Here is a 144179-nt window from a genome sequence, read left to right as displayed (position 1 = left end):
TATCTGCCTGTGGCCCTAGCGGATTCTGCCCGGTCCTGGCTTCACGGGCTACCCCGTGGCACAATTAGAACTTGGGCGGAACTTCGCGACCACTTCATCGCCAACTTCCAGGGTACCTTTGAATGCCCTGGCACACAGTTTGATCTCTACAACGTTGTTCAAAAGTCTGGAGAATCCCTTTGAGATTACATCTGACGCTTTTCCGAGCAACGCAACAAGATCTCCGACATCACCGATGACATCATCATCGCCGCCTTCACCAAGGGCATTCGCCACGATGACCTAGTCGGCAAGTTCGGGCGCAAGCGTCCCAGGACTATCAAGCAGATGTTCGAAAAAGCCAACGAGTATGCCAAAGCCGAAGATGCCATTACCGCGTCCAAGCAGTCGGGCACTACTTGGAAGCCGAACAAAGATACGCCGACCACAGGGGGGAGTGGAAGTACCAATCACAAGGATCGCAAGTGTAAGCCCGAGGAACTTGTGGCAACTACTACACCATCCTCCCGACAACGTTCACGCGTCAACACTTTTGACAAGATCATGAACTCCCAATGTCCACATCATCCAAATTCCAATCACGCGGCCAAAGATTGCTTCGTCTACAAGCAGTTCGCAGAACAATATGCCAAGACCGCACGCAAAACGACTGACGGAGATCAAAGCACGTCAAAGAAGAAGGATGATGAAGATGATGCCCCGACTGGCTTTCAAGACCATCGTAAGGAACTCAACCACATCTTTGGCGGACCCCTGGCATACGAATCCAAGCGAAAGCAAAAGCTGACCGAACGGGAGATTAATGCTGTTCAGCCCGACACGCCCCAATACCTTCGGTGGTCAGAGACAGCAATCAAGTTCGACCGCTCGGATCATCCTGACCGATTTCGGCACTCAGGAGAATTTTCGCACAGAGAACGTTTGCTTCGAAGTTGCTGATTTCGAGACAGCGTACCACGCCATACTCGGATGACTGGCATTAGCCAAGTTCATGGCTATCCCGCACTACACCTACATGATGATGAAGATGTCGGGTCCCCGAGGAGTCATATCCCTGCGGAGCGACATCAAGCAAGCCGTTACTTGCGACAAGGAAAACTGCGAGATGGCTCAGACCCGCGAGATCACGCTCGCCCGAGAAGAAATCCGACTGGCTGCGTCCACAGCAACCGAAGAAGAAGTGCCTGCAACCAAGATGACGAAGTGTGGAGAAGGCGACGCCAAGACCAAGAAGATTCCTCTAGATCTATCCAATCCTACTAAGACTGCTGTAATAGGCGCTGAGTTAGATTGTAAATAGGAAAGTGCGCTCATCACCTTTCTTTAAAATAATAAAGATATCTTTGCGTGGAAACCATCTGATATGCCTGGTATTCCTAGAGAGGTGATTGAGCACTCTTTACATGTTAAGAAAGATGCTAAACCTATCAAGCAACGACTCCGCCGTTTCGCACAAGATAGGAAGGATGCGATCAAGGAGGAACTGACCAAGCTGTTAGCAGCAGGCTTCATCTAGGAAGTCCTTCATCCCGACTGGCTGGCCAACCAAGTCCTGGTTCGGAAGAAGATGGGGCAATGGCGCATGTGTGTTGATTACACCGACCTCAATAAGACTTGTCCCAAAGATCCCTTCGGGTTGCCTCGCATTGACCAGGTAGTTGACTCAACGGCCGGCTGGGAGCTACTCAGTTTTTTGGATTGCTACTCAGGATATCATCAGATCTGACTAAAGGAGTCCGACTGCATAAAGACTTCATTTATTACACCCTTTGGGGCCTATTGCTACATCACCATGCCGTTTGGATTAAACAATGTAGGAGCAATTTATCAACGCATGATCCAGAGATGATTTTTTAACTCAGATCGGTCGTAACGTTGAAGCCTATGTTGATGATGTAGTTGTCAAGACCAAGCAGAAGGATGATTTGATCACAGATCTAGAAGAGACCTTTGTGAGCATCCGCGCTTTCAGGATGAAATTAAACCATGAAAAGTGCATCTTCGGAGTACCATCAGGGAAATTACTTGGCTTTATGGTATCCCACAGGGGCATACAAGCCAACACGGAGAAAATCAACGCCATTCTCAACATGAAACCGCCAAGCTCCCAGAAAGACGTTCAAAAGTTGACTGGTTGCATAGCGGCGCTTAGCCGGTTCGTCTCACGACTCGGCGAGCGGGGGATGCCCTTCTTCAAGCTGCTAAAGAAAACCGACAACTTCCAGTGGGGACCCGAAGCACAAAAAGCCTTTGAAGACTTCAAGAAACTCCTCACTACTCCACTAATCTTAGCATTGCCACATCCGCAAGAGCCGCTGTTGTTATACGGGTTGGCAACTGCCCAGGTCGTGAGCACGGTTCTGGTTGTTGAGCGTGAGGAGGAAGGCCATGTCCAAAAAGTCCATAAAACCAATTTATTTCGTTAGCGAAGTTTTGGCCGACTCCAAGACAAGATATCCTCAGGTTCAAAAGCTGTTATATGGTGTTTTAATTACTGTCAGAAAATTATCTCACTACTTCAAAGGTCACTCGGTTTCGGTGGTTACATTGTTTCCACTTGGGAATATACTTCACAATCGCGAAGCAAATTGGCGGATCGCAAAGTGGGCCTTAGAGTTGATGTCTTTGGACCTATCCTTCAAGCTGCGAACTTCGATCAAGTCCCAAGCTTTAGCAGACTTCGTCGCCGAATGGACCGAGTGCTAAGAAGACATGCCTGCGGAGAAGATGGAGTACTAGACTATGTATTTTGACAGGTCAAAGAGGCTTTCAGGCACTGGAGCGGGGGTCGTTCTAATTTCCCCGACTGGAGAGAGGTTGAGCTACATATTATGGATACATTTTTCTGCGTCTCACAACATGACGGAATATGAGGCGCTTCTTCACGGGCAAAGGATTGCGATCTCCTTGGGAATTCGGCGTCTGATAGTTCGTGGAGACTCTCAGTTGGTTGTTAATCAAGTCATGAAAGAGTGGTCCTGCCTTGATGATAACATGACCACCTATCGGCAGGAGGTATGCAAGTTAGAAGATAAATTCGATGGCCTTGAGCTAACCCACGCTCTTCGACATAATAATGAGGTAGCCGACAAACTTGCCAATTTTGGTTCAAAACGAGAAGCAGCTCCTTCCGACGTGTTCATTGAACATCTTTATGAGCCAACCATACCAAGGAAAGAAATAAACGAGGCCATGGACGCTCAAGACGTAAGCATGATTGAAGCCGACTGGAGAGAGCCCTTCATAAGGTTTTTGACCAAACAAGAACTCCCTCAAGATAAAGACAAAGCTGAGCGGATCTCCAGGCACAGCAGACTTTATGTCGTACATGAGACCGAGCTGTACAAGAAAAGTCCATCAGGAATCTTGCAACGCTGTGTCTTTGGAGGAGAGAAGACAATTGCTAAAGGATATACATTCAGGCATCTATGGCAATCACGCTGCCGCACGAACTATAGTTGGCAAGGCATATCGGCAAGGTTTCTTCTGGCCCACAGTTGTATCCGATGCCGACAAGATTGTGCGAACATGTGAGGGTTGTCAATTCTTTGCCCGACAGACTCATCTATCGGCTCAAGAGTTGCAAACCATCTCACTGTCTTGGCCGTTCGCGGTATGGGGGCTCAACATGGTTGGCTCGTTTAAAAAGGCTGTCGGTGGTTATACTCATCTCTTTGTAGCTGTTGACAAGTTTTCCAAGTGGATCGAAGCCAAACCGGTCATCACAATCACGGTAGACAAGGCTAGAGATTTCTTCATCAACATTGTGCACCGGTTCGGGGTACCCAATCGGATCATCACTAATAACAGCACCCAATTAACTGGCGGAGTATTTAAAGATTTTTGTGAGGACTTCGGCATCAAAATTTGTTATGACTCTGTAGCGCACCCCATGAGCACTGGACAAGTCGAACGGGCCAATGGTATAGTACTTCAAGGAATAAAAACACGAGTTTTTGACCGACTACATCCCTATGCTGGCAAATGGGTAGAAAAGTTGCCATCTGTCCTTTGGTCCCTGCGCACCACACCCAGTCAGGCTATGGGCCAATCGCCGTTTTTTCTAGTCTATGGAGCAGAAGCGATGTTGCCAAGCGAGGTGGAATTTGAGTCGCTGTGATTTCGTAATTTCAACGAGGAGCGCTACGGAGAAGACCGAGTAGATGATCTCAACCGACTGGAGGAAGCCCGTGAAGCAGCCTTAATTCAGTTGGCTCGGTATTTACAAGGGTTGCGCCATTATCACAATCGCAATGTTCGATCACAAGCTTTCTTAGTCGGCGAACTGGTTCTGAGGAAAATTCAAACCACACGGGATCGGCACAAATTATCTCCCTTGTGGGAGGGACCATTCATAATTTCTGAAGTTACTCGACCAGGTTCTTACCGACTCAAACGTGAGGACGGTACTCATATCGACAACTCTTGGAATATTAAACATCTTCGTCGTTTTTATGCTTAGGCATTAACTTTTGTATCTTTCTCTTTGACTGCTAACGTCAAGTTTTCTCCTTGAGTTATCAGTCGGGTGCTACTATAATAATAATGGAGTGTGATTTTTATCAATTCAATTTGCTTACTTGATTTATCATTGCCTTGCTTGATTTTTTGGCTTAGTCAATGAGGACTGAAAGTTTTTTAACAACTTTTGCGGGTATTAGGCTCAATGAGGGTTGACAAAAACTTTTAAGAAATCAGGAGCTAAGTTTGAAACATCAAGCACAGCATAAATTCATTAGTATTGTACAAATTGTGCATCATCATGATCATCATCATTGTTAGAATGCAACATCAATCAGTATCAGTCTTTTCATCATCAGAGTTATTAGATCCAGTTGGCCGGAGGTCGTTGTCCTGGAATCTCTCAACAACATCGGCGGCTATCTTATCAGCAGCTTTTTGTGCATCATTGATAAGGTCAAGAGCAGCTTCTTCGCTTGTCCCGTCTGCAAAGCCATCAATGGCGTCAATATCAATCTTCGGGTACAAGGACTTGGTCATCGCCAATGCCAGGCCTGCTCCCATTCTTCCAGCTTCCTTGATATTATTAAAATATGTATCCGGAGCAATTCTTAGCTTGTCGAAGATCTCGGCAGCATCAAATGAACTCAGGCCATTGTTATTGAAGAACATGGCTTGGACGAGTGGTGTAGCTGCGTTGCAAACTTCATCTCTAGCTCCTTCAAGCCTCTTGATTTTGTTGACCAAGACGTCAAATTGAGCCTGGGATTTGATCTTACGATCTGCAAAAGTAAATTCACATCAGCAAGTGGGCATGAAGATAAAAGTGACTTTCTGAAGTTCCAGCTGCAAGTACCTTCGACATCTTTCAAGGCCGAGTCCCTCTGCTTTGTCAGTTCGTCCTTATCCTTTTCCAGAGCCTTGATCCGCTTCTCCAGATTGGATATCTTGGCGGCTTGCACTGTATTGCTTCTTGTTGGTTGATAGCACATGGATAGCAGCATAAAATGAGTCAGACAAGGATGAGAGTTACCTTTTGATGAGCCGCTCAGCTCGAAGTTGGAGTCTTGGAGCTCGGCAATCCGGTCTCTTAGATCATGCTCAGTCTTCCTGGCAAGCTCCTTGGCTTCACGCAGCTAATCTGTGGTGGCTTCAAGGGTTCCAAGGTGGGGAACTAACTTCTCGAGGGTTGCGGTCTTCGCCTCGTTCCTAAGATGGATTCTCTGCACCACAAATTTATCCTTGTTCAAGTAAGGTGACCGACAGGATGATTAAGGCTATGTAAGTGTAGACTTACGTTTACAAGACGAGTAGCTTGGCCGAGTGTCTTCTTCAGTAGACATACTTCCTCGTCTTCCCTCTACTTATTTATTACAATTCCTTGTGGACGCATTTCATCGTCCCACCACTTGACTAATATTGGTGGGCGAGAATCTTCAGCCGATCGTATCCAGAGGACCTCCTCTTCATCACCAATCATTGGTCCTTGTATATTCATGAATAATGGTGAAGTAATTGGATAAAGGTTGTCGGATCAAAGCAGATTTGGAGGACTTATTTACCTGTGATAACTTCCGGTCGGGGACGAGCAGGTCCTTGCACCCTAATAGGAGAACTCGTTCCAGGGCCAGCACCAGTGTCCGTCTTGGGAGGGCTGTTGGCTTGAGCTTCTATTTCTGGGATGTCTCGATTCTGTTCTGTACCCGATTGACTTCCAGTCGAGGGCTCCTGATCAGCATTGGCTTTAGCTTCAGCCGACTGGTTTCCAGTCGGGGGCTCGTTGCTGGTATCTACATTGCCGGTTGCCGGTTGATTATTACCCGGGTGGTTTTTGGCAGTCGGTCCAGTTTCTACCGAAGGACCAGTCTCTGTGCCAGTCGGAGTGGGATCTTTTCCAGAGGGATCTATGTCAGATGGTTTTCTACAAATTTTAGACACGCTATCAGCTCTGTTTCAATTGTGAGTAAATAGTAAAATAGGGGAAATTGCCAGAGAATACATACCTAGATGACTTCCTGATTTTTGGTATGGGACGACTGGATATTTTCTTCTTCGGATTGGTTGGCTTTGGTTGTTTTCCAGTCACCCCTTTGTTGCCCGTCTTTTCCGCATCATCACCTTCATCGTCACTTGAAACCAGCTTCCTCTTACAAGAATCGGATTGGTTAGTCGATCTTGAGGCGTTGGGTTGGACGTCCGACTGAATCTTTGGCCCTCCACTAGCTTGGCCAGTGTGTCGGCGAGGTGAGCAGCGTTGAGCGATTGGAGGATCGGACTTCATCAAAGCGAATTCCTGTGCATGGTATTCCAGGTTCTCAGTCGACTTTATGGAAGATAAAAGCATGCTTTGAGAGAAACTGAGTTGTATAATACATACCGGTGGAGGAGGGTTGAAGGCATTGTATGGCACAACTGGCAATAAATGTGAATAGCTGACCACGATAGCATTCGAGAAGATTTTGTACATCCTCTCCTGCATAATTTTGAACTCAACAGATTCTGGGTTCTCTCGGTTGGGGTCATGCTTGCCGTCAAACTCGAAGGCTGTTCTGGATCTTTCCTTGATTGATGCCAGCCGGGTCTTGATGAAGTGCCGGGTGATTTGTTCCCCCTGCAGACCTTGTTCTTTCAGCTTTAGCATGCGATCCAACAAGTCGAGCGCTTGGGCGGCCTCTTCTCCCATTGGCAGTGAGTTCCAGGTATCGCGATAGACTGGGGAAGACAGGAGTATCCGGGAAGCGCTGGCTCGGGGTTTTGCACATAGAACCAGTTTGCGCGCCAACCTTTGTTCGAGGTCTTGAATGGCATGGAGAAGTATTTTTGGCTCAAGGTCCCCCTCAGTTGAAATCCGGCTCCCCCAACTATGCATGGTTTGTTTTTGTTTGGCTGGGGCTTGAGGAAGAAGATGTGGCGGAATAAAGCGAAATGCGGCCTAATCCCCATAAAAGCTTCGCAAGCATGGATGAAATTGGCAATATGGACTATGGAATTGGGGTTTAGGTGATGCAAGCTGATCCCATAGAAATCCAAAATTCCTCGGAAGAAACTTGAGGTCGGAAGAGAAAACCCGCCATAAAAGAAATGGGAGAATACCACCACCTCGTGTGTGTCAGGGGCCGGGAACATTTCACCATATGCTAGACGCCACCTGATGATCTCTTTTGCCGGAAGGACGCCGTGCGCCACCATCTCCTTCAAGTTCTCCTCCATTACATCGGAGGACACCCACTGGCTTTCAAAGCTTTCTCTCTCTTCCGCCATGGATGCGAACTGGATGGTATGATTTGGTCCAGAATGTGGGTGGGAATGGATGGGAGATTGATGCGGAGGTTGTGTGGAAGATTTCTGTGGAGTTTTGGAGGACGGATTGGAGTGAATCGGCGAACCCTAGCTTCGCCGGTGTGGTTTCGCACTGTAGCTGGGAATGGGGAAAGTGGCGAGAGTCTCGGCGGGGAAGACGACGCGATGTTTGGCTTTTGGTATTATTAGGGTATCGGGAGTACTAATGGGCCTAGGCCCGAAACATTACTTCAGCCCACTTCTTTCTATCAGCGTGGCTAAGTTGTGATCCTTAGGGACTTAGGCATTTTGCTTCAGCAATACTTGCTCGCAACAGGGTAGCCCAATGCTGCTAAAATCCTTTTGGACGCAGTTAGATAATTTTTTGGAATTACTATGATGCAAATAAAAAGGTGCCCGATGGAAAAGTGTTATACTAATTTTGTAAGTCTTTTTAGGCTACAAAAGCTGTTCGGGTTTTGTTGAGATGACTGGTTTTTGAACAGTCATTCTCTCGGCATGTTATATGCTTATTTTGATTATGGCGTGAGTCATAGCCTAGGCTATTTAGACTCATCGATTGTCATGATTTATACCACATTTGATGGATCTTTTTGAGAGTTTTTACTCGGATTCTTGTCATATGTGTTGATTTATGGACCTTTAGAGTATTTTTTACTCGGGCCTCTTTATATCTCAATTTTTGGTATAATAAAGTTAAAGCAGTCGGCTGAATGTTTTACTAAACGTCCCATATGCTTAGCTGTATGATACTTTGGATGATTTAGTTATAAGACCACTCGGTTGGATGTTATTTGCACCTTGACTATATGTTTAGTTTTTAACTAATCACATAGTCTGGGGCTACACCTAATTAGGTGCATCTAGTCGATGCACCCGATTTTTTATTTTCAGCTCTTCACAGTCTTTGATTTTGGTACTCGGGAGATCAAGGCAGAAGAAGTTCAAGCACTCGGATTATCATTTTGCACTACGAGAGAAGACAATTTCGTCGACTGTAAAAGTCTCAGGGGCTACTGTGGAGATTATGGATACCCCATACCTACACGGTATGTATATCCGACTGGGTATGGGGTGCCATATATAGATAGAATATCTTTAAAGGGACTCGGGTTAAATTCCAAACTTGTATGTCAAGGAAATATCCGGGATCCTAGTTGGTTACGATTGTATTTTATCTGTAACTACCTATTCCGTTAGGGATATGGGCTATACTTTGTAATACGGACCCCTTCCCCTATATAAGGAGGGGTCCGGGTGCCTCTTGAGGTACGATTTTCTTCCCAGATCATACGATCAAAAATACACTCGACGGATCAATCCCCGGACAGGAGTAGGGTATTACTTCTTGATTAAGAAGGCCTGAACCTGTATAAAATTCCTTGTCTCTAAACCCATCCACTTTTCCGCTTGATAGCCACCCCCTTTTAGTATTGCCGAAATCTTGTTTCGACAAGGAACTAACACTACTAGAAAAAGTATTTTTGCAGGCGGCCAAAAGTGACTTTTTCAGGCGGAGGGGAGGACCGCCTGCAGCCCAACGACTGCGAAGATTTTCGCAGTCGAGGCAATGGCCCGCCTGCGAAAATGCAATGAAAAAGCAAAAAAAAAAATCGCGGGCGCCGCCGCCGCCGCCCTCCCCCTACCGGAGCCGCGCCGGGCGTCATCGTCGTCGCCGCCGCCCCGTGCCGTCGTCGTCGCCGCCGCCTCCCCCGCCGCCCTCCCCCCTCCCTCCTCCGGCAAGATCTGGGAGGAAGGGGGGAGGGGAGCCGCCGCTGCCGCCCCTGCCGGCCTCCCCCCTCCCACCTCCGGCCGGATCTGGGAGGACGGGGGGAGGAGAGCCACCGCCGCCGAGCCGTCGTCGTCGCCGCCCCGCGCCGCCGTCGTCGTCGCCGCCGCCCCTGCCGGCCTCCCCCCTCCCTCCTCCAGCCAGATCTGGGAGGGAGGGGGAGGGGAGCCGCCGCCGAGCCGTCGTCGTCGCCGCCGCCCCACGTGCGCCGTCGCCGCCGCCCCTGCCGGCCTCCCCCCTTCCTCCTCCGGCCAGATCTGGGAGGGAGGGGGAGGGGAGCCGCCGTCGTCATCACCGCCGGCCCGCGCCGCTGCCGCCGCCGGTAGATGGAGGGAGGGGAGGGGGAGACGGCGCCCAGACGCGCGTTGAGGGAAGGGGAGGGGAGAGGAGGGGTAAGTGTTTGAGGGAGAGAGAGAGAGAGCTGAGTGAGGGAAATGAGTGGTGGGGAGGGGTGGAGGAGAAGATAAGACTTAGAAATTTTTGGGGTAGGTAGCATTTTCGCAGGCGCGGTTTGAGTGGTTCGCTTGCAAAACTGATTTTCGCAGGCGTCGCTTAAGTAGTCCGCCTGCGAAAATCTACAGCGAACTTCACCCCGATTTATATTTTTGTAGGCGGTCATTTGGCTTCAAGGGTTATATCCGCCTACGAAAATCAGACCTCTACGTTGGAAAAAATGCATTTTCTAGTAGTGTAATGCAAGTGATATGTATTTATAGAACCATTTCTAAGTTGGATAAAAGGATTTTGTTTATGTGTCTTGCAATTTGTTTTTGTTTTATTTGTCTAATAATCAATGTTAAAACATATTGAACTTTATAATGTAGAAATATTTGCATGCATGAGAAGGGCTTGTAGATATGACGCGAGCTGGGATTGGGAGGGATCTGGATTATGTAGTTGTGCCACTATAATGTATTTGTTCCATTGTGTTGTCGCATCTGATTTTCGTTTCAGGATTTATAAATTATTTAAAAAAATTATTATTATAATTTATATTAAATGTTCATTAATTTACAAGTGAATTTAAATGTGGGAAATAAAATTTCCTAAATATAAAGCATGGCTGGATTTAATTTTTATTAAATTCTTCATGATTAATTATACTCTCTGGAATTTTCTCGGATTTTTCAGAGCTCAACTCCTAATTTTAATAATAACAAAAACATTTCAACAATTAATTAAATTTTAAATTAGTCATTAAATGATATGATCTTAATTTTTAAAAATACTTTGAGTGTCCACGTAGTTGCAAGATTTTTCTTGGAATTATTTGAGCTTTGGAAGTATTTTCAACAATTCAAAGATCATTTCAGTTATTAATTTAATTGAAGAAGTAATTAAAATCCTTTCCAAATTCTTGGGCTTAATCTGGCCCAACTCTCTCCCTCAGCCCAGCCAAACCAGCAGCCTTTCCCCTTTTCTCTGCGCAAGTCTGTTTGTTGTCCCTCTGTCTCAGCCGGCCCAAGCAAGGAAATGGAAGTCCAGGAAAAAGTATAGTTTATATCCCCGAGCTACAGTGTCGTCTTCCAGCTTGGACAGAGCCCGTGCAGCCGCTCGAGCGATGTGTGTCGCAGCTAAGGGTGCAGACTGCCTGTCCAAGTCGTTGATATAATTGTCTCCATGATCGATCTTTTAATGGTTATAACTCTGCTCTTATGTAATAGTAGTGGACTTCTAGTTCCCATATATTATGATATCCTTCTTCGGACATCTGTGCTCGATATATGTCAACTAGTGCTAAACATGTGCTGTCTTCAGGGCTGTTTTTGAGCGGTTTATGCAGAGGGTGGTCAAATGTAGGTCGTGCTGTCACAGACAATCCGCAGCATCATCTGGATTGTGACACAGGTTTGCTATCCTGATGTTTTTTCTCATGGAAATATAACTGTGTTGTTTACTGTATATGCAGGGGTACCATTTGAAGTGCAGTGTAAGTTGAGGGCCATGGTTAGCGATGCATGTCACCTCACCATTTCACCAGTCACCATTGCATGTGGAGGCTTGAGCTTTGCTGAAGAAACCAAAAACTGATTTATTTGGGTTTACACTTCACAGCATAAAAGACCCAAAAAGAACCTTTTGACCTTTTACAGCATAAAAGATCTCAATATTTTTTTTCAAGGTTGCATTACTTTCTGCTCCAACATGAGCACCAATTTGGCATGAGCAAAGCAACAACACTCTCGTTTGTTACTGCATGGAGTAAACTATCTCAAAGTTTCTTTTTTCTTTTGTCAAAACCTTAATTTGCTTAGGGTGTGTTTAGTTCACGCCAAAATTGAAAGTTTGGTTGAAATTAGAACGATGTGACGGAAAAGTTGGAAGTTTGTGTGTGTAGGAAAGTTTTGATGTGATAGAAAAATTTAAAGTTTGAAGAAAAAATTTGGAACTAAACTCAGCCTTAGTATATAAAATCTATAGCTTGTCCTTGCAGGTTCAGATTTCACACTATGGGAGAGAATGGGATGCTGTTGACGATGCCTTGGCACAAGATTTTAGTTTCGAATGCTATGTACAAATATTTTTGCTGGTATTTGTCCTGTCAAGCAGATGATGTCTCAGTTGTCAATATGAACCAATCGTTACTTTTCAAATGCAACACCGTTAATCGTGGCAAACAGTATTTGTAAGGCTGAGTTTAGTTCTAAACTTTTTTTTCAAACTTCTAACTTTTTCATCATATAAAACTTTCCTACACATAAATTTCCAACTTTTCCATCACATCGTTCCAATTTCAATCAAACTTCTAATTTTGGCTTAAACTAAACTTCTACTTTATTTTCTGAGAAATAAATTTTATATATCCTCTGTTTTCATGTGAGTTCAGATTACAGCCTATACTGCAGCAGAGTTTGTATATCCCTTTTTCACTTTGAAATTCAGGGGAAAAATGTGTTGTGAAAGCTGTTTTTGCGTTGCTTGATGTTACGTAGTAAATAGAAATGGGACTGGGAGAGCAAATGAGGAACCTGGCTTCTTATAGTTCTTAATTTCATGTGATTTCTATGCATGACTTGGTAAAATAGACTTAACATCCTATTCCTCCATGGGCCGCGACTAGGCGGTTTCTTAATTCTTAACCAGTTGGCACCCCGCATCTTTGCCTTGGGTTTTGTAGCTTTATGTTTAAACAAAATCATAGTTTTAAGGGTTAAGTCCGTTTTACCCCCTAAACTCTTGCGAAAGTACGCTTTACCCCTCTAAACTATGATACCAGACATAATACCCCCTTCAACTATTCAATCCGGACACTTAACCCCCCGCGACCAATTTCAGCTGGTTTTACCTCCTTTATCCGATGTGGCACATCCATGTGGCAAATGATGTGGCAGTTACATAAAAATATCCTTAAATAGTCTAAATTCTACTCTCTCCCTCTCCCCCGTGAAAAATTCCTCACCCAAACCCCTAACCCTAGCGGCGCAGGTGGAGCTGGGCGGCACGGCGGCGTGGTGAAGAGGGCGGCGCTGGGGCGTGGTGAAGGACGACGTAAGCGAGGCTGTGCGGCGCGAGCGGTGCGGCGCTGCGCAGGCACGACGCTCGCACGGCGGAGCGAGACACGCGCGGCGGCGAGGCACACGCCGACACGCGCACAAGCGCAGCGGCGAGGCACACGCGCAGCAGCGCAACGCTCGCACGGCAGCAAGGCGCGAGCACGGGACGGCGCACAGGTATGCCACAGAGCTCAAGCATGTCACTGATGCAAAGCAGCAAAGGTGCAGCTGGAGGCCAATGTTGCTAGGCACAACTGCACAAGGAACAGATGGAAGCAATGAGGGAAGCAAAAGGATGCTGGAAATACTAATCTAGTTGCTAAAAATAATATATCGGAGAAGGGAAGATGTGTGCTTCTGTATGCATTAGTAGCATGTGTATTTGTAATTCTGGGGTTGTATGTTAAGCTGTGATCTTCCTGTATATGTAGTGTGCTAGCATGTAATCACTGCATGTAATCAGTACCGATATATGTCATGAAGGCTATCTGAACCAGCATGTTTCTCAATTTGTGATAGTCATGTTTTGTGCAATAAAGTGTGTGCGCAGTTAGTATAAATCAATCAAGAGGATCAAGAGGCTATTTGGAAAGCACAAGGGAACATATGCTTCAGTCAACATTTTCAACCAGTAAACATATCCTTGTCTTCACTTTTGAGGAGTTCTTCTTGCCTCGCCACTGCGTGTGTCTTGCCGCTGCGCTTGTGCACGTGTGCCTCGCCGTTGTGCTTGTGCCACACCGCCGCCCGTGTCTCGTGCCGTCATGCGAGCGTCGTGCCTGCGCAGCACCCCGCCGCTCGTGCTGCACCGCCTCGCCTGCGTCACCCTTCACCACGCCGCCGCGCCGCCCAGCTCCACCTGCGCCGCTAGGGTTAGGGGTTTGGGTGGGGAATTTTTCACGAGGGAGAGGGAGAGAGAGAGGGGGAGAGATATTTTTATGTAACTGCCACATCATTTACCACATGGGTGTTCCACGTCAGACGAAAGGGGTAAAACCAGCCGAAATTAGTCGCGAGGGGGGGTTAAGTGTCCCTATTGAATAGTTCAAGGGGGTATTATATCTGGTATCATAGTTTAGGGGGGTAAAGCGTACTTTCGTACGAGTTTAGGGGGGTAAATCGGACTTAACTCTAGTTTTAAATAGTTAGGTGTAACTCTATGTATATATAAAATATACGATAATGTAGATTTATATATGCCTTATGTTATTACAATACAATTTATGTTTTCTTTGTCCAAGCGTCATTGTGTATTATTATAATATATGAATAATATTTTCATATACAATATGTGTATCGTTATAGTTAGATAATTTGTATCTCTCTACTTCACTCAACTTTTTTTCTGAAAATAGATTCAGGTAACGATATCTAATAATTATAAGCCATCTTATCATGCATTATAAAATAAAACACACATATTGAACGCTAATTTGAGTTGTATTTGGAACACATGGTGTTATGCACAAAATATATAACAGTGCTATATGTGACTGTGAGGTGGAGCAAATGGAGGTGAATGGATAACTCATAAATAATTGAATAGGATGAATAAGTAGCTTCTTGGTCCAACGATTATTATCTTTGTACTAATATGATCTAATAGTTTAAATTTGTTGATAATGTAGGTTTTTGCATGTCTTGTCTTATAGGAGTAAATGCCCGTAGTGGATACGAACTATATAGAAAGATATGATTTCATCTTGGTTTAAAGTGGATGAATGAAACATTATTTTCTTCATCTATAATAAAACATCGTGTGCATTGTGAACGTCGTAAGGACAGTAGGACACCTTCAATGTGGATGGCTCTATTAAGTTTATTTAAAGCATGGTGAACGAGTTTATATTTTTTTTGTTTAGCAAGGCTATATGACTATATATCAATTAAAAGATGCATATAACCATATATGACAAGATTTAAATCCTAGTGGATAACGTCGGACATCCATAGCTCCTCCACCGCACTAATTGTTACTCTTTTCGTTCCACACGTTTTGGCATCTCCATTATTTGTCTAGCATCACTAATATCCTTATTAATTTGGATACATATGTAAAACATATGCACGGATTTATGCATGAATTTATTCAAAACCAAAAATGTCTTAGGGCCTGTTTAGATCCCTGTAAAAAAATTACACCATGTCACATCGAACATTTGAACAAACGTATAAAGTATTAAATATATGCTAAAAAAACTAATTATACATATTGTGACTAATTTACGAGACGAATCTTTTAAACCTAATTGCTCCAAGATTTAGCATGTGGTGCTACAGTAAACATTTGCTAATGACGAATTAATTAGGCTTAATAAATTCGTCTCGCAGTTTACTAACGGATTCTGTAATTAATTTTTTTATTAGTGCCCGACACCATAAATAATATCCGATGTGACGCACCAAAACTTTACACCCCTAACCTAAACACCCCCATATAACCGAAGTCACAGTGTATATGGACCATGAGAGCCATTAAAGATCGGCCCATTTACAACCAAACTCGTTGCCCATAATCTCCATTCCAAGAAAACTTCCTCTCTTCCCCCTCGCCCCCTCACCAACGGAAAATGGAAAGAATCAGCAGCACAGGCAAACATTTTTACCAAGAGTACGTACGTAATGGCTGGACCATATAGTTTTAAAAGTTCTAATAAAATTCAAAGTACGTACAATTTAGAATTTTTCCATTGAAATTTCCTTCGACGTGTAAGCAGTATAGCAGATCGATTTTGAAATCTTTTGGAACCTAGGCAAATACATGTATAAAATATTTTCGACGTGTAAGCAGTAGTGGCTGTCCAGGGTCATCGGGCCTTGGATCTGCTCATGCGGAGAAAATTGATATTCTGCCATCTTCGAAAACGGGTTTTGCTCAAATGCCAAACTGGGAGTGGGCTTCATTAAAACTAGGTAAAATCTCGTGCGTTGCTGTGGGACTTCAGTATGATAACAATAAGTAAAAATAATGTGTAAGATAGCTAAACAACGTAAACTTACATATGCACTAAAATCAATTGATGTGATATGGCTTAATTAGATAAGAGAGAAATAACATTAACCAAGTGAGGATGAACTTACATAGGTACATAAGATATTTAAAATTTAAAAAATAATGAAGATATATATTGAAATATTATGTGAATTATGTGGGATGATGATTTAACATGCTTTCATTTTAAAAGCTCTAAAATATAATAAATTTTAAATTATAGATAATATAGCATGTTTGCATGATATTAAATGTATTGATTATTAGTAGATGATGATTTGTCAACTTGTTAGTAGATGATGATATGGCATCTTTGCATATTAAACTTTAGGAGTAAGTGGGTTATAACTTTATAGTAAGATAGGATGTCACTTTCAATCGAAGACTACACGCTATAATATCTGAACGGACAAAAATGCCCCTCTTGCTGCTACCTTCTTCCACCTCTGACAAGGACATGAGGACGGATGCCCCGCCAGCTCGCCTCTGCCGTGCTCGCCTCATCGGCCTCCACCTGCGCTCCCCTTCCTCCCCGCCCCCACCCGATGACCCCGTGGTTGCGCTCCACGCCATCCGCGCCGCCAACACCGACGTTGGCAGTCTCCATCTTTCGTGCCAACCTGTCGTCCCAGCCGCTCCCGTTTTTCCAGGCGGTGGAGGCGCGCCCGCACGGCGGAGTCGTTGGTGCGCACGGCCATGGTGAAGGCGCGGCAGCGCTGGAGCAGCTCCTACACAGCGCGCTCGTGGCGCTCCCACTTGGCGCGGTAGTCATCGGAAACCTCGTAGTTAGCCTCACCGCCGCCCCCACCTCCTGCCGCCGCGGAGGTGGAGGCGACGGCAGCAATGGCCGGGGTGGGGGCACGGGGAGGGGAGCCATGGGAGGGGTCCCCGCAGGGGCCTGTGGCCTGGGGTTCTCTATGGAGGAGAGCTCGCGCGAAGGCAACAAGCTAGGGTTAGCGTTTTGAAGGCGGTGGTGCCAATGGAGAGAGCTGATGATGGCTGCCGGCGAGAGCTGATGGTGATGGAGGGAGGAAGAAGATGAGAGTAGGGTAATTTGGTCCGAGATACTCCCTCCTTCTAAAAGTCTAAATCCTATTTCATTCTTTGGTTTTTTCAAAAGTCTAAGTCCTATTTGCAGTCACTATGTGCTATATTAAATTTTTTATCGGAACCCAAGAAGTCATTCAGTACTTATTGGTTGCATGTTCATTGGTTTTATCACATGATGAATGAGTTAACTGCACCTTGATCTTGGTGAAAAATAAATAGGACTTAGACTTTTAGAAGGAGGGAGTAGTATTGTAGCGTGTAACCGTGTAACCATGTGTCGATAGTGGTATTTTATCGAATCTATTTTGCGGAGTGGCATTTGGACAAAACCCACTTTTGACGATGACACAATATCAATTTTCTCACTCATGCGTGTAAGCCTCAAGTCCAAGCTGCCCCCACACGCGTATCCCTTCTTTCATTAAAGTTAAGACCCAAAGCTGCTATCTCATGCCTCCACGTCACCAGCTAATTGAAGCCGTTGAATCAATTCATATCAGCTACTACTAAGCGTTGGATTAGATACTAAGCAGCATGATCTCTGCTGATGCACCTTGGAGGCCCATTTCTCAGGTAGGCCCAGCTGACTGTGAGCTGAGAGTGCAAGAGACCATTCGTCTCTTTGTTAGAGGTGCCTCTGGCTGCAGCATGCAGCGAGGACGCATCATCTTCTCTCAAATCAATGGCCTCACTAATTAAGTCCATTCAAATGCATGGCACTACACTAACCTGCCTCATCAAGCCATTCGATTTCAACTTAATACCTGATGCTTTCGTCCGATTGCTTTCCTCTAATTGATCTAAATAGTAGTAATAACAGCCGTACGTTTTTCCCCCAACTTTCACCAGTTACTTAGATGTAGAGTCATGGAATTTAATATCCTTAATTAATTCTCTTCTACGAGCTTATATGATTTCATCTCTAGAGTCTGCACATCATGATTTATCATGCATGTGTGCCTCCAATCACCATACATGTGCCACGGTGCCTCCAAAATCCAGATGTCATATCATTCACCAGATGCCAGCTGCAGGTGATTCAATTCATTACAAGCAGATGAGTCTGCACCATTATCCGGTGGCTGAAGTTTTGCACGTATTCTAGCCAGTTGCCAAAGAGTGAGCAGAGTTATATGCATGCCAACCATTCAATATAACCTCTATATGAAGCAGGAGGTGCTTACTACTTTCGCTATACTATCTACTAGAAAGAGCCACGCGCTACGCTGCGTGTGCCGGTGCTGACATTAGAAGGTTTGTCATAATAAAAGCAACAGAAGGTAGATATAGCCAACATTACATTCGAACCATACCACCAAAGTTCAAATATGAGTTGTTTTGATCGGTTTGTTTGGAGTGCTATCTATATGATCATGTACACTTGAGCAAAAATAGCAACCACAGAAAAGTGGCGCATGCGTACAGTGGATTATATTAGGGAAACTAAGTGGTTATAAAGCGCAATTAGAAGGTGGTCTGACATATGTACAAACCGATCTCTTCAATAGAACTTGCGTTGCAAAGAAATGTAGTGCTTTAGCTTGATAAAAACATCACATCATAACATTTATCCATAGCAATTTTGCACATGAGCTAGTACTGGATGCTGCTAAAGCTATCCCCTACATTATGTCCAAAAATTTCATATTAGATGGGCATTCATAAGTATTCTCAAGAAATATTTTCAGCTCACGAAAAGGGGAACAAAACATTGAACCTATAAAACAAAAAAATGATTAATGACATCATTGCATGAAGTCAACTTATAATGAAAGCTTCATAATCATATTTGTGAAAACAAAAAAATTCAATCCAAAAGGATCGATCTTCTAAAATTCCAATAACATGCAGTGCAAGGCAAAAAAAAAAATCAAAGCAAGAATATTACTTTAGAGGGAAAGAAATATTAACTGTCCCAACTACAACCATTGGAGCATATGGCAGGACCTATCTAGAATGGTTTGAACTAAGAAGAGGTTTCAACGAATTGAATGTCACATGCCATAATATACTGAAGTAGAACTTCATTTGCAAAGCACAAGAGAACCACGCAGTATAGCTAGAGATATGGAGGCATGATCAATTGAGGTATAACATATACTCTTGATGTGAACACTGATAAGAAATTCAATAAATCATGGTCATTAATACAAATCAACTAAGGTTGATACTTTTCTAGCATAAAAGTACCTATGGGAAATGCAAGCATTGATCCTTTGGGGTGACCACTTGATGTAATAACTTATTGAAACACCATGGAAAGAACCTCTGGACTGAGCACTGGATGTAATGTGTTATTGAAACACCATATTGAAAGAAAACTAAGGTATGAGTAAATTATGCCATGAAATGAAAATATGGTTATTTTGGTCTAGTAAAGTTCTGACAGATATCAGATATATCCTTTTTTGGGTTTGGGATTGTTGTGACCTACAAAAACCCAGTTTTAAACTACTGCAGCTGTTACAATATGTATGATTCACACATAATTATAGAGCTTGATCTAGATACGATTGCCGACAGGTTTGCACCAAAACAATAAAAACCATCTAGTTTATTTTTACACAAACGATCTATCTGAATATCCTTCATTTCAGAATTTTGAGGCTGGAAAAGAAAAGCACTAACCTCCCCTGTTTTGCTGAAAGAAGAACATAAGCAGGGCATGGACAGAACATAAGCAATTGTCTCGTGCATCAAAGTATAGTATGAAGTCTAGATCCATCTATTGCACTTGCAAATAAAAACTGGGGAAGTGTACTATTCCATACTGTGGAATGCAGATAATTACCTTGTTGTGCAGGTCTGTAAAAAGGTACCACAACACATTTTCATCCGAAAGAAACAATTGCTCTTGTTTGCCATAATGCATCGAGCTGTTAATGTCAACTACTATTATGAATGGCAAACCTGAAATTAGGAATATATGTTTTAATGTGAGGATAGGCACCAACACTATCAGTAAGTTCCAAAATGCTTGTGCGAATCACATATAATAGTAATTGCGTAAGAGACCACATAAATATTGTAGATTGTATCATAAAGAAATAGCTAAAGATAATAGGTCACATATTTAGGAACCGGAGGTAACATTTTGGAAAAATCAATAGAAAAACAAACAGAGAACTATAAATCTATTGACAGAGTAACCTCTATTCAAATTGCATATGGAGTTAAGATTTGGATGTATAAGAATGGTACCTAGCCAAATTCAATGGCTCAATTTGGTTAACTGGTAATAAGCCAAGATTGTAACTTGCCAGGTTTACAAATAATGCTTGATAGTGTATGCATCAAAATTACTAAAGATTGTCCAAATGAACACCATTAATGCACTGGTACTCTGTCAATTCTACCAAAAAAATGGTGGGCAATAAATTCACAAATTTTAAATATGATTTGTTGGAAATGGAAGAAAGCTGAGGAAACTGAAGAGACGCATCATCTGCTCATAGCATAAACACAGTACATTGCCATTAAGCTAAACCTACGTAATCTGATGAGAAATCTAATGACCACATATAACACCACCCAAGTGAAGACAGGAAAAGAGCATCTATGTCTCGAAATAGAAACACAGCTGTAAGCACAACATTTAGCAAGTGAAAACTGCAAGATGGGGTTGTCTTTCCACATCATCCATGTGAAACTGAATGTACAGGAAGCTAGGAAGCTATGGACAGGGGGATAGCAGCGTTGTGCATACCGATATGGGATCAGTCCAAGAGTTGATGGGTCATGGTCTGGATGTGGAGGAAGCACCGATGGCCAGCGGAATCGATCAGAACCTGCGTCAGCATGAACATATGGAGCGGAAAATTAGGACTCCAGAAAGGGAGGGAAGGGGAAGGGAGTGTAGACCTCACCTCACCATAGACGACTGGAAGGTCGAGATCGTCAGGCGGAGATGAACCAGCGCCGGCAGCTTGCGATGACACCTAGCCCACGGTCGAGGCGGAGATGCCGAAGAGGTCGGAGTGCTGGCAAGGCTCAAATCCATGCTGGCGCAAGGACATGACTACATGGGAGGGGAAGGGAAAAAGGGCGGCGGATGCTCCAAACCGGGAGGGAGAGCACGCGTACCTCCTCACCTGTGAGGCGCTGGATCTAACAGACGATGAAACTTGGACGACGAACGGTGGTTGCGGCGAAGAAGCTCGGCGGAATTAGGGAGTTAGAGGGAGGAAAAGGGATGGCGGCGGAGGAGGCGACGTGGGTGAAGCGGCGGCGCTTTCTTCGCTGATTTCTCCTCTCGTGAGAGAAAACGCGAGGAGACGGTGTGGTCGGCTGGGTCGGGAGTGCGGCTAGGGTTTCTGTGTGCTGACGTACTTTAGAGATCTGGACCGTCCAATCTTGCTTTGCCGATCCTACGGCTCCGAAAGAGCAGCCAAGCTGGCCACGTGGATAGCTGGATCGCTCCTAGCCCGCAATCGAACGGGTCATGATAGCTGGAACCAAAATGCAATTAACCAGAGCTCAGGGTGTTTTCTATAAAAATCGATGACGTGGCAAACCTTTCACCGATCCTTTGGCGTTTAGGTAAACAAATATGTGCAATGTGCCACCATTCATTTGCTAGATTGATTTAGTCCTACAGTAGATGATGCAATGTGTGGCGAAAGAAGGGAGTCATTTTCTGTCTTTTCTTATCTATGTCCGTTTTTAGTTCCCATATTACTACTAGCAGTGTGCCATTTAATTTTTCTGTTCCCTTTTCTGGATTCAATATAAATGTTCTTTGGTGTTTGATAAGATTATCATCATAATCAATATTTTCCCTATCTAATTATGCACGGAGAGAATGCTCCAGGACTACAGTTGTGTTGTGTGCTGATACACTGATTCAATAATCCGAATAGCCTTTTTTTTTCTTTTTTCCTTAATGATTCAATTGAAAGAAACTTGCTTTTATAGTTTCATACATAAGTTCACAGGGTCTACAGTATAATGTTTGTGATGTGCAATAAACTGATCTAACAAAAGAAAAAAGATGTCTTCGTGCATGTCTGGGACTGCATGCACTTTGGCCAGCGGGCACAATGCAACAATTATATATGCATTTTGTGAACGAATTTTCTATACATCTTCCCCATCTCTCACAGGTAATTTGGCTAACTATCCTGATGACTTACTCTAATGAATCAACATCGGTAAATCTAATTGGAGAGGCCTCTCCAATTAGTCTTAACCAGAGGTATCCATGTGCTAGTACTTAATCCAGTGAGTAAGTAGGGGAAATATTCCTATCATCTATGCTTCAAATAAAATTTTCTCTTAAATTACTCATCCGATTTACAATCCGATTACACCGTTGTGTTCGTAATAATTAAATATTTACAACAAGATCTCACATGATTATATTTTGATGAAAAATCACAAATTACTTTTATGATATGTCTAAATTACTTTTAGATTTCACTAAGTTACTTCTTAGACATATAAAAGTAAATTCAGTAAAGCCTAAAAGTAATTTACATATATTATAGAAGTAACTTATAACAAAAAGAAAGTAACTTTAATTAATGCTTTTTTTCATTGAACAAATATATATATATATATATAGTAAATTTGTTTGGTGCTCCATGGTGCCCGGGCACCATTGTTGAAATTGAGTATATACCTAATTCAAATGAGTATGAAACTTTTTCAATTACTTAGATATTAACATTAGCTACTTTACTAACTAGTTCAAAGCAAGTTTGAACTGAATTTGAACTTGTTTTTGTTAGATTTTGATTCTAGGTATATAGCATCCATACATATAATTAGTTAGGTATGTAATCATGGATTGTGAAATAAAGTTAAATTTGAGTTGTTTTGTTGATAGGTATAGGTATGAATCGAGTTATTATAACTAGGTATATACTCACAATTTGAAAATTTTGAAAAATTTGAGTGATTTTGTGTATTTGATACCATGGTGCCCGGGCACCATGGTGCCTCATATGAGTGTCATATATATATATATATATATATATATATATATATATATATATATATATATATATATATATATATATATATATATATATATATATATATATATATATATATATATATATATATATATATATATATATATATATATATATATATATATATATATATGTTACTTTTAGATTTGATTAAAATACTTCCTATACATTCATAATGCTCTGAGGTGATTACTTTTATTATTATTTTAGTTAATTCTATAATTTGTGCTGAATAATTTAATTTCTAGATAGAGTCATGTTTTTATCTCTACAACGGATTTACTTCAAATGACATGCCAAAGTTACCTTCGTTTTGTTCTAAGTTACTTATATAATATATGTAAATTACTTTTAGGTTTTACTGAATTTACTTTTATATATCTAAGAAGTAACTTAGTGAAATCTAAAAGTAATTTAGACATATCATAAAAGTAATTTGTGATTTTTCATCAAAATATAATCATGTGAGATCTTGTTGTAAAGATTTAATTGTTACGAACACAACGGTGCAATCGGATCATAGATCGGATGAGTAGTTTAAGAGAAAAATGTATTTGAAGTATAGGTGGATGGTGCCTCTTATAGATGGAGTGGTAGCTAGTTTAGACAAACCAGCTACCACTAGCTGTGTAGTTACGTCCAATCAACATGCAAATACAACTTCAGGTTCTCTGTTCATATCTTATTGCTTTCTCTTTGTTTTTTTATTTTTACAAATATACTTCTTTAGATCAATTAAGAGAAATTTTGGCTTCAATCAAATCTGCTTCAATTCCCGTGTCAACGCATGGTATCCAAATTGCCTGGCTCTTTTTTCTTCTCTTACGAAACCAAAACACCAAAAATTTGTTTTCCGATGATCCATCTATATTGTTTCCCTTCCTTTTCTTCTCTCATGAAGCCACATCACCTTAGTTTTGCTTTTAGTTGATCAATATATGATTTCAATTGTCATAAACCGCATCATCTGAATTGCTTATAGCTTTTTTCAACGATCAATCAAAGATGCAAATTTTATAAAGTACATAAAGTTATGTTGTTTAGCTACAAAACAAATCCTACCATTATCATGCAAAAATTTCCGCAGCAATGCGCGAGGTTTCATCTAGTTGAAATTATGATCCATACCGCTAGTGGGTTGTACACCACTTGATTTACATTTAACTATTTAAAGATGTAAAATCTAAATACATACAAAGTTAAATAAAAAAATGTGCACATGAATTACGAATTGTTTTTTTCTGGACGTATGCCAAATCATATAGCTACAAATTTGTACAATAGAGATTTACCATAATTTGAGCTAATGGAATTATTCAGAGGTGCGGAGACAAGGACAACTAGAGCCCTAAGCTCAACACTTTATTCTGTAATCACATTGAAACTCTATTATATATTGTGCAAAATTTGCAGAAGAATACCAACCCCATCGTTTAGCAAAAGTAATTTATGAATAAAACTTTTATAAACACGCTCTTAGCGATGTAAAAGCAAAAGTTGAAAAATAAAAACTTTTTTTAGGAATACGCAAAAGGATTGCGCACTTTTGTATTAAGAGGAATAAAATTTATACAAACGGCAAACAAATAAGAGAGATAGGAAAAAAAAGGGGGGAAAGGAAAAAAACAAGGACTTAAGCCTACTCTCGCTATTACAATGTGACGACCGAACAACCGAACACGCTAACTAGGGAGCGCTGGCGACAGGGAATGGGCAAGACACCGTAGGGCGGCTTCTTGTGCCATGGCTGTGACAACCTCATACCAGAACCGGGGACGGTTATTGAACACACGGTTGTTCCTTTCCTTCCAAATGGACCAAGCGCCAAGAGTCACAATCGTATCGAACCCACGACGATGCTCGCTCGGAACTTTGAGCTGGCAAGAGCAGTGCCACTCATGGAAGGAAACAACGCCAGAGGGGAAACACTGAGGGAGGCCAAGGCTCGAAAGGATAGTCCAGCATAGCTCGAGGGACTCAGGGCACCCAATCAGAATGTGGTCAATTGTCTCTTCCACTTGGTCGCAGAAGACACAAAAGGCTGGGTGCGGGAGCCCACGCTTCTCCAAACGGTCAACCGTCCAGCAGCGTCGGTGAGCAACCAACCACAGGAAGTAGCGACACCGAGGCGGGGCAAAAGATCGCCAGATTGGCAGGTGCTGAAATGAGATCCTGCCCGAGAAGAGGGCAAGGTAAGCCGACCGGATGGAGTACGACCCCGAACTCTCCCACCTCCAGATGAAAGAATCATGATGGCCCTCTGAGAGAGTTGTTGTTCGCAGCAACGACCAAATCTGCAAGTATTGCAAGATTGCCTGGACTCCCAAGGAGCCATGGAGATCGCGGATCCAGCGGTTGTTGGCCAACGCATCAGCGACCAAGAGCTTCAGGCGGACACGCACCGGAACGCGATCAATGAAAAAACCTTAAAATCGGCTTCAAATTTAAGATTAAAAATTCAAATTTTTGCTGATAAGCATAAGCTAAAAAGATGATGCCGGTTCAGCAACAAATCAATATACCCATGGCTTATTTCTGGCAGCTTCCAAACTGATAACCCCACCAACTTTGAGCACAAAAAACTAGTCCTTGGGAAAAAAAAAAAAGGAACAAGTGAACAACCCAGGCGTGAACTGGGCCTTTAGAAGCTTGGGCTCCAGGCCTCCAACCCAGACGTGAGAAATATGGCCTCATACTTCATCGATCCCACAACCACATGGCACCGCTTCCCCTCCCCTTCTCGCTTGCTCCTCCGACGGCGCCGCTTCCCGACTTCCGGCGGCGAGCAGCCGGGCTGCGGATGCGCCCTCGCTGGCCCAGGACGATCTGGGACCCACGGGCGTAGTCTCCGCGGCATCGGCGACGGCAACGGCGGCCGGCCGGCGGGAAGCTTTAGCTCCGGCCAGATTGACGGCGCCCTCGCCGCCGGCTTCCGTGGAGAGCAGGTACGCCTCGCCCTCTACTCCTAGGTCGCGGTCCGCGCGCCGCGCTTGGGCTCGGACTGAATCCATCCAGCAATCGAGTTTTGTCCCACATCGCCGATTCAGAGACAGAGCGACCTGTTTATCAACGCGGGTCGATTCTATCTCATCGCCTCCCCGGGGGCACCCACCCCGACTGAATACAGCGTAAAGATCGCCTCCGTGCGCACGGTCGGTCGTGTTCCCCCTGCCGTTCAGCTGAAAAAAAAAAACAGAGAGAGCAGTGAAAAGATCCCCCTGCCGGCCAGCTGCAAGAGAAAAAAAAAAGAAAAATGGAGCAGTGAAAAGATCCCTACTTTTGGGCACGGCAGGCGACCCCCTGCCGGTTAGTTGCATCCATAAAAAAAAAAATCTTAAAGATGCCCTATAGAGGCACACAGTCGGGCCTCTGGTGGAGGCAGCGCTAGACAATTAGCGCTTTGCTTTTTTGAAACTATTATTTTTCATTGAATCATTGGTTATAATCATGCTTGCCAATCTCGTTGAACATCAGCTACAGCTAAAATATTCGACAATTTTATCACGGATACAGGTGTGAGAAACCACATAATGCTTGCCAATTTTATTTGTTTTTAGTTAAACAAACTGCCATTTTAGTTCCTTAGTACAGGAATGGATTAGCACAATATCCTCTGCGAAATTTCTTCCCAGATAAGTTGGCAACTTTTTTGACAAGTCGACAAGCACGATCGCAACACCTAAACGCCTTGCGGTGATATGGAGTCGCCAACCACCTGGATCTAGCCAAAGGGCCAAATCAAGATGGGTTTTGCAAAAAGAAAAGCTAAACCGGCTAGCGGAGCTGATTTAGAGATCAAAATCAGCCTCTAGGCCGATTTAGATCGATATAAGGATAACTACCCGTCTCGTGGGCAAAACGGAAGGTTTTCAGGACAAACCTACAAAGAGGTGTCGCACTCTCGCAGCGGCGGCGGACGGTTTACGGCGCAAACCGACAAAGATGGACTATACTAGGGTAAAATAGAAAACATAGTAAAAGAACGATTCAAATAGATTATATTCGGGGGTTTTACAATGAACCGGCCTTGTCCCTTAAATAGGGGTTGGTCTTGCCCTCTACAGGCGGCTCCACGTCCAACTCGGGATAGAAACTAAAGGAAACACGAAACATGCCTTCCGAGCAAGGAAACCCGAGACCCGACGAAAACAGACTCGGACTCGGACCCTGCCGGTCTGACCGCCCACATACCTGCGGTCAGACCGGCCCTACTAGCCGGTCAGACCGCCCACACACCAGCGGTCTGACCGGCCCTGTGAAGGAAACCCGTCACTTTCCAAACTTTGGCAATTTTCCCCTATTTCGTCCATAGGTGCCAAATTTGGGTGTAAACAATTGTCACAACCTGCCAAATTTCCATATGGACCACCGTTTCATTCATTCTTACTTCCCAATATTCATTTATGCAAATAAAATATGTAGCCCTTTGAAGTAGATATTTGAAAAATAGTGTGAACAATAATTTTATTCCTCGCAGTATTACCATCTTTGTTACTTATGCCCCTTGTAATCCCATGCTATGTAATAGACATGCATTTGAACTTATACAAATGGAATTTAAAAACTGACGTGTTTAATAAATAGTTTCAATACATTAAAAAGCATGGCATTGAGCCATTGATTCTTCAGTCTTCTAAATTCCATCATTTCTGATTATTCTTCACAGAAGTTTACTTTCTCACAAAATGGTTGTTTCCTATGCCAACTCATCTGTCTTTATCATGCACTTGAATTTGATACATTGATAATATATTTATGCAGGTCGCTACCCAGAGTAGGTGTTGGTCATATGGTGTACATCCCTGGTTTGACAAACCTGCTCCTTGAGTTCAGCGAACATGTAAGCAACATAACTTGTTTGAAGCTGCATATTCCATATATATTATTTGAAGTTGCTGTAATGCATTTGTAAAATAACTTGAATTGTTCTCTTAGCTACATATAAATAGCACAGAGAATAGATAAGTGCTTCAGAGAATAAGGGTTCCAAGAGATGATGTAATAAAGATGGGGTCAACGTGGTTCCCTAATTTTGGGGTATAAAATATAAAATCAAGCAGTTTTTATAAACTTTTTAGGAGCGAATCATGGGTAAGATTTAAATATTTTCTTCAACCCCAGGTACTTCGCTGACTTGGGCAACCCCAGGTACTTTAGTTTGGCTGACAAGCACGCCAGAACTGAGTTGCTACTAGTAGTGACTGGGTGACACCAACATTGATCTCACTGTTGTCTTCAGCCTTGGAATTACTGAGTTTATCATGATGTGAAAATTGTGGCATTTACTTGAATTTGTGGTTCTTTTGTCGAGGGTGATCTTCTCAAGGATCTGAATTTTGCACAAGTGACAAGTCAAATGTTCTTGGGTTGTGCAAGCGGACTGCTGATACAAACTGTTTTCAATAAAAGCACATATGTTGCACACTTCACTTTTACACCCATAGGTCCTCACATCTTCCTAATTAAGATTTGATATCTTAGGAGATAGTTCAAGCACTCGTCAATATATGTGCAGTGGTGAAGTGTATACCCTCCAATCCTTGAAATTTACTCATCTTATTTAAATGTGTGTTTTACGATGCAACTACGTGACTATTTGTAGGATATTATATGTCACAGGTGCAGTAGCTAGTGTGACTACAACTTAAGCAGTCACACAAGCACCACTGGATTCGAAACGGATGATCCAGATGTATCGCAATATTGTACTTCCTCCGTTTCACAATGTAAGTCATTCTAGCATTTTCCACATTCATATTGATGTTAATGAATCTAGACACTAGATTAATTAACATCAATATGAATGTAGAAAATGTTAGAATGACTTATATTGTCAAACAGAGGGAGTAGCAAGTATTGTAGCGCTTTACTGCAAAAAAAAATATAATTTCCGAATTCACTGTAGCAAATGATCTGGACCATTGGATGAGGGCTCAAATTGTGTGCAGTTGCTGTAGTGCAGCCGCAATAGCAACTGCACTGGATCTCAATCCACCGCCATTGCCATCTCATGGCTATATGTCCGAGCCTCCAAATCAGAGGTGGAGAGAGGCATAATCACAAAGAGAAAATTCCCTGTGTACCCTTGTATCTTCACCCAATCCCTTCTATGCTCTCATGATTTGCTCATTTCATTCCATACCCCTAAATTTCAGTTTGGATTCCTTCTATACTCCTTCCGTCAGTTGACTGTTAGTTGACCGTTAATTTTCTATCATAAAGTCCATTTTGCCCTTTGGTATAAAGAAAATATAAATTATGAATTATATTGATGAAGTGTATAAATTTATCACCCAATCCCTTCTATCCTCGAGATTTGCTCATTCCCTTCCATATCCCTAAATTTCAATTTGGATCTTTCGTCAGTTGATTGTTATTTGACCGTTAATTTTCTATCATAAAGTCCATTTTACCCTTTGGCATCAAGAAAATATAAATTATGAATTATATTGATGAAGTGTACAAATTTATCACCCAATCCCTTCTATGCTCTCAAGATTTGCTTATTCCCTTCCATATCGCTAAATTTTAGTTTGGATCCCTTCTATACCCCTTTCATCAGTTGACTGTAAGTTGACCGTTAATTTTCTATCATAAAGTCCATTTTGCCCTTTGGTATCAAGAAAATATAAATTATGAATTATACTGATGAAGTGTATAAATTTATTGTATGCGACTATTGTATGAATGAGTTTATTTTAGTTTCGCCTCGCGAAGGGAAAAATAATTTTTATCTATGACATAATTTATTTTTAATAAAACAAAAAAAATAATATTTTTACCATTAAAAACTGTATATATAGTGTATTTTGTTATAGTAGTACGAATTTTTTTATAAGATAAATCTTGTAATGCGAGATAAAAAATATTTTTTGTTAAATAATATATTACAAAATAAACTCTTAAATATAATAGTCGCATACAATTAATTTATACACTCCATCAATGTACTTCATAAATTTAGATTTTCTTGATGCAAAGCGTAAAATGGGCTTTATGATATGAGTTTAATGGTCAACTGACTGAAGAGGTATAGAAGGGATTCAAACTGAAATTTAGGGATGTGAAAGGGAATGAGTAACTTTCAAGGTTACAAAAGGAATTTTCTCAATCACAAATCATATGGCTTGAGCCCTATATATGCCTTGCTAGCTTTGTAATCCTGATTAAAATCTTATGAAAACGTTATATAATTTGTTAAACATTGAGCTTTTATTAGTTCGGCCCAGCGTTTGAAGATTTTTAAGCTCCGCCCCTGTTCTAGATGTCACCGTTGACGATGAGGATTGGAAGTGGAACAGGGCTTAATTAAAGCCTCCATATATAATCACTATCATAGTTATTATATGGAGAAAACTTATGCATCTAGTGGTGGATATATATGAAATGAACTAGCATAGGCAGCTCTTATATGAAGCTAGGTCTTGACATTTTCCTTTAATACAGTATTATTTCTAAAAAAAATATTCTACCCCTCGACGTACGTGGTCAGATGCACTAGCTTGCAGTTCCAGGAGGCAACCGTCGTCCATGATAGGCGGTGCATGGCCATCTCGACCAGTTATTTTTTTATTTTATAGAGAAGGTTTTTTTTTTAAAAAAGGAACTTAGTTTATCAAGTAGGAAAATTTAGCTCTCATATAACCCAATCTGAAATTCACTCCTATAGCAATTTGAACTTAGGACCTTGTGTGCTACTCATATCACTGCAACCATTACGCTACATGCTCCTTCACCTCAACCAGTTATTGCCCCCAAGGTACAATATTTTCATTTATTACTCCCATCAATCAGAATATTTTACGCTTATGAAAAGTCATGGTAAAACTTGTGAAACTCCGACGTATTCTTTGTCTCAAAATATGACAACCTAGCTAGTTGGATTAAACACATTCTGATACTACTTCAGATTCATAATGCTATATTGTTTTTAAAAGTAATGTTATATTTTAAAATGGAGAAATAATTTTTATTAATGTAAGAAAATTACAAATCTATATATGTACTACGATCAACCTGTCGCAAACTACTCCCTCCGTCCTATAAAAAATCAATCTAATACTGGATATAGCATATCCTAGTACTACAAATTTAGACATACATCTGTTCAGATTTGTAGCACAGGTTGTGTCACATCCTATCCTAGATTTTTTTTTATGGGACGTAGGGAGTACATATTTAGGGACGTGTATTACGAGACATGCATTATAAAACTACAGATTTAGCACATTTTTTTCATGAAACTATAGATTCAACTCATTGCCACAAAACTATATATGACTTATTGCAACTTAAAAAATAATAGTATACTATGGATCTAAACTCTAAATCTGAAGTCTTTGGTAACACTATCACTAACTTTGTAGTTCTGTGTTATGATGTCTATCTTAAATATATAATTTTACAATAGACTTGGTGCTAAATTTGTAATTTTACGATGCACATCTTCAAATTTGTAGTTTTACGATAGTTTGATTAAAATATCTCTAGTTTAGTGAAAGTTACCTAAAATAAATTTGGTATGAATAAGTTTGCCTCGAAAATTTCACTACAAGGAATCTGTTAATCCATGATGAAAAATTTCCGTCACGGATCATCAAAAAACCGTCACTATGCAGCATCTGTGATGGTTTCAGAGATGGTCACGGATTGAGCGTCATGGATTAACCTCTATGACGGTTTATCAAAAACCATCACAGATTAATGGAATCGGTGACGGTTTTAAACCATCACGATAGAGCCCGAGGCCTAGTTAGCCCAGCCCAAGTTCATTTCTATGACGAAAAATAACCGTCACGGATTGAATGCCACGTCATCATGGATGCTTACATGGATGATGACGTAGACACTACCTCAACCTATTTATTAACAGGCCAAAATCAAAGATGGGCCAATTTTTAGCCCAATTTCATCCATTTTCGCAGCTCCTTTTCAGCCATTTTGGCAGCCCATTTTCAATAGCTTTACAACCCATTTCAGCAGCTTTGCAGCCCAATTTTGTCACCATTTTTTGGTGCCCTTTTCAGCCCACTACTACATCACTTACAGCCCATATATACAGCTTAATTTCACAACTAAAGCCCATATACACAGCCCATGCAAATAATAGTTGCAGCAGCAAATCAAATAGAAATATCATTTTTCCATTCAATATCATATCACATGATTTTTCATCCAACATCAGATTACAACATTCAAAGTGCATACAACCTTGCAGTTTACCATGGCTCAAACCAACAACAAATAGAGATTCCAAGCAATGCATACAAGTCTAGGAGCTTAGGTAGTGTTTGGTTTGGGGACGAAGTGGGATGGGTCAGACCTATCCTAGTTTTGTGGGATGGGATGGTTCCAGTTGTCTGTTTGGTTTATGGTATGGGATGGTTATAGTTTTTTGTTTGGTAGAAGGGATTGAGGTGGGATGGGATGGACGGATTTGTACTCACCGTTAGTGCCGTCTAGGGGCGGAGGCACTCGGCGGCGCCCGGATCTGAGAGGACCGGCGGCGGCGCTTGCGAAGGTGGCGGCGGCGGTCGTAGACGAGGCAGAGGTGGCGGAGTTTGTGGAGATGGCGGTCGCGGTGCTCGTGGAGGTGGCGGCAGTCATGGACGAAGCGGAGGAGGCGCCGGGCGCGGAGGCGAGGCGGCGGCTGGATCTGAGTGGAGCGGCGGCGGTGCTAGCGGAGGTGGCGGTCGCGGATGAGCGGCGGCACTCGTGGAGGCGGCGGCGGCGGCTGTGGAGGCGAGGCGGCGCTCGTGGACGCGCGGAGGTGGTGGTCGCGGGCAAGCGGCGACGCTCATGGAGGCGGCGGCGGTCGCGGACGAGGCAGAGGCGGCGGCGCTCAAGGAGGCGGCGGCGGTGCTAGCGGAGGTGGCGGTCGCGGATGAGCGGCGGCACTCGTGGAGGCGGCGGCGGCGGCCGTGGAGGCGAGGCGGCGTTCGTGGACGCGCGGAGGTGGTGGTCGCGGGCAAGCGGCGGCGCTCATGGAGGCGGCGGCGGTCGCGGACGAGGCAGAGGCGGCGGCGCTCAAGGAGGCGGCGGCGGCGGAGAAGGACGTGCGGAGGTGGCGGCGGGTGTGGACGAGGCGGCGACGCTCGTGGGCGCCCGGCGGAGCTCGCGAAGGTGGTGGATGGCGCGGTGACGCCGTCGCTCGTCCCAGGTGGGACGAGTATGTCCGCCAGTTTTTGGCGGATCGGTTGGTCCCGGATCTGAGAGGAATATTCCTCTCCAGGGACCAACCCATCCCACCCACCCCTAAACCAAACACCCCTAAAAGTGGGTTCGTCCCATCCCATCCCATCCCATCCTTGCAACCAAACACTACCTTAATGAATGCTGCGGCAGCAAAATGCAAGCATGTATAGCTTAGCTTAGTCAAAATTGACTTGACACAAGTTAGCAGCAGCAGCAAAATGCATGTAGTAGCAAAAGATATAGCATCATGCATGAATTAACTTGATCGAACTTGACTGAGCAAAAGATTAAGTTTCGCTTCCATCTCAGATTGAGTCCTCTTCATCGAACTTGCAGACAGCTTGTTTTCCATTTGAGTCTAGCAAGCAAGGAGCAAACATTGTTGTTGATGAGAGAATTAAAAATAAGCATTACAAAGAGCAAAGTTTGAAACTTATCTTACAATAGCCTCCTGTACAGCAGTGGTGTAGCATTTTTTTTTCTTGCTGTAGTGGAACTCCTTGAACAAATCAAATGCATTAGGTTCTTCTTCATTGTATTTGTCACGCTGAAAACAGCATATATGCATTATGTCCAGCAAATGTGTACAGTGTTGAACTTAAAAAAAAAAGGATGAATCTAGATAGCATCAAATCACCGTTGAGCTGATCAAATCAAGTATGATCCATGGTATCCCCCAAGTAAGCTGTTTTCTGCACCTCTTTTTCTTTTTGTTGGCAAATGGATTAAAACACTATTCAGTTTTGAAGATATCTGAAAATAGCAACTGTGGATTTCTGAAAGTAAACACTTTATGTAGATTTCTAAAACACTTTCTTTTTTTTTATCTAAAACACTTTCTTTTTTTTATCTAGTTTCTATGAAACTTTCACGAATATTCTTATTTATGACTGCACTTGCATTTGCAGAAACAAGGAATTCAGTTTTTTGTCAGAGATCATATTGTTACAGCATGAATTGACTTGCTTAACTAAATTAGAGGTTTCTGCATTCATCAGATTCAGGAACTTTGATAAGCAACTAGCATCAGCGGAAAGAGAGAGATTGGTTACAGTTGGGATGCGGTCGCTCGCAGTCGAAGTTGGGGCGCTTCACCAATCACCAGCCCCTCTCACAGTAGCAGATCCCGCCTCCGCCCTCCTGCACATGGGTGAGGCACATGCTTCAAAACTCGCCAAGAAAACTAATGCAAGAAACAAAGAAAGAAAGGCATAAAGCAAGAATTGAAGACTGGCGCCTCTCCTCTTCTTTTTATCCGTGTCAAACCGTCCTCGCCCACCATGATCGCCTGCCGTGCTCCCTATGCTCACGCGTGCAGCAGTGCGGCGTCCTCCTCGAGCAGCCTCTCGATGGACGGAGCTCGCGAGATGTAGGAAGTAGGCGCGCTGCTGGGAGGGGATCTGCGCCCTGACCTGCTGCCGGAGAAGGAGGAGGAGGAGGACTCGTCGGAGCTCTCCCTCGCCGGTGCTTCTTCCACCTCGATCCACGTCTCTGGTGGCTGCTCCGGATGCTGCGCTACACGCCCCCTCCGGGCCCGAGAGGCGCCGGCGGCAGCGGATCCACCGCTCCCGCGCCTGGCAGCGATGGAGACGGATGCCGACACGGCAAGCGGCGAAGGGGGAGGAAGCCGGTGCGGTGAGCGGCGCCCGGCGGCGGCGGAGACGGAGGCCGGCGCCCAGCAGCGGCGGAGACAGAGGCCGGCGGTCTCATCTGCAGTAGCGCCTCGCGTGTGGTGGCGGCTTATCTGATTTGGATCGGCTAGGGCTGAGGAACCAATGCGATTTTACTAAAATACCCATGGTGCATCCGAAGTTACCACTAAAATATCTGGACAAAATGGTCATTTCATGTTGAAATTTTGATCAACATCCCGCCGCACTGAAAGTGTGGCGCCCGCTGCTCCTTCGGGCCGCCGGCCCAGCGTCTGTTTTTCCTCCCTCCTCTCAATTAATTTCAAAATATTAAAACTTCAAATCGAATTTTATCATACTAAATAAATTTATGTGAAAAAGTTGTCAAAAACAAAGTTATATAACTTAATGAGATCTACAACTTTTGTTTTGGTCATTTTGCTATATGACTTTGTTTCAAAAATTTGAATTTGAATTTCAAATTATGACAACTTTAAACAATATTTTCAAATAATAAATGATTTCAACTGAAAAAGTCATCAACAGTAAAGTTGTACAACTCATCAATATTTACAACTTTTGTTTTGGTCATTTTTCTATATGACTTGGTTTGAACAACATGAATTTGAATTTCAAATTATAACAACTTCAAACAACATTTTCAAATATTAAATGATTTCAACTAAAAAAGTCATCAATAACAAAGTGGTATAACTCATCAAGATCTATAACTTTTATTTGGGTCATTTCTTCATCCGACAAAGCGAATTATAATATTGTTCACAAAATATACATATCTCTTATATAGTTTATAAACTATAAGAGAGAGAGATGTAAATTTTGTAAATAATGTTACTATTACTTTGTCGGATGAAGAAATGACCAAAATAAAAGTTATAGATATTGATGATTTATACAACTTTGTTATTGATGACTTTTTCAGTTGAAATCATTTAGTATTTGAAACTGCTGTTTGAAGTTGTCATAATTTGAAATTCAAATTCAAATTATTGAAATGAAGTCATATAGCAAAATGACCAAAACAAAAGTTGTAGATCTTGATAAGTTATACAACTTTGTTGTTGACAATTTTTTTCATTTAAAATTATTTACTACCCGAAAAATTATTTGATTTTTCTTATATTTAAAATTCAAATTTTATATAGGTCAATCAAAGTCAGATGGAGAAATAACCAAAACAAAATTGATAGATCTCATTAAGTTATACAACTTTATTTTTGATAAATTTTTCACATAAGTTTATTTAGTATGATAAAATTCGACTCGGAGTTTTTATATTTTAAAATTAATTGAGAAGAGGGAGGCAAAATGGACTTCTCGGTGAGGGAGGAGCAAATGGGCTAGGCTGGCAGCCCGAAGAAGGATGAGGGGAATGGGAAGCCGGCCCAGGAGGGAGAGAGAGGCTGCGTGGGCCAAAAAAGGCCCAAGGACAGAGAGATATTTTAATTTGTTTTCCATTTATTTTAATAGGTTAAATGAACTTTGTGTTATTAAAACTAGTTATTGAGCTCCCAAAATTCACGGAAAATTTTAGAGCATAATTTAGACCACTTAGAATTTTACAAAAATATTTCCAGCCATGATTTTTAAAGGAAAATTTTAGTTTCCTCATTAATTCACTTGATTAAATTGCTTTAACTTTTAATATATTTCTTGTAGTGAAAAGTATAAGTGAGTGCATACCTAATCAACTAAAAGAAGTAGCTATGAATGTTGCTGGATAACTATAGGTGTTAGGTTAAATTCCTACAAGCTCCAAATATTTTTTGTTCGCACACTACATATATATATGCAAATATTTTCAGTTTTACCATATGCAACATATACAAGTAACAAATTAGTAACAAAATAATTTAGTTCAAAAACAAATTGTCTTTTGGGTTTGATTTGTTTTGCAATCATTTACTGCTTCAAAATATTGTTTGAAGTTGCCACTTTTTGAAATTTAAATCTTTAATTGATAAAACAAAGTCACATGAAAGTATGATAAAAATAATAGTTGTAATAGCACAATAAATGGATAGATCGTGAATTTAGAAAATTTTATAAAAAAAGAATAATTAAATTTGAAGTTAGTATGAGGGAGATAAACTAATTTAAATTTTTATACACGCATTAAAAGTAAAAATCTGCAGCTATTCTCGTAAATTTTATGATGAACACCACGAGCAGGTGGCGCAGGTCCATTACCTGCTAACAGTTATATATATATAACACAATGCACGTCCTTTGGCAAAACACTTCACTGGCTCAGTGGTGTTTCCTCATGAATACTGTGCATGTGGTCGTGGGTTCGAGGCCCCTAGAGGGCAACGTTTTTGTTTCTTGTTTTTTTACAAGGCGCAGGGTGGCCTGCGGCTTATCCTGTCTTGGCTGCCCATGTGGAAAATGTGCCGCTGGCCCAGCTGAAGGGGCAGAGCGCGAGAGGGAGGCTGGCCCGAGCCCAAGAGAAGGAGAGAGTGAGCCAGAAATGGTCCAAGAGAGAGTGTAGCTTTTCATTTTTTTTAAATTCATTTGAACCTCAAATTCAAATCCTTTTCAAGCAAAACAAGTTTTGAAATGCCTTTTGATTATCGTCACACTTTGACGATTTTAAAATCACACGCTGTGACGATCTGGATAAAACCGTCATGAGTTAACGGGCCAAGAATATCCACTAGTGCACGTCCATGACAGAAAACAAATTATCGCCACGGATGAAATGCCTTTTGATTATCGTCACACTGTGACGATTTTAAAATCACACACTGCGACGATCTGGATAAAACCGTCACGAGTTAACGGGCCAAGAATATCCACTAGTGCACGTCCATGATGGAAAACAAATTATTGTCACGGATTGCCTCTGTCAGTGACGGTTTATGAATCCGTCACCAAGAATCCGTCATGGATTAACAAGTTTCTTGTAGTGTTCTAGTAGTAATATCAGATTTTGTAAACTTATCCTAACAAAAAAAACTAAAGTTTGAAATTCTGAAAATTTTACCTAATAATCAAATATTCATGATTGAGTATTTCCTATTAGTTGGCATCATTCACAAGAACACTACTACAGAAATAGTCAAAGGTGCCGGTTTCCCAACCGTCAACTAAGAACCGGCACCTATGAGGCAGAAGCGAGCCCAAAAAAAGCCTCGATGCATCAGCTCGATTTGAGCCGATGCATTTGAGTTGTTTCCGGTTGCCTAAATCCGAATCCAAATCAAATAACAGTTTGATTCATCCCTACAACTCACAATTCAAATCAAACGAGAAAATCCAAATAGAATTTTTGGCAACCACTTTCTGCATTGATGCAATCCATCAGATCACACTCATTCATAGTTCATGCTGCATTCATAGTTCACACACATTCATCCATCATATCAAACTGCATCACACACACATTTTTTTGTTGTTCTTAAGTAAAAACCAACTGTTGATCGCTTGCAGAATCAGAACAAGGTGAAAAAACAGAAAGGGGATGGATGGATTGCAATCACGTACGTAGTTAATGCACACGTCTCCTCCACTACCGCCATGGTCCCTTGGCCACCCACCTCTGCCGCCGTCCCCTCCCTTGGCCACCTCCGCCAACCCACCCCGACCGGATCTGCACGGCACCGGTGGGAGCCCGACGGAGAGGGATAGGAAGAGGTCGCCCGCCGCCTCCCTTGGCCACCATTGCCGCTGCCAACCCACTACCCCAACTACCCCCTCCCCAGATCTGGCTGCCTCCGGTGAGGCCGACGGAGAGGGAGAGGAAGAGGGGGGCGGATCTGCGCCTCCCCGTCACCCGTGGGGAGGCCGCCGGTCGCATGTGTTGCTGCTCGCCAGAGGGAAACAGACGGCCGACTGGAAGAGGGGGTGGAGGGGGAGGGAAGTGGCTGGTCGGCTGGGAGAGGGGCACGGAGGACCGGGGGAGGGAAGCATAGGCTGGGAGAGGGGGCAGAGGGGTGGAGGGCTGGGGAAGGGAAGCGTCGGCTGAGAGAGGGGAAGGGAGGAGGCGGCTGGATGGATTGAGATCGATCCTTATCTCCTCGCGTGGTCTTATGTCCTTGCGTGGGCCCCGCCTGCTCGACTGGCTCATTTTGTTGCCGGCTCGGCTCGATTATTAGCTGCCGGTTTTTTTAAAAAAACGTCACCTATAATATATTATAGGGATTGGTTTTTATTTAACCGGCACCGCGGATCTTTTTAAAAAAAACCGGATCAATAGTATTTCTTAAAACCGACACCTATAGTTGTTTAAAGGTGCCGGTTCTTTATTTTTTAAACCGCGGGAGGTGGGAAAGGTTAATAAGTGTCGATTTTAAATAAACCGGCACCTATAACCCGGTCCCTAGGAGGATTTTTGTAGTTGTAGAAGACGCCACTAGCTAGCTAGCCATGACGACTGAATCTAATACTAACAAGTAGCCGGCCGATTGTTAATTAAGCTTGACCTAGCAAGCTAGCGCGCAGAAGCTGCAACCACGGTAGTATATGTAGCTACCTCGTACCATGAGACACACAAGTTGGCCATGGGCATGCACTGCATAGCTATCTACTCTTTAATTTGTTGAAATGGAAGGGTTTGCTAGGCTTCATGTAAGCATCATGAGCAGTGAGCAAACGCGCTAGCTAGGTCGTCAATCAACATAATGACGACCCATGAGCTACTAGTTGAATTAATCCGATCGACGACTTGACCCCAAGATGCATGCATGTGTCCTACTTTGAGAAAGATAGAGCTGTAACTGAATTAATCCGATCGACGACTTGACCCCAAGATGCATGCATGTGTCCTACTTTGAGAAAGATAGAGCTGTAACCGAAGCACAGTACCTAGTGAAAGGATGGATTAATTAGTTTAGTCAGTAGAGCAGACATGCATAAATTTCAATGGAAACTTCTTCAAGCCGACTAACATGCAGGAAGTATTTAAAGAACAATTAGGGGGAATGGGATGTTCCCTGGCAATAACAGAGCCAATAAATCTTTGATCACTAGCTCTTAGGGCTTGATGATGTGCTCTTAACAAATTAGTTTATCTTAAGAGTTAATATTTTGATAGATTTTATTAGAGATTTTGGGTCTAAGACTAGAGCCAAGCTAGCTGCCCCACACTTGTCTACGCTCCTCTAGTATTAATTACTACAAAAATCAATTTTAAATTCAACCTACAAATTGACAAAAGAAATACAAATACCAGTACGAATAGCACCACTACTATTCATATAGGAATTTTTTATATATATCATAATGTGTGAGCTGAGTTTAATTTGGACCTAAGATTCTTTGGTATGGTATATATATGTTTTATGAATATTATCAATTTTTTTGAGAACTTTTTATAACTATTTGAATGGTTTCAGACAAACGAGGCAACTTACCCTCAAAGGATCAAAATAGTTTCCCACAATTAGGTTAAGCACACCAATAAAAAATGATTTTCCCAATTCTTAGGCTTTCCTTTTCAAAGGCGGCCTAAATTTCTGACTGTGAACTATAGAAATAGGTGGGTACTTAAGAAAATCATATGTAAAATCATGCCTATTTTTAGGCGATTTTTGTAAGGATCCTCCACACCACCTTAAAATTTGTGTAATTTTTGTAGGGGATGTCTAAAAATCTTAAGGGAAATTCTCTCAAGGAACCCCTACGAAATGGGAGTAATACTACTTAAAAGAGATCGTAAAGTTTTCATATTAATTTAGATCTGACAAATTGTATATGAAAATTATAGCCTTTGACACGAGCTACTTTGTAGTTGATTTTTTTTTTCATTTGAGATTGTTTAGGGGGTCTAAATATTCGCTAGAAGCTCTCAAATCTATATTTTTAGAAAAATATTTTTTTTGAGATTTTGAACAACCTCAGACAGAGACATGATTTGTATCCAAATTGTAGAGCTCGATGAGATCTGTAACTTCATAGTTGGAATTTCTATTATTTGAGATCATTGGGTGCCAAAAATTAATAACAATATCATGATATTGGTCAATATTTACTTAGTAGATTCTTTAATATTGTCATTCACTAATATCAAGTTGCATAATATATCAACTCATGTAAGTGAACAATCATATTAAAATAAATATTCTAAGGAAGTATGGACGTTACCATATTAAAGAAAACACTATAACATAATAAACAACTTTGTATCATCTCAGGTGGACGTTAAAATATTTTTTTATAATTTTAAAGTTCATAATTTTTGAAGAATAAAGAGAAAACAGGTCTTCATAGGCAGATATCTTAAAGAACCATCGGTAAAAATAGAAAACCCATATTTCAAGAAAAAAAATTAAACTTTTATATATGAAGTCGGATGAACGTAAAATTTATATGAAAATTATAGCCCTCAATTATATTTACAGCTTTTTATTTGATTGTTTTTTTCCATTTCAGATCATGTAGGGCCCAAATATCTGTTTGCCTAGTAGACCTATTTTAAAATTCGAATTTCCATGTTTTTCAAATTATTTCAGACGTATACATTCACTACACCAGATTGGCCCATCTGTGACGGCCTATTAGTGACGGGCCAAAGTGCCTCGTCACAGATGACCTTATCTTTGATGGGTTCAACTGGGGTTCGTTCGATATGAGGCTATAAAATACGGCCCGTCACAGGTAAATAGTTATATGTGACGGGCCTATATAGGAACCCGACAGACCACACCTTTGACGGACCCAGATAGAGGCCTGTCATAGGTGATCCCTTACCTGTGACAAGATCAACAGTATAGCCCGTTAAAGATCAAAAGGGATCTCTAACGAGTATTTTTTTCATGCTGTCATAGCTGGATGCCACCGACAACCAAATTCGTTAAGTTCTCTCTCCCCAACCCCTCTCTCTCTCTCTCTCAATCTCCCCCCTCTCTCTCTTCCTCTCAGTTCGTTAGCGGAGGCATCGATGGGAAAGGGGCCGGAGGCGGAGGTAGAGGCGGGACCGGTGTTGGCGTCGATTGGATGCGGAGGCGGTGGGATATCGGGGCTGGAGCTAGAGGCAGCGGTTGCTCGGGGTTGGAGGCCGCGTCGACACCGGTAGGAGCTTGGCGGTGGAGGCCTTCTCTTGAGGTCGCAACGCCGTCCTCCCCTCTGCCTCTAGATCTAGCCTACCCAAGGACAGGGGTCACCGGATCTGACAGCCCCTAACCTCGCGGCGATCGGATCCAGTGGGATTAGATGGTGGCAACGGTGGGAGGTCAAGCATGGAGGTGAAGGCGGAGACGGTGGGAGATTGGGGGCGGAGCTAGAGGCCGCGGGTGCTCGGGGTCAGAGACAGTGTCGACGCCGGAAGGAGCTCGGGGGTGGAGTCCGCCTTTGAAGGTCCCAACACCGTTCGCCCTTCCACCTCCAAATCGGTCTACCCGAGGTCAGGGATCACCGGATCTGACCGTCCTTGACCTCGCAGCGGTCAGATCCGGTGGGGACAGATGGTGGCGCTTGGGAGGTGGAGGTGGATGCAACGACGGTGCTCAGGAGGTCAAATCTTATCAGAAATGGTTAGTCTTTCTCTCCTCCTTTGCTAGATTCATCTTTCGTAATGATTCGGTTTGATTGATTACGCTTTCTTTGCAGAGTTTGACATGATTGGTTCTCCTTTGGAACTTTAGGATCTCCTTGTCACAGCCAAGTCCCCCTATCTTTCATTTACTCACCGTGTCCTCTGTTGATTTTTGTGATGCCCAAATTGTTTGATTTCATGATGTGCTTAGAACTGTTGCCAGTGCAAGTTGATTTACATGTAAACCTATTCTATGATGCATTTCTTTCATCCTTCATGTGTGAATCTGTGAGATGAATGCAACTACAACTAGCAAAAGAACATTTTTTTCACAGGTAACCAGCAGCATTGATGGGCCGCATTGTGCTACTCGTCACATGTAACTCACTTGTGACGGGTTGTGACGCGACAAGTTAAAAGGGGGTTAACATTACCTGTGACGGGTTGTCATTTGTAATCTGTCAGAGGTGATTCATACTAGTGACGTGCCTTTAGCCGTCAAAGATAAGTTTAGTCATCACTAACCACTCATCTCTTACCAACGCCCTACCCGTTAGAGGTGACAGTTTGAGCCTGTCACCGATGACCCAATCTAGTGTAATGATTCTCAATATCAAAATTGTATAACTCGACGAGGTCAACCATTCTAGATTTGATGACTATTCTTTTGATGTCACTAGCAAAATGCCCATGCGTTGCACCGGGTAATGTCGCGTTGGATAAAGTTTAACTGAACGATTTTTTAAGCGGTATAGTATGACAATAATAGTGATCAAGTAATCGTTCATAATTTTCTAGCAATTTTAAAATGGCTCAAAATAATGCCAAGAAAATTTTGTAAACGACTAAATAAATTAAATCGATGGAATTAAATAAAATTCTATTTCGACCTATTACTTTTGTAACTGACCCAAAAAATCGGATCGGCCCGTTTAGCGCGAGCCGATTGCACTACAAGTGGCCCATCTACCGGCGACGGCCCGACACGCGGCAAAGGGCACGCGGCTCAGTTGTCTTCCATGGCCCAAAGACTGCACGGCCCAATAGCGGTGGCGGCCCGATGCGGGGCCGATCTGACCCATCCGATCTGATGGACAGCTTGGATTGGTCCCGCGCCAATGAAATCGCCGGCCGGAAGGGGAGGGTCCGAAAACCCTAACCCTAATTGCCTTTCTTCCCTACTCTCCCTGATCCAATCTCTGGCGACGCGAGAGAGTGGACGGCGATGATCTAGTCTTTCTCCGCGTCTTTCCGTCTTCCACCCGAGTTGTCGCCGACTAGATCATCCACCGGCTCCAAGCCGTCATTCATGCTCGTGTGGATCCGCCGTCGGCGCCTAGATCCCATCGTCTCTCGGCGATAGCCGCATGGCAGCTGCGATGGCCAAGGCGCGTGGGCAGCAGCGAGACTGGTGGGCGGCGGATCTGCCGGCTGGGGAGGCTTGAGGGCGCGGAGGTGGCTGAGTTTTGGCAGCCGCCTCACAAAGTTGCCGCCACCGCCTGCTTCCTCGACATCGCCACTAGCGGGAGATGTTAACAAGGCTAACATGTAACGTATGAGCCCCAAATTTGAATCCTATATGCTACATGTGTGAAAATTTGTGTGTAGATGTATAGTAAAATGTGAACTTTTTTTTATGGTTTTTTCACCTATAAAAATAAAAATTGGAAAATTATTTTCTTGGTTGGTTTCTTAAGAGAGCCGTGTATGAAAATGAGATCATCACAAGAGTTTTGTTAAGAGGACCGCCAAATGGTTCTCTCCTTGCCGCTCGATGCATGTGGAAATAGTTGTTTTTCTACAGGTTACAGCTTACAAGTGACATAACGGTTTGATAAACGACTGTAGCCAAAAGTACTTTTCAATCACTTTAATTTTGGTCAGCTCCCGTACATGTAGTTAACTTGATCTTTGCACGCAAGCAATTATTTTTCTGTCACCACGCTCCTCGACGACCTCTGCATACGGCTATAAAATCACATGCAACCCCTCAATAACCAAAGCATCTTACTCAAAGTCTCAAACGATAACCACAGGGAGAGGAGCTAGTAAAAATAGCTAGCTAACTACCAGAGAGAGATACAATGGCCTCCTCTTCCTTATTTCTCCTGGGTGCTCTTCTTGTGCTGGCCTCATGGCAGGCCATCGTCGCCTATGATCCTAGCCCGCTCCAAGATTTCTGCGTTGCAGACATGAACTCACCTGGTGTGTGTATGTTTTGCACTTCACTTAATTGTCTTTTTAAACACAGTACAGACGCAAAACACTTATATACATGCACTCACACTCACCCCTATAAACCACACGCACCCTACGAGCAGCTGTCATATCTTAATTGTTGTCCTTATCTTTGGTAGCATATATATTATCACTGCTGGATCCGAAATTGTATGTTGTTACATGGTGACAGTACTAGAGAAGAATGGTAGTTGTGATTACTGAAAACTTTGACATGCATATTTAATATTTATTGACCTTTGGAAATATATACATGTTACATTCATTCCTCTATATATGCAAACAGTGCGAGTGAATGGATTTGCTTGCAAGAATCCAATGGATGTGAGCTCGGAAGACTTCTTCAATGCAGCCAAGTTTGATATGCCAAGGAATACTTTTAACAAGCTCGGGTCCAACGTCACCAACCTCAACGTCATGGAGTTTCCGGGTCTCAATACCCTTGGCATCTCACTAGCTCGTATCGACTACGCGCCAATGGGTGTGAACCCACCACACATACATCCCCGTGCTACTGAGCTCCTTACCGTGCTTGAGGGAACACTCTATGTTGGTTTTGTCACGTCCAACCCAAACAAGCTCTTCTCTAAGGTGGTTTGTAAGGGTGACGTGTTTGTGTTCCCTAAGGCAATGATTCACTTCCAAATGAACCTAGATCATGACAAGCCAGCAGTTGCCCAATCAGCACTCAGTAGCCAAAACCCTGGAGTTATTACTATTGCAAGCGCGGTGTTTGGCTCACAGCCACCGATCTCCGATGATGTTCTGACCAAGGCGTTTCAGGTGGAAAAGAAGCTAATTGATTGGCTCCAATCTCAGTTCTGGGAGAACAACTACTGATTATATTCTTATATATTTATTGTGCTTTTGTGTATGGGAGGGTGATATGCACCTTGCACTTTTCATAAAGTATGTTACAGTATGTAAAATAAACGGGCTTTTGCTGGCCAATTAGTGTGTCACGATATGTTGCTACAGTCGTTTGATTATCCGTGTTTAATAACTGGAATGAAATGGACATTGTTACATCCTCTTTTTCCTCGTTAATATAAAAGCTAATGGTCGTTCATGAAGTACATGAAACGAACTGTGAGTGATTGTGAATGCATGGTATTTATAGACTCGGTTTTTACATGTACATGAAACCCTGCTTCAGTCTTGATCGAATAGGTGATTTGTTCCGTAGGGTACCAAGAAAGAAAAACAAATTAGTCTAGCTATCGGTGGATGGAAAATTTTTGTTGCAATACGCAGAAGTACTCCCTCCGTCCCTAAATATTTGACACCGTTGACTTTTTTAAATATGTTTGACCGTTCGTCTTATTGAAAAAATTAAGTAATCATTAATTCTTTTCTTATCATTTGATTCATTGTTAAATACTTTTATGTATAGATATAATTTTACATATTTCACAAAAGTTTTTGAATAAGATGAACGGTCAAACATATTTAAAAAAATTAACGGCATCAAATATTTAGGAACGGAGGAAGTATCAGGCAACCATACACAATTTCGTGTGTTGGTCCTCAGCATACTACTACAGAACACCAAATACATATGTCTACTATATATATGTCCCGGTGGTCATCCCATCAATAAATACCCCTCCCTCACTTTCACTCCACACGTACAACTCAGCTCATTCCACTTCAAAAGTCTACTACTTTTGAAGTGTAGCTTAAATCGGATTTGCCGATTCTAGTTCGGAGAATATATAGAAGGAATATGGTTAGGAGTTGAGTTGATTCAGAGGAGTTGTCGTCAGAGTATCGGTAACCAACCGAAAATGTTTCGTTGATGTCCGGATGAGCTCAAAATATCGGACGCTTGTTCTTATCCAAATCTCTCAGCCACCTCCTCCACCACACATTCCCTTTCATGCCTTCTTCTCTCTCCTCAAAGTCTCTCTCTTCTCAACGCCTCTACACAGTGGAGTTGCAAGCCATGGCGAGGCATCGTTGTCGGCAGTCACACGGCGGCGTCGACATCGGAGCAAGGTGGCGCGCGATAGGGAGGAGGTGCTTGACCTCGCCGGCGGCCACATGGCGGCGCGTGGTTGGGAGGAGGCAATGGACCTCATCGGCAGCCACACGACGGTGGCGGGGCAAGGTGGTATGTGGTAGGGAGGAGGCGATGGACCTCATTAGCAGCCACACGACAGGGTAGACAACGCGGGATTGAGGAGGAGGTGCTGGACCTTGCTGGCGGCCACACGACGGCGGGGTGTAGACAACGCAAGATTGGGGAGGAGGCACTGGACCTTGCTGGCGGCTACACAGCAGCGGCGGCGACGTGGCAGAGGTGCTAGATTTGGCTGTCGGTGAGGACTCAACCGGTCTTGGGCGAGGTTATCCACATCGTGCCGCTATTCTTCTCCCGCAAACATCAGTTACTTGGTTCTAGCAGCTAGGGGTAGAAGAAGATGACGAAGGTGGGTTTATTTCATTGGAGTTTTAGTGATGTTGCAACATATTATTTTATTTGGTTGCACTTTATTGTATTAAGGTGTTTTATTTTGTTTTGATTCAGTGTTGCATTTTACTGATTCTTAGTGTTGCAACCAGACTATTTCAGATGTTGCATTTGATTGAAACAATTTTGTTCAAGCAATGAAATATTTTTCCTCGATCGATGAAACATCTGAAACATTTTTCATCGAGTGGTGCAACATGTGAAACACTCTGTGATAGGCAACACCGTCCGATCTTTTGCAATAGATCGGACGTCCGATTTGTAGTAGCATCCCTAACCATCATGTATCTTTCAGATTTCATACATTTTGATTAATATATTTTTTGCTTCCATATTTACTTTCTCTCCGTGTACTTTCCACACCTTCTTTCCTGTAATTACTCTATTGTGGAGAGTTCTCCTGATCCAATCAACCGATTAGTTGATCAGCGGGTTTCATAGATTATAAACATTATTATTTTGTTTCTGCGTTTCTTGTTTTAGAATTAATTCACCTAGCTTTGTCTGGGATTTCTGACTGATTAGAGGAGTATTTTGGTATAAGTTGTAGTATATTCCCTAGAAATGTTAGCTAGAGAGAGGAACTAACATAGTCACTAGATTGGTGATAACCCGTTTGTCCTTTACGCGCACATTAATTCTAGTGCATTGGTGTTAAAAATCAGGGTAGCCGCTCACCCACAATGGAAACGTTTCCATGTGCCGAAAGTAAGCAATCTTTTAAAGTGGTTCTGGTCGTGCCAAAATACCTTTTGACTCCGATAGTCTTCTCCAGATCTCTTCAATTAGATAGATGCTTTTACCTAGTGCCATTCGTGTTGTGAATTGTCTATTATTACCTGACTTAATAAGGTAGGAGGAATGAATGTTTTAGGCCATTCGTGCATCCTTTGGGATATCAATATATATGATACCACGGAATACTCCTTGAAGTACTACATCGGTAATTTCACGTGCTTAGGAAACTTTTTTGTAGGAGCATTAGAAATACCAATACCTACAAAGTTGTTTATATTAAAGGGTTAATTGATATTCATATATCAGTTACTATTACTAAAAAAGAACTTACTAATGTACAATATATGTAAATAAGTTACTCCCAATTTGATGCAAGACCTAGATTCATCAAACATATCACCATCCCTACTAAATGCATTATGTAACATACACATGTCGTTTACTTTGACGAGTTTTTTTTTCCACATACCTATTAATTTTCACAGACCTCGCCGACGGGGCCGCTGCCCCCTCCCCCACCGCAGCTGGCGCCGCGTCTCCCCCTCCTGGTCACGCCGTCGCCGACAGAGAGGGGAGGGGAGGGGGAGGAGGAGGAGGAAGGGTAGGGGAGGACGCATCTGGAGGGAGAGGAGGAGACGCAAATGACTTAAAAAGGCGTGGAGATATCGAGGAGATAAGGGCGGGGAGGCGCACACGTGCGACCCGGCGTGTTTTTTCGGATTTGTAGTCCCAGTTGGTGCTACCAATCGGGACTAAAGTGATGATATTTAATTCCGGTTTATAATACCAATCGGGACTAAAGATCCTTGGGGCCTGACACGGCCTATCAACTTTTTGAAGCGGGACAAAAAAAATGATCTTACCAACCAGGACTAAATGATTGTATTTACGGTTAATGATGGTCGTGGTGGTGCGTATGTGATAGAAAAAAAATCGAAGTACATGGAGCAGAGCCAACTAAGATTTTATTCGCAAGGGGATGGATATAAGAAGGAAACACCAGCTTTGCTGAGTGGGACATCATTTATCTTCCCAGAGACCAAGGGAGGCGAGGAATTCACGATCTTGGGATTAAGGTTATTGCTTTGCTTAGCAAGTGGTTACTTACCAGTTACCACCGATGAAATGTGGCAATAGTTGCTACGCAATAAATATTTGGGATCAATCTATCTATCGCGGTTGCCACATCAATCTAACTCATGTACGTTTTCTCCTACAATTGATCGTAAAAATCAATTCTCCACTCCTCCATCATCATTTTCCCCATGATTTCTTATTTCAATTCTGGCTTTAATTTGCTAAATTTAATCTCTATTTAACCGCCGCTGATAATGGCCGATCGATTAGTTTGATTTGCTCTAATTTTGGAAAAATGGGAAAGAGGAGATCGAGTAGATCAAAAGCCATATATCAATTTTGGGAGATCAAGAAAGATTCGGTCGAATTTGATGGGGAGGATCAGTTCCGATATTTTACGGGCACGGGAGTACTTTCTACTTTCTGGAGGTTGAAGACGGTAGTAGGATATGCGAGTTGAAAAAATGACTTTACCCGTTTTAACGCACGGGTATTTTTTTTCTAGTATATATATGTTTGGGAGATGGATTTTATGTGTTCCTAAAGAGATGGAAAATCTAATTTTGATGGGTGCAATTGTTGATCCATTTGGCTAAGCATGAACGGAATCGTTTGTAATAACAAGATGGTGTCTTTTCTTTTACATGTTATTATATTAGTTACCCGGTGGTTATATACGTAGGCTATTCTTCATAAATCATGATTTCGGGATACTATTGTGGTGATATCATGATAGTTGGATTAGGTGGCACGTGAGTTTTTTTTACCAAGAAACATGGGTGACGATCTAGTATATGGATTTACTATATGGATTGAAAGTCATTAATCTCTATCTTCTTTTATGCTTGGGAAGAGTGTTTGGTTCATTTGGATGTGTACATCATATGTGAGTTCAGTATCATCTTGTTGTAATTGATTAAGTTTTAATAAAGCTTTTATTATCTTAAAAAATTACGAATCAATAATTTCTGGTTACCGCAAACCAAACAACATGTACACAAACAACAAACCTTGGAAGAAAAATAAGGAATAAGTTCATCTAAGGTCCCTTAACTTGTCAACGAATCCAATTTTCGTTCTTCAACCATAAAACCAGATACAACGGGTCCCTCAACTATTAAAACCGGTGCAGATTAGGTCCCTCGGCGGTTTCGATGGCGGTTTTGGCTAACGTGGCACCTACGTGGCTTATTTGACTCGGTCTCGATCTGATGTGACACTGACGTGGTGCTTGCGTGGCAATTCAATCCGAAAAAATAATATACCCCGCGGGACCCACATGTCAGTTTCACACACAAATTAATAAAAAATAGCGGGGCACACGTGAGCCCCACATGTCAGTCTAACTCACCCCTCCTCTTCTCCTTCCTCTCCCTCTCCATCTCCCCTCTCTTCATCTCTCTTGCGCTCGGGGATGGGCACCAGATGCGGCCGGCGAGCGGGCGTTGCTCCCACACTCACACAGAACGATCTTGCCAGACACCTTCGTTGAATCGAGCTCGCCGATTATGCAAAGCCGAGACCCGCAGTCGCCGGCGTACGCCACTGGGAGCAGTGTGGAGTTCAGGGGTTCGCCGGAGTACAGGGACACGCCACCGTAGACCTGGTTGTTGCCTAGAACCACATCAGCCGGGAATTCGCGGTCGATGGTAGACGCGCCGACGGTCAGTATCCATGGCGTGATGTTTGTTGCGGTGTACTCGCCGGGCCGGAGTTGCCAGCGGACGCGGACACCACAATGCCCTTGCTAACGGCGTGGAGGGAGCCGATGGCGATGGAGTCGCGGAAGAAGCTTGGGGCGTAGCCGCCAGCGTCGACGGAGAGGGAGATGACGTCGACGCCGTCCGCGGCGGCCTCGTCCATGGCGGCGAGGATGTCGGAGTCATAGCAGCCGGATTTCCAGCAGATCTTGTACGCGGCGGGGGACATGCCCACTGCCTGGCCATGCGCGTAGTCGAACTCGACACCGGTCACCGGCGACCCTGCGGCGGTGGAGGCGATGTGGGTCCCGTGTCCCACTCGGTGTCTAGTGGCGACTTGGACTCCTCCGTCTCATCAATGGCGTGGCCGAGAGCATTTAGCGCCGATGAGCTGGTTGTTGCAGTAAGCGGAGGCGTTGAAGGAGGCGGTGGAGACGCATCCGCCGGAGAAGGACGCGGGCGGCGGGCTGAGCCCGTCGGTGGGCGTGAAGAAGCCGCGGCCGATGGGGTAGATCCCGGTGTCGAGCACCCCGACGACGGGTGAGGCGGTGGAGGCGGCGGCGGCGGCGGCGGGCAGGAGCCCAAGCTTGGGTAAGGTGGAGGACCCCCGTCGCCGCGTGCGTGTAGGAGTAGAGCAGCCGTGGCCGCGACGCGCGCAGATGGTGTGGAAGACGGAGGAGGCGGCCGAGGAACACGCCGCCGCCGCCGCCGCACGTGGCCCTGGCCCCTGAGCGCCGGGTGCTCGGGCGCGAGGTGGACGATGTATGTCGACTGCTCTCTCGCGGACGCCGGCCGCATGGTGCCCATCCCCAGCGCAAGAGAGATGAAGAGAGGGGAGATGGAGAGAGAGGAAGGGAAGGGGAGGGGTGAGTTAGGCTGACATGTGGGGCCCATGTGGGCCCCGCCATTCTTTTATTAATTTGTGTATGAAACTGATATGTGGATCCCACGAGGTTTATTATTTTTCTAAGATCGAATTGTCACGTAAGCGCTACGTCAGTGCCACGTCAGATCGAGACCGAGTCAAATTAGCCACGTAGGCGCCACGTCAGCTAAAACCGCTGTCAAAACCGCCGAGGGGCCTAATCTGCACCGGTTTTGATACTTGTGGACCCGTTGTATCTGTTTTTGTGGTTGGAGGACGAAAATCGGATTCGTCGAAGGGACCTTAGATGAACTTATTCCGAAAAATAATAATACTCCAGCCCAGCCACGAATTGGGCCTTGAGGCGTGACAAAGCTACATGGCCCAGCAGAGACTTGCAGGCCATATCATACACTCCATCTCGCGATTCTCGCCTCTCACTCTCCTCCCCGATGGCGGCGCTTCCCGACGTCCGGCGGCGAGCAGCCGGCTGCGGATGAACCCTCGAAGCTCCAGGAGGATCCAGATCCGTCGGGCGTATTCACCGCGGCATCGGCGACGGCGGCGGCGGAGGCCGGGCGGCGCGAAGCTGCAGCTCCGGCCTCCGGCCAGATCGACGGGCGCCCCTCGCCGCCGGGCCCTCCGTGGAGAGCAGGTACGCCTCGCCTCTACTCCTAGGCCGGTCCGCGACGGCGCGCTTCGGCTCGGACTGAATCCATCCCGCAATGGAGTTTTGTCCCACCTCGCCGATTTTGAGATAGGGCGACCTCTTTATAAACTCTGGTTGATCCTCTTGTGTTGCCTCCCCGGAGGCACCCACCCCGACTGACGATAGCGAAAAGATCCCCTCCGAGGGGCAGCGGTAGGGCGTGTACCCCCTACCGTTCAGCTGGAAAAAAAAAAGGCAGTGAAAAGATCCCTACTTTTTGGGCACGGCAGGCGACCCCCTGCCGGTCAGCTGCAAGAAAAAAAAATAAAGAAAAATGGAGCAGTGAAAAGATCCCTACTTGGGCACGGCAGGCGACCCCCTGCCGGTTAGCTTGCATCCATAAAAAAAAAAAGATGCCCTATAGAGGCACACAGTCGGGCCTCTGGTGGAGGCAGCGTTAGACATTAGCGCTTTGCTTTTTTGAAATTATTCTCTCTTTTTTTTGTTGAATCCTTGGTTATAATCATGCTTGCCAATTTCGTTGAACATCAGCTACAGCTAACATAGTCGGTAATTCTATCATGAATACAGGTTTGAGAAATCACATAATGCTTGCCAATTTGATTTTTTTTTAACAAACTCCCATTTTGGTTCCTTAGTGCAGGAATGGATCAGCACAATATCCTCTGCAAAATTTCTTCACAGATAATTGTCACAACCTGCCAAGTTTCTATGTAGATCACTGTTGAACATCAGCTATCATGAATACAAGTTTCTATGTAAACACATAATGCTTTCCTTGTTTGCTAATTTGTGAATTTGGTTGAAAATCAGCTATCGTGAATACAAGTGTGAGAGACCACATAATGCTGAGTTAATTGCAGTAGTAATTCGTATGGCTTGCAACAATTTATTTAAGGGAGTTTGTTGTACGTAGCTGAGTGAGACTCCAGCGCCCGGCGGCCTCTGACTTCCTCGCTGCGGTTTACAGTGACCTTGGGGAAGATGGTATGCAAATTTTGGTTAAGTCCCACGTAACACCTTGGGCAAGCAAAGATCATGATAGATTTCTGAACCGTTCAAGCTTCAGATAAATGGACAAGTTCAGAACTGTTCTGACTAATTCACAGAGAATAGAAATGTTCAGAACCTAGATGTGATCACTGATAAGTCTTGTTTCACTGATCACTGATAAGGATGTGCTACTGTTTAAGAACCTGCTCAAGGAAATTGCATCGTTGAGAAGATGCGCGAAAGGTCAAACATGGGTGTTGAAAATAACTAGCAGTAATTTTAGCTGTAGCTGACTGGAACAAAGTTTTGGTTAGTGTGCGTACTGCATAAATTTAATTTCATTCAGGTAGAAGAGTCAAATTTGATTGAGGGCGGGAAATGTCTCTAATGTTTTGTTTTTTGAAACCTTTTGGCATGACTAGCTGGCCCATTTTGTTGGGAAGAAACAAATTCGAAACAAGAACATGTCAGGTGACGAGTTGTAAATACTGGAATACAAACATTTGAGACTGGCAGGACTGCAACAGTTCGTTCTCTCCCAACATTTCATACTGGCGACCGCGGCCCTTGCAGCCGGCCATTCGTTCTGCTCAATCATCTACACATTCAACCCAGGCAGCGCCGCAGCTGGTCAGCTAAGCTGCATTCTTGCATCCAGGAGAAAAAAAAACAAATTTAAGGTCGGGTCTCCAGTGGAGGCAGCACTAAGCATTAGTGCTTAGATTTTTAAATTTTATTAAAGAAGGAATCCATCCATGGTCCATCTATTTTAGTTGAAATCGGCTGTGTGCATGATATGATGTAGAGTCTGGGATTTTTATTGCACTATCTATTTTTTTATTGAAATGAGAACTCCTTGTTTCCTCTATGGTTGTAGGTGAAGTTCCCCTTCGTGGTTATGGCCAGCAATTCCATGGAAAGCTCGTATGTTCTGATCAGATCGAATTGGGATCTGTCTGGCGTATTACTTTGAGTATGATGCTGATATCAGTAATTAATCCAGATACGAGGATGCAGTACTATGCAATAATCAATGATCATGGATGTGAGTATACTTTAACATCGATTTTTTTTGTGAAACTCCTTTAGCAATTTAATTAGTTCTGTCAACTGTCAAGTTTCTTGTTTGGTTGTTGTGACAAGGTTGATGTAGTACAACTACAATGACAAGATATTTGCTTATGTTACTGATGTTTTCTTATTGGAAATATTTGAAACAACTTATTTTCTGTTAAAAAATGCAAAGGCTGCCTTAATATTTTTCTTCTAGTACGCAATTCCCCCTGTGATGTTCAAATAATTTATACCCATTTTACCTGTATGGCTGTACCCCTTCAAAAGTACATTCAGAATATCTTTTGTTACTCCATAATTTGGCGATGCAGCATGTTCTCATGGCTTTTTTGGTAATATGGAGGTAGACATTACTTTTTAATTGAACAGTTATTAATGTTTAGAGTAGAAGGGTATAGTTCTCCCTGAATCAGTATGGTGGTTATTGCTGCTGGATTAGGAATGATTCTGAAGTTTGTGTTCGAGATCGCTGAAACAATGGCCAAGAAGTATCCCTAATACAGTAATGAATAGTGTCCAACAGTCAATGGAACATATCAACATGTTAAAATGGCAACAAAGGAACACATTATTTTTGTTCTCCTACAAAACAGTCATCGTTTTTATATACCATGCTAATGGCCACTTGTATACAAAATCCTGGGGTCAACAGCCTTTAGCACCTATATGTGAGACAGTAAAAAGGAGTGCAATAATTATACAAGTAGCATCAATGATTTCTTCCACTTTATGTTAATCAAATATCAGTTACACTTTCCAAGAGACATGAACATCTCTTACTGCAATGCCTATTACTACCTGTCATGCTGGATCATGTCTCTGTTCTATGTGTGCACCAGTTAATTACCTTACCATATGTTTTTACCCGGACCATCCATCCATTCAGATACTTGTCATACACAAGTACTCTTGTAGAGACAATCAGATTTCTCATCTGCTCCCAGTGCGCAATAGTGACTGTGAAAATGATGCCGGTGGTGGAGGACGCCGAACTTGCGCACTTCCTTCCATCATCAGAACAACACTCTTCATTGCAGGCCGTGTTACCGGCTCGTTTTGAGTGCACCAAATACCGATCTTCACCATCCGTTCAAGCTCAACCTCATCGACATCTTCTCCGGCAGCCACTTCTTTCAGTCCGCCGGAGACCACATACTCGTATGCCCACTCGGAGATGTTGCACTCCTCGCCGGCCATCTTAAGCTCCATGCTCTTCCTGCAACTAATGATCTCAAGAAGCATCACGCCGAAGCTGTAGACATCTACCTTAACAGTTATCGCCGTGTTCTTACTCCACTCTGGCGCGAGATAGCCACGTGTGCCCCGGACTCCAGTGAAGGTCTTGGTTTGGTTCCCTATCAGAAGCTTTGCCAAGCCGAAATCTGCAATCTTTGCCATTCCAGTGCCATCAATCAGTATGTTCTCCGGCTTGATGTCACAGTGGATTATAGGGACCTCTATATCTTCATGGAGGTATTGTAACCCCCTAGCCACATCCAGCGCGATCGCAACCCTCTTGCTCCAGCTAGGTAATGGAGGGTCAGGCTTGAAGAGGAGGTTGGCAAGGGAGCCATTTGGCATGTACTCGTAGACAAGAAGGCGGTACGCGCCTTCGTTGCAGAAACCAAACAAGCGCACCAGGTTCCTATGGTGTGTTAGTGCGATCGCACGCACTTCCCGTTGGAACTCTCGCTCCCCGTCTTCTGCCATCCTCTCGAGCCTCTTCACTGCAATGACCTTGTTTCCACTGTTTGCTATGACACCTCTGAACACTGTGCCGTATGCACCCCTTCCTAGCTCTTCAGCAAAGCCATCTGTTGACAACTCTAGATCATGGAAAGAGTACGATCGGATGCCAACACTCTCCTTATCAAATTCAGCATCTTGATGTTGTGGAGCCCTTGTGTACCTGGAGAATTGGTGGCGCTTGCTGAGCAATACAGAGACTGAGAGCACAACAAGTGAGAAGATGGCCAATGCAGAACCTGATATCAACATGGCAGTTGAAATAGCACTTCTAGTCCTCCTCATAGGACCTTTTGGTTCATAGGAGTATACCTTCACAAACAGCGTGGTGTTGCTACTATGATCAATCTTGCCGTACCTCATAGGAAGCATTTGTTTTGAGCAGTAGGTGTCAAACATGGCAATCTCGCAGGCACAGTCAGAGAGGCAAATTGCTTTGCACTCTTCCATGGTTGTTGTTTGGGGTGGGACGTTGTATGACAAATCTGACCAGCTAGTGTTCTTCACCATGACCATTGTGGCTGTAGGTCCGATGTCGCCATTAGAGCTATTCCCCGTGCAACCGCCAGTCCTTACCCTCCAGCAACCTTGAGTGGTTTGGTTAGCACTTGAGAATTCAAACCCAGGAAGGCAGGAGCAGCTGGTTTCTCCACTAGCAGTGACTTGGCAGAAGCTATTTGGACCACAAACACCTTTCACACCACAACGATCGTTGCTAGATGGCTCCAACCATTCGATCTTTGTTAGGGGCTCCCTTCCTTTCTTGAAGAACACATGCGCGTAGAGTCGCAATAAGCCGTCGGCATCCAATGTCAGACGGTAGTAGCTCTCTGAATCTGGGGAGGTACTCAGTGACTGATTTGTCAGGAATAGCATCTTTGTATATGAACTGTTTCTGTCAAACAACCATAGGGTGCCATTGAGGTCTAGTGAAAGAGTGAGCAGGAGGCCTTGACCAAAAGTACCGCTAGCCCAGTATGCACTACCAGGGTCTACTGTGCCAATCGGGTACATCACAAGGTTGCCGTCTTCCTGGTTGGAAAGGCGATACTTTCCTGTGGCATGGTTGGTATTGGAGATGCTTGAGAACAGCTGATTGCCAGGAAGCAAGTTCTGCCCTGGTAATATGGTGTCCATCGGAGAGCCAAAGGTAGACCATAATACCTGCTTTTTCGCATCATACAACACGAAGTTGCCGTTGTCCAAGATAGCAGCAGAGGTAGCAGAATTAGGGGCGGCGGATATCAGCTTCCCTTGGCTGCCTTGGTTAGCAGGAATCCATTGAAGTGAACCACCAGCTGTTAACAGAATTGAACCACCGGAAACCGGAGGATCATCTCTGAAGGCAGTCCACACAATGGTCCTGGTTGCACCTGTGACAAGCCACACACCAATGGAGAAGCCCTCACCTTCAGGATAGAAGCCGAATGCAAAGCGCCCCGATGGGGAGACCCAACTCTGGGTGCCCACCGTGTTGATTTGAGAACCTTGAGGAATTGTTGTCTCGTTGATCTGGGCTCCCGTCGAAGGATTAGCTTGGATGATGAACAGAATGAGGGATAGAGGGATGATATAAGGGACCATTGTTTAGCCAGGGAAGATGAGGGTTTTTTTCTTGTGCTCTGCAGAATGAACTTCTTTGGTTCTCAACTTCTCATATGAGGAGATAAATTCATGACTTTCAACATCTCATATCATCTGCATCCTTGACAAGATGTTTGTTGCTTAAACAACACAGAAGGGATGGTCACTGGTGCGCGCGTGCGTGTGCACCAGTAGTCCTGAACTTAGGCAAAAAGAAGTGTCAAATTAATCAAAGCTGATGTAAATTGAAAGAGACCTGCACTACCTAGGAACCATACCATTACATTTGTTTCCATTTTCCAAGGTCTTCAGCCACTAGTATCATTTTGAAAAAGACCTTAATGACTATGACCCTGTTGCTTGTAGTATTTTTGTTTGGCCAGGCCGGCAGAAGAAACGCCTGTCAAGTTGCTCAATGTACTTTTTTTTACCAAGGTCTTTTTTGAAAACAAATACATTGAGGTACTATTCTTAATGTCGCTCAATGTATGTTGTAACCAATATCTGTTCTCCTTGGTGACTAAAGATAATACCATTACTTACCAACCGTAGTTGGTAATATATACTAGGTGAAAGCAAATAATCACCAAGCAAATATTGGTAACTCTTGGTTTTTAGGAACCTAGTAGTACTTGGCCACTAAAAATTATCTAGAGTAAAGAGATGAAAGCAATCTTGATTCTTTTTTTTTTGTGTGTGTTGCAGAAACCATATGGAAGTACCATGCAATATGCCAAGTTTAAAATGAAGTCAGTAATCTTCCAGGGTGACGTCGGAGAAGTCACGCAATCAGTTGCGCAGGACGAGACTAAAGGTGGAAAATGAAGACAATGATGGTAATGTATCCGAAAACAACATCTGAACCATCAAGGCACAGTGGAAAATACCACAACCAGCAAACTCACAACCACTCACGGATTTATCATTCTAGAACATCTTCATTTGATGCATCATTCTTAGTATGTTTCTGACTACTGAAATCTGATGAGTTACAAGTACAATTGTTCTTCAAAACTGTTGCTATTTGATTGGGCTATGGCACACCATAGTACTATTTAGGGAGAATTATAATGATAGTAAATATTAGGTCTCACATGTTTGCTCTGTTTTTTAAAAAACAGAAACACGGTCGTTCCTGAGTAGGCAAATACAGCATGATGATTAATTCTATTTGACACACATGATAAAATTATTACTACATCACAATTTGTTTCAATATCGAAAAGCACTATAACCGTGATGTGCTACATGAAGGTTAATGTTACATGAGGCAAATGAATTTGCAAATCACTCTTCAAGTCCAGCTATACTGAAACGAACATAACTAACTGACAAATTTTCTTGAACTGAGAACTGCTTAATTGTATGAATCTTACCTTGTCTTCAAATTCTATTAGCACCGCTTCTTTTTTTTTTTTTGAAACAAGGCTTTTTTTAACCTGAATACTGCTTGATTTTGATTGATTGACCATCGATGGCTTGCTTACCGTCTCGTTCATTTCAAGATTACACATACCGCATCAAGGACATTCATGAGGAAAAATATGAGCTCATTCTGTAATGGTCCTTTATCTGCCGTTTGGCACTAAATCTGTAATTTCAACCATTCAACATTTGCATATTTAAGGTATTGCTGCCGCTTGTATTTCTTCAAGCCTATGCACCAGCGATACAAATTGATCCTCACCAGTCACCCCAGCACAACTCGAACACAGCTAAAAACCGCCACTTCAAATTTTAGATTGGGCTCTCCTTTTCGGATAATTTTCAGGTAGATCTTGGGCCGGAGCCCACGCTGAAGACCACGTTGGTAGTGCCGACGGTTGTACTAGTCTCAAAATAAGAAAAGGTCCGAGTTCACCCCCTAAACTATAGCCGTCGTTTGATCCACCCAAAACCAGATATTTTATACTCTAAACTTTTCAAACGAAACAAAAAAAACCCCATAATCAATCTAAACAATAATAAAATTCGGTGGACCCCACATGTCAGCATGACCTTCCTTGTACCCCCCCCCCCCAAAAAAAAAAAAACCAACCAAAACCGACAAGAGCAGTGAGAAGGCGACGGAAGACGGTGAAGGTCTCCCCTGAGACAGTAGAGGAAGACTACTTGCTGTAGACGAAGGCGGTAGCGTAATCCCGGCGGAAGATTAGCGCAACGCGGTCCGTCTCCACCGTGAATGTTCAGTGGGTACTGACAAGTGGGCCTCCTATTATTTTCTTTTTGCCATGTCAAAAAAAAATCAGAGAATGAAGAAGAAGCAATAATAATTACTCTCTTTGTCCCAAAATAATCTCTTTTTTCCCATAAAAAAGACCAAAATACCCCTATGTTATCAAATCCCAATACAATTATTCTCTACTTTATCAATTCTCGATGTATTTATTCCCACTAACATAAACTATGATGCGATGATTATGAAATAAAACAAACGAAAGTAGTAAAAAATGAACTTATTATATAATAGAGGGAGTAGGTGTTAAAGGCAGGGGACGGAGGCAGCATTTTAGCAAGAGTAGTGTTGAAGCAAGTAGTTATAATTTTTTTTGTTCAAATCCTTTGCAAATTTCAGTGCCAAATGTTTGGTATTGCCCATACTTAATTTGACACAGTACAATCCAAAAACATTTTTCACCATAATCCGAAGAACACGTATATAAAAGTTTTATTCACAAATTACTTTTCGTTTGCAAATATGTCGTTTTGCTTATTCGCGATGGCTCCATTAGCTCTCAATTGACATAAATCCAAACGCACTCATGTATATTTCTACCCTGTCAAAAATTATTCAAGTGTCAGATTTTGGCACATTACCAATATTTTTTAGGGTGCTAAACCAAACAAGCACAATGTCTTAAAAACAGAAAAACTAAGTCGGCAAAACATCGCCATTATGTAGATATGTCAGATTAGCCAGAAGTAGATCACGAAAAATTCAGCAAATATTACCACGCAAACACGCAAAAGCATTAGGGCAGTCCCAACCCATAGTGTCCATAAGCAGTGTCTATAGTGCCATGTCAATAAGACATCACAATAGAAACTACACTCTACAACCCATGGTTTCTTAAAGTGGGCCATCAATAAATACATCATCTCTCTTCTCTACCAATCATATTTATTCCTCATCTATTATGAAGACACTATTCTCTCCCAATGCAAAACTTGATAGTGTCTAGTGCATAGGTTCTCGTGTTAAAACTGTGTCTTGCATGAGACCCAGTTTCTTCCTCTCTTCACTCTCTCTCTTAATTAATATAGTGCCACATAAGCTAAAAGTTCTACATGTCGAGGCTCCGCTTGTCGCATTGTACCGGCAGCTTTGCGTTCCCTTGAATAGTGATTGTTCCCTTCGGTCCCGGCATCTTGAGCACTTGATACGCGTAGTGAGATGCGGCCATGAACTTCGCAAGTGCAGTTCTCCCGATGATGGCGTTATACGCTGTATCGAATTCAGCGACATCAAAGGTGATCTGCTCTGTTCAGAAGTTGTTTGCTTGGCTGAAAGTCACAGGCAACGTAATTTTGCCCAATGGTTTGGACGAGGACTGGGGAGTAATTCCATGGAAGGGTTGATTGGTGGGTGTCAACTCGCTTTGCGGAATTCTCATCACGTCTAAAGTGCTGGCGAAGAGGAGGTTGATTGAGCTGCCACCGTCGATGAGAACCTGTGCGACTTTGATGTTCCGAATAGTGGGTTCGACCACGATCGGATAGCGTCCTGGGATGATGGCAGTCTTGGGATGGTCTTCTTCCGAAAATTCTATCTTCTGTTCAGACCACTTCATCTTGGGTGCAGCCCCCTGCCATGTCGAACAGACTTCGCGTTCCACTTTCTTGTATTCTCGCTTTGAGGAGTACGCTGTGGAACCTCCGAAAATGTGTGAAACGTGGAGGTCAGAGTCTGGATATGCTGAGTCCGATTCCTGAGGAGCCGCCTCCGCATCCTTCTCGACCACGCGTACTCGCTTGCCTTTTTCAAATGCTATGTGCTTCTTGAGCGACTTTTTGAAAACAAGGCAATCTTCCAAAGAATGTTTGTCTGTCTTGTGTATGGGGCACCATGCTTTCTTCGCGTCGTTACCTTGTGGGTCTGGGCGCTTGGGAGGGTTTGCGTATTCTGCTGCGAGAACTTCCGCTTGAGCTTTCCTTTTCCCATTTTTGCGATTTTTCTTCTTGCTTGACTCGGGTGCGTCCGTGGCTGGTTTCTTCTCTCCCCCGGTCTTCGGCTTATCGTTCTTGCGTCTCAGCGCATCATTTGCGTGGGCGCATTGCTCAACGATCTCGAACAATCTCCGAGTAGTCGTGATACGTCTTGTCGCCAACTCCTGGGTAGTATAGTGATCTCTGACGCCGGACTTGAAGGCGCGAATTACAGAAGCGTCGGTGATTTCGGGGATTGTATTTCTGCACTCGTTGAAGCGCCGAACATATTCCCTCAAGGATTCACCCGAGTTCTGTGTCAACGCATGTAGGTCGTCTTCAATCGCGTGGCGCTTATAAGTTCCTTGGAAGTTGGCGATGAACTACTGCCACAGGTCTGCCCATGAAGAAATCGAGTAGGGAGGGAGATGCATCAGCCATGAACGTACAGAGCCTTTTAACGCAGTTGGCAAATAATTCGCCAATGCGTTGTCATCTGCTCCGGCAGCGTAGAGTACTGTGGAGTAGACTTGAAGGAACTCTTCTGGGTCGGTGCTCCCATCGTACTTCTCTATTGCTCCGGGTCGGAATCTCTCAGGCCATCGGACATCACGCAGGGAACGACTGAAAGCTCTACACCCAGCGTTGGGGAAGGTGGGTTGTCGGCGATCGTGTGTCCTTCGTGGATGTCTGTCTGATGATGAGGATGAAGAAGAAGACGACGATGATGATGGATCACTTGGTTCCGATGTAGGATTACGAGGACGTCGGCTAGGTTCTCGAGAATCTTGTCGCCGCCCTCCGTTGTTGTCCTGGCGCCGATCTCTGTCGTCCCCATCATTATGGCGGTGTCCTCGACCAGTGTCGCCCTGCGTCCGCCTCTCGCGATCGTCGTGATCACGGCGATCGTGGCGATTAACACAGTCTCGGTCTTCGCTCGAGCGGCCTTCCCGTCTTTCATTATCGCAACGTCGTGAAGAGTCGCAGTGTCGGGAGCGATCCCCGTTGTCTCCTGTGTGTCATGCCTCTCGGCGGCCATTGAGGTGGTCGCGGAGATCGCCGGTGCCGCGAGGTGGGGGTAGCTCGATGGGGTGACTCCCGCTGTTCGGGATTTTCGCCATTGGCACCGCCAGATAGTGGCTATTCCAGGTGCGCTACAGCAGTGGCTTCTTCGAACGCGTTGCTGAGGTTGGTTACTGATTCACGTAGCCGTTCTGTCCACTGTGCGAGATCATCGTTTAGAACGGGATCGTAAGGGGTCTCTCTCAGTATTGCGTTGATGGTCCTGATGTGCTGGGCCGGTGTAGCCATTTGATTTTGTGCTTCCGCATTAGCGTGTGCTGACGTGCTGGTCCCGTCGATAGCTAATACCTCATGCGGCGTACTTGCTGGCGATGAGCCATAGTCCTCGAGTAGATGCAGGACTGATTGTTCGGGTGAGCTGATGTCGATTACGCCAACGAATCGATCTGAAACCAGCGTCGTTCCTTGTTCCTTGTCTTCATCTCTAAGGGATATGCCCGATTGCTGGACCTTAGGAGATGACGTCTTCGTGGCGCTGAGGAAGACCTTGCAGCTTGAGAGGTCGTGATTCTTTGTCTTGTGAATAGGACAATAGACATCACGAGTTGGAGAAATACGCTGAATTCCACGCTCTTTGCAGGCGCGAATTTCGGCGCGGACGTTGAGAAAAACCCAGCAGGCTTGCAAAGTGTGTTTCCTGGTTTTGTGGATAGGACACCATGACCTTGTCGCTTCGGAAGTCATTCTCGTCGGCTCGTGGCTCTTGTCTAAACGAAAAGGTTTTGCCGCATTAGAATCCTTCTCGAGCTCGGATGTCGTCGATGTTCCGTTCTCCGCTTCAGCGGGAGGATCCTTCAACATGGAGTCGTTCTGGGTTGTAGCCACTGCGTTCTCGTTTCCGGTCATTGATGGATCGGCTGAGATTGGCATCGTGGTGTAAACCGGGAAGACGATTTCGCCGACTTGAGTCCACACCAGCATTGTTGAAGCAGGAAATCCCTGGTGGAGGTTGGTGTTGACGCTGTTGTCGGCGAAGATGGATGACATAGTAGTAGAACCTTGAGCACCAAGTTCCTCTACCTGGCGCGCCACTGTCGGCGGGTGATACTCGTAGACCGGATATAGAGGGTATTAGGGTACGTTGGTACAAGGGTCTACGTAATACGACATCAAGCAAACAGAAGACGAAGATTATACTGGTTCAGGCCCCTTGATAGGTAATAGCCCTAATCCAGTTGATGTGGAATTATATGATGGAAAACACAGGTTACAAAGGGAATGATAGAACTCGATGGATCCGGCGAGATCGTAATCGAGTTGGTTCGACTAGATCTCCAGCGATTTGGCTCCTGCAGGCTCCGACTTCGTAGGCTGTGGGAGTTGTGTTGGCTCTGAGATTCGATGCCTTAGGTCCTCCCCGGGGGGTCCCTTTTATATCGCAGGTCAGGCGGTTTCCAAGTAGAACTCGGAGACATCGGACCCTACACGATATATTGACGACCCAGTCTTGTCCGAGTAGGATTCTTTCCATCTGTAAACTCCGTGAAGGATTTCCTTAGTGTATGCAGAGAGTATCCGTATACGCGTAGGTATGCCATACCGATATGTGACGTATATCGAAGGGTAAAGGGTATACCTAACCCGTAACCCTGACAGCAATGTAGTTAATGCCATAGACACCATCCTAGGTGGAGGGTTGGGACTGCCCTTAATGCGTGTTAGGGTGTATTTAGTCACTACTACACAGAAGGTTTTCCCGTGCGGTCGAACGCATTTTCGCGTGCGGAGATTCGGCCCATCTGGAGCAGTTCGTTTGTGAAAATCGCTATTTGTGCGTGTGGGCGGCACAACCGCACGCGAAAATCGGATTTTCGCGTGCGGGTGCTTATGTCACCCTCACGCACAAATAAAAAATAAAAAAAAACAAAATTGAAAAAACGACACCCTAACCCTAGCTGTCGCCGCCTTCCCGTCGTCGTCGTCGTCGTGGCCAGATCCGCCGCCTTCCTGTCACCGTCGCCGTCGCCAGATATGCCGCCATCCCGTCGTCGTCGCCGTCGTCTTCCCATGGTCGTCGTTGCCTTCCCGTCGTCGTCGGAGGGCCGCCGCCGCCGTCGCGCCGCCGGATCCGCGCGGGGGGTGGCCTCCGCTGTCGGATCCGCGCGGGGGTGGCCGCCGCCGCCGGATCCGCGCGGGGGGCGGCTGCCGTCGCCTACGCCCGCCGCGCGCTGTCTTCGCCTTCGCCGCGGGCAGCCGCCGTCACCTTCGCCGCAGGCAGCCGCCGCGGACCGCCGCCCTCGCCGTTGTCGTCGCCTTCGCCACAGGCAGCCACCGTCGCCGTCGCCGCGGGCTGCCACCCTCACCTACATCCGCCGCGGGAGGAGAGGAGAGAGGAGTGAGGAGAGGATAGGAGGGGCGCGCGTGAGGAGAGGATAGGAGAGAGAGCACCGAGAGAATAAAGGAGAGGGATGGGACCGAGGCGTGGAAAAAGGAAAATTTTGAAGTGGGTAGGAGGGAAAGGAGGGATGATCACTTTTGCGTGCGGTTCTCTTAATAGGCCCGCACGGAAAAATCGGTTTATTTTTCTGTGCGGTTCATTTAGGAGGACCGCACGGAAAAATCGATTTTCCTGTGCGGGCGACAGCCCGATACCCGGTCCCCTATTTTTCCGTGCGGTTCCACTTACGATCCGCATGGAAACAGAAGGGGACTGCGTCCAGAAAAATCAATCCTCTAGTAGTGAGTTCACGCTAAAATTGAAAGTTTGGTTGAAATTGAAATGATGTGACGGAAAAGTTGGAAGTTTATGTGTGTAGGTAAGTTTTGATGTGATGGAGAAGTTAAAAATTTGAAGAAAAAATTGGGAACTAAATTAGGCCTTAGTAGACGACGAGGAGATAGCATTTACTCGAAACGTACGTGAAGGAAGAAAGAGAACACACGTACAACGAAAACTAGAAGGAATAAAATTAACAAGTACAGGAAGGATCAAAACAACATTCCAGTAAGCAACGTACTCCCTTCATAAAAAAAATCAACCTTTATTAAAATGTGACACATTAAAAGACGAATCTAAAATAGAGGATGTGTCACGTTCTAGTGCTATGTTGGCTTTTTTTTTAAAAAACGAAGCGAGTATTCAAACTCAAATGAACTCCAGATTCATAGACTAATTTGAAGGACGCAAATTAAACTTACCCTGCTTGCTAGTACCTAGCTAGCTAAACTTGATCAACTCAACAGTAATTAGTTACTGTAACCAAGATCAGCAGAGCAGGTAATTAACCAGTTAACTAACAACCGCATGAATCACGCACAAGCTAGCTAGCTAACTAAAGTAGTAATTAATTAAACAATAAGCAGAGAGCTACTGATCATATGTGTGGTTAAGTAATTAAGCTAGCTAGGCGTGTGGGAGGAGATTTTCAATCCCCCCCTCTCTCTCTCTCTCTATAGGGATGCAAGTGGGTAGTTCCGCTACCCACATAAAAACCCGATTTCTAGTATATTTTTCGTGTGGTAATATAAAATTAGAAGAAAAAATAAATTATAAGTGGGATAAGCGGGATAAAAGAAACCCGTTTACCCGCCCTGCTTGCATCCCTATCTCTCTCACTACTCTCGCTACTGTCCACCTTTAGAAATGATGTTTGATAATTTATTTTGTCAATAAAGATACTTTTACATATATCTTTTACTTATTTACACTAATTTTTTAAATAAAACAAATAGTTAAAAGTTAACAACGTCAGAGACGGGCATTTTTTTTTCAAGACTGGCAAGACCGCAAGAGCATTGCGTGTTTAGTAGACGACGAGATAGCATTGCATTACTCGTCAAACGTGAATGAAGAAGAGACGAACACGAGGAGAAAATCAAAAAGCAAAGAAATTCAGAAGTGCAGGAGGAGGAAATTAAAACGACATTCCAGTTCAGACTCTGAAGGACGCAACCAAAACATACCCTGCTTTGCCACCTAGCTTAGCTATAAACTCGATCTAACAGCTGGCTCAACTTACTCAAACTAAACAAAGATGAGCAGAACAAGTAGTAAGCAATTAATCAGCTAGTAATAACCAGATTAGTCACGCACAACCAAGCTAACTAGCTAATCAATGAAACAACAGCAGAGCAGAAGCTACTAACTCGATCATGTAGCTAGCTAGCTAGTGTGGGTTAATTAACTAACTAATTAGCTACAGGGGTTTAATTAGCTAGGCGGCGGCGGAGGAGGAGACGATGGCGACGAGGGCGCGGCGGCAGCGGGAGCAGGAGAACTTCTTCTTGTTGCGGAGGCAGAGCGGGAGGCACAGGATCCGCCGGGAGCTCTCCACGTCGGTGGCCACCACCGCGCCGCCGCACCGCGGGCACGCCCCCGGCGCCTTCCGCGACGCCGTCTCCCTCTCCTCCTCCGCCCCGCACCACCCCATCGCCCTCCTCGCCGCCTCCACCATCGCCATTGCCCTTTTGCTTGCTAGCTCTCAATGCAATCCTCTCTCTCTCTCGCTCTCGATCTCTCACTATCTACCTACCTATTTGAAGTGGCAGCGGCTTGCTAGATGAGAGGGATGGAAGTGGACATTGGAAAGATGGGAATGTGTCATGTGTGTAGTAGATGATGCTGTAGTAGTAGTAGGGATATATAAGAAGGCAAAGCGAGTTGTAATTTGTAAAAGTACAACAACTCCGACTTATCTCTACCACTTTAAAAGTCGAAGTCATCATCTTTTTCAACATTCCCTTAGATTAAAAAAAAAAGGAAAATACAACATTGTCTTGAAAACCTAATCACCGGTCGATGCACGTAGGTTTTTTTTAAAAAAACTTTTAAATATAACTACAGAATAAATGTAGTATAATTACATTGTAAATAATTGTATTTAATTTTTATATAACTTACATTTAAGTATTAGAAACACATATATATAACTTCTAAATAGTTTTATAAAAGTTACTTTATTTGTCTCAAAATATGCAATCTAATATTGAATATACTATAAAATCTAGTCAAAAGACTCTTAGTATAGTTACATTTGGATGTTTTTCACACAAAAAAACTTGCTACAGTTTTTTAGCAAGTCCCAAAACTGAACCCTACAAAATTATTCGGCCATGTTCTCCTCTAAATTCTGTTACAAACGCATAGGCATGGCAATGTGTACATATGTGTGTGCATGTAGTTGCGAGCTACTCTAATCTTTTATTTTTGGTTTGATTTCAGTGCAATGACTGGAGTCCAGGTGTATGATTTATCCACAAAAATGGGTGGGTCCACATTGGTGGTGGTGATTATCTGTTTTTAGTTTCGGGATGCTATATGAGGAAGTTTTATGCACTTTATAGGGAGGTTTGTTTAGTCGTTTAGGTTTAGTGGTCCTCTGCGCTCAAATAATGTACTTGCAGGTATTTTGGTTTACTAGCTAAATGTAGACATTCTTTTCTTAAGAAAATAGATTAAAACCTTGGCCTATACATGTATAAACAGGATGTACACAGCCGAGATACATATAGACATATATACACCATATATTTTGCTGATTGCCGCATTTTCATACATATAGTATTTTGTTATTAATTTATATATGTTTGTTTTATCATCACAAGTGTTATTACATTAGGTTTTATATGTATATCATATTACACATTTTAAACTGTCATTATCTATGCCAAAAGGATGAGTACGTATTACTTAGCTTTTTTTTTTCATACAGGGCGCTTAAGTAAAGGTGTTTAATACCTTCTTTTTTTAATTTGTAGATGATACTGTATAAAACATACTCAACTCTCTACTATAGATGCACACTTGTACTCTCCCCATGATTAGACTTTTTTTTTTTTGACGGAGAGAGTAGAAAACTGCGTGTACTGACATGCATGATCTAGCTTACTCATTTCGTCTAGATCAGTAATTATATGTTATTACAAGTTCCTTATTATGGACGAGCTAGCGTGGATTATTTCAACCACCAATTGGTTTCGGAAAGTCTTCGTTTCTCTCAACAAACAACTGAACGTCTCTTTCGAGCAATCAGGTTAAATAAACCATGACGGTTGATTAATTAACTGGATATCTTTAACAGATTTTCTTTGACACGACCTATTTTCTTAATTAGCTGTTAATCCCAATAGATGTTTAAAAAAAATACACGTCACCTTCCCCTCTCGTTTCACCGATCAAATCTGAATCTGCTTGTTGTCGATTGGGAACTCTCAGACACGAGGATGGTGGTGTTTGGATCAGTTACTTAATTTTAATCTCTGTATTTAGACACTAATTTAGAGTATTAAATATAGACTACGTACAAAACTAATTACATAAATAGAAGCTAATTTGCGAGATAATTTTTTAAGCCTAATTAATTTATAATTAGAGAATGTTTATTGTAGCATCACATAGGCTAATAATGGATTAATTAGGCTCAATAAATTCGTCTCGCGAATTAGTCTAAGATTATGGATGGGTTTTATTAATAGTCTACGTTTAATATTTATAATTAGTGTCCAAATATTCAATGTGATAGTGACTTAAAAGTTTTAGTCCCATATAAATAGGGTCATAGACGATCTAACCCGTCTCAGTTTGTTCTCCTGATAACAAGTAATTTGACAAAGAAAACCTTGCAACTAAAGAAAGGAAGAACGATTTTTTTTATTCTCTCTCTTTATTTTTCACGAAACATACATTACAAATGTAAATGATTATATACATATGTTACGCACACACTTATCTTTTGTTTATAACACATACACGTAAACCCTACCCCTTAGAGACTCTTAGAGACTTGCATGAAAAAATGTATTTTCACATGTAAATGTTTAAGAGGTCCGCTTGCAAAAGTAAGCTTGTTTTTGTTTGGGGATGTCTTAAGATGTTCGTATGTGAAAATATATTTTTGTATGCAGGTCTCTTAAGAAGCTATATGCAAAAACGAAGGTCACCTTTTGCACGCGTGCAGTTACCGTCTGTTTATAATCTATTAGGGTTCTCGTATATAAAAATCGTTTCTATAATAGTGTCTTAGGATTGGCAAGTATAAACATAACCGTGTCGTTGTTGTCGGATCCTCTGTTTCGATCTTCTCAAATATAAAAGAGAAAAAAACTCAATTTTAACTATAATATCAGAAGAGTGCACATTCGAGCATGTACTGACGTACATGTGCATGTGTGTGGTGTGCGTTTTTCATGTAAATGAAAAACAAAATTAATCAAACGTTCACTCACTCATTCATGCCACGGATGTGAATACGTGATGATAGTGCATCAGTGATCAGCCCTGTTTAGTTCCAAAAATAAAAACTTTTCACCCATCACATTGAATGTTTAGACATAGAGTATTAAATGTGGAAAAAAATAAATTACACAGTTAGCGTGTAAATTACGAGACTGTGTGTCTAATTGCGCCATGATTTAACAATGTGGTGCTACAGTAAAAATTTGCTAATGATAGATTAGTTAGGTTTAATAAATTCGTCTCGCAGTTTCCTGACAGAATTTATAATTAGTTTTGTTATTATACTATATTTAATAAATGTATATCTTTATATCCGAAGTGATAACTAAACCTAAAATTTTTCTCCACCTAAGCAAGGCCTTAATAGTGGATCCAAGACAGTGTAAAAAAGAAATCATATATAGGGCAGTAGCTAGCTTGGTCCTCTCTGGGGCTAGAGCTGATGCTGCTATATATAGCCATGTGGCCGTACCACGTTGCCCGCTGCTCCAAAGCTGCGTCGCCTAGCACACTGTAGTGTAGTACTACTACTCATATTCATATGGAGTTTTCCTTTATCAGCTCGAGACGCCGCAGTGGATTGGTTTGGTTTGGTGGGCCGGCCCATCGTTCGGACCGCCTGACATATGGGCCCCCAGCTGTCAGGACAGTGGGCCTGGCATGCACTTGCTACCATACCTGACTCTTGCAGTGCCTAGTCTCACTCGGCCACGTGGCTAGCCTAGGAAGCGATCTACTCCCTCCGTCCCAAAAAAAAACAAACTGTATGTTTCCGTGCCAATGTTTGACTGTTCGTCTTATATGAAATTTTTTTATAATTAGTATTTTAGTTGTTGTTAAATAATAAAACATGATTAATATTTTATGCATGACTTATTTTTTTAATTTTTTTATAATTCTTTTAAATAAGACGAACGGTCAAACGTTGGACACGGAAACCAGGTTTGTCTTTTTTTGGAACGGAGGGAGCAGTACATGTAGTGGTAGGAGAGGGCACACCCTACCATAAGAAAATTTGGTAAGAGTGAAGTACTACGCGATCACGAAGGACGTTGCATTCTGTATGACACGTGTCTAGTCCTAATCTCAAAGCAGACCTTCCGTCCATACTCTCAAATCGTGGTACTCGACAGCGTTAGCAGCAAAACTCCCGATTATTTTCTCCAATAAAAGTTGGATAAAAATTTAGATATTCGTGGCATGTTTTTTAAACTACTAAACGATATGTTCATATCTGTGTGAAAACCTTTTATATGGAAGTTACTCTTAAATATCTGATAAATATATTTTTCAAGATGGTAATAATTAAAACTCAATTAATATTAATTAGTATGTTAATAACAAACTGACACGCATTACTTCCCAAGAAACCGCGATGGGCCGGGAGAGGAAAGCCTGCCCAGACTAAGAAATCCGCACGGGCTGAAATAGGAAGGCCCACTAGGGCTCTCCGACTCTCTTCGTCTCACTGCTCCGTGGGCCCACCCAATTCAACTGGGAAACGTCGGTGGGCCCAACCAAAAGTTCAATTCACCTCCCAACATTCTCGCCGATCTTTTTCCTCTCATCACGTCTCCACCACCACCACCGGCCAAACGCCGACCTCATCCACTTCGCCCACCAACGACACCGCCCTCCGCTCGCCGCCGGCGACCAACGCCGGTGATCTCTCCCCCCGCCCGCCCGCCCGTCCACACCGGCCGGAGCATCCGATCGACCGGCCTCCCCCCCGCCCCAGACACCATCGCCTTCCCACCGCTGCCGCTCGTCCCGTCTCACCGATCCCTCCATCCTTGGTCGAATCAATCGGAGGTACTCTTCTCTCCTATATCCTCCTCTGCCGCCGCGCTGCTGAGCCGGCCGCCGCCGCCGCCGCCTGTAGGATAGGGGGTGTTATTGGATTCTTTTCTTCGTATGTGGTGGTGGAAGAAAAGAACCCTAGCGTTCTTGGGTTGAAGCTTTTGAGGGAATTGTTGTTCTTGTTTTATTTCGCTAATACAAATCGCTCTGAGTCCAATTGATGCGTGGTGGAGCGCCAGTAGCGGCTTGTTTGCTAGAAATTTCTTCTCGGGTTCGGCCTTAACCTGTCTGATCCGCTCTTGTGACCAGTACTTCGGTCTGCTTGCGTTCTTGGATCGTTGATTGCGTTCTCAGTTAGTGTTGTCATTCCTAGGAAGTTTGTTTCCAGATGAGATTATTTGATCGATCCGCGTCTGCCATGAGAAACACAAGAGCGCCTAGTTAATTATTAATGGACTTCACTCAATTTTTGGGCTTAGGATTTAGGAAGCGGCTCATGTTGGATAAAAACTGCCTTGTTTGTTCCACTAGAAGGTTAAGGCATGTGGTTGTATTCCTGATGATAATTTATTGTTTGCCTGCATGTTATCTGAAGTAATCAGTTATGTGATCGAAAAAATTGGTTACGGCGTATTTCCTTCCCGTTTTTACTAGTCTAGTATGTGCATTAACATTCCTAGAAAGTTGTAGGATCATGGGATATTATCCTTTTATGGTTTTAATTTTGAGCTTACTTCTGCTATACATGAGCTAGATAGAGGTCTTGGGGTGTTGAGCGCTCCTGGGTGTCTCACGATGTGCTGCTGGGAAGAATGTAAGCACCATTTTTTGCTGTATCGTGGAACTTCGTTACTATGTTCACCCACTGTGTTCTATAATATATTGAATGTGGGTATCTTGCTTGATGATAATAATCTTTGATATCTTAATGTGAAGTTCTTTTCCTTCTCACAGGCTAGTTCTTTCTTGAAGTTAGTGCACATATTAGCTTATTACTCATTGTCCTATTTACCTTATTACTGAAAGGTCGCTTTCCTTTTGTTAAAAAAATGCAATATTTGTCAAATGAGTATGTATTTTAATTCTTTTTTAAAAAAATTAACCAAAGAACAAAATAATACACATAAATGTACTTGATCTTCTTTTCCAAAAATATGCCATTGCAGGATTGTTCCTAACTTTCTATGCACTTTGCTTTCTGCTGTTCATGACATTTCTCTTATCTTATGCACCTTGCATTGTGTTTATTTGTCATTAACTCACTAGTACTGGACCATTACTAGTGCATCATGTTTATGTTGCACCCCTTTTCAATCCTTTAAGCTGCCTAGTCAGATGGCTTTAGTTGTTATGAACATGGGTGGATGATGATGTTATGGTTCTTTGCTGTAAAACTTGATAGCAATAGGTCCCACATGCCAGCCATGTCTAATTTCTTGGAACTAGTAGACCTAATTTTTGTGTACTGTGTTGTGTCATGCCCCCAGTGAGCATTGTGCAGCCATACCCAAGAAGATGTATTCCATCACATATTTCCTTTTCTACAAGAGAGAAGAGCAATCCATCTTATGTGTTATGACAAGATGACATCTGTGCTCAGTGGGAATAAGAAAACTGAGCGCCTCCAGGCATCTTTTAGAAATGCAGCTGCTACTATGTTACTATGTTAGACACTTGCATTTAGGTGTAGCCATGAAATCCTGTTAATATCCCTGTAACTTTGTATCTTTCTTAGAAGCAGGAAATAATATCTGAATTATGGCATCTAAGGCTTTGAATATCCTATCTGAATTTGATAGGATGAATCATTTGCTTGGACTGCTTATAGGAACAGCTAGGGGAACACCGTGACAACAGCTCAAATATGCTATTGGTTACTCTGTCCATACCCAAATTGATGTCTTTCTTGGACTTTGTGCTGTAATCTAGGCATGCATAGGAAAACAAGCTATATGCTCCCCTTCAGTTGTTACTTATTCCTCTTAGATATTATGCTAAATTAATTTGATCTTAGATACGGATAATGAATGAGAGGCATATACAAATTACAAAGGAGAAACAACACGGAGTTATCTCGACATTGTAAAATGACTTGTATTCAGGAATAAAATTTGAAAGCTAGATTCACATGTTTAAGGAGCAGGAAAGTACATACTCTGTATGTATTACATGTGATTTGAAGACATCATATGTTTGCATTTCCTAAAATCTCTCAATTTGGCTTTTGCTTAATCTTTATCTTCCTTCTGCTATGTAGATAACATGTCTTTTGAAGATAAAGCAATGGCTAGCCGTGTCGCTTCACCCTCACCAAAATCTATGGCTTCAGAATCAGACCCAAGCATGATGTTAGCTATCACTTCGAATATGGAGCATTCTCAAGCAAATAACCAGTCAGTTTCAGTTCTTGGTCCAGTGGCTATCTTTTGGGATATTGAGAACTGCCCTGTTCCAAGTGATGTACGACCAGAAGATGTTGCTGGAAATGTCCGGATGGCATTACGGCTACATCCTGTTGTTAAGGGTGCTGTGACAATGCTCTCTGCATACGGTGATTTCAATGCCTTCCCAAGAAGACTCAGAGAGGGATGTCAAAGAACTGGAGTCAAACTTGTTGATGTTCCAAATGGAAGGAAAGATGCTGCTGATAAGGCTATACTGGTTGATATGTTTCTATTTGCATTGGACAATCGTCCACCATCATCCATTATGCTTATATCCGGTGACGTGGACTTTGCTCCTGCATTGCATATACTTGGTCAGCGTGGATACACTATTGTCCTGGCCATTCCATCCTCAGTTACTGTATCTTCAGCATTGAGCAGTGCTGGGAGTTTCGTCTGGGACTGGCCTAGTCTTGCTCGTGGTGAAGGTATTGTGGCCCCTAGATCCATAGGGCGCCGCTTTGCCGATCCTCCAGGATATCAACATGGTGGGAATTTTGGGTCGTTCCCTGACACGCAGAATGAAGAGGAGGCCATTGTCTACATGGGAACTTCAAGAAATGAATGCAGTGGTAGAACTACCAGCAACCAGATATATTGCTATAACTCTTCTCAAACCACTAGAGAACCATCCAAAGCTTTCTATACAGTTACAGATGGGAACTGTGGCACATCATCAAGGTCACATAATTTAGCATGTAGTTTGAATGAAGGTCCAGATGTAGACCAAGGTTTGCCAGATGAGCGGTCATGGTGGGTTCGTCCTGGTGATCTTCAAGGTTTGAAGGGCCAATTGTTGCGGTTGTTTGAGTTATCAGGTGGATCTGTTCCACTTGTCCGTGTTCCTTCAGAATATCTAAAACTCTTTGGAAGACACCTCTATGTATCAGAATATGGAGCTGTTAAACTTATTCATCTCTTTGAAAAGCTTGCTGACTCTTTTGTGGTCATAGGGAAGGGTCATAGAAAGGTGATTTGCCTTCGAAATTCTGGTGATAGTAACCTGAAGAAATATTCAACCACACCAATTATTTTGAAAAAGGAAAATAGAGGTGGTTCTATTCTTGATGAAAGCACTATAGGAACAGGTCAGCAGTTGGGCAGCTCATCAGATGATTTCTCAGAGGATGAACGGAACATTAACCCAGATGTAGATGGAGCATATGCCTTCGATAGCCATCTAGACAATTTCAGACAGGAGATTCAGGAGCTTCTTGTCTGTTACTCTTGCCCTGTTCCACTGGGTAATTTCAAGTCTCTCTATGAACAACGGTACAAGAAGACTCTTATCTATGAGAGCTTTGGTGTCGATGGTCTGGAGGAGCTAGTTGAGAAGGTAAAAGATGTTGTGGAACTGTGTGAGGATCAGACCAGCAAAAGGAAGTACCTTATAGCCAATTATCGCAGTTAAGCCTTCTGTTGTCCAAATGTCAGTCACTTCAGTTATTTAGATGGACAAGTATGCTCCAGAAACACTCCTTCCATGCCACTGTACGCCCCATCCGAATTCAGTGTTCTGAAGGTGTTGAGAAGGTAAAAGATGTTGTGGAATGACGAAAGGGATCAAGCCAGCAAAAGGTAATTCCTCATGGTTCACTACATCAGTAATTTAGGGCTTCTGTTGTCCAAATGTCAGTAGTTCAGTAACATCAGTATTCTAGATTTGGTTTCCTTACTAAGAATGTTCAAGCACTGGGCCGGCGTTTGTTTTTTAATCATGTCGGTTCCGTAAGTGTGGGAGCACAGAAAATGCTTGTAATAATTTATCATTATGCTAATCTACACAGATAGATGGTTGTTGATCTTTGCAGAAAGATAGCTGTGAAAGAAACCAATGTTAACCATTTGCCAGTTACCTGGTAGTTGCATAGAGCAAAATCTGAACTCTGATGTAGCAAGAAATCACTTGTGTCACTTTGCAGTTATATGAATTGGGTGTTCTTCAGTCTCCACAGGAGTTGGTACAGGTGTTCTCCACAGGAGTCTCCACCCTTGATCTTCTATAAACTAATTTATGCAGACATATTTGTGTGCATACTTTCCCAGACATTTTCTAATGTGCGTGCTTTCTTGTCATAAAGTAAAAGAAACATCATTATTCTTTACAATATGAATTGGATATGTGATATAATAGAAATCTAATGCACTAGGCAATCTCACTTTTGCAGCTAGTATTATATCTCTGTATTTCTGGAGCATACTTGTCCATATTCCATAAACAGTTGGATTGTCTTGACCTGTGCGTGTTGTCAAATTTTCATTGATTGTACAAATCTTTAAATTACGACACTGATGTTGTACTGTATATCTTCAAGATTCTGTCATCATTCATGTACATGTATGTGCTGGTGGCAAGCCAATTAGAGTTTAGGTGTTCCTCACATTCTCAGAAATCTATTTCATGCCTACACCTATCAAAAGTAACTTTTTAGAACTTTTAGATACAATTTTCATTTATTTGATGGTTTTTACTTGATATTTCCCCACAGCAGCAACACTAGCCAAGCAGCTAACAAGTATCGGTCTTTAGAAGTTGGCACAAGCCCAACAAAATTGGGTTAATTTAACAGCTAGTATCAGATAATCCGTATATGCCAGTATTTAAAATATTGGATTTTCTTAATGGGAGTGCTCAAATTATGACGCCATATTTTTTCACATAATTTCTATTAATTTTTCTGTATGTGATTTCTGTCTTCTATATGTAAGTGTGCTTCTATCTCCTCTTCCAAAATTACTTTTAATTTTAATTCTCTTATCCATTGTGTATTGAAAAATTTACAAAGTTTAGAAATATACGGTGTAATTATTACTATGTAAATATAGGTAATTTACAGTATTAAAAATAATTTGACTTATGTTTCAAATTTAGTTTTGCCGGTATTTTGATACGTCATTCGTGTATGAGTCGGTTTTTAAGTTTGTTCACTTTTGAAAATACAAATCCGTATTTAAGTATTTAAGTTGGTTTTATGTTCGTTCGCTTTTGGAAATATAGAAGAAATCGTATAAGAAACTAGATGAATATCCCACCGTGTTACTATGGAAAATTAAGTTGCATAATATGTACACAAAATATAATCGGTTTTGATAGCTAGCTGTCGACGGTTTTGGAGGCCGAAAACTTTTGATTTTCTGGCCGTGTGATCCGCGTGAGACTTGGGAAAAAAAATATGTACGCGTGCTTGCAGGGGCTCGAACCTCGGGTCTCCATCCTGGAAGCCGTATGTGCTAGCCAATCGATCTGCCACATGTTTTTGAAAAGTTAAATGAGTTACATTTTGTTATACTCTAGTTACATCCTAGATACAATGTAATTACAATATAATGTAACTACACTAGACCTAGTTACTGTCGGAAGCACTCCGAACCCCTTAGTATATTTGAAGGATGAATAGCTAAACACAATTCTTCCATCAAACATATTAAGACATCCGAACCCCTTAGTATATTTGAAGGATGAATAGCTAAACACAATTCTTCCATCAAACATATTAAGACATTCGACGCTCCAAGAGAAAGATATGTGAGACATTGTTGATATGTGAGACATTGTTGGGCCTTTAGCCTGCCAGTCAACTTCAGCCTGAGATGTGCCCGTCAAACCACTCGAAGGCGTCGACCAGATGTGTTACACAATCAGAAGACTTGACAAAATTGGCTAAAGATCTACAACATCTCAAATATCTTTAACTCATACTCATGTTTAATATGTCCCTAACAAAAGGAACACACTAAACACTTTCATCCAAGTACATGATATCTCAACTTAGGGAGTTCTAAGTTTTAAGTTCTAGATTCTAGGTTAGGTTCGAACAACTTATAACTTAGATACATAATTGGCCGAATAGTTAGGTTCGCGGAAGCATCTTCTACCCAAATGATCTTTCATGCAACCGATTAGGGTAAACCCAAGTAAGAACCATCCTAGAAGAAAGAAACTTCCCCATCAAAATCATCCTCCTCAGGAGTGATCTCACCTGCAACCAATTCTAAACATGCAACAATACAACAATACAAGCAAGAGTCAGCACAAATAAATTGTACTGACAAGCACCAAGCAAGCCTAGTACTCTACATGCATGGCATATTCAAAGTAGAGATAACATGGGATAATTTTAGCATAAAGCAAATTTAGTTTGCAAAGAGCATTTCAAATTTCAGATTTATTTTCAATTAAATTTCAGCAAGCATACATTTAGCAAATGGGCATCAAAATAGATGTTAAACACATATAACATAGCTCCTTATTGCCTTCCATGGTAGCAAGGATATAATCCACAAACCACATCACATTTTGAAGTTCAAATTCAGCTTTAGAAGAATAAAACACATGTCTATACTCATGACATATTCACACGCCGCTCTTGACCGTGAGCACGGCTAATCGATTAGTTTTAACTCTGCAGAGTACGTACACTTTACCCACATGATGTGAAATAATAATCATGCAAAAGCATGGCACGCGATACATAAGTACACGATTTATTACTCACAACAAAGCCCTTCCAAGATTCATGATTTAGCCTTACACCAGCACGATATGTGTTACTCCATCCTAAGCCATACTCGATATATGACCTAAAACCGTTAAGTGGCGGGCCCACGCCTTAAACTTAACGCCGTGGTGGCGGACACAACGGGAACCCACCACGTGGCACAATACCGTTGTATTGGACATGCTTAGTCACCTAAACTACCACTTCGGAGTAAATAGGAAGCTCCTCTGAATTATACGAACTCATACACACCGGCCTACCAGAATGTAAGGCTAAACCACAAATAATTTACTAAGCTTGGGCTATCCCATACTAGCACGTGTGGTTGTACTGTATACGAAATGAACTGATGCTGAGTAAAGTCCTTAGATCGGTTTGGGCACACTCTCGCTCTATCGGCACACAACTAAACACCGTATGTGTACCACATGAGGCACAAACCTAAAATCCATATTTTTCCAACATTTTATTTAACAAATATCACATTTTATCATTTTAATCCAGATCATAAAAGAATTCATTTTATATATGTAATTGAGCCCCAAATGGTAAGTAAACTCATCACTAAGCATGGCTAAGCATTTTTATAGACTTGTGACCTCAAACATCATTCTTAATATGACACAATGGATTGTTCCTAAGGTTTGGAATAATGGTTAAGGTCTTTTGTGGAGTTCAGGTGATAATGTAAGTTAAGGAGTTGATCTAACAAATTTTACAAGATTTTAATGGATTAGTGGACAATGGACATGCATATGTTGCAAACTTTCAAAAAAAAACCTCCAAATCATAGGTTCAATGTGATCAAAGAGGGGAGGTGGGCTTGCCTTGCTCTTCCACTCCTTGCTCAGCTACAAAGTAGGCCTCCTCAAGACTCGGCTGCGAATCGTCTTAACATACATATGCAAAAATCAAAAGTAAAACATACATAAAAATCCAACATGCTCTAAAATGAATGCTTTTTATGGAGTTGGTGTGCTCTGTGTTAATTTGATTTTCAGTGAAAGAAAATTCAATCTAACAGTTTACATCCAAAGTTACAGATTTTTAAAGTGTTTACATGTTAATTAGGTCCTAAATGCATTTCGGATTTTTGAGACATAAATCTTTATGATTCTGCTAAGTTAAACATTTTTATGATGCAGAGCATGAAAATATGATTCAAGCAATATTTAGTTTACAATTTTTAGAGTTAGGATGAATTTTCTACAAATTTCTAAAGTTCTGTCATTTTTCAGTTGATAGGAAACTAGTTTTGCATTTTCTCCAATTTTCTCAAATCATTTTTCTCTTGGGTCCACCAGTCAGCGAGTAACATTTTTCGCATAAGCCCCTGGGTTTTCGGGAAATAGATCCCGCAGCCCCTAGCACGAGTTCCAGGATTTTATTCAAAAAGGGACTTGCTTTTTATGTTATTTATAGATTAGTGCACGACCCCATATGTAAGTGACTGCTCGAGTTGCTAATACATTCCTGGGAGTCTTTAAATTTCAAAAGCCATGCCCTTGCTCTGGACAGAACAGAGCAGCAGCACAGCCGCGAGCTTCACAGTATCACCAGCGGCGAACAGCGGCGATTCAGCTCAAGCTCCCAAAACAAAAAGTATAGAGAATAACTGTGCGAACCTATTGGTGGCTTTCTTGCAAGCTTTGGTGTTTTATAGCGGCTGATAGGGTATTAGAAGCGGCGGCTAAGCTCGGCTTGCACATGCATGTGAGTTTTGAGGCTCGATCTAATCGTGCATGCGTTTGGTAAGGACTCTAGGGACTACTAGGAGGCTCACCAAGCAGCAAATGCGGCTCGGCGAAGTCTTGGCGACGGTGTACTGGTTCGGCGACGGCGCGGCTGCTACGGTCGTCATCGACGGTGTACCCCCAGGCTTCTACGGCAAAGAGAGGATGCATGATTCTGTTTAGATCAGCACAAGGTAGCTCTAGGCGAAAAATATTGCGCCGAAGCTCACCAGAGAAGGAGAAAGAAAGGAATGGCGTCGGCGGCCGGAGTTGGGGAAGAAGAAGAGGATCTCCCACCGTGGTCCACCTTGCGTCGATTCCTTCGGGATTCTTGATCTACAGGGGTTGATGAAACTCGTGGCGAGGTGGCTCAGCTTGTCACGAACTGTGGAAGCCGGGCGACGAGCAAAGGCGAAGCAGCGGCGTCCAGAGCGCGACGGTGTTCCGAGTTGACGCGGTCGCGTTCCCGAAGATTGGCTGCACCAAATGAGGCGTTCTTGGTGGTGTTAGAGACGGCATTGAGAGGGGATTACAGAGCGCATATTGAACGAAAATGGGGCTCACCGGATTGCGACGGAGTCGAGGACTTCTCTCGCCGGCGTCGGAGATGGCGCCTCCGTTCCCGGCGAATCCGAGGTGGGGTACCTCGGTTCTTCCGCGAAACGAGACAAGGGCGAGAGGGAGAGAAAGTTGGTCGGCCGATCGGGTTAAGTACGGTCGCCGGCGGAGATGGAGAGGAGGAGCTCGCCCTCTCCCGTGCTCGACGCGTGCTCACACGCGTGGCGCGCGAGTTCTACAGTGGGCCCGTGTGGAGAGGAATGTGAGGCTGACAATGGGGTCCCGCCATGCAGCCCTGGCCCACATGGCAGCGACTAGTGAGAGACAAGGAGAGGAGATCTAGGTTTTGGCCAAGTCTAGAACAGAGGTGGATTTCCAACTTTGGGTTCAGTTTAAAATTAGTTCCAGGCAAAGTTAGAGCTAGTGACCAATGGCAAAGTTGTAAAGAAAGGTTTGAACTATAGTTTGGATCAAGTCTTACAGCCTAGAAGTTCAAGATCGAATTTTGGCAGAGTGTCAAAGAGTGGTCCAGAGAACCTGTCAAAATCCTGTGCTTGAGTGTTTAGAGAGTTGATAAGCTAAATTAAAATTCACATTTGGTTTCTAAGGTCAGCAAGAAGTTACCACAAATTCTTCCCAGATTGATGAGTTGTTCCAAGAATTTTTCTTTGATCCATTGGTTTTAGTTAAGTATGAATATGATCCTATAATGCATATGCATACACCACAAAATGCACAAACAAGTAAGCATAAAAGTTTTAGACAAAAGTTTTATTTATTTTACTTCTTCCACCATTTCCATGTTTTCCATACACCCAAACTTGTGGTATGTGACAGCTACAATGTAATTACAATGTAACTACAGTGTAATTACATTGTAACTACTCCATTCATTTCACAATGTAAGTCATTCTAGCATTTCCCACATTCATATTGATGTTAATGAATCTAGACATATATATCTATGACTTACATTATGAAACGGAGGAAGTACTATGTAACCGCACTGTAACTACATTATCATCTCTATATAATTTAGATATAATGTTACATATATTATTTTAATACTTATATACGAATTACATTATAGTTATAGTGAAATTATATTGCAATTATACTATAGTTAGATTTGAAAGTTTTCTCCTTAAAAAACTTTCGACGGTTCTCTAGATAGTCCCAAATATAATTTGATTATCAAAACTAAAACAATTTGATATAATTTGAGCCTAAAAATAATTGAGATTGCATGTTTTATGGGAGAAGAAAGAAGAGATAATTTAGACCATAGATCTATTATCCAAAGGTTAGAAATAATTAGGGTGATATGGCTTAATAAGAGAAGAGAGAAATAGCATTACCTTCGCTTAGTAGGGATGAACTATATAAGTATATAGGATTTCTTTAAAGAACCCGCATGCTAACTTGAGACGATCGGACTCTTAATTGCAGCTCATGATTTTCTAACAAAATATATCCAAGCGAATTTAACACGGTGAATTTCACCTTAACTAAACCATATAACAAAATAAGATTAACATAGTCTTCACCCGATGCAACGCACTAGCATTTTTTCTAGTATTGCATCATAATTTTTTCTAGTATTGCATCATAAATATAAATATAGCTACTCTCTTTTCTTAATAATAGAAATCATTTCCATCCTTTCCTTCACACAAGCTATCGGTAAGGACCCAAAATTAATAGAAATCAAACTTTTTTTTAAAAAAAAATCAGGACGTAACACTACACCCAAGCCATTTATTACAAGAGGTTCCATGATTATAACGTCTAAATGTTACAAAATCATAGCTTGATTAAAAAAGGTTCATTCGACCCATCACATTGTAAATATGCAATTTCAGATAAATGTCATTACAATTCGCCTATTTATAGTCGTGTTACTGAAATTTTACAAAATTAAAACCATGCCATCACCGTCACGTTTTGCATATTCTCTCTCATCTACACCCACATATTAGATTCATCTTCTTGCTTTCATCCTTCCTTATCTTCTTCCTTCCCATCTCGCCGCCAGTGCTGGCACCGGTAGAGCAAGCCCCCCATGCTCTCTTCTCCATCTCTCCACCTCTTCCCCATTGCTCAAAGGGACGGCAGATCTAGGACGAGGGCAGCACAGAGCTCAGCGACCATAGATGCCACGACGGACCTTGTCGTTGCTGTTCCCAAGCGCATGGATGGGAAGCATGCACGACTTATCCTTGCCAAGCGCGAGAGCGGGAGCGAGGGAGGAGCAGCGGCCGCGAACGCCACGACACCGGAGAAATGGATTGCGCCGTGAGCAAGGAGAAGGGCGGCGCTGGTGAAGCACCCACATCCCCTCGTCATCCTCATCCGTGGTTGGGCGCACAAGCACCTCATCTTCATTGTTCTCCTACATGCGGCCGCATAGCGGGAGCCCCTCGCCATCATCATGTGAGGAGCAGCGGAGTGGCACCCCTTGCCGTCATCGTCGACGTCCTTGAGCACGCAGCCCATCTTCACCGAGCGTGAGCACTCCTTCCTCCGTAGAGGAGTGGGCGTGGTGGCGGCAATGTTGGGCATGCGACCGTCGCGACGAGGGCAACGCCGCCGAACACGCAGCAGCATGCGGCCGGCACAGCGAGGGCGGTGCTGCGGAGGACGAGGGCACATTGACGGTGTCACCGAGCACGCGGCAGGCATGCGGCCAGCGCGGCAAGGGCGCTGGTGGGAGAGCACGGTGTCATCGTCACGGGCTCGGCCACCACCGTCATTGTCGCTCGCAACGCAAGAAGATGAGAAGAGAGAAGGAATAAGATGGAGAAGGAAGGAGATGGATGGAAAATGTGACGGCAGTGGCATGGTTCTAATTTTGTAAAATTTCATTGACATCTGAAATGGCATATTTGCAATAACATGGATCAAATTAACCCTTTAAAAAACTACTTAAAATACCACCTCAAGGATAGATTTTCCATGTATGTATAGCGAGAATCTGCATAATCATTGTTTCTTCACCCTGGCTTATAAATTATATGCAATTCTTATCTTCTTTAAACAGAAAATTGGCTCTCCAAAATTAGTGGCCGACCATTGTGTTGATCAAATTGGTAACACATCACCACTGGCAACTAACGTTAAACCAAAGCGAAAGATAACATCGGAGAATAACTTAGCTGTAAATAGTCATTCTCCTAGATCGTGCCACCGCCATATCATTGAAGCCGATCTGATGGAAATGCATCCACCAAGAATGCTGCACCACATGGAATCTCCAATGTGATGCCTCCAAAAAGGTCATGACATCTAGGATGGATGTCGTCATCGCTATTCCAGTCACCCGAAACTATATTTTCACAACTTAAGCCCCACATCTACGATGATCTGAGCTCAACCTTCGATGTTGTTTGAGGGCGAGGCACGCACCAGCAACTCTCTATTCCACCATCTTCATCTATTTGGCAAGGCCGACGGCAATGATGGATAGGATAAAAGCGTCCCGCAGGTCCGATGACAACTCTGTCAGGGCATCGGAGCACATACGTATGGATCACTAGAAGCTAGATCTGGACAGACATCACCACTGCCTTCCTCAAGAGCTGCCCTTGTTGAAGTTTCCCTTCAGCGATGGCGATAAAGTACGCATATCTAATTCACCTCGCTTATAATCCAACAAAAATATACGGCCATATTGCCTAAACAATATGTGACTTCTCCATCTAAATATTGCATCTGCATCCATACCATGGTAAATATTGTCCGAATCCATATGCACCGGACATAGAAAACTCTTGTCATGCATATGTTTAATCGGATTTGAAGGTAGATCAGATCAGATGTCATTTCATCGGTTTATCTCTACGCTAAAGGTTCAGTCAGCCTTGGAAAACTCTCACATAACACCCAAAGTCCAGCCAATAATTTGTCATGAAGCTTACATTAAACCCATTTGGTCCACATGACTGATTTAGAGGCATTTCTTTAATGATGTTATCAGTGGGGCCAATTAGAGATTGCAATATGGCATAACCACGACGCAGCGTAATCTGGCAAGCCAATGGCTGCAAGGCCAGTACAGTCCAATGAGTCCATATCCAAGCTAAAGTGCTACACGTACAAATCAACGATGGATAGATCAATCCATCCCGCATGAGTCATCACTTATCACTCATAAGATATACCGGTCTAATCTTTTATAGATACTCATAGGGTAGGTGTACGTGTGTGCGTTATATGGGTGAGTGTGCGTATGCATGTGTTTGTTCCGTGTTTCTTAAAAAAAATAACTGAGGTTTTTTTTTCTTTTCTTTTATGTTATGCATGATTTATTTGTACTCAAAGCCTCGGTTATGTCTAGGGCAAAGTAAGAAAATTTTCGGAGCTCGAACAAATCTAATTGGAGCTCGAGCAAATCTAATTATGGCTCCTTAGATTGGAGAATTTCTATATAAATTTTAAAGGATTTTTATCATTAGGAATTTGTTTCTAACTTCTTTGTTTGGAACCTAGGATTGGAGGTAAATAAATTCCTTCCATATTGGAAATTTATACATGAGCTTAAACCTCTTTTTTTTTTCCTTTGAGTAGTCCAATGAACCTTGTGTCTTTGTCTCTCCTCTGTAGAGTCCATCAAAATTCCTGTGAGCCATCGAAACACGCATCCTCTTTAAAAATCCTATAAATTATGATAACACATGACATTCTAATTATGCGGTTTTTCTATTTTTGTGTTTTTGGACTCATGTGTTTCAAAGGAGCTTAGCTTGAATATTTGCTACAAAAATTATGTTTTCAGTTCCTATAATAACATCGAACTTCTACTGTGTGTGTGCGCTGATGTCACCATGTGCAGATTAGCCAGTCAACAATGTGTACCACATGGATGTTCTTGGCAAAGAATGAGCTGAAGAGATCAATTTGGCTAGGCAACCACTAGCCGTAACATCTGTGTTACAGTAGCGTTGCTTGCTGAGCTCGCTTGCAAGCCTTGTTGTTATCTGCACAGATGTGTGAAATGCTAAGCATCAGCAGTAGTAGTTCTAGCTCAGAAGCCATGACATTGTATCCAGAACTTCTACCGTTCAGCTATGTTTTCTACCGACTTGTTAAAATAAATTACTTAGATCACTTATTTGTAGGAAAATAAATTGGTTTCTACAGTTTGAAAATAAGTTTCTAGAAAAAAAAAACTTATGTTGCATTACATATATCACTTATTTTAAATTATTTGTTAAGTTTATTTCGTATAATCAAGCATATATTCCGTAACAATAATCTGCTACATAATTTACATCAATCTGGGATAGGTGATTTTGCTCACTAGAGGATAACAACGTTTGGTGACAGCGACTTGCTGTTTGTTAAAAGAGATACCTTTTAGAATCAAAATAGAGAGACATAGTTTCAGCATTGATTAATTAGGAAGTTGCAGTCAGTTCAAGCTCTTGTACATACTCCAAAATAGGACAGCTTGAGCATATATGAGGGCCATCTGTTTTTTTAGAAAAAAAAAATTCTGAATATTGTTTGTCCTGGTTGGATTAATATTTTCCGTTTATTATGGAGATATTTGATGTTCCTGAACTCTTTTTTTTTTTTTTTTGCAGGGATGTTCCTGAACATCTTAACATAACCCTGATCAGGATTACGTTTCAAAGAAAACAATAGGGGTTTTTTTTTTGAAGTTTTATTTCTATATGTGTACCCATTAATTAGTGAAACCAACAATAGCACTAACTAGCTACAGCTCTTTTTTTTTTTGAACAGTTAAAAACATGATAATGATCAGGATTCATTCAGGTTGTTCTGAAGTTTATGTTTATATATGTACAAACATTAGATAGTACATGATGAGTTTGATTGACTTATGGTGTGATAAGAGCAAAAGAAGAGGCCTTCCTCAGGTAGAGATAAAAGCTTCATTTTCACAAGGCATCAACACATCAAAATCATGCCCCACTTCTGCTCTAGAAACAAGTATTCTGTCCCAATCCCCCTCTGGCCACCTCAAAATCGAAACAAAATCAGACAAAATTATTCCCCTCCAAACTAACACCATCACCATCAAATTTCTTTGTTCAAATCAGAGAAGTAGTCGAATTGTGTGTTTCTCGGTGCATAACTACTCATTTCACGCTTAAAACACTCTGTATCAAAAATCATATTCTCCGCGTGGAATTCAACATTTTACATATTATATGATTATGATATCATTGTAGTAATAACCACATAAAAATTCATCCAAAAAATTTAACACAAAATAAAATGCTAGAACATCTTTGACTAATATTCCGCTGTATGTATTGCAATTCTATTCACTCTGACGAAACTTTACGGCCAATTTATAATAGGAAATTTGATGGATTTTCCCACTTCATCTCTTAGCTTCCAATTCTGGCATGTCTTACAAAAAGAAAAAAGAAAGCCAGAAATCAACAAGATATGCACAACACTTCATCTAAAATTTCTACAAAATGACTAATCTCGAGTAAGCCCAACAAATATTATTTACGTTCAAACACATTTTACAAATTTTGAATAAAAAAACAGCATGGCAGTTCCATCTTTAGGTGAAAGCATAATTCAGGATTATTTTCCAGAGTGAAAAAGATCTTAACATTTTTTTAATTACACGGCAGACGACACGTACACACGTAACACCGTACTCACACCTCCACGAAGACGTTCCCAAACACATGCTCAAAGAGTCAAAAACTAGCAACACATCCATAATCTCATCGAAATCATATTAAAAGCTCACATGTATATGCGTAATATCTGTGGGTACCAGGATTTGAAACCTGGTGGATGGAGGCATGCACCCACGAATCTTAACCATTTTAAGCACGCATAGCAGTGTCTTACAAATTTTTAGGTTCAAACACAATTTACAAATTTTGAATAAAAAAACAGCATGGCAGTTCCATCTTGAGGTGAAAGCACAATGCAGGATTAATTTTCAGAGTGAAAAAGCTCTTAACCATTTTAAGCACACATGGCAGTGTCATCATCTTGAGGTGAAGGGAATAATTCAGGATTTATTTTCGGACTGAAATCCCTGATTTCCTTTAAATTTTAGTGAAAAATCTCTGAACTTTTTGAACTACTAGCAAAAAGCAGGTTAAGAAAAAAAGTACAAAAATATTTTACCTACCACTACTCCCTTTCCTTCTTCCCCTCCCCCAGGTGTTCGATCACCACCACCACAACTCCACTAAGAAACCAAGGCGGCCACACTCCCCTCTCCACTCCCATCTTGCTTCCTTGAGCGAGCACCCCAGCTCGCCATCAGCCTAAGAATCGCCAATCCATGGTGTCCAAGAACTCGCGTACTGAGTAAGGATCGAAGGGAACCGAGCAAGAAACCAAGAAACCATGGTGTCCTAGGTGGAAATCGTGAAATCGAGCAGGCGGCAACCATGGCGCCGTAGGTAGGAGTAGAGGGAAGGAGGAGGAGGAGGAGGCAAATGGGGAGGGGAAGCGATCGGAGGAGGCGGCGGCGGCGAGGCGAGTGATGGAGGAGGAGGCGGCCGTGGCGCGGCTGGGGTGCGACCAGGTGCTCTCCATCCTGCACCTGCTCCCCGCGGAGTCCGTGCTCTCGTTCGCCGCCGCCTGCCGCGCGTTCCACGCGTGGGCCTCGTCCGACGCGCTCTGGGAGGCGCTCTGCCGCCGCGACTGGGGGGCACGGGCCACCGCCGCGCTCGCCGAGCGCCGCCGCCGCGGCGGCGGCGGCGTGCCGTGGCGGAGGATCTACGCCGAGGTCGCCCTGCTCGGCGCGCTGTCCGCGCGCCGGGTCCCCGTCAAGGGCGCCTCGCCGCGGCCGCGGGCGTCGCACTCGCTCAACCTCGTCGCCGGCTGGCTCGTCCTCTTCGGCGGCGGCTGCGAGGGAGGTAATTAAACCCTTTTTTTTTAACTTTTCCATCTGTGCTTAGATTATTTTGGACTTTACTTTGTGCAAATAGGAATTTGATATCTGCAGTATATATATAGGCAAAATGAACTGAAGTTGAACTGGTTAGGATTAGTCTCACTGATCGACATGTAATTGGAAATCCTTAGTTTGGCATAGCTGTTCTTTGTATTGTTACAGGTGGTTGATTTCGCCTGAGATATGGAGTTTTTTTTGTTTTGTTTGTTTGTGCCCGCTTAAAAGTTAAGATAGATAAATGGAATACAGTATGAGTGGTAGTATGATCAGTGATAAAAAAAAATCACTTTTCTTAGATTCATGATGCCATTTGAAGAAGAAAAAGGAAAAAAAATGAAGAAACTCCTGCAGTTTAGAGAGAGAGAGAGAGGGGGGGGGGACTCATGCTTAGGAACTTTTGATGCTACTGGATATTATACCTTTATTGGATTAATTAATTAGAATAAGAGATCAGTAAGTGCTACTGTGATCAAGACTATTTGACCTAAATCATAATTAAAATCATAGTACTCCATAGAAGTTGGAAGCCCTCTTAACTGTAGCATCACTTCTATACTGTACTGACTCAGAAAAGTAATATACAATAATACATGCACTAAGGTAGAAGAACTTGGTATGCTCTTGTGAATGCTTTAGGTCTATTCAGCTTATTGTATTATTTCATTTTTGTTGTTGTAACTTAGTTTAGTTCCATTTCATTGTTTCTAATTTCTTTGGCATAGCTTGAATGGATTAGGGTCCTTCAAAAGGTAGAATGAATAGAGGTGCTAGCGCATATAGGTAGAAACAAATCACTACAGAACATAAAAACTAGCGGCAAACCGAAAGGAATAACATCTTCAGAAACTAATCATCCTATTCCCTAAATTAAGGCTTACACATGCACCAATGCTGTTGTGGTGCCTGGTTGGGGCCCAACTGTGAATCACATAACACCATATTATATTTGGTTGTTTGCCTTGATTGGTAGGCTGAAAACTATCACAGTACTTGATCTAGTATGTTGAAAAGAAATGTAAATAAAACTGACTTCACTTGGAGACAGTAAATTTCTCTATCTGACATCTTTACATACATGTTGATTGCTAGGTATTTAGCAAAGTGATCTTGATTATAAGATCAACTTAGTGCCGACAATATTTAACAGCTGTAGTAAGCTCTGCTGTACTGCCCCATTTTTCATTTAAAATAGACCAAAGTCATGTGCTTATGTTATTTTCCTGTATTATTTGCATTTTGGAAACAATCCTATTTAGTTTCATTTACTAGTCACTTCAGACAAAAGCTTAAATTGTTAGGGAAAGATGCAAAATCTACTTACCTCCTGACACTCTCAAGCCGGGCTTATTCAGGCTTATGGCATGAATTTCACATGGTATTTTGCTGCTAGGAAGTATGTGCAAGTGCAACCGTTCTCAAATGGTACCTTGGCACAAGAGACAGGACAGCAAACCCATCCTAGTCGCACACAAGTGGACAAACACACACACACCACAAATTACTTTATAACAAAATAAGTCTAGCGGGTCCTCACTTTATCATACTGTTCCATGCACTAATCAGGAAACCCAAGAACTTAAAGAGTATGTTGCTTCTTTATCCCCTCAGCTATTGATGCCATGTGGAGGTGTGCTTTAGGAATATATTCTGTGTCAATGCACCAAGTTCAGAAATCAACCCTCAACTACAAACATGGGCATTTCACTCTTGAACTATCAAAACCAGTTACTCAAATTACCATGGTTTGGGATGACTTGGCCTATATGAGCTGATCACCTCATGTGGAATCTTGAAATAAGATCAATCAACACCATTTACTTATTCCTTTGTAAAATAAGAATTGAGTTTTAAATACTAGCAGCATATTGGAATTTTGATCTATTCATACTGCTTTGCTCTTCCAAATATCTCTTATTCGAACAGAGGTTTTAGCTAGTGGTCAAAAATCATAAATTCCAACAAAGGACATAATTGTTTGGAAGTTCCTTCTTTTGTCTAAAATGGTGGAGATGTTCCTGCTCAAATATTCTAGTTGCTTTGATTAAACATGCAGATTGATGCTCATAATTTATTCAGTATAGAAATGTCAATCTCATTCTGTAAATGAATATCTACCTTAGTGTATATGGTATCTAAATAATACTTTTGATCATTGGCAATTTCATATCTGATGGATTTCATTGTTGTTTTTATTTATGGCAATGGGCCCTGTATGATTTCATAGAATTTGACACAGACAATAACAAATGGGTAGATTTGAGATTTTTTTTTATAGCAGTGCTTTCTTTCGAGCACAATTTCCTTTTATGTAGTTATATCAGAGACCCACATTTTGTTCTCTCTTCGTACACAATAGAGTGGCTACATAGTACACACTGTCCTTCTATAGCTTTTTCTTTGTTTTATGAAGACCTATGTGATTGGATTTTATCCCAATCTTTTATGCTTTCTTACTCTGCAGATGTCTGATGTTCTCTATTTGCTCTAGTTAGGTCGCCATCTTGATGACACTTGGGTGGCATATGTTGGAAATGGAGCTGGGAATAGATCATCTGCTGTGTTTAGCTGGCAGCAATTAGACTCTGGCACTCCAAGTGGTCGTTTCGGTCATTCATGCTCTATAGTTGGAGATGCATTAGTCCTTTTTGGTGGAATCAATGATCAGGGGCAGCGTTTGAATGACACATGGATAGGTCAAATCATTTGTGAAGAGTCTCGCAGGATGAAGATCTCATGGAGACTGCTGGAGGTAGGCCCACATGCACCATATCCTCGTGGAGCTCATGCAGCCTGCTGTGTGGATGATAAGTTTATTGTAATTCATGGTGGCATAGGGCAGTCTGGAAGCCGGCTTGGGGATACATGGCTTCTTGATCTCTCTAATGGCCTCCGATCTGGCATTTGGCACCAAATAGAGGATACTGAGCCTTTGCCTTTATCTCGTTCTGGCCACACTTTAACTTGGATTGGTGGGAGTCGCATGGTTCTTTTTGGTGGTAGAGGATCAGAATTTGATGTGCTTAATGATGTCTGGCTGCTTGATATCAATGAAAGGTACCCAAAATGGAAGGAGCTAAAGTATGACCTGTCTAGTGTTCTAGGTGAAATGCCTTTTCCACGGGTTGGGCATTCAGCAACGCTTGTCTTAGGTGGTAAAATCCTAGTGTATGGTGGAGAGGACTCCCAAAGGCGACGGAAGGATGACTTTTGGACCTTAGATTTACCTGCTCTGCTTCAATTTGAGTCAGGTTCCAAGAAAATGACAAAAAGGATGTGGAAAAAGCTAAGAATTGATGGTCAATGCCCAAATTACAGGTCCTTTCATGGGGCATGTGTAGACACTTCTGGCTGCCATGTGTATATTTTTGGCGGAATGGTTGATGGCCTTGTGCATCCTGCTGAAGCCTCGGGTTTGAGGTTTGATGGGCAGCTGTATCAAGTGGACCTTGTGTTGCATCTGTAGATTTTGCATGTTGGTTCCCTTATGAATCTGAGAATTTCTCAGTATAATGTTTAGATCCTAATTATGTCATCTTGTGTAGTTTTCACATCAAACTGCTTGATAATAGATCTGAAGATCTCCCTGAAAATATTTCGACAAACCTTTACCATGTTGACATTCCACCTCGCAGATATTGGCCACTATAATGATGGTCCAAACTGGTGCTCGTCTGCCAACTGCGGAGGGATGCATACCTGTCTGCCATTAAGAATGAGTTTGTCTGCATATGGGTTCAAATTGGCATTCCTTTGTCAGGTACATATGTTTCCAAAGAATGTTTGTCAATACCATCCGGAGCAGATCGTTGTTTCCTTACCACTGATGGGCTCTCTTATGACCGTGAAAAGAGGGATATCGTTGCCATCAATGACAAGACTGAAACGACATGGTTGAGGATTGCTAGGGACCATCTGGAGCTGTTCTTGATCTTAGCACCCCGGTCACAAGTTGGCTCAGCGCAGGTTCATGCCCGTATGCATCGTTTGAATTGTTGTCACATGCAGAAAACATGTCATGTTGAATTGAGCTCATGATGGTGTCTGTGACACACTGGCAACAGCATACATTACGGAGGCTTTCGTATGGTTAGAGCACTGGTTTGATCTTGGGTCCACTGATACTAGATCACGTCTGAATCTTTTAACGGTGCATCGACATGCAGGTTATTGGCATGTGCACATTAATGCCGTGAATTGGGACCAGCAGTGGTTTGGACTTGTTCCAGTGGGGACCATTTGCAGAATGACTATGTGATCATGCATCAGGGGATAAAATTATGGAACTCCTGTTCATATCCACCCTGTGACAGCAAGGTCTCCCTGCAAGCATCAACAATTCTACACCAGGATCATCATTCACCATGTATGAAATCTCTAAACAGTTTTACCATTTGTTTTTGAGTTTTAGCTAGTGCTTTCTTTACAGTTTATTTTATTTGTAGGAGATCCTGTAGATTCTTGATATTTTCTCCATATATCTCGGTGTAGAATTAACACCCTATTTTTCACTTTGTAAATTCTGTTACTGCTTTAGTCAACACCCATGAATAAACTGATAATCTTTCTAGAAGCAATGTAGTTGCAACTTGCAATGTTTCACAGCTGATATTGGTCTAAATCTTGGATGTGACCATTTCTGGATAACCTACTTTTACTGAAGTTGGTTTCTATCTCCCCTGGTTACTATACTTTCCATTGGGAAGAGGCAGGACATGCTATCTATATCAATGTTCCGTTTTTGTTAGTGCAACTGTGAATTTGTGATTCCTATTTGTTTGTTATCAACCATAACACATCATTACTGAGGATTTCTGTAATACGGCTGTCTCTTTCCCTTGTGCAAATACTTGTAATTCCTATTAGATAGATGTAACAAACTTGGGCATTTGAATGAGCAACAGAATCTACAGTGGGTGATGTTAGCAATATACTTGACTCCTTGTGAAATTGGATACACCTGGTGATATATTTGAAGAATGTAAACAAAATTGAAGTCTTTGAAGTCCAAATACTATATGAACTTTTACTAATATTACGGTTGCCTAGGGTGATGTATCACTTCTTATGCAAAGATAGTGTTCTGAAATGAATATGTAACTTTGTTTTCGATTTCTGTCTCTCCCTCTCTCAGGGGAACTTTGTGGTGTTCTCTTTCAATTTGAGCAACAAATGTACGTCTCTGTCGATTTTTCTCTTCTATTCACTGCAGGTGATGGCTTAACACAGTAGATGATTTAAATGAAATACCGTAGCACCTCTAGGCTGTAGCAAACAAATAATATTTCCAACTCGGAATTTGTATAAATGTTTTGCCAATGAACCTTTTTGTCATTGCTTTATATAGTGCTATGATTATTTCACCTCTCTGTGCAACAGTTTCTCCATGGACTCCTCTTTTACCGGTATTCATTCGAAATACAAATAGCATTCCAGTTAATTTTTTGTTACATTCTAGCGAGTAAAATGCATCGGCATTTCACGGTTTCTACATTTTCTGGTACATTGATTGTATTAAAATTTTGCTTGTAAATTGTGGCTGTGGTTGGGAAGGCTGGTGACAGTGAGTGATGCTACAAGCCTACAGTAGCATGTATGTGAAATGTGATGGGAAAGCAGGGGACCAAGGCCAGATAGGAGCTTGGCAAGCCCTGATTGGTGAGATAATTTGCTGGTTTGTTACTCATTTTTGAGTGGTCTCCTCAATTTTCGCTATAAAGTTCGTTGTCTCTGATCTTTACAGCAAAGTTTGTTAGAAATTCAGTAGTTTTTCACAATGCAACCTGGAGTGAAAAAAATTATGTTGTCGCCATCAGTCAGGTTTCAAGCTTGAAGGAGAGGACATGTGGAAGAAGATTTAGAGATTCATTCATAATTTGGTAGGGATTGATATTGTTTTGTGTGATGAATTGGCGGATTTTAATCTGAACAAACTTTTGTGGCAAAGGAGCAAAACAAACGATTTCTCGATAAGTTGAGAGGATGCAAAATGGTTTAGACAGTAATTGGTCCTATCTATGAACCTACTTTTCATGTTACAAATAGATAGTAATGCACAAATAAAACTCGGTGCAGTCGTACAGCAGGTTGTCTATTTGGTGAATTCATATGATTAATGATTTGATTGTTTGTTAACTCAATATTCTTCATACAATATTGAGCGTGTGAGCTTTACAAAATACTCCCACTTATTACAAATGGATGTTAATATAATAATAGGATGACATCACTGTAGAAATATAAATTTAAATTGATAAATGATGTGAACATGCTACATCAGCTATTCAAAATCGTTCATTTAAACTTTCAAATACCTAAAACCACTATCCAAAACCATCTTAGAGGTTAATTTAATGGTATTACAAAGTTTAGGGGTTTGACGGTTTGTTATCTGTTTTTCAAGTTTAAAATACGTTTGTTATCTGTTTTTCAAGTTTAAAGTACTACTAGATGGATTTCTATAAGAGTTTAGGGGGATGTATGGACTTTTTCGTCGTTCACACATATGAAACTGATGTCGAAAATCATTCAATAATCCATGGGATAACAGAAAAAGTGTCACAACCGACCGGCTGGAAATTCGTCAAACTTTTTAGCGAGTTGGCAACTACCTCACATGGCTTCCAATCAATCATGTGATCATGCCTGATCATTAGGGTGACAGATAGTTGGGAAATTTCGAAAACAAGTGATGATTGCAGGCTTTTCTTATCCCCTATCTACCAGAAAATGCAAAAAAGAAGTTTAGGAATTCCTCCAAATAAATTGATTCATATCTTACAGAGACCGGAATTAATTACAAACGAAATTTATACATTATGTCCATGAAAATATACCTACCAAGAGACCAGGAAGTTTTAGAGTAAAGGTGCATAAATTGAAACTGGAACGACTTATGATACTGCTGGAATTCTTCACCAAAAAACCTTGTGAACTCGATTCCACTGAATCTCCAAACAGCTCCAAGGTACAACTCAAGCCATCCATGTTACAAGTATCCATAGATCACCAAAAGAAAGAAAAAAGAAGAGAGAAAAAATACATAAAATACTATACAACCAAGACCCAAATAATAGACCACCGATATTGTACTTAGCCATAATCACACCCTGCATTTGCACATCTTTCAACTCTAACATCCCACGAAATAAATCCAAAGATTTTGACAGGCATTTTCTTTCTAGGAGTAGCTGCCAGAACAAAGCTAAGCTCAGACTGGTATTACATCGATGTTCGATGTATCTTCGCATCTTAAGACTAGCCCATCAAGGCTAGTAGGGAGGATGCACTTGGCCCACTGGCAGCCAGTGGAGATGGGTTCCGATGGAGGAACAATCATCAACACGTTGTCGTTCCTTTGAACAACCCCCATAACACTCACCGTGCTGCCCTCCTTAATGTATCTGCAGTGCAAATGCCCATGTGTCAAATGAAATAGGTAACAACTATACTTAACTGTCAGGCAATGACTGCGATTGAAATAATTTCAAGCTTATGCGTGTTCCAGAATTCGGATGCAGAACTAGGACAAGAAGAGTACCCTTCTTTCAGGCGCATTATCCGATCATCACTTGATAGATTCCTTTCACGCAGCCATCTCAAGAACTCGGGAGACATGTCCTTGTTATCTGGGTTTATGTCAATAACAACAGATTCATCAACATAAGGGGTTACCCGTGCTCCATATCCTGTTTTGACCAATGCTCGTAGTCCAGATTGGAAATCAGAGATGTAGAAATCAACAGCATGTCTCTGCAATCATGGCAAGGAAAAAGAAAATATGAGGACACGGGCTAAGTTGGTAGGGTTGACAGTTAGCATTCTTCATTGAAATCCCATCTTGATGATAATCAAATTTTCAGTTGAAAAGAAACTCACCTCCATTGACCTAAGACCCCAAGTAAATTGGCGGTGCTCAGTGTTAGCAGCTTTCGAATCCCAGCCCCTGTACTCATACAAGCAAGTTGAAGTGTACACACATCTTGGGACCCTTTGAAATGAGGACTCGAGAGGAAAATTTCCACATGTAACAACCTGTGAAGTTCAATATGTTGGTTGGTAAATGATGATAAAAGAAAGCCAATCTAAGATAAAACAACTTAACCGTAAAAGAACAAATCATTTTTTTCAGAAAGTATTAGGCAACAAGATGCTCCACCATCATTTACGAGTTGTAGCATAAGAAGTCATGTTTGTACTATGTTAAAATATTACTTGGTGATGACACTAATCAAACCTATATGAAAAAACAAGCTCCTACGTTCTGACCATTGAAAGTTTGTTCCGGTTGTTTATCAATATTGATATTGTTACTACTCATGACCATCTAAATTACTATGTCAAACTTATATAAAATACCTCAACACAAAAGCTGCTGAGAAATAAAATGAAGCTAACATCACATCACTAATCATATAATAAGAATTTAAATTATGCTGTGCAAAGGCACATATTAATAATGTGATCTTGATAATAAATTCTAATCAGCTGTGCAAGCTGATGCAGGGGAAGAGAAAAATAATAATGAAACAATAAAAGACTAAACAGCAGAATAATCAAATTAAAACTAGATATCAGTAATTCACATACCCCAGTAACTTTCACATACTGTCCATCTTTTGCTGTTCTGAGATCAGCATCAGGATAGCGACTGACGAACCCAGTCACACCTCTTGTTCCCCAGCAAATGTTCCAAATCACAAGAGCAGCAACAAAGCAAAATATGACCACCACAACTACCAGCAGAATAGGGTTATGAACAGCTCCAAGAATGAAACCACCTGCTATGAACCCCATCAAAAAGAGCAGAATAACCATCCAGAGTATTGTCTTAGGAATGCTGCCCTTAATAGAGTAACCATCATCGGCATTCAGGTTTGTAACAGCTGGGTTGTGAGCAAAAGAAGTTGCACGCATCTTCATTGATACACTAGGATCAAGAGGGCCTGATACTTTTCGTGGAGCACCAGATGAATTCAGAGGTCCAGAGGAGATAGGCCCTGATGTGATCAGCCCAGTTGTAGGAAGAACAGGAGGTAAAGGACCAGAATTCTGACGTGCCATTGGGGTCACTCCGCCTGACTGGGGACCAGATGACTTCTTTCCTGGTTCTCCATGCTTATTGAGAGGTCCAGAATTTGATTTTGCCCTTGCTGATCCTCCAGCACCAGGAACAGATGATGAAATAGAACCAGAGTAGTTGGACCGACCAAGAGCATTAGAAACTGGTCCAGAGTTGGAACCAGCACCACCAAATGAAGTATTTCTTGAAGGTTGATTACCCAAAGGACCAGACTTCCGCGACTTTTCAACATGGAGGTCAAACATTTTCCCTAGTTCTCCAGATTTCTTTATGTCACCCCCAGTGTATGGCATTGCTGTGGAGCAAATGACTGGAGCCTTCTCCTTAGGTTGCTCTGGTCGGCCCGAGACATAAAGGCCATTGCTTAGTTGGTGGGATGGAAACCGTGAACCCATGTTCTAAACCAACAAAGGCAACTACACCTTCAGAGTGTAACCAAGTAATGCTGCTGTGTATTCAAGCAAGACTGTCAAACTTTTAGGCACATCATCAATATTTGCAGACTCAGACAACACCTTGTATCAGCACCTAAAAACAGAGAGTCAAACAAAATCACATAGCTGAAGTAAAAAAAAAAAAAAGAACGCGCAAATCAGATACAACATTATGTCACCCAGAGGAAACAATCGCACTACGAATATCATGAAAAATGCAAGCCTGACATGAGACAAAAATTGTCCTACATGCACGTACTGCTAGAGATGAAAGAGATCGTGGATAGAAGAACCTTTTGTGGTGTGTTCTGTGAGGTTTGAACAGTACATAATGGCCTTCCTTTCGAAGAAAATACATTAGCTAATGGCGGGAAACTAGCAGTAGAACAGCTAACATTGTGCATTAATGACATAATTTACCTTATCAAAAGGAGCAGTAATCTATTAAGGGCATTCTATGTTTACACCACGTAATCATCAGATCCTACAATAAATTTGTCTTCTAATTTATAAGCACCAATGTCCTAACTAAAAAAAAACACTTCGAACTGAAGCTAGTCCCTACAAATGCTGATTATAAAGCTTCATAGTCTAAAAAAAAGGTGCAGTTATTCTTTTCTTAGAATGAACAACAGTAAACTTCTAGGAAATATATGAGCCATAGTGGACAATTAAAGATGGCCCAAAGTCTTTATTAATGGTTAAAAAAATACTCAATCTAGCAGCCCACATTGAGGAAAGAGTTTTGCTTTAGCAGCACCAATACTAGTTTGAGCAGCATGTTTCCGATATCACGTATTATCACGAAAAAGTAATCTTTAGTTCCCTCCAAAAAGAATCCGAGTACAGACAAGCACCACAAAACATGCAGAACTGATGGAGATGCCTCCCTAGCAACCAAAACCACAGTCAAGTATTAAAAACATCCCGCGGAAAAGATCGACAGTGACTACGGTAGCAAGAAATGCGTCCCCGCACAACATTGTTCCAAACCAATTTCAGCTCGCGCAAGCTGTGGAATAAACAACAATTTTCCCCCCACCGACATAATTACTCCTCTAAATTTAGCTTAAAGCATCAGCAAAGAAGGCCGGCAGGTAGTACATGGCACAGCATTAGTTTCAACAAGAAGCAATGTTGCAAACACATGTACTACTACATAACCTGCAACACACTCCAAAGCGGGTCCCCCAACCACCCTCCAACTCACCTGTGAAAAGAATTCTTACTACTCCAGAGATTTGATTTGCCCATGCTATATAGCGAGTTCTAACCTTGAACTTGATAATAAATAAATCTAGTGAAGCATGAACAGAGCAGAATATGCTGCACCCAAGAAAAGAAAAAGAAAAGAAAAGAAAAGAAATCAGCTCCAACACAGATGGCAACAATGCCACTACTGCAGATCCAGAAACTAGCAGCAGATCCAGCAACATGACATTGCGGGTCCAGTTGAGCCCCAAATTTTTCTCTCTTTTTTTTGGTGAAACTGTTATCACTAGTACTAATGTTAATCCAAGAAAAAAAAAAGAGAGAAGAGCTTCCAGATCTAGAACAGCAGAACAACAGAACACAAAGAGAGGAATGGTAGGTGCGTGGTAGACGAGAGCGGCGAGCAAGAAGAAGAAGAGGACGATGCTCTCACCTTCGCTCACCGACGACGATGCCGCTGGACGACGGAGATCAGGCTGGCGGGCGAAGCAAGCACCGACGAGGCAACAAAGTTAGTCTCTCTTCTTCTTCTTCTTTTTTCCAAAACAAAAAAAAAAAGAAAGAAACGAAAAAAGAGCTTCCAGATCTAGAGCAACACAAGACGAAGGAAGAAGTGAAGTGGCATACGGGGCGGGGGGAGGTCGCCGGCGACGAGGAGGAGGGGAATGCGGTGGAGATCGGCGGCGAGGAGGTGGGTGGGGGTGGGGGGGGGAGTGAGCTTCCAGATCTAGGAGGAGGAGTCGAGGCGGCAGCAGCAGCAGCAGCAGCAGAGGGGGAGGGGGGAATGGATGTTGGCAGCAGTGAGGGGGGTTTTTATACCAACCCTTTTCCTCTCCCAAATGGACTACACCCCAGCTAAAACAAACGACAATACACTAATACAGGGGTGGTAATAAAAAAGTTGAGTAAAAAATACATCAATTATATAATATATATATTAAAGATTAGTACTTCAATAGAAATGTATATACAAAACATATAGTTATAATAAGGGGGGAATATATCATTCTGTAAGTTGGGAATATTATGGATGTACATTGGTGTCCGTTCGGAATGACAATTTATTCTTCGTTGTGATATTATTTTGAGACTCGCTAACATTTCAGGTAGAACTAAGGATAAAGTAGGAAGAAAATGTAAATTCAAAGGGTTTTCTCTCCGTAAAATACTCTTGTATATCCTCTTGCCAAGTATCATTTTGGTAGATATGATGTTGTACTATAATGTAAAACTACACATAGCCAGTCGCTTATAGTATTTGCTTTTATTCAACGTGCTCCATATTTTTTGTTTCTATAGTTTCTCACGGTAGATATGTATTGTATTCGTTGTATGATTATTTCATTTCATCTGTATAACAATAGGATCATGTAGTTGGCTTTTGATAAACAGTTTGTATACTTTCATTGCAACGTGTTACCACGTTATACGTCATTGGCTGTAGCGATGCATGGCATTACATGCATCTACGTAAATGCACCTTACGTGGTAGCTCTCGCTATCTTATTTGTCATTATATATGCGCAACATTTACATATATGCAAATATTACTTTGATTTATTTTATTATGCAAATATTACTTTGATTTATTTTATTTGATGGGTGTGTTGTCAACACATATATCAACCTTGTCTAACAATGCTATTTATTCATATATGTAAACCTCAAGTCGCATCAATGCAAATGCAAAGGCGGGATCATTTCGCAAAATAAAATATAATAGTATAGTTTGAAGTTTTCTTTTTTAAAAATAGTTAAAAAGAAATATAATGAGTATGTGTACAATAACTATTTCTTCTACAATTTTATTTTAAGTGATCAATTATCTATCTTTTTTAAGTGGAGGCCGACTGGCCGACTAACTACAAAGAAATAGATTAAGTGTAAAACCTATATGTACTGGTACAACACCAATGACAAAATGATAACAAAAGAAATTAATAATTTGGTACAATATCAATGCATAAATAATTTATTGCAAAAGAAAACATTAAAACTTCCTCTTACAAACCTCATACATATGCTTTGATCAGTGTAGATTTTTTTTTTTGGCAAGGAAGAGCACATACTTTAATTTAATTATAGGCATACATGAGATATTTGCCTTGAAGTAAATATGGGAGGGATCGATGAATATGAAAGCCTTAGTCTAATCCGTACAAAAATAATAGGAAAGAAAGGGATAGACACTCCAAGCTGCAATTAAGTCATGGCTTAGCTTCTTAAGCTCATATGATTTTAGGTGTGGGGTAAGCAACAACAACACACACGCTCTCATATGCATGCTTGCCTTTGGTTTAGTTGGTACCACCTAATATGGAATAACTTACTTTTGCTCTAACAGAAAGTGTATATATATTGCTCTCACAAAAGGCACATATGTTATTTTAGACGTCACAAAAGCACATATATTTCAAAAATATCCTCAAAAGAAAAGAAAAAAGAAGAAGAAAAGAACAAGAAAGAAGCTAGGAAGGGAAGAAATTACGGGCTTGAGTATTAATTAAGAAAAGGATGACATATAATTAGCTTTAGCTTTGTCTTTGGCTCGTTGATTTGGAGAAACAAAACTTACAAGCTATGGCCAAGCTGCTAGATGCATGCAAATTCAGATTATGGAAGTTTGTACTTAGTGAGAGGTAGCTAGCTAGCTAGCTGCGTTCTAAACAGCTTATCAGCTGAGCTACTACTTAGTCTTTTATAAAGACATTTTTCAAACCGCTAAACAATTCGATTTTAGCAAAAACTTTAAATATATAAGCTTTTTAAAAATAAATAAATCTATTTTTTAAATTTATAATAGTTAGCATTTTGTTAATCATGTGTATCTCGTCTCGTTTTATATGCCATAGAAAAGCTAAGCCATGAAACCCATTCGAACGCAGCATAGCTAGAGAGTGATAATGCCACTCATTTGGAATATGTATACCGTATAAATCCTAGTCGTTGATGAGTTCTTTGTATTTTTAAGTACATGGCACATGGTAGATTATTTGCATGTCTGATGCACTAATTGCAATGTTTGGTGGGGGGGTATTTATGAAATCACTTAGCTTGTTGCCTCATCGATAACATGGGCATAATCCTACACGTCAATGTGACAATAAAGCAATACGGATGAGGACAACAATTGGTGACATATAAAGGATTTTTCTTATTTGCAATTGTGTTGATCACTAGCCATAACCATATGGTCCACATATATATATGACTTTTGAATTTGGTAGGGAGATTCATATGATAAATTGAAATCTATACATTTGTTAATTTGCTCAATGAAATGAACAGAAATATCATATTCAATGGAAAGCAGAGTGATGGCCATATAGAATCACCAAGCAATGCTTATGCAGACACCAAATTAAATTTAAGGCTCAGTTTGCGGTTACGACGCTGTGCTTACTTTTTAATTCTGTTCCAATACTTAAAAGTTATTATAATCTCTTTTATGGAGAAAATTAGGGAAGATTAAGGGCTACTCCGAAACATAGAATTTTTACAGCTCTCCCAAAATCATTTCATTTGACGGAAACCTAACTCGTCACAAGATGAGTGCATGGATTTCTTTTTTTCCCCTCTTCACTCGAATCCATCACCTTCTCTCTTTTTTTCTCTTTCTCCTCACGCTCTACTCTTCATGCTGCTTTGTCTGTTTGTTGTGTGCGTATGGGAGCGGCCACTCTCCTGTTTGGGTATATTGCAAGATCAAGTCCACGCTACACCACAACATCAGAGAGGCCACACCCTGCTGGCTTCTGGCCGCAACAACCGCCCTCATGTATAACTGTCGATGAGCCAAGCTTGAGCGAGCTTGTATGTCTAGGCTCGAACGAGACACAAGCTCGGCTTCTGAGCCTATTCCACCTTCGAGCTTTTAAACATGCTCGGTTCAAGCTCGATCTCGATCGTAATTAGTATAACGTATATTTCTCATTTGATAAAAATGATTATTTTCTAACTAATCACACTAATAAAAGAGAAAAAAAATGATGCTAATGCATGCTAATTCATCATGGAAATACATACTAATATATATTCGATATCTATCTATCTATTATATACTAAAAGTCCATTAAACTTACTACAAACGCTCTTAAGTCGCCATGTGGAACTCCTACAAACGTTCCTAGATCGACCGTTGATTTTCATTTAAATTGGTGGTCCCGATATTTTTAACCATTAGATTAGATATGTTATTAAAAAATAATACCTTCCTCCCACACGAAAAATATATAACTGTTGAAAAAAATATTAGTACTCTATACTACTTTGTACGTACAATTCAAAGGAAAAAAAAAGCTTACCTACTGTGCCGCAAGAAAAAAAAAGGACCATATGCATGTACTTATACGATATATAGAAGAAAATAAAGCCAAAGAAACATGTGTACATAGTACTACCACCATTGCAAAGATATTCGACGGGATTTCATATAATTTAAAAAATTAATATATTTAAAAATAAAATATATCTATATTAAACTTCCTACGAACACTCTCAAGTCGTCATGTGACGCTTTAATAAATTAGAGAAAATCCTAGAAATTGTAAGAAAAAACAAACCAAATACTATGGGGTCCCACCTCTCCTCTTCTCGCGCTCATGTGTAGGTATACGTAAGTACACTTCCTTCCCTTCTTTTTTTCCCCTTTTTTTCTTCTTTTTCCATTTATATAATGGATATATAGTTTTTAAATAATCATAATTTTACAAACAAAGAATTTACTGTCATACAACTCACATGTAACTAAATTAGCTCTACAGTTATTGAAAATAAAATTTACACCATTATATGTTACCTATTAAATTAATAATGTACTCCCTCCGATTCTATAATAATTGACATTTTAGATAAGGTTGAGATCGAACTTTTATAACTTTGACCATCGATAACATGAAAAATATTTAGTTTAAAGGAACTATAACAACATATATAGATTTATCTTTCAAAACACTATAATAAAAGTAAACATATATTTATTTATCATATATATTATAATAGAAAAATAAGGTCAAACATATATTTTGTAAACCATGTTATTGTCCAAAACGTCAATTAAAATAAAACCAGAGGGAGTAAGATATTTTCCACTAAAACTGGTGTACTCATTACTTTTTACTATTATTTTCAAATAATACACTATTTAAAAATAAAGTTTACACAATTGTTTTGTGTACCTATCAAATATCAAATAAACAATTTAAGATCTATATTAACTAATTTATACATGCACTTTAACCGATGAACCCATTATTTAAATCATCGGATCCATTTTTTATTACATTGGACTATTATTCTCAAATAATGTACTATTTCAAAATAAAGTCTACAACATTATATTGTGTACCCATTAAATTAACAATTTAAAATCTGTATCAACTAATTTTCACTTACACTATAACCGGTGGACCCATTATTTAAATCATCAGATCTATTTTTTGCTAATAAATAAAGCGTCCGAAGTTCTATTTTTGGCTAGCTGCACAATGCATGTCTGCACATTTGCCTTTCGCATGTGTGACAAAGCGTTGTGTCTGAGGCATCTAAGGTAATCACGGCTGCCGCAGCGCTACCGCTTTGCCGTATATCAAATCATATATGGAGATGATAAATTTTGTTAATAACATTAAAATAAAATTAAAGGTGTGATGCAGCGAGAGAAGAATTAAGCACCGTGGGGTGTGTTTTGCAACACTTAGCTCCGTTTAAGCTGAATTGAGAGTTGATTACAGAATAATTATAATGTATTGTGTTATGTCGTATTTGGATTTTGTATTATTTATTCGTACAGGTGAAAGAAATTATTATGTTATAAATGTGAGCACAATATTAACTAATATGAATAGAACTCTTCTAAGACAAGGGAGTTTAAGATACTCTTTTTTTCCTGATTCCATAGTATGGATTTTCGTTTGCACGCTGTCCAAGTTTTTAAGTGGTGTCTTTTTTAAACAACATTTTAACTTTCAGAAGTCAATTCATTTGTTTATACCCTCAAATAGCTATCATATAAATCAGATAATTCATGAATTTCAGTTGTCCTAAACCCTAAGTAATACATTTTTTTCATGTGAGTCATGGTGAACAGTAAATTGGGATCAACGGATAATCAAAGTCGTAAGATGAATATGTAAGCGCTACTATGAACAATTATAAATAGGTGTCAAAATTAATTGATGTTAATTAGACATCTAATGGCTTGCTAGCCATATAATTAATTTGTCTCTACATGTATATAAACATGGATGAAGCTAGAACAAATATTAACATGTGCCCCATACATATATATATTACGCGGTTAATATTATAATTAAATTGATCTTATAACAAGCTAAATACTATGAGGTCCCACCTCTCCTCCCATGGCATAGGTACGCAACTACGTATGTGGGTACGTACGCTTCCCCTCCGTTTTTTTTCATTTTTTCCCTTTTTTTCTTTTTTTTCCATGCATACGCTTCCCTCCCTTTCTTACTTTATCATGCGCCTTCATGAGACGATTTTAATTTGAATATCTTGCTCTCGCATTTTTCATTTGTGGACATAATACATGATATGTATATGTATGAATTATATGATAATTAACTAGCAATAGTTTCTTATTTACTCAAGAAAAAAAAACATGATTCAAAAGCGGTAAGTACTTAGTCCATCTCCTACTCAAAAGTTTATGAATGGTTTTTTAACATACCTTAAGAAAAATAGAACCCTTAAATTATTATAAAATACTATTATCCCAACTTTAGTTTGCCCTTAATTTATTTGACAAAATTTTTGAACAAACAATAATGTTACCTTCCAATAATATAATTGCCCGCGCATGCGCGCGGGCCACCTTCCTAGTTATTATATACTAAAAGTCCATTAAACTTCCTCGAAACGCTCTCAAGCCGCCACTTGGCGCTCTAATAAATTAGAGAAAATCATAGAAAAACTGAGAAAAAAACAAAACATCTATCCATCGATTTTCACTTAAATCGGTAGGTCCAATATTATAAACCGTTATATTAGATCTCTTAAAACAAACAGATGACCCACCAACCTCCTCCTCCCTTATATATCTCACTATTCCTTCCTTCCGTTCAGTATGAACGTACGTACGTATTTGACCTTCTTTTTTTTCCTTTTTCCATGTATGTATATGAGACAATAATAATTATTATCAGTGATAATAAATTTTAAATAATAGTTACCTTACGAGCATTCAATATATCAGCATAGAACTCTTCACAAACATATATAGATAAATTAGCTCTATAATACTTGAAAATAAAGTTTAGACCCATTATATTATATTATGTGCCCATTATTTTAGACTACATTTATTAATAAAAGTATTTTTCCATCAATTTTCACTTAAATTGGTAGACATATTATTTAGACCATAACATCTATCTTTTGTTAGAAAAACAAAGCCTCCAATCCTAAGAGTTTGAGAAAAAAAATAACATCCTGCTAATCACTCCTCCTGATCAATCCGGCAAATCACTCATCCGATCTCTAATACGTAAATACATACTCCCTCCGTTTCAAAATGTTTGATACCGTTGACTTTTTAGCACATGTTTGACCGTTCGTCTTATTAAATAAATTTGTGAAATATGTAAAACTATATGTGTACATGAAAGTATATTTAACAATAAATCAAATGATATGAAAAGAATAAATAATTACTTAAATTTTTTGAATAAGACGAATGGTCAAACACGTACTAAAAAGTTAACGATGTCAAACATTTTAAAACGGAGGGAGTAGTTCATATGTACGTGTTGCGTGTCAAAAAAGATTAATACGTTCGGCCGACAAACTCTCTCATTGGATTATTATATTAAAAAGGCTAATTCAAAAGTTGTATTCCTGGTAATTAAACCAACAATTTTAAGACCCGCATATGTTGTGAAAAAGACTAACATGTTAACTTAGATTATTGCTCTTTTTTACACCATCCAATTACTCATAAAAGTATACAAACCAAAATTTACCGTGTAGATTATTAAGTATAGAACTTTATAAATATACATAGCCAAAATAACAACAATGAAAAACCATGTATATTTTGAAAAAAGACATGCAGACCTATACTTTGCTTTTGTGTACCATCAAAGAGCGTCAATTATATAATAAAAGTCTATTAAACTTCTATGAACTAGAAAGTCTAAAAAAACAAAACATCTATCAGATATAACAAATTGTTTAAATCACTTTACAAACAAGCATAACTCAATTAGCTTTACCACATTTTAAAACAAAGTTTACATAATTATATTATTTACCATTAAATTAATAATTTATTATGTATTTACTATATTTCAACTTGTAAAGGGAAATTATATTTTAGATAGCATTTTTATTCTTTTCATGTAATCCAATGCAAACGGATATGAAAATTATGGAAAATATGACAATATAAATTATATCACTATATATCGGTTATCAGTTCACAAATCTTGGTACTTTGCATGGCATTGGAGATTTGACAAATCATGAAAAAAAAATAATGGATGTAGATTATATCATCGTATAAGTATGCTTATATATAGGGTCCATACTATTGATCCATATATACCGGGATAACCTATAATGTATCAATCATATTTACCACTACCATTGTTCTACGTTTTAGAGACTATATTAATCCTCTAAATAATAACAAAATAATAGACGAAGTACAAGCCATGTTTTCTCTCTCTTTGCTTTCTATTAAGTACGCATGGTATATGAGAACTTCATCCTAAGACTGTATTCGGGAGGAGGGGCACGCAAATCAAAGCTTGTATTATTGCATGATTAATTAAGTATTAACTATTTTTTTAAAAAAGGATTAATATGATTTTTTAAAACAACTTTCATATAGAAAGTTTTTGCATAAATCACACCGTTTAGCAGTTTGTAAAACGTGTGCGCGGAAAACGAGAGAGATGGGTTGGGAAAACGGGGGAAGAACAAAGCCTTAAGATTGGTTTATTAGGGAAATCATACTAAACTTATTTATGAGAGTGCATGCAGTAAAACATACTTGAAAAAAAGAATTGATTGAACAAAAGTGCAATTTAGCCCATGGCACTTAAACCTTTATAAACGCTTCACACATACTAATTAAATTTATATGATTGTGCTATTCTTTCAAATCAATTTTATTTTTCAAAGAAAATAAGAAAACATATGAAAAAAAAGAGAAGAGAGTAGAAGTAAATTAATAGAAGTTTTTTTTAATTAGATGAAACATTCCTATTAGCCATATTTTTTAATAGAAAATATATTCACTTAATATATTCTAACATTCATAAATATATATATGGTATAAAAGCAATTTTGTTACTTAAAGCATAGAAACATAAAAAAAACTCTAAAAAAAGATAAGATATGCTAAATATTAAAAAGTAAATACACATAGTACAAATGATAGTTTTATAAGAACCAACTCCATTATTATGACAACATATTTTCTCATAGTTTCAAAACGGCGTAGTTCCAATTAATTTTAATTTAGAATTTAAACTTCCAAGGGTAAATATAAGAAAATCATAACCAAAATTCAAAGCAATCCAAAACAAATTAGTGAAAAAACACGTTTACAATAGTGTCAAAGAATAATTTTAAGAAAAGTCACCCACACATAAAACATTCTTAACACAATTTAAAACAACATCAGATAAGATGCCTGCGCATGTGCGCGGGCTATCTTCCTAGTTTAGTTTAATTATCAAATAAATAAGGTAAATAAACAATAAAAGTCATACAAAGTCTAACTCATTAGAAGCTTGAGCTCGGCTTGGCAAAGCCTATGAGGTCTAGGGTTAGGCTTGGCCGGGCTCGGCTCATCTAAAGCTCGAGCCGAGCTCGAGTGGTTCCGGACCTGAGCCTGCAGACTAATGCTGTTAGATTTAATTGGGTAATTAATCCATTTAAATCAATTAAATCAAATAAATTCCAAGGCTCATTATGCTAGGAATTCATGTGAATTCATTCTTCTATGGGATATCAATGGGATGAAGAGTTTTGAGAATTAATCCATTTGATTAAGGAATTGGTAACTTATATCAATTAGTCCTAATTGATGGATGGTTGATGGTTGTGTAGTGGAGGATGGTTCATGGCTAGTTGATGACAATTAGTTGCTCTATTCTTCTTCCTATTCCATTGGTAACTTACATCAATTACTCTTAATTGATTGTTGGTTGATGGTTGTGTAGTGGAGGATGGTTCATGACTAGTTGATGACAATTAGTTGCTCCATTCCTCTTCCTATTCCATGACTCTTACTCTTCATCTTCCATTCCTCTTATAAAATGGGAATGGATTTGATCTCCCGCGAGAAAAAGAAGACACACTTTCATCCATTTTAAAAAGCTGTTGTTGCTACGGTAATCCCATCCCGACGAGTGTGTGCACACGCGTTGGGAGAGTAGGCCTCCGAAACCACGCGTTGCTGCGACGTTTGCACAGACGGGCGGGCGATCAGGTTTTTGGGGAGCGCAAGGCGCGACTACTCACTGTTCGTCAACATCTACTTCATCTTCACCAACATGTCGAACACTGGAGACAAGGAGAAGGAGACTCCCGTCAACACCAACGGAGGCAATACTGCCTCAAACTCCAGCGGAGGACCATTCTTGGGGTATAACCTTATTACATTATTTCAATTAGAAGTTTTACTGTTAATGTTCATCGCAATGTCAACATTGTGTCATTATGTGATTGTTGATGCTTATTCAACGTTAAGCATGCTCATGTTGATTACATTCACCACTATCACTGGATCAAATCCTATTGTAAATATCATGATTATTATCTTGTTATTTTGGATTAAAATATGCCGAATTATGACCAAATTTCCAACAATCCAAAAACCTGATAGGTCATTTTCGGTAGTTGGCTTTGCTGCTGCACTGAAACCACATGCCTTTGATGGTTCAAACTATAAGAGATGGAAAGCACGTGCACTATTGTGGTTGACAGCGATGCAGTGCTTCTATGTTTCACGGGGCAAACGAAGTGAACCACCTCTTTCTCCTGAGGAAGAGGCTAAGTTCGAGGCTTCGGATTGCCTGTTCCGTGGAGCATTGATCAGTGTACTCGCTGACAACATAGTGGACGTGTACATGCACATGCCTTCTGGGAAGGACATGTGGGATGCACTTGAGGCCAAGTTCGGAGTTTCTGACGCCGGCAGTGAGCTGTATGTTATGGAGCAGTTCTATGACTACAAGATGGTCGATGACCGTTCTGTAGTTGAACAAGCTCATGAGATTCAGATGCTGGCTAAGGAACTTGAGAACAACAACTGTGAGTTGCCGGACAAGTTTGTGGCAGGTGGCATTATTGCCAAACTACCATCTTCTTGGTCGGACTTTGCCACTTCTCTAAAGCACAAGAGACAAGAGTTCAGTGTTCCTGATCTCATTGGCTCTTTGGGTGTTGAGGAGAAGGCGAGGGCAAAGGACGTCCGGGGCAAAAAGGTTGAGGGAGGTTCTAGTGCCAATATGGTACAGAAGAAGAACCCTCATGCATCCCACAACAACAAGAAAGTCAAGCCTGATGTCAAACCCAAGGCTGCAACCAATTTTAAGAAAAAAAGCAAGGGAAAGGCAAAGGGAGACTGCTTTGTGTGTGGCAAGTCTGGGCATTGGGCCAAGGACTATCCTGAGCGCAAAGACAGGAAGTCTGCCAACATGATCATTAGCGAGGGCGGAGGAACATCGGGGTACGGTAAAATATTACCTACAGTTCTCTCTGTTTTTCATTCACCTGATTGGTGGGTGGACACTGGTGCTAATATTCATGTATGTGCTGACATTTCTCTATTTTCTTCTTATCAGGTCGGGAGAGGTTCCTCCTTGTTGATGGGAAACGGGTCGCTTGCGGCTGTTCATGGTGTTGGTACGGTCGATCTGAAGTTTACTTCGGGAAAGACCGTGCAGCTGAAGAACGTGCAGCATGTCCCTTCAATAAAGAAGAATCTAGTTAGCGGCTCTCTATTGTGTAGAGAAGGTTTTAGACTTGTGTTTGAGTCCAATAAATGTGTCGTATCTAAATATGGGACTTTTGTTGGAAAAGGTTATGACAGCGGAGGCTTGTTCCGCTTTTCTTTGAATGACATGTGTAATAATCATAATGCTGTGAACCATATTAGCGAGAATGATGAGTCTAATGTGTGGCATTCGCGACTCTGTCATATGAATTTCGGTTGTATGACGCGCTTAGCTAACATGAGTTTAATTCCAAAATTCACTTTGGTAAAAGGTTCCAAGTGCCATACTTGTGTTCAATCGAAACAACCTCGCAAGCCTCACAAGGCATCTGAGGCGAGGAATTTGGCACCTCTAGAACTTGTTCATTCCGATTTGTGCGAAATGAACGGCGTGTTGACTAAAGGGGGAAAGAAATATTTCATGACACTGATAGATGATTGCACTAGATTTTGCTATGTGTATCTATTGAAAACAAAGGATGAGGCATTGCATTTCTTTAAAATCTATAAAGCTGAGGTAGAAAACCAACTTGAAAGGAAAATCAAACGGTTGAGGTCTGATAGAGGTGGGGAGTATTTTTCCAATAAGTTTGCATCCTTTTGCGAAGAGTTTAGAATTATTCATGAGATGACGCCTCCCTATTCACCCCAATCAAATGGGGTGGCCGAAAGAAAGAACCGTACTCTAACTGAGATGGTGAATGCCATGTTAGACACTGCGGGGCTTTCCAAGGAATGGTGGGGTGAGGCAGTTTTGACTGCGTGTCATGTCCTGAATAAAATTCCAATGAAGCATAAGGAAGTAACACCATTCGAGGAATGGGAAAGGAAGAAATTAAATCTCTCATACCTACGAACATGGGGCTGTTTGGCCAAGGTAAATGTACCTATAGCCAAAAAGCGGAAACTTGGACCAAAAACTGTTGATTGTGTGTTTCTTGGTTATGCTATCCACAGTGTGGGTTATAGATTCTTAATAGTAAACTCTGGAGTACCCGACATGCATGTTGGTACAATTCTTGAGTCCAGAGATGCTACATTCTTTGAGAATGAATTTCCTATGAAATATACACCTAGCACTTCTAGTAAAGAAACTGTCATGCCCCATGAGCACTTTGCACCGATAGAACACAATGATCAAACGCCTGAGGAAAATCCTGAGGAGGACAACATTGTAGATACTCGCAAGAGTAAGAGACAAAGGGTTGCAAAATCCTTTGGAGATGACTACATTGTATACCTCGTGGATGACACCCCAAGAACCATAGAAGAGGCATATTCATCTCCTGACGCTGACTACTGGAAGGAAGCAGTACGCAGTGAAATGGACTCGATTATGTCTAATGGTACTTGGGAAGTCGTTGAGCGTCCATATGGGTGCAAGCCCGTAGGATGCAAATGGGTTTTCAAGAAAAAGCTTAGGCCTGATGGTACAATCGAAAAGTACAAGGCAAGGCTTGTGGCCAAGGGTTATACCCAAAAGGAAGGCGAGGACTTCTTCGACACATACTCACCAGTTGCTCGCTTGACCACGATTCGAGTACTACTTGCTCTGGCAGCCTCTCATGGTCTTCTCGTCCATCAGATGGACGTTAAGACAGCTTTCCTAAACGGAGAGCTGGAGGAGGAGATCTATATGGATCAACCAGACGGGTATGTACTAGAAGGTCAGGAGGGAATGGTGTGTAAACTATTGAAATCCTTGTATGGCCTCAAGCAAGCACCTAAGCAATGGCATGAGAAGTTTGACACCACGCTTACATCTGCAGGCTTTGTTGTGAACGAAGCTGACAAATGTGTATACTATCGCTATGGTGGGGGAGAAGGGGTGATCTTGTGCTTATATGTCGATGACATACTGATCTTTGGGACCAGCCTTAATCTGATTGAGGAGGTCAAAGACTATCTGTCCAAGAGTTTTGAAATGAAAGATTTGGGAGAGGCTGATGTTATTCTTAACATCAAACTACAAAGAGGAGATGAGGGTGGGATTACACTTGTGCAATCCCACTATGTGGACAAGGTTTTGAGTCGCTTTGGATATAGTGACTGCAAGCCAGCTCCTACTCCTTATGATCCCAGCGTGCTATTAAGGAAAAACCGAAGAATAGCAAGGGATCAGCTGAGATACTCTCAAATCATTGGTTCATTGATGTACTTGGCTAGCGCAACGAGGCCTGACATCTCATTTGCTGTAAGCAAGCTGAGCCGGTTTGTCTCAAATCCGGGAGATGATCATTGGCAGGCTCTGGAAAGAGTAATGCGCTATCTAAAGGGTACTATGAGCTATGGAATTCACTATACCGGGTATCCAAAAGTACTAGAAGGGTATAGTGACTCAAACTGGATATCTGATGCTGATGAGATAAAAGCCACAAGTGGATATGTGTTCACACTTGGAGGTGGCGCTGTTTCCTGGAAGTCTTGCAAGCAGACCATCTTAACGAGGTCAACAATGGAAGCAGAACTTACAGCACTAGATACTGCGACAGTTGAGGCCGAGTGGCTTCGTGAACTCCTGATGGATTTGCCGGTGGTTGAAAAACCAGTGCCAGCTATCCTAATGAACTGCGATAATCAAACAGTGATTATTAAAGTGAACAGTTCAAAGGACAACATGAAGTCATCTAGACACATCAAGAGAAGACTGAAATCTGTCAGAAAGCAGAAAAACTCCGGAGTGATAGCATTGGACTATGTCCAAACGGCTAGAAATCTGGCAGATCAGTTTACCAAGGGGCTACCACGTAATGTGATAGACAGTGCATCGAGGGAAATGGGCTTGATACCCACCTAAGGTTGCATAATAGTGGAAACCTGTCCATTATGATCGGAGATCCCGTGAATTTGGATGGTGAAACAAACTATTGTGTGACTGAGAGAAGAGACCCTTGAAAAGGGCTCATTTTCATGATGTGCTTCTCTTCTTTCCTGCATGGTAGGATGGCTTATGTCTTAATGTGATCCGAGTGGCTTTTCCAAGCAGAGATGTTGACCTGCAGAACATCTTAGAAGGAACACACCTATATGAGTTCGACTGCTAGTCACAGTCTATGAGATTTGGGTGATCTCTAGATACTCATGAAAGGCCTGGAGTATGACTTATAAGCTCCAACCCGAGGGAATACTAATGGTTGCCTAGTTTCAGTTATGGAATTGAGTGAAACCTAACTGCACAAGACTGACAATTCAAGGCATAGTCCATTGTTCAGTTGTGGTCAGGTGTAGCTCCTTTTCTAGGTGAAAGTTCAACTTAACAGTCTTCACCGAAACACTGGTATATAAAAGCTGCTATGGAATAGAGAGCATTCTCATGAGCCTTGAAATTTGGTGGGGATTGTTAGATTTAATTGGGTAATTAATCCATTTAAATCAATTAAATCAAATAAATTCCAAGGCTCATTATGCTAGGAATTCATGTGAATTCATTCTTCTATGGGATATCAATGGGATGAAGAGTTTTGAGAATTAATCCATTTGATTAAGGAATTGGTAACTTATATCAATTAGTCCTAATTGATGGATGGTTGATGGTTGTGTAGTGGAGGATGGTTCATGGCTAGTTGATGACAATTAGTTGCTCTATTCCTCTTCCTATTCCATTGGTAACTTACATCAATTACTCTTAATTGATTGTTGGTTGATGGTTGTGTAGTGGAGGATGGTTCATGGCTAGTTGATGACAATTAGTTGCTCCATTCCTCTTCCTATTCCATGACTCTTACTTTTCATCTTCCATTCCTCTTATAAAATGGGAATGGATTTGATCTCCCGCGAGAAAAAGAAGACACACTTTCATCCATTTTAAAAAGTTGTTGCTGCTACGGTAATCCCATCCCGACGAGTGTGTGCACACGCGTTGGGAGAGTAGGCCTCCGAAACCACGCGTTGCTGCGACGTTTGCACAGACGGGCGGGCGATCAGGTTTTTGGGGAGCGCAAGGCGCGACTACTCACTGTTCGTCAACATCTACTTCATCTTCACCAACATGTCGAACACTGGAGACAAGGAGAAGGAGACTCCCGTCAACACCAACGGAGGCAATACTGCCTCAAACTCCAGCGGAGGACCATTCTTGGGGTATAACCTTATTACATTATTTCAATTAGAAGTTTTACTGTTAATGTTCATCGCAATGTCAACATTGTGTCATTATGTGATTGTTGATGCTTATTCAACGTTAAGCATGCTCATGTTGATTACATTCACCACTATCACTGGATCAAATCCTATTGTAAATATCATGATTATTATCTTGTTATTTTGGATTAAAATATGCCGAATTATGACCAAATTTCCAACAAATGCTAGGCATGAGAAGTATAGGATTTTAGGAGTAATGATACAACATGGATGCCCTGTAAGTGTGAGGAAGCGGGATACATGGACCAATTATTGCTAGATTCAGGTGGTAGGGATAAAGAGATATAAGGTAGCGATGGAAACTTTCTCGCATGCCAAGGGTCATGGGGAGGTTGAAGAGGAACGGCTTTTTCCCCGTGGAACCCACCTTATTTTCTACACCACCCATAAATGTGGTGTTTGCACCACTAATACCACATGCTAGGGTCCTCTTTCCGTTAACTTTCATTGGAGAGAAGTAAATATTCTCTATTGTAAATTTGTAATAATGTGTGATATCTTAAAACACATTTATCAAACCGTTATTGGTGCTTCTACGACGAAAGTTTAATCTAAACATGTGTTATGACATCCGTGATTTGTATTTTAACATATAATAAGGATTAAATGCTCTGTTCCTACCTGGTAGGAACCATTTGAGAGTGGTAAGTAGTTTCAACCCGGTCACACGACTACAACCGATAAAAAAGAGTTAAAACTATATTATTTTACATGATGGTTCCTACCAGGTTTTTATAGAAGAAACATCATTTGTGAACCGGGGATTGCAATCGGTGATTCTTTAAGCCGCACCCACGTTATTCCTGACCAACACGCTAAAACAATATGGAGCGTGTGATAGCTTACCACTGCTTGCAACCCAGGCTTACACTAAGTAGCATTGAGTAGGGCATGTACTCCCTCCATTTTATATTATAAGTTTTTTTTCTAGTTAAATGTTTTTAAGTTTGTAGAAAAATATAGCAACATTTTCAATACAAAACAAACATGTTATCAAAATATATTCAATGTTATATTTAATGAAACTAATTTGGTATTAGAGATGTTGCTAAATTTTTCTATAAAGTTAGTCAAACGTAAAAAAGTTTTACCGAGAAAAAAAATCATATGAGACGGAGGGAGTGCAACGACAATCAATACTATACTCTTAGTCAAACTATAGGGAGGGAGTATAGAAGGAAAAAAGAGGATGGAGAAGATACACAAAACAAGGTGAGCCATTAGCGAATGATTAATTGAGTATTAACTATTTTAAATTTCAAAAAAGAATTAATATGATTTCTTAAAACAACTTTTCTATAGATTTTTTTTTGCAAAAAAACACATCGTTTAGTAGTTCGGGAAGCGTGTGCACGAAGAACTAGACAAATCTCCTCTCTATGTTCAGCTGCCGAACTCGTTAACAAGATAAGTTTGCTGATATGGAAGAGAGAGAAACATCGTTGTTTTTTTTAAGAAACATCATTGTTATGCACAACAACGGCTTAATATCGACTCATAGTGTCTATAAAAGAAAAATGATGGAAAAAGTGAAAGAAATATAAGAAAAAAATTTCAGTATATTAATGGTTAGAATCTTTTATCATTTTAAGTTGGTAAGAGAATAGTCTCAGATTGGACTAAAGAGGTCCTATATCATGCTCTACTTTTAACATGCCCTTTGGTTCTACCTTGAATCAATCTTGGGTCATATTTAATCGTCCATAATTGGGAAACTTGGCAGAACATGGTTTAATAAAATAAATGGGAAAATTTGAACCATTCCAAAATTTGTGATATGCCACCCTGACCCATATATCATTGACTCATGTGGGTCATACATGTCATTGAGATACGGGTGGCATATCTCAAATTTTGAAAAATTAGAGTGGTATGGTTCCAACGAACCCTTAATAAATTCGGTAGGATGTCCAATTCGGTAAATAGAAAGAAAAAAAAATCTGGCACTTGAGACTCTTGACGCGCGCTAATTTGTTCGGAAAATACCACAGCTTTCCACAGAACGTTGAATTGAAAGGACCGAAATACCCTTCAATTGGGGAAGTTTGTTCTCCTTCCTCGGACGCTTTCTCCTCCAGGAGGAGAGGGAGGGACGAGCAGCGGCGAGAAGAGATGCGCGGCCGATCGAGGGCAAGAAGAGAGAGAGAGAGAGATGGGATTAGGGCATGGGCTGGTATGTATGTTGTTGTCAAGAAATTGAGTCCACATTGGAGTGTAGTATGGATCTTGGACAATCCCTTGATTTGTGTTCTTCAGATGAATTTGTGCTAGTTTGTTTTCTTGGTTTGGTGATTTTGGTTCTGAATCTGGCATTCTGACTCTAGGGAGTACAAAGAAAAAGAATCCAAATGCAACCATCTCCATGTAATCAAATCTAGTGTGTTTTGCATCTTCTGATTTGACTACTCCCGGCAATGCCTAATCCCCTCCTGTTCTTTCTGCTAGATGATTGACCATCGACGACCTGTGTTAGACGAGTGACGAGCCAGCGTTGAATGGAGAAGGGGATGGCAGGCTCAAGCTCAAGCTCGCGGCGCCGGTGGTATCCAGCAAAGTAGACTATTTTTTTGGGTGGTATTTTCCGAATTTTGCATCCTGCATCCCACATGTGCTATGTTAACCGATTTTTCCATTCTTTTTTATTTATGTGATTTAATTTCGTTTGTTCTGTTTTAGGTGCTGAGACAAGGAAGGTGTTGGTTGTATATGACATTGTTGGTGATGTGCTTAAAAACTTGACAGTAGTATTGCTTGCTTACATGCATTCTCAAGGTATAGTTGAATTTTATTGGTTCAGAACATAGGTTCACAGTTTCCATCCCACTAGCTAAGAAAATGATAAATCTGGAGAGCTGTAAAAATGTTTGACCTCCACATTGAAAAGTAGTGGGAATCTGGTCCTCTAGGCAATCAACCTTCAAGAAATGAAGTATACTTCATTTGGTGGTGCTGGTTTCAACTCTCGACCAGTTTCAAATGCCATTGGTTGCAACTATTGAGAATTTGATTCCTCTGGCAGAACTAGGAAAGAAGTCATCTGGCCCTTTATCTCCCGTTCTTCCTACAACTAGGCTAATCACATCATCGCAAAAAAAAAAAAAACTAGGCTAATCACATCAGTACCTATCTCCTCTGGACCTATGAGTTCATCTGGTGGTGCGACCTCTTTTGCTCACAGCCGGGCTGTTACAAATCTGAATGTAGAAGATGGTTACTCAATCAAGGGCAGCATTCCGAAGTCAATTCTCTGGATATATGGTTGTTCTTCTCTTTGTGATGGTGTTTCATAGCAGGTGGATTCATTCTTGGCGCTGTTCATAATCCTATATTGCTGGTAGTTTGTGGTGGTGATACTTTGTTTCTGTCGCTGCAATTGCGATTTGGAATATTAATTTACTGAGGAACAAGAGGCATGATTTTGTTCATCAGTCGCTATCCTGATTCTGATCTTAGAACAGCAAAAGATGGACAGTGCATGAAAGTTACTGGGGTGTGACTGTCAGAAATATTGATTTTGCTCCATCGTTCTGCTGAGCAGTTTTGATTTGTAGGTTTCACAAAATACTTTAGATGGTCATCTGTAGTAATAATATTGATATTAATTAGAAACAAGAACAAACTTCTAGGCACATGGATGCTTTGATCATATAGGTTAGTTTCACAAGCAGGTAACTCTACTAACCTGTACTTGACACTAACATGATTTCTTCTCATAATATATTTTCTTTTGACAGTAATCTTGTGGTTATAGAAACTTGGATTGCCTTTTAGCAATATGCTTTATTTTTCACATCGTTAACAACTAGCATATCTTCACAGGTTGTTACTTATGGAAATTTTCCCGTCGAGTCCTCATTTCAAAGGGTTCCAAGATGTTTGTACATTGGACTTGCCTGTATGAGTACAGCCTACAGGGGATGGGTATCAAAAGCTGCTAATGCTGAGCATTGCAGATTAATTTAACTTGGGACTCGGGTCAATGGAGGTGAGTTTCTCTTCAACTGGAAATTTGATTATTATCAAGATGATGAGATCTCACAGTGCGCTAGTGTTTAATGCCATGAGGATTTTATTGAAGAATGCAAACTGCTATAATTCTTCCCAACATAAACCCTGCAATCTCACATTTTCCTTGCTATGATTGTGGCGACATGCTGTCGATTTCTACATTTCTGATTTCCAATCTGGACGGCGAGCATTGGTCAGAAAAGGATATGGGGCACGGGTAACCTCTAATGTTGATGAATCTGTTGTTACTGACATAAATCCGGATAACAAGGACGTCCTGAGATCCTGAAACGGCTACGAGAAAGGAATGTTTTAAGTGATGATCGTATAATGTTCCTAAAAAAAGGGTACTCTTATTTGTTCTGAATTTTGGAGTTATATGAAATCATTTCACATGCACATTTACATGCAGAATTGCAGATACATCAAGGAGGGCAGCAGAGTTTGTATTATGGGGGTTGTTCAAAGGAACGACAGTGTGTTGATGATTGTTCATCCATCTGAACCCATCTCGACTGGCACGAAGATACATCAAACATGCTGAGAAAGAGAATGCCTGTCGAAATCCCTGGATTTATTTTGTGGGATGTTAGAGTTGAAAAGGATGTGCAAATGCAGGTTGTGATTATGCATTGGTTGTATAGTGTTTTATGTATTTTTCTCTGTTTTTTTTCTCTTCTGTTGGGCTTTGGATACTTGTAACATGGATGGCTTTAGTTTTACCATGGAGCTGTTTGGGGATTCTCAGTGGAATAGAGTTCACAAGTTTTTGTTGTGAAGAATTCCAGAAGTGTTATAAATTGTTCCAGTTTCAATTTTATGTGCATTTCATTGTAAAATTTCATTCCCATGTTATATATATTTCATACATAATATAATTCCATGATCTTTGTACGATATTAAACCAAACCATTGAGAAAATCGCATAGTTTCTTTTGCATTTTATTGTGAGCCTAAGGTGAGTACATTGGTGATATAAAAGAGCAGACATCAGGCAACTTTCATTTTATTCTCTGTTTATGACATCTTCTTTTTCTTCCATAAGGATCAGATATGATTGATTGGACGCCATGTGGAGTTAGTTGCCAACCCTCTTAAAGTTTGATATTCCTGTGCGTCCGTTTTGTGATATTTTTCCAGTTCATTCCTATGTTTGGTTTGAATGATATTTATTCCTCCATTTAAATGGAGTTTTTGAGTTATTTCCTGTAAAACTCTTGCATTTAAACTAAAGCCAAAAAGAAGAGTGAAGCTGAAGTGTCTTGTGAGCCTAAGAGATGTCTCATGTCAATTTCAGAGAAGCATCATATGGGGAGACGATGGAGAAAATAATTGGTAGTAATAATAAACAAAGAAATTAAGGTACAACAAAATTGAGGGAGGAAGGGACATGAATCTCTGAATTCTCTCCCTACAACAGACCAAGAATCACTCTCTGTCACAGTGTCACTAGCCTGTTGTCAGCTAATGCTGATTTCCATTAGTATAAAATGTAACAACTCCTACTGGGATAAGGATAGCTAGTAGATTGTTATCCAATGAGTGGGAAAACAAAGGAAAGGATACAATATAAAACATCGTTAAGTCGTTATAATTGTTACCATTAACATACCTAAAAGTAGAGAGGGTATGTAACATATGTTTAAATAATGTTTTTAGTTGTGATTTTGATTTCAAGTATCTCCCTAGTAGCTTAGAAACTAGGGCCCATTTGATATGGATGAAATGCGGATGAAAGCTAATGAATGATATGTTTATAATAAATTAAATATGATTTATTGTAAACCTAACCAATAGATTAGGTGGTACGTTCTCAGTAGTTTACAGATTATAGATGATCTCCGCCACACTTTTCAAACTCATAAACGTTATGTTTTCGCAAAAAAATTCCTCCAATAATTTTCTTAAAATTTTTTAAATCAACTTATCAACTTCTAATATTTAATTTATTCATTTGTGCCATCGACTAATTGTTAAACTCAGTTTCCATCTATCATTATCCTATTTTGAGAGGGCACATTGAACAAGTGGTCTGAGCAATATTGATTTAGAAAGTTAATGGACAAATCGTATTTTTAGAAACATGACGTGAATAATCTGCAAATAATTCGTAGCAATTAATCTACAAAGAACAGGGCTGCACTCATAGCTTAAAAACTAGTAGCTTTAGCGATCGCACCATATAAATAGCATTCAAATAACATTCGATCCATGTATGACACTATGTATATTTGGCGTATTTTGTGTAAGAACTAATGCTAATATGTTATGTTATTGTTGTACGGACAAATGCGTTGGATATATGCATTCAAACGCTTCCGCAAATAGCTCTAGCTCATATATCATAGTCGCCATCACCTACGACTAGTATAAAAAACGTGTATTGAGTGAGCAATACGAATTTGATATTTAGTGAGTGAATTGCATTCGACATATTACACATGAGTAGGGAGTGGAGCTATGTGTATGTGAGCCTAGTCTATGGAAGAATTGAGCTAATGCATATTTCGGAAGCTGGAATACAAGTGGCAATACGGCAAATGGCATAATGTCCGAAATTCCCTTTTTTTAATAATACATTTAAAACCGGTTTCTACGTCCAACACGGATGTACACAGCCAATGTACTCACTGCGCTGCGTAGCCGGTGTGCTGCCAAGGGCGTTAGCCCATAAATAGGTGGTGAATGCTGCTGTGGTGATCAATGGACACAACAAATTCATGAGACAACAAACTTTGGAAGCTCCAAGCTGCCATGTTTTCAGTCAGGAGGATTCCTAAGCTCACATGTTTTTCGCTGTGAGCCCACCAGCAACCCTCCCTCTCCCTCTCTCTCTTTCTCATGCCTTTGGTTGGTACCACCTAATTTGGCATCAACTTCAACAAACTACACACGATCAGAAACTCACAATCAACATTATGCTGACAAGATACACATGAATGCATCCATTATCCCTAAAAACAGAAATTAATAGAAAAAAAGAAACCATCAAATGATCCCCAATTAACTAACTTCAGTTTTGGCCTCTTGTCATTTGAGGACCATGTATATAAACTCTCTAGGCTAGGGTCCTAGCTAGGTGCCTAGGTGGTGATCTGAATTCATACATGATGTGCACTTTGGTAAGAGACTGAGAGGCAGCTCTACTAGGTAGCAAGTCTTGATCACTTACTGCCTTAATGGTCTTTTTATTTTTTTTGTATCTTTAAGTACACGGCACATGGTGAGTTAGTGGGGCTCAGTACAACACTTAATGACGTTGTTAGCGACGGTATTAAGTGCACCACAATGCAAGTTTTGTCCTTTGTTTTCTTCTCCTCCCTTTTATTTTTTTTTTCTGAAAGTGAGGTTGTGCTGCAAGTAGGGAGCAGCATGTGCCATGGATGTACAATACAGGCTTTAACACCCAATGACTCTTGATTATGGTAGATCCTGGAAAGCAATGATGCAATCATGCCCTTTCGTTTTTCTTTAAAGGAACAACTGATCATGTTGTTTAGAATATCTTATCCGTGTATCTGATATGAAATCTATAGTCAAAAGGCAAGAAATCAAATCTCTTTTTCGCGAGGGTGACTCGTGTTTCTTGCTACATTCAACAGAGAATTTGGACCGGACACACGCAATCAGTTCAGATATGCAAACATACCAGTATCATGAGGCCACAGGGCAGGTCAGTGATAACTTTTGTTTTTGACAAGAAATGGAAACAGCTCCAGTCATAGACTATATAATTTTGATGCAATTATGCAATACGACCATGACAACTAGACCTTCAAATGGACTTTAGTGCATTCTTGCTCCGACTTGAAGCCTGATTTATCCAACATGGTTTCCACCTGCTCTTGGACGAACACTTCAGATCCAGCACTTAAAACCCAACATTAATATCAAATCGCACATACATAATCAAATAGTGAGTGCCGTAGGAAGCAACCAACCAGTTACATTCATATGCTCACTTGACAGCAGCTCTCTCTTATAGATGAGGCATTCCCAGCTATAAATTTAGAATGTAATCAAATTTGCTTCGCAGGCCATGTCCACCAAATGCACATACAGTTGACCTTTTAGGTCTCAACAAGTCAAATATGACATTACAACATGCAGTTTTATATGGAAACAAATTCAAGACTGGAGATGGAAGTAGATGTTTTTATCTCAGCGCTTTGCAAACATTCTTTTTTTTTTCTTGGCACAAAGAGCCATCCACAGTCCTTGTTGGATTCCAGCTAGTGTTCCATTTTCTATGGCTGTTGCAGAACACAAACACAAGCATCCAGCTTCTCCCTCCATGTTTTATTACCGTGAACCAAGGCTATGGCACAAGGGCTGGTCGATACAATAACACTACAGCTTCTGAGTGAAATATACAGATTGCAACCCAATCATAGCAGTTGCAACAGATTATCTTCATAGTGCAAGGGGTGGGGTGATTAATTAGCACTTGGGTCCTTGCCGTCATCCATATGTACATTGGTCATAGCAGAGACGTGTAACCCTGAACAACCTTTTCTTGTAGAAGCCTGCAGAAAAAGAATTTCTTTTAGCCGAATCATAGTTTTTGGAGCACATAGTAAGGACACAAGCAAACAAACAGGTGAATTCCCAGAGGAAACAAGGCTGTCTGCGTGTAGCCTACATTTTTACAGGCTCTGCAATCAAAAATTGTACAAGGCACCAGAGTTTTTAAAATTTAAGACAAATTTAACCATTGACCCAAGTTTTTAGCTCAATGATAGATTCAGATAAAATCCCAGCGGGACTGAAGAGCTGGGTACGAACTACTGACTGAATGTTCAAACAAGTTTTATGTGTGCAAATTCATTTTTACAGGATATGCCCAATTGCAAGGATTTAGGAGAAAGTAAAGAGTTTATGGAAATCAATGAGAAATCTAACTAGTGACCCAAGTCTATCAGAATCACCAGTCTTGCCTCAAACTTTGTTTAGTAGTCAAGAACTAACTAGTTTCAGCCTTGTCCAAAACATGGCCTTGTCAACCTGGAAACTCACTGTTTATTGTTTACATTGTTTCTGACAAGGTGGTTACCACCACATGCCCATGCAAATAGGAGCAACCTAAGTTGCTCCATCCTTGTTGTATGATGCGGCAACATGAGGCACGCCAAACTTTCAAACATTGGTATTGTCATAGTTACCCTGCAAAATATTTTGATTTTATACTGCAATACAAATTACAAATATGCATTACATGAGTCCATATCATTGGCTAACAGGTAGCAACTATAAAAATGTTAAAAAACATCATAAGAGGGCAGCAGTGCAGGGACCAATAACCAGTAATTAGGATATCCTAAGCATTGCATTTGCCCTTTAAAAGAGCAGCATCATGTTCTCTGTATCTACGTCTGGTTTGATAAAAGGAACAAATGTTTGATCCAAGCAGTGTTTTATTTTGTCAGCTAAATGTGAACACCACCAGACTGGTGCACTGCAATATCCATCTGTATTACCCTGCATTATGGTATATTACAATAACCTAACAGGATAACACTAGCCACTACGTACATCGGCATAACGTAGTAAGAGGTGCATTGAAGGACAAAGGTTCTCAGGAACCTTTCCATATGCTGCATGTTATTTATTCCAAGAGCCCTAGTAGCAAACATCAAAGTATGGCTTTGAAGTTTTCCTTCACTCCTAGTAGAAACCTACACTATATATGCCTGGCGAAAGTTGGTTCTTTAATGACTGCAAATTATTATTACTTCCAAGTTCCAATTATGAACTTCCACAGTAAAAGTAACTGTTCTCATACTGGTACTGATATATATAGACATGTATGTTGAAAAGTTGATGTTATGCTTAAAAGATCTCAAAGTTACTATCTTTACCCACTTCACATTGTTTTCAAACACAAGTAGCCATCCAATACGATCATGTATGAAATCTCCAATGGAAATTGATAAGGAAATGTGGCCATTGCTGACAATTTCATCATTAACTTCCCTGTCCAGGTGCATTGGACAGTGCTCATGTACCCTCACACTTATCAGAGCCACAGGGAGGCCCTTGTAGAGGCTAAGCCTTGTATGACCACCGATTAGTGATTTTGATTGTTATAAGTATAAACACCACACTTACATAAAGCAATTCCTAGAAAAAGAAATCACCTTCCCCTTGGCAATGGAGCATTAGCCAATCAGCTTTCTTCCTCATCAGTGCGGGTTGCACGTTTCCTTGACTTCTTCTTGGTATGTGGGAATTTCCCTTTGAAAATAATTAATTAGTCAGGTGACAAATTAAGCTAAATCTCAAATAAAAATGGCCAAGAATAATAATCTTCAACAAGGTTTTGAAATGCATGCACATGGAACAACAGGGAAAAAACATAACAAATTATTGGGGAGAAAGATATGTCAACTCTATATACTATTTGTTCAGTGAAACTGATATGTTGTGTTGATCAGTGTTGGCACACAGGGTCAGGAATATATAATAGAATAATGCCTTGAGAAAAAAAATCAACAAGATAAATATTCATGCCTAGAATATATAATAGAAGGTGATGTACTTCTGAAGAATCTATATAGACCAAATGGTATAGACACTGGAAGGGAAGAATGTAATATAGACCACATGGCATAGACACTGCAAGGGTACAATGTAAACTCTACAGCCATTACTAACACAATTTACCAATTCATGTTTTGTACGGAATACACAAGTAATGTCCTGAAGTAAACAAATCAACTACAATGGTTTAATGTTTGCCTATGAACTACTGCACGTCTGCACCTTACTATAAGTTCAATTCTTAGTTTTTAAATCACCATATAGATTTTTGTGCTATATTTTCTAGATGATGGAACTACAAAGACCTAAAAGTGCAAAACAGAGTAATTAACAAAAGAGGAACATTGTTTGCCAACACTGTTTCAAGACATGCCATCACAATTCATCTTTCATGTGCAAGCGAATAAAGATCTATAGTGTATCATTTGCACAAGTGCTATATGGATATCAAATTTAGCTTCATATTTCCCCCCTGCCACACAATATTTGCATGATATATCCCTAGATTACCTAGTAATTTAGGGCGCACATGCAAATGAGTTGGTGATAAAATAAGAGAGATCTCCAAAAGAGAATTACAAATATCCATGTCTAGGGTATTTAATTGTGATTTAAAGGGTGATTTTAATAAGTGCAAGCCATCAAACCTAGAATAACATATCAAAGAGTCCATACAAATAGTATAATATGGTGTCGTGAGTCACAAGAGAGTAACTGCACATGCAAGTACAAAAGCACCGAGGTAGGCAATGGATAAATCGAACAGAACAGGCACCATGGCACATGATGAAGAATGTGCCAGTGTTGAATGCCCTTACTCTTTTGTATTGTAGAGACTCAAAACAACAGACAGGTAACAAACCTAACAGAAATTAAAAATTGCTTCTAAAAATTATTGTAGCAAGATATTACTACCTCCGTCCAGAAAAGTACCGAGGTAGGCAATGGATAAATTGGACAAATAGAACAGGCATGATGGCACATGACTAAAGAATGTGCCAATGCTGAATGCCCTTACTCTTTTGTATTGTAGAAACTCGAAACAACATACAGGTAACAAACCTAACAGAATTTTAAAACTGCTTCTAAAAATTCTTGTAGCAAGATATCGTTCTACCCGTCCCAGAAATGTAGCTGTTTCTAGGTATGCACCTGGACACAGGTTGTAGTTACTAGAGCATAGTTATCTGAATTGTATAGATTGGCATACTACAACATTGCAATTTGGTCTAAGAATTCAGCTCAATAGTTGTAGCTAAATAATGTAATCCAGTTCAATAGGTGTAGCTTAAAAAATGATGGTCCACAATGAATACCAAACACAGAAACGGATGTGGTGCGCTAATAATGTTCTTGATTCGAATCCACAAAACAAAAATCAATTAATTCTGCATAACCCGAGCTGGGAATCCAAGATCTCGGCCAGCCGAGGCCAGCGGCTCACCTTCGACGAAGTAGGAGGCCGACGGCCAGCCCCGCGCGGTGGAGAAGGAGAGCGCCTCCTCCTCCGTCATGGGCGCGTACACCTCCGGCTCGTACGCGAGCCCTCCGGCCACCACCTCCGCGTCGGCCCCGGACGCCGCCGCCGCGATCCGGCCGACGAGGTCCGCGACCCCGTGGGGCCGCCGCATGGGGGGAACCCAGAACGAGCCCCCGGGGACGAAGGGGAGCCAGTCGGGCGCCGCGCGGCGCACCATGACGCCGTGGATCGCCTCCTCCAGGCGCCTGACCCCGACCACCTCCACCGACGCGGGGGAGGAGGCGGGGCCCGAGGTGGAGGCGGAGGAGTCGTCGTCCTCGGCGAGGTCGATCTCGATGACCTCGACCTTGGTGGCGAGGCCGCGGAGAGGGAGGAGGGGCGCCGCCGCCGCCGCAGCCGGGCGGGCTAGGGTTAGGGTTAGGGTTTGCGCGAGGAGGCGAGCCATCGAGGAGGAGGGGGGAATGGAGGGATGCGGAGATTGGGACGAACGACGACGACGACGACGACGAAGGGCGAAGGGGATAGGGACGGGGGAGGAGAGATGTCAGATGCCGCGGAGACGAGAGGAGAATGGGTTAGCTCACGTGCGAGGTGCGTGCGTATGTGGGCCCCTGGTGTCGGTGTGGCAGGAGCGTCGGCACGTTACTGTTGGCCAAAAGGCCTACGGCCCGACGGCCCGGCCCACGGCATGGAGATTTGGCCTGGTCCAGGCACGGCATGGCCCGATTGTTGTTGGGCCTCTGCCGGCCCGGCCTGACCAATGGGCTGTGTCTGGGCCTTTTCCTCAGCACGACGGGCACGACAACCAGGGAAGCAAAATAGACTTATTCCAAGGCACGGTCCAAAGAAATGAAGGATGTAAAATGGGCTTATTTTAAGCCATATAAGTCACGCTCTAAAGAGATGAGGGAGGTAAAATAGATTTATTCTAAGACGAGCGCGATGAATTGGTCGTGCTTTCAGGCCGGATGGCACGGCCCGCATCTTATGACGAAGAGTATGACGGGCCGTGTCGTGCCTAGGCTACAAGCACAATATGTGGGTTGGCTTGGCACGACACGACATGAAGAGTATGACGGGTTGTGTCGGCCTGACATTTTGCCTTGGGTTGTGCTCTAGTCGTGTCCGGGCGAGGCCGTGTTAGATGACCCATTTGACCATCTATATCACCGGTGGAGGCGGAGTGTCGGCAGCGTCGTCCTCGGCGAGGTCGGTCTCGATGACCTCGACCTTGATGGCGAGGCCGCGGAGAGGGAAGAGGGGCGCCGCCGCTGGGCGGGCTAGGGTTAGGTTAGGGTTTGCGCGAGGAGGCGAGCCATCGAGGAGGGGAGGAAAGGGGGAATGGTGGGATGCGGAGATTGGGACGAACGATGACGACGATGAGTCGTCGCCGATGAAAGGGCTAAGGGGATAGAGTATAGAAAGTTTGTAAACGTATACATTAAAAACCAAAAAACCGACCTGGAAAGAAAAACGAGAGAAAAAGACGCATATATGTGGTTTGTTGGTTTTTAATGTATACATTTTTTATATATGTATACAAAGTTTGTATATATGTATTAAAAGTTTGTATACATATGTATAAAAAAAGGAAAAAAAACTAAAAAGAAACGGAAAAAAACTAAAAAGAAACGGAAAAAACTGAAAAAGAAACGGAAAAAAAAGAGGAGAGCGAAAGAAAAAAAAACAAAAAAGAACGAGAGAGCGTGCCGTCCACCCCACCCCCCACCCCCCACTCCGCGTGCGCCACGTGTCCGGTCGCGCGGGGGGACCGCGCGCGCAACTAGCCGCTAAATAGTCATTTCGCTACACATGCACTTCACTCTATATATTATATACAAGACCACAAAATCTTATGTCCAAACTCAACTCACACATTAAGTATAAAAAAATAAATTTGGATATGAATATAATAGTGATACTATATATATTCATTCTTGAATTTGTTTTTTTCTCAATGTGTAGGTTCAATTTAAATTTAATTTTGGTGGAATTGCTAGATGTGAAGTGCGGTGCGTGCCCGAGCGATAAGTGCTCGGCTTCCTCCTGACTTACCTCTCTTGAGAAATGGCTGAGAAGTGCTAATTAATCCGTATCTTGTTTCTCTTACTAGATTTAAACCTCTCTTATTATATTCTTACTACTTCCTCAGTTTATAATCATATTATAAGATTTTCTAGCATTACCTATATTCATATACTACATGTTAATAAGTGCCCCTTTGATTTGTAGGAAAAATATAGGAATTTTGGAGGATTTCAATCCTATGGAAAAAAAAATCCTATGAAGGTCTTTGAAACAAAGGATTGAATCCTATCCAATCCTTTAAAATTCCTATGGAATGGGTAATCCTATGCACATTTTGGAGGAAAGTTAGCAAGAGGTCTAACCTCTTGGAACATTTCCTCTGAGTCTATCTCTCTCATCTGATTCCTGCGTTTTTCCTGTGGTCCAATCAAACGGCCATTCCTGTGTTTTTCAAACCTCTGTTTTATAATTGTATTCTTGTCAGAATCCTGTGTTTTTCCTATTCCTCTATTTTTTCATTCCTACGATTTAAAGGGGGCCTGAATCTAGATACTGTGTCTAGATTCATTAACATCTATATAAATGAGAACAATGCTAGAAAGTGTTATAACCTGAAACGGAGATGGTATATTCTTAGATGTATAGGCTATTGCTTCCGTTTCTATGGGCAAAAAAAAAATACTATGTTAGTTTATCAATGATAATAACAAGTTTACCTTGTACTTAGATATATAAATCAGGACATATAGTGCCATAATTATGAAGGTAGTATATTCACATGTCACTAAACCAGTTTTCTCATTATTTTCATGATAGAAAAATCTGGATGTTACATTTTACTCCCTCCATCCCAAAATATAGAGCGTACCTGCTCTGGACACGGAGACGAAGGATATATGTACTTATCTTGCCCATCCCAACGCGCGACGCTTCGCTTCACGCGCGCCCTCGGCCTTCCCAGCGCGTAGCCCATCCCACGTCCTATTTTCGTGCACGTATCCCATATCCCACGTCCTATTTTCACGCGTTTATGAGACTTCTTGATCGCTCATGCTTGCCCGCGCGCGTTAATTTCTGGCCCCGCCCGCTGACAATAAAAATTTGGAAAGCATCAACTAAAATTAGCACCATGCATGCCAGTTTGATCGGAGATTTGGAAGGCGCCATCAACCAAATTAAATTTGGAAGGCATGAACGAAAATTAGCGCCACTTTGAGCTTATCCTATAAATGTGGGCAATGGCCATTCACAGTTCACACTTCACCTCTCTTTTTTCTTCTCTCGTAAACCCTCACATGGTTCAACGTAATGGCTGGTTTTGATCTGAATCAGCCTATCAATTGGGATGAAATTGACGATTTAGAGGGAGTTGTACCTTATTTGAACTATGATTTCGTTTGGGATCCCGGCAACGAAGGTGCTCATTCATGATTTGTTTTCCTTTTCTCTCTTTTGTAATCTGTCTTTTTTCGATCTGTACTTGTTTGATGATCCAATTTTGTTTCGAACGAACAGATGGAGAAGGTTCTGGAGAAGAGCGCAGCGACGGAGATGACGACGCCGGCGGCGGAGCGGACGCCGGCGACGGAGCGGAGGCCGTGGATGCAGCTGAAACCACAGGTACTCACTAGTCGTTTAGCTGTTTGAGCTCAAAGCCATTTGCATGCATGGCCTGTACAAGCTCAAAGCCTCAAAGCCATTTGCATGCAGCCATGCACAGTGCCATGCAAGCAAACCATAATAGGCATCAACATGCTAATTAAAGCCGTATGTATGCATGACTTATGTTTTTTATTTTGTTTACTGTTGCCTCCTTTAGTAAGCACGTACTAAGGCGTCATGAACTATATGTGCAGGTATAAATATCAGGAAGAGAAGGCACTACCCTCCTGATATGAAACGAAGCATATATGCTTTGTGTTTAGAGAGATCAACTAATGGCATCATAAAGGAGGGAGTGACCAAATCTGTTGCTAACGACATGCGGGTGGGGAAACTGTGGAGAGTTGTCCAACGTGTATGGCGGCCGCAAAAAAACTTCCCTTTAACGCTAATGCACTGGTGGAGAAACCCTTTGTAGTCCCGGTTCGTAACCCCCCTTTAGTCCCGGTTTCCAAACCGGGAGTACCAATCCGGGACTAAAGATCGCTATCTTTAGTCCCGGGTGAAATAACCGGGAGTAAAGATCGATCTTTAGTCCCGGTTGGTAACACCAACCGGGACTAAAGATGGCTCAGCCACGTGGCCGGCTGAGCCATCTTTAGTCCCGGTTGGTGTTACCAACCGGGACTAAAGATCGAGCTGTCCTTTTTTTTTTTGAATGGCCCTGTTGCTGCATGGTTTATATATATAGATATATATATATATATATATATATATATATATATATATATATATATATATATAAAAACCATGCATATATATGTTTCAATACATATATATGCATACATATATATATGTATATATATATATTATATTATATTATATGTATATACATGCATAATATATATGTATTTATACATATATATGTTATGCAAATGCATATGTATATAGATATATATATGACCAAAATATATTTACATTATAGAAAATGTGTACACATGCATATAGAAACATATGTAGTCATGTATTAATTACAATCCATTATATGTCCTAGCTAGCTACGATTTCGACGTAGTAGTAGTCGCTGCTAGCTCAGAAGCTAAGGACCGGTGAATTGTGTTTCCGTCGTAGTAGAATTCACCCTTGGGATCAAGGATTTCTTCGTTGATGAATCCCATGAGTTGTTCTTGAACCGCTGCGATAAATTCCTTGTGTGTTGTCAGGTTATCCCTCATACGAATAAACTATATGAATGTATGAAATTGATTAGTAATTAAACAAGAAATCGTTACGTAATGAAATTTTGAATTTATTTGTACGTACATCGAGCTCTCTTGTGGTGATGATTTGGTCTGCAAGGCAGTGGCAATACTCACACACGTAGTAGCCGCACAAGTTAGTTCCCTGCTTTTGCTTTGCGCACTACAAATAAATGACAAATTAACGGCGTGAGATCTAATTAATATACAGTTGTATGTATTAATTTGAATCGGAGAAATATAAATGTAGAGCATGTGTACTCACAGGAAATTTGAACTTCCGCCTAAGTCTTTCTCTCCATTTGCCGCGGACCAAATGACGGAACCGATACCAAGCCCTACATGGAGTTTAAAGCTATGATTCGTAGTAGCAATTAACATAACAAGATTTTCTTAATTAACAGAGGAACTTATGACGGTACCTGTCTATAAGTTCGAAAACCTTGTCAAACGTAGACTCTTTTTTATCCATTGAGTCATATACGTTGACGGTGCAGGCCGACAGGTCGAAGAGTAAAAGCACCCAGTGGAATCTGCAATGTGCGTGGGATGCATTACATATGAAACACTTAGCAAGTTCGTACGGGAATGAAATTTGGTATGTAGGAAGACAGTAAAATTGAACTAACTCTGTGTTGTACGGCAACAGTATGAACGTCTTGTAATGCTGCGCCTTCAGGAGATGGACGAGATTGTCCTCTGTTTCTTGTGGATATTGGTCGAGCATTGCGACGTTTACTCTCCGAGGGTCGATGAATCCAGTATCGAAAACCCTTTGCCGTCGGGCCCTTTGAATCTCCATTCTACAACGATAAAAGGGAGTATTTTATTTTATATAGTCTACTTATATACAAGGACCTAATTAATTAAAGGAGACGTATAGTAAGAAATCTAATTGAACGATATACTTACAAAATCCAGCAACTCATAATAGAGACGTCGAGGGCGTCCAGCTGGTATAGTTCGTAGATTCCCCTGAAATTGATCCAGAGAATGTCATCTCCTTGCAAGAAGTCCGTGTCCCTGATCCTCGCTCCGATCATCTCTCTACCGGTGGCGCTCATCTCCATGTACAGCTGATGGAACTTGTACATTTGTGTGGGTAGGGACTGCAGCAGCTCAGGCTTGACAAGCGGTTTACCGAGTTCGTACATGTATTTCACTTCCGCCTTTTCGATTGGTGCGACTCCTAGCAATTGATCCGTAGTTAGACCGGTGTCAGTAATAAATTGTTCTATCGTCATTTCTTTACCGGTCACCAATGGCTCGATCTCCTGGTTTGGTTGCTCTCCAAGCTGAGGGACTGGTTTGGACTTTCCAGAAGATGCTTTCTTCAGCGTTCGCTCATAGTCCGATAGCTTGATGGCCTCCTTGACAGATGCAGACATACCCCTGAAGAAGTTCTTAACACTGGGGTCTATAGGAATCTTCTTTTCTGGACTTCGAGGCTTGAATTGTCTCTTGACTTCTGATGCAACGTAAGCGTCAAGCTCCTCTTGCGTGCAATCGTACCCCGGGTCCTTGTTCTTGGCGGCGTCAACTTTCGCCTTCTTCGTTGCCCTTGTGTGGGCAGGCGATGGAGCTGGGGGGGCCCTTGACTTTGAAGGTGCCGGAAGAGGAGCTTGCGGAGGAGTATGTGTAGGAGCCCGAGGAGGAGTCGGTGCAGGATCCTGAGGAGGAGTCGGTGCTGGAGCCTGAGGTGGAGACGGTGCTGGCGGAGCATGAGGAGGAGACGGTGCAGGATCCTGAGGAGGAGATGGCGGAGCCGGAGGAGATGGTGCACGAGACGCCGCTTGTCGCCCAGGGAGGATGATGTACCGCCTGCGCCATAGAATAATGGCATGGCTTGTGTCTCGTAGATGCGTCTCACCGTCTCCTCCAGGGTAATCCAGCTCGAGGTCCTCGTACGCGCCTTCGACCAACTCAACTTCGACCTTCGAGTATCCTGCTGGAATCGGCCTGCAGTGGTAAGTACCTAAAGGGTCCGTTGGGATGGCCATGCCCGACGCCACCTTCATGTTGTGAGAGATTATTTATTAGTAATCAACATATATAAGCAGCAACTAGCGGAATGGCTAAATCTTACCTTTATTGATAAGTTCTTGAAAGGAATATGTAGCTCACATGGTGTCCGCTGAGTGATGTCATCAACGGGACAGGTCGATTCGTCCTGTGTTTGCATGGCGTCCATGCTCTGTGATCCTACCTGCCCCGTTGAGGCGCAGCTGCTACGGTTTCCTGACGGGCTCACCATTGCAGGAGGAATGGTCAGCTGGGGATCATGGGACCGATGTGCGGCCATGCGTTCATCAACCTTCCTTGCCACCTCCTCTTGCATGTTGAGTTCGTAGCTCGATACCCGGAACTCTAGGTCTGCAATCTTCGCCTCGGTATCTCTCTTGCTCCTCATCCGACTCCTGTACGTGTGGATGTCCTCCTTGAAACCAATCTTCCAAGGAATCACCCCTTTCCCTTGTGTTCGTCCTGGATGCTCTGGAGTCTGCAGGGCGAGTGTCAGCTCGTCCCTATCTCTGTCTGGTCGGAACGTGCCCTGAGAGGAGGCTTCCACTGCATCTGTTAGTCGTCGCGCAGCCTCTCGTATCTGATCGCCGAAGACCAGTGAGCCATCAGCTGGGTTGAGCGTTCCACCGTGAGCATAGTACCAGAACTTCGATCGTTCCGGCCAATTGGCTGTTGCCGGTTCGATACCCCTCTCAATCAAGCTAGCCTCCATCTCCTCCCACTTCGGCATCGCGATGCTATAGCCTCCTGACCCCAAGTGGTGATGGTACTTCTTCTTGGCGGCATTTTCTTTGTTTCTTTCCATCATCGCCTGCCCTTGTTCACCTGTCTTATATGCAACGAACTCGTCCCAGTGATCCCTTAGCTTTGGGAATGTGTCGAAGTTCGGTGTCTGCCCCTTCAGTATATACTTCTGGTACAGATCTCCCTTCAAGCTCTGAAACTGTTCTGCCATTTTCTTCAGAGTCCACCTTTTCACTTTGTCCTCTGTACCCGCAGGAAGGGTGAATGTCTCGAGCATTGTGGTCCACAGCATCTCTTTCTCCGAATCTGGGACAAAGCTCTCATGATCTCCGCGTGCCCTTGTTCTTCGCCAGTACACCGTACTGACAGGCACGTTATCCCGCACAACCCAACCGCTGTGACGTACATAGTTCTTGGCGGCTTCGGCCGGGGCACTAGGACGTCCATCTTCTTCCACTTCCGTTATGATGTGCCGACCCTCAAGCTTCTTCGCTGCACCTCGTTGCCCGCGTGCCCTCTTCTGTCCAACGGAGGGTTGACTACCACTAGCCTCCTCCTCCTGGTTCCCCTCCACATCCCTTTCCACGTGCCCCTGCTGGTTCCCCTCCGCATCCCTCTCCACGTTCCCTTCCTCGTTCAAGTACTGGTTTGGATCCTTGTTCCCCTCTTCTTCATTCCAGTACTGGCTGCTTCCCTCCGCGATTGTATCGTACAATATCTGTTCCTCATCGCGGTCAGCCATCTGTTGATACAAGAAACATCTGCTAAGTCACGAGACATTTATGTTTTAACAATCTAAGTCATGTATGCTAAGTGTAAATGTCGTACATTAGAACCCTACACAACCTTACGTGCTAAGTCTAATTACAAATCGTGATATAAGCTAAGTCTAGGTGACGTATATTATACAACCCTAGCTAGTAAATAATTATATACTAAGTCTAATTACAAATAAAATTATCTTATATTAAAACTCAAATAATATTACATGCTAAGACTAAAATAGTCATGTATATGCTAAGTGTTTCGTGCGTAAATGCTAAGTCTAATTAAGACTACAATAGTCAATTGCTACTTGTCGCACCAATTCCGTAGTCAATAATTACATACTAAGTCTAATTACAAATAAAGTAATCTTATATTAAAACTCAAATAATATTACATGCTAAGACTAAAATAGTCATGTATGCTAAGTGTTTCGTGCGTATATGCTAAGTCTAATTAAGACTACAATAGTCAATTGCTACTTGTCGCACCACTTCCGTAGTCAATAATTACATACTAAGTCTAATTACAAATAAAGTAATCTTATATTAAAACTCAAATAATATTACATGCTAAGACTAAAATAGTCATGTATGCTAAGTGTTTCGTGCGTATATGCTAAGTCTAATTAAGACTACAATAGTCAATTGCTAGGAGTCGCACCAATTCCGTAGTCAATAATGTCATACTAAGTCTAATTTGCAATAAAATAATCTTATATTAAAACTCAAATAATATTAGAACACTACACAATCTTATATGATAAGTCTAATTACAGGTCTAATAATCTTAATTAATTGCATTACAAATATAACAATCATTTATATTATTACGTCACTTGCCTCCTCCAATTCCTTCTAGGGCTAGCTCTTCCACTCAGGCTTGACGGACGACTCCGACAACACGTCTTTTCTGCAAGATACAAAAAGATGTATTAGGATAAATGCGAAGTAACATATATATATATATATATATATATATATATATATATATATATATATATATATAGATATATATTGCATTTCACGTTAACGTTCGCTCGTTCACGTTCGTTCGCTTGTTCTCATTCACGTTCGTTCCCTCGTTCTCGCTTGTCTTCGTTCGATTGTTCTCGTTCTCGCTCTCGTTCGTTCGATCGTTCTCGTTCTTGTTCACGTTCTCGCGGCAACGTACGTTGACGTGTTCGTTCTCGCTCTCGTTCGTTCGATCGTTCTCGTTCTCGTTCGTTAACGGCGGTGTGGCGGCATCGGGGCGGCGGTTGGCGCGGCGGCGTGGCGGCGGCGGCGGCGGCGGCGGCGGCGTGGCGACGGCGGCGGCGGCGTGGCGTTGCGGGGCCGTGGCGGCGGCGGCGTGGCATGGCGGCGGCGGCATTGCGCGCGCGGCGGCGAAGGCGGCGGCGGCGTGGCGACGGCGGCGGCGGCGGCGTGGCGTTGGCATGCGGCGGCGGCGTTGCGCGGTGGCAAAGGCGGCGGCGTGGCGTGCCGGCGGCGGCATTGCGCGCGCGGCGGCGAAGACGGCGGCGTGGCGTGCCGGCGGCGGCTTGGCGCGGCGTCGGCGTGGCGCGTCGTCGTCGTGGCGCGGCGTCTCGTGGCGGGCGGCGCGACGGAGAGAGATCGAGATCGGAGAGATCGAGATGAAGGGAGATCTGGCGGCGGCGGCTCTCACCCCAGAGATGCGGCGGCAGCGGAGGAGGCGGAGGCAGCGGCTAGGACGACGAGCTCGAGACGACGGCGAGATACGGCGGCGTCGGCACGGGGATTTGCCCTAGGCAGTGGCGGCGAAGGAGAGAGGCCGAGAGAGATCGATCGGCCGAAAACGTCTAAGTGTTGGTGAAGAAGACGAGGGCGCACCGGGAATATATATACCCCCGGATCTTTACTCTTGGTTGTTCTCAACAACCGGGACTAAAGATATCTTTAGTCCCGGTTGTTGATAACAACCGGGAGTAAAGAAAAGATCTTTACTCCCGGTTGTTGAGAACAACCGGGACTAAAGATATCTTTAGTCCCGGTTGTTCTCAACAACCGGGAGTAAATATCTTTTCCCGCTATTTCGAAATTCTTTTTAAACCCGGTTAGGGTTAAGAACCGGGACTAAAGATTATAGCACTGCATATGATTTTCGCTTACATATGTGTTTATAAAATAGAAGTTAATGCATTAACATTATTTAAAGTACAAAGATTAATGACAATTACTTCGAAAAATTATTTTTGTCTGTAATAAATTAAGTGGATAAATCGTAATAAGCAAATATATGACTTATAATTAATAAAAATTCCAATATATATATATATATACTTAGCATATATATGAATGATATTATTATATTGGTAAAAACTCTAATTAAGATATATATGTACATACTGCATGATTTAAAATTAATAAAAATTGTAATCATCATATATACTTAGCGTAGGAATTATATTAAATTAAATGCTAAAAACTCTAATTAACATATGTAAATGCCACATGCATGATTTAAACCTTTTAAAAATTCGAATAGTCATATATAAGTAGCATATGAAAGATAGTAAATTAAATTGTGAAAAACTCTAATATATGAATGATAGTTTTAAAAATATATTAAATTTAATACTTTTAAAAATTCTCCAGTCAATTATAATTAGCATATGAATGATAGTAAATTAAATGTTAAAAACTCTAATTAACATATGAAATTGCCACTTGCGTGATTTAAAACTTTTAAAAATCCTCTAGTCAATTATAATTAGCATATGAATGCTAGTAAATTAAATGTTAAAAACTCTAATTAACATACATATGAAATTGCCACCTGTGTGATTTAAAACTTTTAAAAATTGTAAGTATCACATATAACTAGCATATACATGATTTAAACTTGTTGAAACCTCTAATAATCATGCGTAATTAACATATGCCATACATCAATTGATTTATATGGATAATCAATACATCCAAAATAGTTTACATCGTGTACACAATAATTACGGCATTACATCGGCGGTGACGGTTGACCGCACGTACTTTCTCCTCACTATTGTTCCCTCCTTGTGATCGCTGCGTGAGTAAGGGGTGTCTTCATTTGATAGGAGGATGCTAGGGTCAATCGTCACCGTGAAAGGGGGTTGCCCATCCAACTGATCGTAATCCTCGTCAGTCTTGTCCTCAACTCCGACGATTTTTCTTTTGCCTGGGAGAACCACTTGACGCTTAGGCTCATCAGGCCCTCTGCCCTTCTTTCCTTTGCTAGACATGTCCTTCACGAAAAAGACTTGCGTTACATCATTGGCAAGGACAAAAGGTTCGTCCGAGTATCCAACCTTGTTAAGGTCAACAGTTGTCATCCCACTGTCATAAATCATTACGCCTCCACTAGTCAACCTAACCCATTGGCACCGGAACAGAGGAACCTTGAGAGGACCATAGTCAAGTTCCCATATGTCCTCGATGGCACTGTAATACGTGGCAGTTGTTCCATCGTGTCCCATGGCATCGACACGAACAGCGCTGTTTTGGTTCGTGCTCTTCATGTCTTGGGCTCTCGTGTAGAATGTGTACCCATTGATCTCATATCCCTGGAATGTCGCAATCGACCCAGACGGTCCCCTCGCCAGGAAGGCAAGTTGTTGGTTGATCGACTCGTTACCCATGAGATGTTGTCGTAGCCACGCGGGGAAAGTATCAATGTGATACCGTGTAATCCATGCATCGGACTTACCGATGTTCCTGGCGCGAACTAGAGCCAAGTGCTCCTCGATGTAAGGAGCTACCAATGAAGAGTGTTGCAGAACAGTGAAATGGGCTTTACGGAATAAATTGTTGTCTACCGTCATTATTGTTTTCCTTCCGAGAGTTCCCTTTCCCCGTAGTCTCCCTTCATGGCGTGATTCAGGTACCCCGATTGGGCGAAGGTCTTGGATAAATTCTACGCAAAATTCGATGACCTCCTCTGTTCCATAACCCTTGGCGATGCTTGCCTCTGGACGAGCACGGTTACGAACATACTTCTTCAGAACGCCCATGTACCTCTCGAAAGGAAACATGTTGTGTAGGTACATAGGCCCGAGAATACGGATCTCTTTCACAAGGTGACAAAGCAGATGCGTCATTATATTGAAAAATGAAGGTGAAAATATCAACTCAAAACTGACGAGACATTGCACCACTTCATTCTGAAGGGCTTCTAATCTATCCGGATCGATGACCTTCTGCGAAATTGCGTTCATGAATGCACATAGCTTTGTTATTGTTGCCCGGACATTGTCTGGAAGGATACCCCTTATTACAACTGGTAGCAGTTGTGTCATCAACACGTGACAGTCATGAGACTTTAGGTTTGTGAACTTCTTCTCCTTCGTGCTTATTATTCGCTTGATATTCGTGGAGTATCCAGACGGTACCTTTATGCTCTCCAAGCATTCAAACATACTTTCCTTCTCTGCCTTGCTAAGAGTGTAGCTGGCTGGACTCAAGTAATGGCTTCCTTTCTCCTTTGGTTCCGGGTGAAGGTCGCCGCGTTGTTCCATATGCTTCAGATCATTACGTGCTTCCAGTGTATCTTTCGACTTTCCGTATACACCTAGGAAGCCAAGAAGGTTTACGCAAAGGTTCTTAGTGAGGTGCATCACGTCGATTGCGTGGCGTACGTCCAAGAATTCCCAATATGGTAACTCCCAAAATATAGAGTTCTTTTTCCACATCGCCGCGTGACCATCTTCGCTCTCTATATGCTGGCTTCCAGGCCCCTTTCCGAACACTACTTTAAGATCTTTAACCATAGCAAACACTGTTTTCCCGCTGCGATGTTTAGGCTTCGTACGGTGGTCGGCCTTATGTTCGAAGTGCTTGCCTTTCTTCCGTACCGGGTGGTTTGCTGCAAGGAATCGACGATGACCCATGTATACAACCTTCCTACAGTGCTTAAGATACGTACTTTCTGTTTCATCCATACAGTGAGTGCAAGCCTTGTACCCCTTGTTGGACTGTCCGGATAGGTTGCTAAGTGCAGGCCAATCGTTGATGGTTACGAGCAGCAGCGCTCGTAGGTTAAACTCATCCTGTTTGTCCTCGTCCCACACGGGGACACATTCCTTCTTCCACAACTGTTTAAGATCTTCGACCAGTGGTCTTAGGTACACGTCGATGTCGTTACCAGGTTGCTTGGGGCCTTGAATAATAATCGGCATCATTATGTACTTCCTCTTCATGCATAGCCAGGGGGGAGGTTGTAGATACACATCGTAACGGGCCAAGTGCTATGGCCGCTGCTCATCTCTCCAAATGGATTCATGCCATCCGTACTCAAACCAAACCGTATGTTTCGTGCGTCCTTTCCAAATTCTTTAAATTTTCTGTCGATGTTTCGCCACTGCGAACCATCGGCGGGGTGTCTCAGCATCCCGTCCTGTTGACGCTCTTCAGCGTGCCATCGCAACATTCTAGCATTCCCCTTGTTCCTGAACAAACGCCTTAGCCGTGGTATTATAGGGAAATACCACATCACCTTAGCAGGAATTCTCTTCTTTGTTAGCTGCCCGTCAACTTCTCCTGGATCGTCCCGTCTAATCTTGTATCGTAGTGCTTTGCAAACAGGGCATGCTTCTAGGTTCTCATACTCCTCACCGCGATATAGGATACAATCGTTCGGACATGCGTGAATCTTATGAACTTCCAGTCCTAACGGGCAGACTATCTTCTTAGCCTCGTACGTTGTCTCGGGCAATTTGTTTCCCCCTGGAAGAATGTTCTTGACGAGTTTCAATAAATCGCCAAATGCCTTGTCACTAACCCCATTTTTTGCCTTCCATTGCAACAACTCCAGAGTGGTATCCAACTTTTTGTGCCCCTGCTCGCAACCTGGGTACAACGAAGTTCTGTGGTCCTCCAACATCTTGTCCAATTTATGGGCCTCCTTTTCACTTTCGCAGTCCTCCCTGGCGTCCTGCAACATCTGACCAAGATCATCCGCAACGTCGTTACCATCAGCAGCTATTTCCTCCTCGCCCGTTTGATTTCCTTCAAATCCAACATACTGAGCAAAGTCCGGAATATTGTCGTCTTCCACTTCATCTTCTTCCATTTCAACACCTTGCTCTCCGTGGGATGTCCAACAATTATAGCTTGGCATGAACCCCGACTCAAACAAGTGGAAATGAATAGTCCTGGATGCAGAATACTCCTTCTGATTTTTACACTTATTGCATGGACAACAAATAAAACCCCTTTGCCTGTTAGCTTCGGCCACTCTCAAAAAATAGTGCACGCCGTCAATAAACTCTTTGGACCGCCGGTCAGCGTACATCCATTGCCGATCCATCTACATGAGTCAAAAAAACCGTACACAAATAATTATTCTTACAATAACGACAGTCATACAATAATTATAAGATATCTTTATTCATACAAAAATCATAAAATATTACACCAAATAATTCTTAAAAACTATTTGTAAAGTTTTAAACTAATTTTAATGTGTTTTACTTCTTTTAATTTTCATTTTAGTTTGTTTTCTATTATTTAAGATTAACTTTCACTAGAGTTTTCCTTCTCAACTATTTTATAAAACCTTGTTTAGCAAATGAACTAAATTTCTATATATTCTTTCTTCCCCACACACATTTTCTCTCTCATCAACTTACAACTAAATTTTGGAGACAAAAAAAGTGTGCAAAACATAGGTGCAAATGTAGTATGACAAAAAAAAAACATTGGAGGATGAAGTTGCAAACCTTTTAGGCACCTCCGATTTGTATGTAATCACCAAAATAAATTTAATAGAAATTTTGGCATGACCTCCCCTCTTTTTTGAAGAAATTTTGAAGCTTGCTCGGGCAGCTGGAGGAGGAAGAAGACATATATATATAGGGGTGAGACTTTAGTCCCGGTTGGTAGCACCAACCGGGACTAAAGATCCCGGGGGGGGGGCCTGACATGACCTGACAGCATTCGAACTGGGACTAAAGATGATCTTTAGTCCCGGTTGGTAACACAAACCGGGACTAAAAATCAAATATGCCCGTTACCCTTTTGAACCGGGACTAAAGATCATCTTTAGCCCCGGTTTTTATTACATCCGGGAATATTGTGGAAATCGGCCGACCGACGAAAGATGGTTTCTCCACCAGTGAATGGCATCGAAGATGTGCCGCTTAGACAGCGCCATACTATCAAAGACCTCGCCAACGCTTTGCAAATGTCACTACAAAGAAAACAATTTTTCATAGCGTCACTATAATTTTCCCTGACGGTTATATGCTAAAACCGTCATAAAAACATAAGGAGGGGTGGGGGTATAGGACCGCCAGTGAAAACTGATTTTCTCTGGTGGCCATGTTAAGACGTCCGCCATAAAAAATACTCTATTTTTCGAGGCGGACCTCTTAAGTATCCGCCAGCGAAAACCAATATTTTCATTGGCGGTTACTAAACAGTTCCGCCAGCGAAAAAACAGAGCCCGCTAAAAAAATTTGACGACATTTAAAATCTGCGCGGGCTGAGATATTTTCCCTCACCCACCCATATAGCAGGCCAAACGGGCGGCCCGGCCCAGCACGACACGGCACGCCGACGGCACGGCCCACTACGGCACGGCCCGTTAGGCACGGCTCCTGTAGCGGGCCGTGCCGTGCCGGCCCACGTGCCAAGGCCACGGCCCAAGCACGGCCCAAGAAGGTGCTGGGCCGTGCCGGGCCGGCACGGCTACTGTAGTGGCACGTGGGCTGGTAGCCGGCCCACTAGTACATGTGGCCCATAAAAATTGAAATTTGAGGGGAAAAAAAGAAAAAAGGCAGAAAAAACATAATATAAAGGAAAAAATGATAAATATAGGATAAATGTGAGGAAAATTTAGGAAATATATCATAAAATATATGGTACAAATAGGATAAAATGTGGAAAAAAATAAAAAAATATGAGAAATATATGGGAAAAATTAGAAAATCGTAGAAAAAATAAATGGGCCGGTGGGCCGTGCCATGCCTGGGCCGTGCCGTGCCGGCACGCTACAGTAAACGTGCCGTGCCGTGCC

General features: G+C 41.7%; 7 protein-coding genes and 7 long non-coding RNA genes across 27 annotated transcripts; 8 read left to right on the top strand and 6 right to left on the bottom strand.

Moving 5' to 3' along the window:
* Positions 1–13545: 13545 nt before the first annotated feature.
* Positions 13546–21375, bottom strand: LOC9267128 (uncharacterized). Of its 5 annotated transcripts, XR_010734369.1 has the most exons (5): positions 20953–21375; positions 20793–20874; positions 19878–19996; positions 19277–19366; positions 18368–18708 (listed from the first exon to the last, which is right to left on the bottom strand). It is a non-coding gene; the product is annotated as an uncharacterized lncRNA (long non-coding RNA). The 5 variants fall into 5 exon arrangements; XR_010734370.1 differs by lacking the exons at positions 18368–18708; positions 19277–19366 and adding an exon at positions 13546–13903; XR_010734368.1 differs by lacking the exon at positions 19277–19366 and having other exon boundaries at positions 18368–18803.
* A 4357-nt stretch (positions 21376–25732) lies between these two features.
* LOC9266693 (uncharacterized) lies at positions 25733–28131 on the top strand. Its single transcript, XR_010734570.1, has 2 exons — positions 25733–26006; positions 27823–28131. It is a non-coding gene; the product is annotated as an uncharacterized lncRNA (long non-coding RNA).
* Positions 28132–44380: 16249 nt separating this feature from the next.
* Positions 44381–45702, top strand: LOC4344999 (germin-like protein 8-12). Of its 2 annotated transcripts, none has more exons than NM_001422504.1 (2): positions 44381–44586; positions 44906–45702. In NM_001422504.1, exons 1-2 carry the CDS (start codon positions 44466–44468, stop codon positions 45457–45459), a joined length of 675 nt encoding a protein of 224 aa, NP_001409433.1. In that variant the 5' UTR covers positions 44381–44465; the 3' UTR covers positions 45460–45702. The 2 variants fall into 2 exon arrangements, with proteins under 2 accessions (NP_001409433.1, NP_001409434.1); NM_001422505.1 differs by having other exon boundaries at positions 44381–44592.
* A 1072-nt stretch (positions 45703–46774) lies between these two features.
* Positions 46775–49081, top strand: LOC107281830 (uncharacterized). Its single transcript, XR_001547977.2, has 2 exons — positions 46775–47051; positions 48316–49081. It is a non-coding gene; the product is annotated as an uncharacterized lncRNA (long non-coding RNA).
* Positions 49082–51911: 2830 nt separating this feature from the next.
* Positions 51912–58632, top strand: LOC9271522 (uncharacterized). 2 transcript variants are annotated; one of them, XR_003238264.2, is made up of 4 exons: positions 51912–52127; positions 53558–53815; positions 54013–54180; positions 58245–58632. It is a non-coding gene; the product is annotated as an uncharacterized lncRNA (long non-coding RNA). The 2 variants fall into 2 exon arrangements; XR_010734569.1 differs by lacking the exon at positions 53558–53815.
* Positions 58633–66580: 7948 nt separating this feature from the next.
* On the bottom strand, positions 66581–67355 carry LOC4344996 (uncharacterized). The gene has a single exon (XM_015794065.3). It carries the CDS (start codon positions 67166–67168, stop codon positions 66923–66925), a length of 246 nt encoding a protein of 81 aa, XP_015649551.1. The 5' UTR covers positions 67169–67355; the 3' UTR covers positions 66581–66922.
* Positions 67356–71490: 4135 nt separating this feature from the next.
* On the top strand, positions 71491–76470 carry LOC4344995 (uncharacterized). Of its 3 annotated transcripts, XR_001548492.3 has the most exons (4): positions 71491–71754; positions 72497–72556; positions 74000–75764; positions 76109–76470. XR_001548492.3 is itself a non-coding variant. In XM_015795565.3 (3 exons), exons 2-3 carry the CDS (start codon positions 72538–72540, stop codon positions 75595–75597), a joined length of 1617 nt encoding a protein of 538 aa, XP_015651051.1. In that variant the 5' UTR covers positions 71491–71754; positions 72497–72537; the 3' UTR covers positions 75598–76088. The 3 variants fall into 3 exon arrangements, 2 of the variants coding, with proteins under 2 accessions (XP_015651051.1, XP_015651052.1); XM_015795565.3 differs by lacking the exon at positions 76109–76470 and having other exon boundaries at positions 74000–76088; XM_015795566.3 differs by lacking the exons at positions 72497–72556; positions 76109–76470 and having other exon boundaries at positions 74000–76088.
* A 1310-nt stretch (positions 76471–77780) lies between these two features.
* Positions 77781–81127, bottom strand: LOC9268376 (uncharacterized). The gene is made up of 5 exons (XR_001548091.3): positions 80983–81127; positions 80649–80895; positions 80469–80567; positions 79513–79575; positions 77781–78178 (listed from the first exon to the last, which is right to left on the bottom strand). It is a non-coding gene; the product is annotated as an uncharacterized lncRNA (long non-coding RNA).
* Positions 81128–88138: 7011 nt separating this feature from the next.
* On the top strand, positions 88139–93519 carry LOC4344994 (F-box/kelch-repeat protein At1g51550). Of its 4 annotated transcripts, XR_001548368.3 has the most exons (3): positions 88139–88844; positions 91375–92639; positions 92732–93519. XR_001548368.3 is itself a non-coding variant. In XM_015795091.3 (2 exons), exons 1-2 carry the CDS (start codon positions 88469–88471, stop codon positions 92343–92345), a joined length of 1347 nt encoding a protein of 448 aa, XP_015650577.1. In that variant the 5' UTR covers positions 88139–88468; the 3' UTR covers positions 92346–93519. The 4 variants fall into 4 exon arrangements, 3 of the variants coding, with proteins under 3 accessions (XP_015650577.1, XP_015650578.1, XP_015650579.1); XM_015795091.3 differs by having other exon boundaries at positions 91375–93519; XM_015795092.3 differs by having other exon boundaries at positions 91371–93486.
* Positions 93520–95789: 2270 nt separating this feature from the next.
* LOC4344993 (uncharacterized membrane protein At1g16860) lies at positions 95790–100393 on the bottom strand. Its single transcript, XM_015795562.3, has 6 exons — positions 100235–100393; positions 100041–100083; positions 97469–98489; positions 96758–96913; positions 96420–96631; positions 95790–96282 (listed from the first exon to the last, which is right to left on the bottom strand). Exons 3-6 carry the CDS (start codon positions 98354–98356, stop codon positions 96090–96092), a joined length of 1449 nt encoding a protein of 482 aa, XP_015651048.1. The 5' UTR covers positions 98357–98489; positions 100041–100083; positions 100235–100393; the 3' UTR covers positions 95790–96089.
* A 17404-nt stretch (positions 100394–117797) lies between these two features.
* Positions 117798–118538, top strand: LOC107278479 (uncharacterized). Its single transcript, XR_003243824.2, has 3 exons — positions 117798–117894; positions 118167–118295; positions 118398–118538. It is a non-coding gene; the product is annotated as an uncharacterized lncRNA (long non-coding RNA).
* Positions 118539–119053: 515 nt separating this feature from the next.
* Positions 119054–120547, top strand: LOC136351452 (uncharacterized). Its single transcript, XR_010734568.1, has 2 exons — positions 119054–119706; positions 119928–120547. It is a non-coding gene; the product is annotated as an uncharacterized lncRNA (long non-coding RNA).
* Positions 120548–123613: 3066 nt separating this feature from the next.
* Positions 123614–128321, bottom strand: LOC4344991 (uncharacterized). Of its 3 annotated transcripts, none has more exons than XR_001548363.3 (4): positions 127714–128321; positions 125867–125963; positions 124746–124892; positions 123614–124255 (listed from the first exon to the last, which is right to left on the bottom strand). XR_001548363.3 is itself a non-coding variant. In XM_015795088.3 (3 exons), the coding sequence occupies exons 1-2, from the start codon at positions 128192–128194 to the stop codon at positions 125896–125898; spliced, it is 549 nt and encodes a 182-aa protein (XP_015650574.1). In that variant the 5' UTR covers positions 128195–128321; the 3' UTR covers positions 123614–124255; positions 125867–125895. The 3 variants fall into 3 exon arrangements, 1 of the variants encoding a protein (XP_015650574.1); XR_001548364.3 differs by having other exon boundaries at positions 124783–124892; XM_015795088.3 differs by lacking the exon at positions 124746–124892.
* Positions 128322–133561: 5240 nt separating this feature from the next.
* Positions 133562–142469, bottom strand: LOC136351638 (uncharacterized; the record flags this gene model as incomplete). Its single annotated transcript, XM_066303863.1, has 3 exons — positions 141466–142469; positions 140657–141064; positions 133562–133889 (listed from the first exon to the last, which is right to left on the bottom strand). Coding segments are annotated over exons 1-3 (1740 nt in total), but the record flags the coding sequence as incomplete, so codon positions are not given.
* Positions 142470–144179: the final 1710 nt, after the last annotated feature.

Source organism: Oryza sativa, chromosome 8, assembly GCF_034140825.1.
Source record: "Oryza sativa Japonica Group chromosome 8, ASM3414082v1".
NCBI lineage: Eukaryota > Viridiplantae > Streptophyta > Magnoliopsida > Poales > Poaceae > Oryza > Oryza sativa.
The sequence above is the reverse complement of the archived record's forward strand: the minus strand, read 5'-3'. Positions and strand labels throughout refer to the sequence as shown.

What these genes read in the sequence shown, in the direction of transcription:
- LOC4344999 (NM_001422505.1), top strand. Translation starts at nt 44,466, where the DNA reads ATGGCCTCCTCTTCCTTATTTCTCCTGGGTGCTCTTCTTGTGCTGGCC. An exon ending in CATGAACTCACCTGGTGTGT is followed by an intron (nt 44,593 to 44,905) that starts GTATGTTTTGCA and finishes ATATGCAAACAG; the next exon opens with TGCGAGTGAATGGATTTGCT.
- LOC4344996 (XM_015794065.3), bottom strand. Translation starts at nt 67,168, where the DNA reads ATGGCGATGGTGGAGGCGGCGAGGAGGGCGATGGGGTGGTGCGGGGCG.
- LOC4344994 (XM_015795091.3), top strand. Translation starts at nt 88,469, where the DNA reads ATGGAGGAGGAGGCGGCCGTGGCGCGGCTGGGGTGCGACCAGGTGCTC. An exon ending in CGGCGGCGGCTGCGAGGGAG is followed by an intron (nt 88,845 to 91,374) that starts GTAATTAAACCC and finishes TGCTCTAGTTAG; the next exon opens with GTCGCCATCTTGATGACACT.
- LOC4344993 (XM_015795562.3), bottom strand. Translation starts at nt 98,356, where the DNA reads ATGGGTTCACGGTTTCCATCCCACCAACTAAGCAATGGCCTTTATGTC. An exon ending in AGTATGTGAAAGTTACTGGG is followed by an intron (nt 96,914 to 97,468) that starts GTATGTGAATTA and finishes TGAACTTCACAG; the next exon opens with GTTGTTACATGTGGAAATTT. An exon ending in ATAATGCGCCTGAAAGAAGG is followed by an intron (nt 96,283 to 96,419) that starts GTACTCTTCTTG and finishes TTTGCACTGCAG; the next exon opens with ATACATTAAGGAGGGCAGCA.
- LOC4344991 (XM_015795088.3), bottom strand. Translation starts at nt 128,194, where the DNA reads ATGGCTCGCCTCCTCGCGCAAACCCTAACCCTAACCCTAGCCCGCCCG. An exon ending in GGCCTCCTACTTCGTCGAAG is followed by an intron (nt 125,964 to 127,713) that starts GTGAGCCGCTGG and finishes TTATTTTCAAAG; the next exon opens with GGAAATTCCCACATACCAAG.